The 109615-nt window shown below is 54.8% G+C and overlaps 6 protein-coding genes across 14 annotated transcripts; 5 read left to right on the top strand and 1 right to left on the bottom strand.

The window, feature by feature from the left end:
* The first annotated feature begins 4324 nt into the window (after positions 1-4324).
* MYO15B (myosin XVB) lies at positions 4325-36804 on the top strand. The gene is given in 65 exon segments (XM_060135761.1): positions 4325-6375; positions 6755-6818; positions 7053-7162; positions 7317-7395; positions 7693-7815; positions 8078-8181; positions 8306-8369; positions 8534-8647; positions 8768-8929; positions 9658-9771; positions 9885-9943; positions 10019-10098; positions 10101-10150; positions 11278-11373; positions 11625-11756; positions 12494-12619; positions 15495-15572; positions 15762-15877; positions 15967-16012; positions 16151-16275; positions 16714-16831; positions 17072-17229; positions 20841-20934; positions 21566-21625; positions 21916-21973; positions 22185-22315; positions 23562-23657; positions 23761-23996; positions 24080-24258; positions 24472-24544; positions 24983-25144; positions 25383-25483; positions 25581-25651; positions 25771-25855; positions 26053-26151; positions 26300-26421; positions 26520-26732; positions 26939-27017; positions 27188-27292; positions 27370-27625; positions 27720-27810; positions 27925-28144; positions 28608-28720; positions 28945-29004; positions 29572-29647; positions 29781-29899; positions 30093-30211; positions 30282-30423; positions 30629-30740; positions 30830-30984; positions 31372-31517; positions 31686-31749; positions 31840-31912; positions 32312-32388; positions 33719-33792; positions 33894-34009; positions 34102-34196; positions 34298-34375; positions 34511-34607; positions 34788-34933; positions 35098-35213; positions 35473-35606; positions 35785-35918; positions 36024-36164; positions 36332-36804. Coding segments are annotated over 65 exon segments (9147 nt in total). The 3' UTR covers positions 36392-36804.
* Positions 36785-74883, bottom strand: RECQL5 (RecQ like helicase 5). Its single transcript, XM_060135777.1, has 20 exons — positions 74729-74883; positions 74088-74224; positions 73127-73248; positions 70996-71514; positions 70299-70404; positions 69648-69759; positions 68080-68242; positions 59353-59432; positions 41169-41387; positions 40818-40917; positions 40647-40683; positions 40468-40526; positions 40307-40380; positions 39852-39945; positions 39460-39594; positions 38589-39130; positions 38337-38430; positions 37914-38132; positions 37617-37686; positions 36785-37528 (listed from the first exon to the last, which is right to left on the bottom strand). Exons 2-20 carry the CDS (start codon positions 74212-74214, stop codon positions 37428-37430), a joined length of 2973 nt encoding a protein of 990 aa, XP_059991760.1. The 5' UTR covers positions 74215-74224; positions 74729-74883; the 3' UTR covers positions 36785-37427.
* SMIM5 (small integral membrane protein 5) lies at positions 43157-50683 on the top strand. Of its 9 annotated transcripts, none has more exons than XM_060135771.1 (4): positions 43161-43811; positions 47502-48366; positions 49392-49626; positions 50074-50683. In XM_060135771.1, exons 2-4 carry the CDS (start codon positions 48151-48153, stop codon positions 50181-50183), a joined length of 561 nt encoding a protein of 186 aa, XP_059991754.1. In that variant the 5' UTR covers positions 43161-43811; positions 47502-48150; the 3' UTR covers positions 50184-50683. The 9 variants fall into 9 exon arrangements, with proteins under 9 accessions (XP_059991758.1, XP_059991754.1, XP_059991753.1 ...); XM_060135770.1 differs by having other exon boundaries at positions 46819-48366; XM_060135769.1 differs by lacking the exon at positions 43161-43811 and adding an exon at positions 44816-47075.
* Positions 56465-56787, top strand: SMIM6 (small integral membrane protein 6). The gene has a single exon (XM_060135374.1). The coding sequence runs from the start codon at positions 56588-56590 to the stop codon at positions 56765-56767; it is 180 nt and encodes a 59-aa protein (XP_059991357.1). The 5' UTR covers positions 56465-56587; the 3' UTR covers positions 56768-56787.
* A 150-nt stretch (positions 74884-75033) lies between the features above and the next one.
* SAP30BP (SAP30 binding protein) lies at positions 75034-109060 on the top strand. Its single transcript, XM_060133828.1, has 11 exons — positions 75034-75185; positions 76622-76731; positions 79152-79199; positions 95743-95785; positions 101630-101718; positions 103843-103934; positions 104764-104824; positions 105205-105256; positions 106658-106716; positions 107520-107604; positions 107873-109060. The coding sequence occupies exons 1-11, from the start codon at positions 75080-75082 to the stop codon at positions 108052-108054; spliced, it is 927 nt and encodes a 308-aa protein (XP_059989811.1). The 5' UTR covers positions 75034-75079; the 3' UTR covers positions 108055-109060.
* LOC132511296 (deoxycytidylate deaminase-like) lies at positions 81080-81856 on the top strand. Its single transcript, XM_060134388.1, is given in 1 exon segment — positions 81080-81856. A coding segment is annotated over 1 exon segment (537 nt). The 5' UTR covers positions 81080-81172; the 3' UTR covers positions 81710-81856.
* Positions 109061-109615: the final 555 nt, after the last annotated feature.

Genomic DNA, 109615 nt, shown 5'->3' with positions numbered 1-109615 from the left:
GACAGTGTTCACCTACATCTGAAAGTCGGGCGGATCCAACCCTCCATCACTGGCTTTGCCTGTGACCGGCTGTGTGACCTTGGATAGATGACCTCACTCCTGCGCCTTTGTTTACTTATCTCCAAAATGGGCTGTGATAATAGGGCCGACCTCAGAGGACTGAAAGGATTAAATGAGAATCTGTAACAGCCCACAGCAGCTGGCTCCCAGTAAACACCCAACCAAAGGAGGTGAAAGTTACTGTGAGGTGGGTGAGGCCAGGAGAGGAGGAGATGGATCAGGAGGGAGGGAAGGAGCGTGGAGTGGAGTCAGAAGAGGGCTTGCACAGACCGGAGGAGGAGCTCACATTGTCCTCGTGAGCAAAGCAGATGAAGGAATGAGTGGGAAGGAGGAGGCAAAGGGGAGAACTGGGCTTGGGGCTGGGGCCCCTCTGCCCTGCTATCAGGTTTGTCCAGGGGAGTTCCCCGGAGATTGTTGGAAATCACACAGCCAGGAAGTGGGACAGGGGAGGGACCAAGCCTGTCTGGTTCTGAAGCCAATTCTCAGCAGAAGTGTCATGGAGCAGAATAGTGGGACCCGGGCTTCCCTGGTGGCGCAGTGGTTAAGAATCCACCTGCCAATGCAGGAGACATGGGTTTGAGCCCTGGTCCGGGAAGATCCCACATGCCGTGGAGCAACTGAGCCCGTGCACCACAACTAGTGAGCCTGTGCTCTAGAGCCCGCAAGCCAAAACTAGTGAGCCCACATGCCACAACTACTGAAGCCTGCGTGCCTATAGCCCATGCTCTGCACCATGAGAAGCCACGACAATGAGAAGCCCGCACACCGCAACGAAAAGTAGCCCCCGCTCGCCACTAGAGAAAGCCCGCGTGCAGCAACGAAGACCCAATGCAGCCAATAAATAAATAAATTAATTAAAGAAAAAGAATAGCGGGACCCTTGAATTGGGTCCCCAATTTCTCACTTACTGGCTGTGTGTCCTTAAGCCACTTACCCTCTCAGAGCCGTTTCCCCATCTGTGAAATGAGACCATATCTCCTTTCTAGGGTTTTGGGGGGTTTGAATGAGATGAAGCTTGGGAAGAGAACTAACTGAGACTCAGAGGCTCAGAAGTGGCCACGCCCACGGAGCTGAGTGAGATCCGAGCTCTGTCCTGGATCAACCAGAGGGAGAGGAGGGCAGGGGAGAAGGTAGGAGATTAGAGACAGGTGTGGAGCTCTCCCTCTGCCCCCAGAGCTCACAGGACACATTGTAATGGGCTGGACAAATGGAAGTTCTGTGTGTAGCTGACGGTAGCTCCTCACACATGTTCTTTTGCCAGGTCTTGGGAGCCAGACTGCCTGAGTGGGCATCCCACTTCTTTTTTTTTATATATATAATAATATATTTATTTTTGACCGCGCTGTGCAGCTTGTGGGATCTTAGTCCCCAACCAGGGATTGAACCCAGGCCCGCAGCAGTGAAAGCACAGAGTCCTAACCACTGGCCTGCCAGGGAATTCCTGGCATTCCAGTTCTGACACTCAGCTGTGTACCTCAGTCTTACCATCCATAAAATGGGAATCCTTATAGCACCAACCTCTTAGAGTGCTTTCAAGAATTAAGTGAATTCAGGGAATTCCCTGGCGGTCCAGTGGTTAGGACTCCGTGCTTTCACTGCTGAGGGCCTGGGTTCAATCCCTGGCTGGGGAACTAAGATCCCACAGGCCACAGGGCGTGGCCAAAAAGAAAAAAAAAAATTAAGTGTAGTACTTAGAACAGTACCTAGCACATCATCATCATCAACATTATTATTAGTCCAGGGCAAAACAGTGAGCTCTTTCTCTGTGTTATCTTTTAAATTGTAAAACGCATACAGAATAGCACAAGTCGTAGGAGTACAACCCGATACACCTCCACCAACTGAACAAACAGTATCACCCATGGAGGCTCCCTTGTGACCCTTCTAGTCACTACCAACCTCCCACCCCCCACCCCAGGCACCACTCTATAACTAGCTCAGTTTCCTCTTTTCGTACTTTATGTAAATAGACTCATCCAGTGACTCTATAACTCTTTCTGGCTTCTTCACTCACCATTACGTTTGTGAAATAACCCATGTATGTTGCTGACAGCGCTGTGTAATCATCCACTGTGTGAATACATCACCCCACTTCCTGCTTTCTGCAGGTGAAACAAGCCCTGTGAGTCTCATGGCCCTTTGCCTTGGTCAGTATTGGTGGTGGGGAAGCACAGCTTACAGACTTTCACAAAGACACCAGTTTTATGAGCTCCATGGTAACTGATGTTACCCATGAGCTTGTGTTCCTTTGGGACAGCCGCTTCCTTCACTAGAAGGCTGCTTCCTTGGCAAAGGCCAAGTCACTTTCAACTCCTTGCTGAAACCAGGCCTCTGGGCTGTGAGCGGGCCCTCCTGGGTAACGTGAGTGCTTGCAGCAGCTCCACCCAGGTCTGAGGCTGGCTCCAGGAGATGTGCAGAGAGGTGGGTACAAGGCAGGTACAAGCCAACTGGAGAGCATACCAAGGAAAGGGCCACAATCTGGAATGTTACCTCCCCCACTCTGATTCTGGGCAGGGCTGCTGGTGAGGAGAGGCCAGAGTGAGTGGTCAGCAGGGGCACGGAGCCCTGCGGGGCAGGTCACAGGCCCTGGCTGGAGATCTCATCTGACTCCATCTTGGGTGCCCCGGAGCCTACCCTGCAGCAGCTGCCTTGCCCTGGGGCCATCCAAAAAGGGCTCATGAATCCTGCCTGGGTTTAACTACAGTATAACCATCAAGAAACAGATCCACATCAATACAAAGATGGGTAAAGAATGAGAAAAGACAGGTCTCAGGAAAAAAAAAAAAAAAGGTGTAAGATGGAGGAAAGCTGCTTATTTTCACAGAGAAATGAATTTAAAAGACACTGAGATTTGTCACGTTTCAGAGTGGCAAAAATGTTAGGTAACACCATGCCTCAGTGCTGTGTTAAAATGGGTGGTCTCCTATCTTGTTTGTGGGAGTGTAAATTGATACAGCCTCCATGGAGGAAAATTTGGAGCACTCCAAATTACAAATACACATACCCTATGGCCCAGCAATTCTACTTCTAGGAATTGATTCTGCTTGGACACAGGTGGAGTCAATGTTGTTTGTAACTGAAGCAAAAGCTGAGATGAAGGCATCCTCCCTTTCAGACATAAAAGTCTGTTAGCCTAAAGCAATTTTTAAAAGTCAGTTATTTTACCAGGAAAACAGGTTTATTCAAGAACAGCAAAGAATTACAACACAGGATAGCAACTATGGCCAGCAACACGCAACCCTGCTAAAGCAAAGGAGAGGAAACTTTTTTATAGAGGAGAAGGGGAAGTTGGGAAAGGCTGTTATAAACAAAAAGACCATTGGAGGAAATCGGGAATTTGAAGCACAGCGGCTTTTCATTGTCTTAGTTTGACAGTTTCTCATTGGCTGAGCTGTGCCAGGCAAGGAGAAAATCTTTTTTCCTCCAGCTGGCTGTAGTACAAAGTACATTTCTTTCCCTTGGGATCTGCATTGAGGTGGAGGGGTAAGCGTGTAAGAGCTCCCCCTTCTGGCCTCTGGACTCCATTTTAGTAAGGTTTCCCTTGAATAATTTTCACACTATCAATAAAGAATTGGTTAAACGATGGCACGTTCATTTGCTGGATTATTATGCAGTTGTAAAAAGAAAAGAAAAAGAAGATCATTATGTACTATTATGAAATCTCCAAGTTAATCTGTTAGATTGGAAAAAGCAGAGTGGAGAACCATGAGCTAGAAAAGCTTCCACCTGTGCTCAAAGGGAAAAAGAATACTTGCTTTTCTGTGCGTGGATAGCTCTTGAAGGCAATACAAGAAATGGGTAACCTGGACTTCCCTGGTGGCGCAGTGGTTAAGAATCTGCCTGCCAATGCAGGGGAGGAGGGTGGATTCCCCTAGAGACCTCAGGACGAGGAGGACGGTTCTTTTGGCACCCCCCTCACGCCCTGCTGAAGAAGCAGTGAGGCGGGAGCAGAGCATGGGCCCCCTCGATTTGGCGTGGTGCCAGGCTGACCTGGCTGGCAGCAACTCCAGGTGGCACGGTTGCCCTGTCCACGGCCTTTGTCCGCAGTTGCAGCTCCTCTTTCCTGGGCGGCCTCCACTCTATTGTTGGCCGAGGAGGTCAGGACCCGCAGCCACCTGCATTATTGATGCTCACGCATAAAGCGGGAGATGCGGGGGCGGGTAGATTGAGCCTGTAGCCGCAACCTGTGATGTGCTGCCGAGGGCACCTGCGGGCAGCCAGCTCCTAGGGAAGAGGACAGGAGGGAGACTCCGGGAAACAAACCATGGTCAGGAGCAAGGGCAAAACGCCCCAGCGGCCGGAGGGACCCGGGAGGCCGACCTCCCGGGAGCAGGAATCCGGGTCGGCCAGCGCCGACAGCGCACCCAGCCGGGAGCCCCGACAGGGCCGCGGTAAAGCCCACGGGGCGAGACCACTCTTGGAGCCCTGCACCGCGGGGGGCCAGGAGACCCCCGGTGGCCGCAGGAAGCCCACCGTAGAGGAGAACGGCGACTGCAGACGGCCAGAGGCTGGGCCGCCACCGGAGGCTGCGGGGAGACGAGGCAGCGCTTGGCGTCGGGGATGAGGGCCTAAGGAGAACCACAAGCCTGGGGACGGCCGTGGGAGACGCCTGGAGGAGAAGAGTCTCCTCGGAGGAGGAAGGACACGCGGGCGCGACCGCCGCAGAAGAGGAAAAGGGCGGGGACGCTCGGTTCAGCGGGGCCGCCAAGAGACCCGCAGCCTCAATGGGGACACGTCGGATGGAGACGCGGCCAGCTTCTGCCCGGACAGCGAAGCTCGCGAGGCCCTGGAGAGCGGCAGCCAGAGCGGTGGGGCCCCAGAGCGGCGGCCCAACTCGGAGCAAACGGACATGGGCTCGGGAAGCACACAAACCGGTCCGGAGTCAGCGCTGGAGGCGCCGAGAGAACGCCCGGGCAGCGACGGCCTGGGCAGCGACGGCAGAGGCGGTGACAAGCCCCCCGCCGGGCCCCGGAGCCCGGAAGGATCGTCGGGGGCGAGGCCCCAGGGAGAGACCGAGGATTCTGAGACGGACACAGACTTGAGCCTTGAGGGAGCCGGGCCTGGACGGAGCCTACGGGCAGCCCCAGGAACGACAAGCGGGTCCACTGAGGCCGAAGAGGCTGACCCGGCCAGTAAAGCCGCGGCCTCCAGTCCCCTCGAGGGCAGCCGCGCGTGCGTTCCCCGGAGCTCGCGGGCTTCTCGAGACCTCAGGCCGGCCCAGGACGCGAGAAACAGTGGGGTGCAGCCCAAGGCTGAGCCGAGGGGCCCCGAGGCCGTTAGAGCCGAGGCCTCGACCGCCCGGGGTCAGCGTACACAGGTCGGAGAGGGGGTGGGGAAGGTGCAAGAGGAGGAGGGCGTGAGCGAAGCGGGGGCTGGAGAAGGGTCCAGGGACCCAGCGCCGCTGGTCGCCCTGGTGGCGCTCGGCAGGCTTCGCGCGAGGCCCCCGCCAGGGCCCGCTCCCCAGGCCGCGGGTCCCTGCCGCTCGGGCCTCAAGGACCGGCTCCTGCGGGTGGCACGGGGCCTGGGCCTCCTGCGGTGGCTGCGGCTCCGGCCGCGGGCGGGCGAGGCGCGGGCGGCGGGCGAGGCGCGGGGCCGCGGGTCGGGGCTGAGCCGCGGTCTAGTGCTGAGCCTGGCGGGCGTAGAGGGGCTGGGCGGGCGACCGAGGGCTCCCCCTGGTGGCGGCTCGAGTTTCCCGCAGGTTGCGGAAAGGCCAGCCCCCGACGACCCTTCTGAGGACGCGGACCCGACTCCTGATCCCAAGTTTGCGGTCATGTTCCCCAGGATCCACAGGGCAGGGAGGACCTCGAGCAGCCAGAGCTCAGAGGAAGCGTCCGCGGACGCCCCCGCTGGGGAGGGGCACTTTTCGTCTTGTGCGGGGGCTTCAGGGGACAGTGAGGGGCGCAGGGCGAGTGGAGAAGGGGTGGCCGGGCGCCGCCACGGCTCTCTCGGCCCGACTCCCTCCGACGAGCCCCCACTCGAGAGAGGCTCCAGCAGCGAAGCAGAGCCGGAGACCTTGGGAGCCGAGGCTCCGGTGCACTGGGCGCAGGGCGAGGACCCCCGCGAGGACCCTGGGTTTGGCACCGAAGCACTGCTGCCCCGACTCATCTTGGAGACCCGCCTGCGGCGGGAGAGGAGCCCGAGCCCCTGCAGGTTCCTGAGGGATCGATGGGAGCCGGAAGATGAGACCGAGGAGGCGCTGGAGAAGGACCTGGAGCTGAGCCTCGGGCCGGGCCTGGAGGCGCCGCCCTTTCCCGGCGCCGAGGACAGGAGCCTCGGGGAAGGCCTGGAAGACACCGAGGACCTGGCCCGGCTGCGGTGAGCGGGCGCGGTCCCAAACCTGCCGTGCCTGGGTCACACTTGCTCGTATCCCATCCTACCCCCGTTCTTTTATGAATTGTATCCTTACATGGGATTTTGCCATGCAAGGTCGTCTGCTTGGAAGGGGCAGGTGAGGGGTGAGAATCAGGTGCTCCTTCCTTCTCTAATTGGCACAAAGCTTCCCTCTGGGTCAGCAGCCTGGTCCTGCTTGTAGCGCCCACGGCGCTGGTAATTTGCTTAGCAGCCGGACCCCTGTACTATGGACCAGCTCGGAGAGGGTGCATGACTTGGTGGAAGTGTCTCTGCAGCCAGTGGCAGCGCTAACCCAGGATCTTCTGCCCCCAACGCCCTGCTTCTCCACCCTGCTTCCCTACAGGCCGGTGTGCGACAGCTCCGTGCTGCTGTGCCTCAAGAAGAGGTTTTACCTGGGCCGAATCTATGTACGGGGGACCCAAGAGGGGATGGTGGGCTGGGATTCCCTTTCCTCAGGGATCAGAGGGCCCTCCGGGCACCCCTGGAGGGCTTTCCCCTCCATCTTTCTCCTCCCTGGGCTGGGTGCTGAACCCTCTCTGGGGTCCTGCAGAGCGGGGAGGGGCCGGGGGCATCAGAGCTCCACTCTATTTGCATCACCTGCTCCCTCCATGTTCTGATGAGAGCTTCCACTTTCCTCCCAGACCTTTGGGGGGCCCCTCCTGCTCGCTCTGAACCCCCGCCGGCCCCTGCCTCTCTTCTCACCTGAGGTCCTGGCCAGCTACCACCCTAGGAAGACCCCTAACACCACCCCGTACGTGAATTTGCCCCACCAGCCCTCTGCTCACCCCCAGCATGTCCCATTGACTGAGGTCCAGGGCATGGCAGGCACGACCTGCCTACGCCCAGGAGGCCCCAGATGCCCATCTCTGGTACCCTTCTCATGTGCTTCCACCCTCCTCCCCCAGACACATCTTTGCCATCGTGGCAGCAGCCTATAGCCTGTCTCAGAGCACCGGGCAGGGCACCTGCATCCTCCTGGGGTGAGTGGTGGCTGCCCTGCTTGGCTGAACCTTCAGGCCGCGCTGAAGGCCAGGAGGAAGGGGATGTGAGGTCTGCATTTGAAACTGCCTGTCTGGTCCACTGCTGGGCAACAGCTCTGGACTTCCTGAGACTGTGCCCCTTGAACGAGGCATCTTGGGGACTTTTTTCTGTTTGGTCTCTGTGCCCCAGGTCTATGTTTCTGCATTTCTGGGAGTCTCCTTTAGGGCAGGTATCACTTCCAGGTGGGCATATCCCCACTTTCGGGCTCGATGGGATTGTCCTATGTGCCCCTTCCTGGAGACCCTGCCAGCCTCTCCCTCCTGCAGTGGGCACAGCGGCTCTGGGAAGACAGAAGCTTCCAGAAAGATTGTGCAGTTCCTAAGCAGCCTGGAGCAGGGGCAGACAAGGGACAGAGGATGTCGGGTGAGGGGCAGCTCGCCATTTCCCAGGGATCCAAGAGGGACCATGCTACTCCTTTGGGCCAGAAGGGTGGTCTTCAGGCCTCTGGCTTCCCCTCGGGGGCAGCCCGAGGCATTGCCTACTGCGGGGACAGGGAGGGCTGGGGTGACTGACCCCTCCGTGGACCAACAGAGCTGCCAGGTACATAGTGTCCTCGGCCGGGATGCCTGATCAGTGGGCACCACTGCTGCTCCCAGGGGTACTTGAATGCCCCTCCCCCATCCAGCTGGACGACGTGCTGCCCATGCTCAGCAGCTTTGGCCACGCCAAGACAGTCCTCAACTCCAACGCCAGCCGCTTTGGCCAGGTCTTAGGCCTCTGCCTGCAGCAGTGAGTGACGGGGGTCCAGGTGGGCGGGGTCACCCAGGATCAGTTTCCCTTACTGGGAAGCTGAGGCTGCTGCCCTTGGGTCCAGCCCACGGTGGGTCCCTCACTCAGTGTCCTGTGTCCACAGAGGGGTCATCCTGGGAGCCTCTGTGTCACATTATCTGCTTGAGACCTCGAGGGTGGTGTTTCAGGTATGACCTGGCCCGCTGCTCCCAGAGTGGGAAAGAGGGAGGGGCCGCTGCGAGCCGCTGTGGTCCCTCAGCCCCCAAGCCTGCCTTCCCCAGGACTTGTCCTTGCTCCCCTGGGGCACAGGACCAGGCCGTTGCTCCCCCTAAGCCAGTCCTTCTCCCCTGAGGCCCAGGCTGAGCGGAGCTTCCATGTTTTTTATGAGCTGCTGGCGGGGCTGGACCCCATGGAACGGGAACGGCTCTCCCTACAGGGGCCGGAGACCTACCACTACCTCAACCAGGTGGGGGAAGGCCCCCTCGGTGCTGGACAACGGGGACCGCCCAGGGGAGGGTCTGAGGAGAGGGCAGCTGCGGGCGGCCACTCCTCACCCCTCACCCCTCACCCCTGCTGTGCTCCGCAGGGCGGGGCCTGCAGGCTCCGGGGCAAGGAGGACGCCCAGGACTTCACAGGACTGGTGAAGGCCCTGCAGGCGCTGGGCTTGTGCACCGAGGAGCTGACTGCCGTCTGGGCTGTGCTGGCTTCTGTCCTGCAGCTGGGCAACATCTGCTTCTCCTCCTCAGAGGTGAGCTCCCTCTGAGACGCTGGGTTGGTGGCGGCTTGTTTGCGTCATCACGAGGGCAGAAATAACAATGCCAAACACTTGCGTGTAGGAGGCAGTAAGGCCCCGGGCCACCATCAGGGCCTCACCACTGCCCCCGAAAGCAGATGAACTCCCATCGTACAGATGAGAAAACTGAAACCGGGGTCTTCTGCATCTATACCGATCCTGTCCCACTAAAGTGCCACCCTAAGGAGGATGCTTGGCATTAATTGAGCAGCTATTATGTACCTGGCACTGTGTAGATCACTCTACATATATTTTCTTTTCTTTTTTTTGGCCACACCGCGCAGCTTGCGGGATCTTAGTTCCCTGACCAGGGATTGAACCCGGGCCCCCGGCAGTGAACGTGCAGAGTCCTATAACCGCTGGACCGCTGAGGAGTTCCCTGCATATATTTTCTAATTCATTGCTCCTGAGAACACCATAACATAAAAATTGTTGTTTCGCCTTTAACAATAAGACAGTGGAGACTCGGAGAAGGAAAGAGGCTTGTCAGGGCCGCCAGTTAGTGGAGAGGTAAAGTCAGGATTCACACTCAGGCCCTCAGACTCCGGAGCCAGCTCCTACCTGGCCAGATCTACCTTTGGGTAACAGGGCACCTTGCCAGGCAAAGCAAGGCCCTGCCCCTGCCCCATGGGAAGCAGCCAGTCCACAAGCAGAGCTCTCCCTGCCCCCTCCCGCCTGTCCAGAGGGAGTCACAGGAGGTGGCTGCCGTGTCCAGCTGGGCTGAGATCCACACAGCAGCCCGGTTGCTGCGGGTGCCGCCCGAGCGCCTGGAGGGGGCTGTCACCAGGAGGGTCATGGTGAGCTCGGGGGTCCTGGGGAGGCGGGGGCCTGACCAGTCCACCCGAAGGCTTGGGGAGCACTAGTGTGGGCCTTGGGCCTGACGTACCACGTGCACATCCTCTGCCCTCAGGAGACGCCCTATGGCCGGGTCTCGAGATCCCTGCCCGTGGAAAGTGCCATCAGCGCCAGGTGGCCCTGGGGACAGGAGAGAGCTGTGAGCAGGCCCGGCCCCTGCTGCACGAGGCTCACTCCCCATGCCCACAGGGACGCCCTGGCCAAGGCCCTGTACTCGCGGCTCTTCACCTGGCTTCTGAGGAGAACCAGTGCGCGGCTGGCACCCCCGGGGAGGGAGGCAGCGTGGTCACTGTCACTGTCGTCGACGTCTACGGCTTTGAGGTCACCCCTGGGGGCGGGGCCCAGGACGGGGTGCCCACCTCATCCTGGTTATTTCTGGGGACCCCAGCAGCTTCCCTTTGTGGGGGCGCTCGTGCGGTGCTTGCCTTTCTGACCATAAGATGGTCCACGAGACAGCTGCGTGCTCCATAGGTACAGCCATCTGCCCTGTCCAGCCCTGACGTCGGCTCTGGAGAGTTCTGCCTGCTTGGCCTTGCAGCGTCTCCCAGGAGCCCTTAAGACAATGAAAGACCCTCGGATGGGTCAGCCTCGCCTGCTGTGTACCCAGAGGAGAGGGAAGAGAGGGAATCCCCCAAATCACACTGAGTTTTTCATAAGCTCTTCACCCCTTTCCAGAACATCCTGTTTCCTCAAGGCAGGGAGGAGGGGCGAGAGCAAGAGGAGGTGGCCCCCACCTCAGTCCTTGGATGGGCGCTGTGCCCGGTCCCCTGCTCTCTCCTCCTCTCCAGTGTGTCCTTGGTGACTATCCGCTCTCTGAGGAGGGGATGACCGTTGCCCGTGTGTTTGTGTGTGTGTGTGTGCGCGCGCGCATGCGTGCATGTACGCACATGCGTGCTCTTGTGTGTATTTTAGAACATGTCAAAACTCTGTGCAAAGCTACACGAAGCGGGGGCTCTGCTGGGCTTACTAGGAAAGTGCTGAGGGGCACAGAGGAAGGAGCCTGTAATTCCAACAGGAGGGATGCTGGAAGGCTTCTTGGAGGCGGCAGCCTGGAGCTCTGCTTACGAGGATGTGGCATTCTGATAGCCAGCGAGTTAGGCTGTAGCAAGAGGTGTCTTCTAGACCACAGGATGGCTATGATCAGAGGCCCGAAGGCTCACAGTGGTGCTAAGGCAGAAGGCAGGGGTGTGGGTCGTTGGAGGGAGGAAGCATGATCAAGGCTGGGACTGGGCTGAGGTGGCCTGCATGCCGTGCCAGGATCTTTGGTCTTGTCCCTGGAGGAGGAAGCATCAGCCCTAGGGCACCACTCCCGCCTAGTGCTGGGGAGAATGGGGGCAGCTGTGGGAGAGGGATGAAGGGAACCAGGCCTGTGTGCTAGCCCCCCGACCAGCTGCCCTGTGCCCCCACCTCGTGTGGGTGCCCACCTCACTGCCCACGCGCCCCCCCAGGCGCTGCAGGTCAACGGCCTGGAGCAGCTGTGCAACAACCTCGCCAGCGAGCGCCTGCAGCTCTTCTCCAGCCAGATGCTTCTGGCCCAGGAGGAGGTATGGGGAGCTGGGCATGGAGGTGGCAGGGGGACACCCAGCTGTTTCCCAGAACAGAGGCCATCCCTGGTAAAGAGAAGGCACTACACCGAGAGCTCTGCCCCAAAGCCCCCTTGCTAGGGGCCGTCTCAGTCCTTCTGAGGCTCAGTTTACTCATCTGTAAAGTGGGAGGGCCATCCTTGCTCTGGCTCAGATGAGGTCCCCCCACGAACATGGGTGGTCTCTGTAAGCTAAATGCTGGCTGTTCCCAGGAGGAGTGTCGGAGGGAGTTGTTGCCCTGGGTGCCCATCCCCCAGCCTCCGCAGGAGTCCTGCCTGGATCTCCTGGTAGACCAGCCCCACAGCCTCCTGAGTATCCTGGATGCCCAGACATGGCTGTCCCAGGTGAGCCCCCAGTGTCGGGGACAAGGAGTGGGGGCCCTGGTGGCCAGGCCAGAGCCAGCAGGAACTCCCAGGGGAGCAATAAAGGGCCGAGGTCCTGGGACCCTGCCCACAGGCCCTCAGCACAGCTTGGGAAAGCAGCGGCCACACGGGCTCCAAATCCTGTCTCTGGGTGATCCTGAGTGAGATTCCCGACTTCTCCAAGAGTCCTTGCTGCAGAGGGGCAGGGTGGTGGGGACTGTGCAGGCCCCATGAGGGGCTTGTGAGGCTTTCCCCAAGTGTTTGTTGTTATAAGTTCCTTAGCACTATAAAATAATCTCTTACCGGATGGCCTTTTAAAAGTATCTTTGAAAGACTTGTTCAGAAACACATGTAACGGTGAGACCAGACTCCCAGGAGTGATTGCTAAATCTGCCTTAAAGTTCCCCTAGCCCCATTTCTTTTAAATGATTTCATCAAGGGTCCTCTAAGCCGCCAAGTTTTATTGACTGAGGTGTACAAGGCTACTGTGTTTTTTCTCAAATGGGAGCCAATTGTTCAAAATAGTCCCTGGGATAGAAGCCGTGCCCTTTCTAAGGACTCAGATGTGGAGTGACTCTTCCTGGAAAAGAAGTTTGGGGACCAAAACCAAAGCTCACCTTCTGTTCAGTGCGTGTGGTTTTGGGGGGCAGGGGAGGGAAGCACAGTCCCAGCAGGGGAATGGCACCTGCAAAGGCCTGAGAAGCTCTTCCTCTTCTCAGGCCACGGACCACACCTTCCTGCAGAAGTGCCACTACCACCACGGCGACCACCCGCGCTACACCAAGCCCCAGCTGCCCCTTCCCATCTTCACCGTGCGGCATTACGCTGGGACCGTCACCTACCAGGTATCAGGGTGAATCAGTGAGGGCAGTGTGACCCTGGGGAGTCACCTGACGGGTGAGAGGGGTAGGTGTGGGGAGGCCCCTTCCAAGGCTTGGCCATCTGTCCCCACCTGGGCCCTTGGCCTCACCTAGCGCATGACTTACTGAGTTCTGGGTGGGCATTATGGGGTGGGGAGGGTCAAGGCCTTGGGACCTTCCAGTCCAAGAGGGGCAGAGTGTATGCATGGGACCTGGCTCTGATAACCTCAGGCAGTCTACTTCTCCTTCTGAGCCTCCATTTCCTCATCTGTAAAATGGGAATGGGAGTCCAGCCTATAGCATTGTCCTGAGGATTAATGCAATTACATGGAAATGGCGGGTCAGGGGCCTGGCAGATACTAGGTGCTCACTGAAGGGATTCGCCTCTCCCCTTTATGAGTTTCATGACTACTGCACACCTACCCAGGAGGAGAGCTGCTGAGGGGAGGGGGCCTGGTTTAAAGGCTAGGACCAGGTGACTGGTTTGAGGTGGGGCAAGTCAGGTAAGGCTTCCTGGAGGAGGTGACATGCTCTGGTTGTAGAAGAAAACATACAAACTACACAGGAGTTATCCACACGTGAAACACAAGGAGTATATGTCAATTATACCTCAAAAAAAAATCACATCTAAAAGAAAAAAGGAAGAAACAGAAGGAGATTGACTAAAGAAAACTATAAAATTGTATTGAAGGTCACAAAAGAAGACTTAAAAATGGAGGGAAAAGCCACATTTCTGTTGGGGAGCCCTATATTGTTCACTCTTTCCCAGTTAATCTAGAAAAGTCATGTAATTCCAGACAATACTCCAATGGGGCTTTTATGAGAGAAGGAGAGGTGGATTTTAACAAAATTATTCTGAAGTATTATATGGAAAATAAATGCATAAGAATAGCTAATAAGATATAAAAAGCAAATGATTATGGAGGCATTTGCTCTATCAGATATTAAAACATATTTTAAAGCTCTAGCAATTAAAAGATTATGGTATTGATGAGGAGCAGACCCATCAATGAGGCAGAATTGAAAACCCAATAAACAGACCCAAAAGTGTAACAAAGAACTGGGTATGTGACAAAGGCGGCCTTTAAAAAAATGTGGTAAAGTATACACAACATAAAATTTCCCATTCTAACCATTTTTAAGGGTACATTTCAGTGTCTTTAAGTACATTCACAATGTTGTGTAACCATCACTGCTATCCATTTCCAGTACTTTTTCATTATCCCAAACAGAAACAACTTACCCATTAAACATTAAGCTCCAATTCCCCCTTCCTCAGACTCTGGCAATATCTAATCTACTTTCTGTATCTATAAATTTGCCTATTCTTATGTAAGTGGAATCATAACACACACACACACACACACACACACACACACACACAATCCTTATGTGTCTGACTTATTGCATTGAGCATAATGCTTCCAAGGTTCATCCATGTTGTAGCATGTGTCAGAATTTCCTTCCTTTTCATGGCTGAATAATATTCCGTTGTATGTATAGACCACATTTTGTTTATCCATTCATCTGCTGATGGACATGAATTGTTTCCACCTTTTTGGCTATTGTGAATAACGCTGCTGTGAACATGGGTGTACAAGTAACTGTTTGAGTCGCTGCTTTCAATTCTTTTGGGTGTCTGCCTAGGAGAGGTTTGCTGGGCCATATGGTAATGCTATGTTTACCTTTTTGAGGAACCACCAAACTCTTCCTCAGTGATTGCACCATTTTATAGTCCCACCAGCAATGTATTGGGGGTTCCAGTTTTTCTACATCCTTGCAAATACTTGTTATTTTCCGTTTTTGAAAATTATAGGCATCCTAGTGGGTGTGAAGTGGTATCTCATTGGGTTTTTTTTTTTGTTTTCTTTTTCATTGTGGTTTTGATTTGCATTTCTCTAATGACTAACAGTGTCAAGCATCTTTTCATGTGCTTCTTGGCCATTTGTGTCTCTTCTTTGGAGAAATATCTATTCAAGTCCTTTGCCCATTTTTGAATTGAGTTGGTTTGGGGTTTGTTTATTTACTTTTGGCTACCTTGGGTCTTCGTTGCCACACACAGGCTTTCTCTAGTTGCAGCGAGCAGGGGGCTACTCTTCATTGCAGTGCACGGCTTTCTCATTGTGGTGGCTTCTCTTGTTGCGGAGCACGGGCTCTAGGTGTGTGGGCTTCAGTAGTTGTGGCATGTGGGCTCAGTAGTTGTGGTGCATGGGCTTAGTTGCTCCGCAGCATGTGGAATCTTCCTGGACCAGGGATCGAACCAGTGCCCCCTGCATTGGCAGGCGGATCCTTAACCACTGTGCCACCAGGGAAGTCCTGAATTGAGTTGTTTTATCTTTTTGTTGTTGTTAAGTTGTAGGAGTTCTTTACATAATCTGCATATTAAACCGTTATATGTGATATTTTCTCCCATTTTGTAGGCTGTCTTTTCACCCTCTTAGTACTGTATTTTGATACACAAAAGTTTTTCGTTTTAATGAAATCCAGTTTATCTATTTTTCCTTTGTTGCCTGTGCTTTTAGTGTCATATTCAGGAAATCATTGCTAAGTCCAATGTCATGAAGCTTTCTCCCTTTGTTTTCTTCTAAGAGTTTTATAGTTTCAGGTCTTACATCTGGGTCTTTGATCCATTCATTTTGAGTTAATTTTGGTACGTGGTGTGAGATGAGTCCAACTTCAAAGGGGGCCTTTGTAAAACATTTTTTTTAATGAAGTATAGTTGATTTACAGTGTTGTGTCAAAGGTGGCCTTATAACTCAGAGGGGAGAGGCTGGATTATTTTGCAAAGGGACTGGCTTCCACACCCAGCCTTCTCTCCTTGGCTCCCCCCCCACACCCCCGCCCACATTATCTCTTGCAGGTTCACAAGTTTTTAAACAGAAACCAGGATCATCTTGACCCTGCTGTGGTAGAAATGCTTGCCCAGAGCCAGCTCCAGGTGCCCCTGCCAGCCGCCCTGTCCCCCCATTCTGCCCTCTCCACCCTGACAGCCTTGCCCAAGGAGCTGGTCTTCAAGCCCCTGGCAACCTGAACCTTTGGCCGGCCCACCCTGGCTCCCCGGGGGTCGGGGTGAGGGGCAGGCTGGACAGGCCCAGGTGAGCTGGCTTGGCCCCCTCTCACCCCACAGCTGGTGGGTAGCCTGTTCCAGGAAGCAGAGCCCGAGTCTGGGGACGGACCAGGCAAACCCACGCTGACCTCTCGCTTCCGGCATTCCCTGGGGGACCTCCTAGCCCGGCTGGACAGGTGAGAATAGGGCCCCCCGCACTCAACCCCAGGGAGTTTGAATGGAGGGGCCAGTCTGTGCTCAAGTGACCGCCCCTTCCACCCACCAGGAGCCATATCTATTTCATCCAGTGCCTCAACCCCAACCCGGGAAAGGTGAGCTCTCCCAGCACCTGGCGCCAGAGCCCTCCCACCCCTGGCCGCCCCCCTCAGCCCTCCCCGGCCCTGCCCCACCTTCCCCACAGCTCTGAGCCCCTCAATTCAGCTCTCCTTGGCTCTGCCCCGTGGCCACAGCTTCCGGGCCTCTTTGATGTGGGTTACGTGGCAGAGCAACTGCGCCAGGCGGGCATCCTGGAGGCCGTGTGTACCCGCAGCGCCAACTTCCCCGTTCGCGTGCCTTTCCAGACCTTCCTGGCCAGGTAGGGGCCCAGGATGCGGGTAGCCCCAGGGCGCAGGCACCTCAGGGCCAGGGCTCACTAGGAAGGCCCCCTGGAGTGGCTGGCGGACCTGGGGCTTTTTCGGGAGCGGGGGATGGACACACTTTCCCAGGGACCCTGGGCCTGACGTCCAACCCTCCCTCCTTCCTTTCTCCCTGTCTCTCCTCTCTCCCTCCATCTGCGTCTCCTTTCACTGTTCGTCACCCGCACACCTCTCCACGCCTCTGTGCATTCACCCGCCCCTCGTCCTCTCAGCAAAACTCTCCTGAGTGCCTGGCACATAGTAGGTGCTTTCCAAATCATTGTTGAATGACTTATAGACTGAATAGACCCCGAGGGGTTCAGGGGTCAAATGAGTGTGGAGGGAGGTCCCCGCTGTGCTTGTTCTGACCTCTGCAAGGTTCTCTGTCATTGGGGCAGGTTCCGGGCCCTGGGGACAGAGGGACAGGAAGAGCTCTCTGACCGGGAAAGATGTGGCACCATCCTGAACCAGGTGTTTGGGGCTGAGTCGCCCCTCTGTCACCTGGGAGCCACCCAGGTGGGTGGTGTGTATGAGCAGGGAAGCAGCAGGTATGGCTGGAAAGTGGGAGGAACATTTTGGGACCAACTCATGATTTGGTGGTCCTTCTGGGTGGTGGGGAGATGGAGTGGGCCGGGTGTCCCGGGCACCCCAGTAGAATCAATAGTTTGGCAGAAAGGAGGAGGCTGAGGCCTCGGGAGAAGGGCAGGGTGGTCTCCAGCCACCTGGCCTGCCCCCAGCCCAAACCTCTGCCCTCAGGTGCTACTGCAGGAGCTGGGCTGGCAGCAGCTGGAGCGGCACCGGGCCCAGCAGCACGCCCAGGCCCTGCTCACCCTGCACCGAGGCCTCTGCGCCAGCCTCTCCTGTCAACGCCTTCGCCTCCTACCACGGATTCGCGTGCGTGGGCTCCAGGCCAGGTGTGCAGAGTGGGGCGAGACTGTAGGCCTCCTCACGGTGGCGGGGCAGGGTCGGGGGGGCGTAGGGCCTCAAGGCTAGTCTGCCTGCTTCCCATCAGCACCGGACTCTCCTTGCTGGCATCCCCACCATGCCGTCTCTGCTTGAATACCCCCAGCCACGAGAAGCTCATTACCTGCTAGGCCAGTCAAACCTGCGGTCTTGACTCCTTGACTGTTCTTTTCTCTAGTCTGTTCTCCACTCTGCAGCAAGAATACTCTTTTAAAAGCATGAATCAGGTTGTGTGAGGCCCTGCCTACCTCTCCAGCCTCGACGTAGGCTGGACTTTTACACTCCAGGCTCTTTGGGCTTCGTGGTCCTACGATGCTCCCCTCACCCTTCTCGCCTCATTAGCTCCAGCCCCACTCATCCTTCACTGCCCGTCTTCACTCATCCATCCAACAGCTGTTGGTTGACCATCTTCTCCATCTACCCTGGGCCAGGTGCTGGCAACACAGGGAGGAAAGTGCAAGCATCTTCACACAGGCACAGGGATGGTGCCTTCCAGGCTAGCTGGGGAGTCAGATGCAGACAGTAAACCAGCTTCCAGTCGCCCCAAAGGGGATTGTTTAAGGACTGAGAACAAAATGAAGGCAGTGCCATGGACACCAGGGAAGCCTCGGAGAAGGGGGTACCCGTCACCACTATATGTTTCCAAAACGTTTTCATCACCAGCGGGAACTCTATACCCATTCAGCAATGATGCCTCTCTCTCCCTTCCCTCCCGCCCCTGGTAACCTCCAGTATGCTTTCCATTGCTGTGAATTTGCCTATTCTAGATATGCCGTCTAAGTTGACTCATACAAATTCCTTTTACACCTGGCTTACTGCACTAAGCATAGCGTTTTCAGGGTTCGTCCCTGTCGTAACACGTGTCAGAACTTCATGTCTTTTTTATGGCTGAAAATTGTTCCATTGTGTGGACGGACCGCATTTTGTTTATCCACTTATCTGTCAGTGGGTTGTTTCTACCTTTTGGCTTATTGTGAATAAGGCTGCTATGAACACAAGTGTACAAGTAACTGTTCAAGTTTCTGCTTTTGGTTCTTTTGGGTCTCTATCTGGGAGTGGAAATCCTGAGTTATACGGTAATTCTGTCTTTACCTTTTTGAGGAATTGCCAAACTGTTTTCCACAGTGGCTGCACCACTGTGCAGCAACCACTGTGTGAAGGTTCCAATTTCTCTGCATCCTTGCCAATACTTGCTACTTTCTGCTTTTTAAATGATAGCCATCCTAGTGGGTGTGAGGTGGTATCTCATTGTGGTTTTGATTTGCATTTCTTTAATGACTAATGATGTTGAGCATCTTTTCATGTACTTCTTGGCCATTTGTGTATCTCTTTGGAGAAATATCTATTCAAGTCCTCTGCCTGCTTTTTTTTTCCTTTGGGAATTTATTTATTTATTTATTTTTGGCTGTGTCGAGTCTTCGTTGCTGTGCGTGGGCTTTCTCTAGTTGTGGTGAGCAGGGGCTGCTCTTCATTGCGGTGCGCGGGCTTCTCATTGCGGTGGCTTCTCTTATTGCAGAGCACGGGCTCTAGGTGCGCGGGCTTCAGTAGTTGTGGCACACGGGCTCAGTAGTTGTGGCTTGCGGTCTCAGTAGTTGTGGCTTGTGGGCTCTAAAGCGCAGGCTCAGTAGTTGTGGTGCACAGGCTTAGTTGTTCCGCAGCATGTGGGATCTTCCCGGACCAGGGCTCGAACCCGTGTCCCCTGCGTTGGCAGGCGATTTCTTAACCACTGTGCCACCAGGGAAGTCCCCCTCTGCCTGCTTTTTAATTGGGTTGTTTTTTTTTTTTTCATTGAGTTGTAGGAGTTCTTTATATGTTCTGGATATTAAACCTTTATCAAATGTGTGATTTGCAAGTAGTCTCCCATTACGTGGGTTGTCATTTCATTCTCTTTTTTAAATTAAAAATTTTTAATTTATTTATTATTCATTTTTGGCTGCATTGGGTCTTCGTTGCTGCACATGGGCTTTCTCTAGTTGCGGCAAGTGGGGGCTACTCTTTGTTGTGGTGTGCTGGCTTCTCATTGCGGTGGCTCGTCGTGTTGTGGAGCATGGGCTCTAGGCGCGCGGGCTTCAGTGGTTGTGGCACGTGGGCTCAGTAGTTTCGGCTCGCGGGCTCTAGAGCGTAGGCCCAGTGATTGTGGTGCACAGGCTTAGTTGCTCCACAGCATGTGGGATCTTCCCGGACCAGGGCTCGAACCCGTGTCCCTTGCATTGGCAGGTGGATTCCCAACCACTGTGCCACCAGGGAAGCCCTCTTTTCATTCTCTTGGAAGTGTCCTTTTATGTACAAAAGCTGTAGATTTATTTATTTTTTTATTGAAGTATAGTGATTTACGATGTTTCAGGTGTACAGCAAAATGATTCAGTTACAAATATATACATACATACATAATACATATATATACGCTTTTTCAGATTCTTTTCCGTTATAGGTAATTACAAGATATTAAATATAGTTCCCTGTGCTATACAGTAGATCCTTGTTGTTTATCTATGTTATGTCTAGTAGTATATATAGATTTATTTTTAAATATTTATCATGCTCAGGGCTCCTTCATTGAGGAGTCTGGTCTTTCTTATATCTGGAAAATTCTCAAAGATATTGTCTCTTCTGGGATCTCCTGTTAGACATCCAGTGAATGTTATTTTTTCATTTTTTAGAAGTTCTGCTTCTTAAATAATAATATGCCAGACTCTATTCCAAACACACCTTTTAATTCATTTCATCTTATTGTGGGGCAGGCATTACAATACTTCTCAATTTAGAGATGATGAAAATAAAACACATAGGTAAAGTAGGGAATTCCCTGGCGGTCCAGTGGTTAGGACTCAGCGCTTTCTTTCTTTCTTTCTTTCTTTTAATACGTTTATTTATTTATTTTTGGCTGCGTTGGGTCTTCATTGCTGCGCGCAGGCTTTCTCTAGCTGCGGCGAGCGGGGGCTACTCTTCCTTGTGGTGCGCAGGCTTCTCATTGCGGTGGCTTCTCTTGTCACGGAGCACGGGCTCTAGGCACGTGGGCTTCAGTAGCTGTGGCTCGTGGGCTTTAGAGCACAGGCTCAGTAGTTGTGGCACACGGGCTTAGTTGCTCCGCGGCATGTGGGATCATCCCGGACCAGGGCTCGAACCTGTGTCCCCCGCATTGGCAGGCGGATTCTTGACCACTGCACCACTAGGGAAGTCCAGGACTCAGTGCTTTCACTGCCAGGGCCGGGTTTGATCCCTGGTCGGGGAACTCAGATTCCACATGCCATGCAGCGTGGCCAAAAAACAAAAGCAGATAAACCCCAGAGAGGTAAAGTAACTTATCCAAGATGGCAGTGACTAAACGGTAGGGGCACGAGCCCGCGTGGTCGGCGCCAGAGTCCCGGATCTCGATCCTCGGGCACAGCAGCCTCTCAGTTTACCTGCTGGTCTTTCGAAGTGTCGTGTCCTTTCCCTGTTGCTTCCCTTCGGCAGCCGGGGGCTTCACTGGGGTCCGATTTTACATTCATGTCTTGGCTTGGAGGATTCAGGTATCGGGTGTGAGTTTGGACTCCTCACCAACCCCCTTCCTGGCCTCCAGGAAGTGGTACCTCCGGCGACGGGCAGCTCTGGGGCAGCTGAACACCGTCCTGCTGGCGGGCCGGCGCCTGCTCTGGAGACAGCGGAGAGGGCAGGTGAAGCACATGGATGGGTCCTGCGCAGGGCAGCTCAGGGGAGAAGCCAGGCAGCCTTGCCGGCCACGTTGGCCAAATCCCAACAGTGTCCACCCTCCAAGTGCAGCCGCACGAGGACCGAGGCCTCGGAGACCATTGCTGGTGGAGCTCCTTCCGCCCCCTCTGCCTGGCCAGGGTAGCCTGGGGCCTCCAGGAGGCTGTCGCCTTCCTTCATGCCTGCCCACTGCCAGGGCCTGACTCTCCCCTGCTGGCGGGGGTGCCTCCCATCCCCTCCAGGCCTCCCTTGGACTGTTCCCCTCTTGCCCTGTGACTCCAATCTGAGGGCCATAAAACAGCTCAAAGGTCAATGCCCACGTAATGCCCCACTCTCTGGCCCCTCCCTGGCTGGACTTTGTCCCTTGGGACCATTCCTCCCTTCTTCCCTCCTCTTCCCGGTGCCCTGGCAGACGGGCAGAGACAGCCACAGCGCCAAGGCCAGTGAGGGCTCTGGAGGGCTGGGGGCGGACAGCTGGCCCCCTGGGTCTGCACCCCTTCCTCCACTGGTGTGGGGCCCTCCTGCGCGGGGGAGGGGCCTCTAGGGAGCTCCCGCTGGCGCCTCACGGGGGCGTCGCCCCTCCTGCATCTCCCCCAGCAGCTTGGGCATCGGTGCAGCTGGCACGGCGTCGGGGCCTCCAAGAAGGGGCCGAGCATGGTAGGCGGCCTGGGAGCTGGGTTGTGAGCCCGCTGAACCTGGCCTGGCTTGAGGGGGAGCGTGGGCTCCCAGGGGTGCCGAGATGGGTCCTGTTCCTCAGGCCCATCCGTTGTCCCCCAAGAAGAGGCCTGGGGCGCTCTTGGGTTCCCTCTGGGGCTTTATGTGTTTGAGTGTCCAGGACTAGAATCCTTGGGCTTTGGAGGGGAAGCTTACAGCCCTGGGGGTGAGGAGGGCCCCTGAGTTCCCATGCCCCTTCCCTTAGTTCCTGGTCAATTGCTCCTCCCTGCTAGGAGCTGGGGCACTTGGAGATCCCGGCTGAGCTGGCTGTCATGCTGAAGACAGCGGAAGGTGAGTCCTGATGGGCGTTGCTCTTGCCATGACCCCCTCCTGGGCGGAGGCTCTGTCCCTGTGGTCCCTCCCTCTGATGCTCTGGGTCCCCCCAGCTCACTGCCCGGCTCCCTCTGCACTGGAGCTGGGGGCTGATGCTGAGAGGTGGAGGCGGCGCCAGAGCCAGGCGCCTTACCTGGGCGTTTCTGGGCTGCCGCCTACGTCATCCCAGGCCATCGGCACACCCTGGCCGAGAGCATCATCGAGGCCATGCCCCCGGAAGTTCCCGCACGGCCCAGCCTGACCCTCCCACCCGACATCGACCAATTCCCCTTCTCCAGCTTCATCTCCATCGGCTTTCAGGTGGGCCCCCAGGCCTTAGCTCTACACAGCTGACGCCCACATCTCCCCAGACGTTAGCCCCCGTCAGGCAGAAGCTGTGTCTGTCCTGTCTCCAATCCCCTCCTCCCTCTCCTGTTGCGGGGCTGTGGATGCAACTGCGTTGCTCGGAAACGGTTGAACCTAAACGTGTTGCTGGTTACTTATCTGCAGTGCCACACCTTCGTTACACCTGTGGCACTGCCCGGCCATTGAAGCCATGTCATTAAAGCATGTTGAATGACAAGGCAAAGTATCCAGGCTACAGTGTTGGCAGCAAAAGTGGGATTCAAAACTGCACGTAGAGTACGATCCCAATTTTGTTAACAGGGAGGGTGGGGAGATGACGTGTGTACCTACACGTAGAAAGTAAGATTAGAAACAAAGAGGCGAAAATGTTAACTGTGGTTTTGTCTGGCACTGGAATGTTAATGGTGGTTTTTATTCCTCATCCTTTTCCGTGTTTTCTGAGTTTTCCGCATGCACGAGCTTTAGTTTTCTAATCAGAAGGAGTGATTGAGAGGGTTTTTTTTAATATTTATTTATTTATTTGGCTGCGCCGGGTCTTAGCTGCGGCACACGGGATCTTCGTTGCCTGTGCAGGATCTTTAGTTGTGGCATGCGGGACCCTTTCTGGTTGTGGCATGCAGGATCTAGTTCCCTGACCAGGGATCAAACCCCGGCCCCCTGCATTGGGAGCGTGGACTTTTAACCGCTGGACCACCAGGGAAGTCCCAAGATGTATTTTTCTTTTAATAAATTTATTTATTTATTTATTTTTGGCTGCATTGGGTCTTTGTTGCTGCACGCGGCTTTCTCTACTTGCGGTGAGCGGGGGCTACTCTTCGTTGCGGTGCGCGGGCTTCTCATTGCGGTGGCTTCTCTTGTTGCGGAGCACGGGCTCTAGGCGCGCGGGCTTCAGTAGTTGTGGCTCGCGGGCTCTAGAGAGCGCAGGCTCAGCAGTTGTGGTGCACAGACTTAGCTGCTCCGCGGCATGTGGGATCTTCCCTGACTAGGGCTCGAACCCGTGTCTCCTACACTGGCAGGCGGGTTCTTAACCACTGCGCCACCAGGGAAGCCCCCCGAGATGTATTTTTAAGATGGTTTTCCTCACCGGCCCCTCTTCCTCTCGCAGGGCGCGTGCTCCCTTGGGGCTCCCCAGCGGCTGTGTCTGGCAGGTCAGCACACAACAGCCCCTGCTCAGGCACCGTGTCGCCCTCCTTCCTTGCAGGAGCCATCCCTGCCCAGACCTGGGCAGCTGCTGACCAAACCCCTGACCCGGCTGGACAGTGAGAACCCTCAGCATGCTCTGGATATCAACAAGGTGGTGAGTGACACACTGGGGAGGGGCAGGGTGGGCCCGTGCAAGGGGTGCTGGCCGGGCACCGGGAGCCCCGCACGTCCTGCCTCCCCTCGCTCTGTGTCTGCAGATGCTGCGGTTCCTGGGGGATGCGTCCCTGGAGCCCTGGCAGGAGCAGACCATGGGCCAGTACCTGGTGCGGCAGGGGCAGCGCCGGCCGGGGCTGCGCAACGAGCTCTTCAGTCAGCTCGCAGCCCAGCTCTGGCGCCAGCCGGACGAGCAGCAGAGGCAGCGCGGCTGGGCCCTCCTGGCTGTTCTGCTCGGCGCCTTCCCCCCAGTGTCCGCCCTGCAGAAGCCGCTGCTCAAGTAAGGGCCCCGGCCGGTGGGGGCCCCGTGGCTGTGCTCAGCGGGCCGCCCCCGCCCACGGCAGCCCTGTGCTGTGCCCGCAGGTTCGTGTCCGACCAGGCCCCCGGGGGCACGGCAGCCCTATGCCAGCACAGGCTGCTGGGAGCCCTGCGGCAGGCGCAGCGGGCCCCGGGGCGCGGGCGGGCCCACCCACCCACGCGGCTCGAGTGGACGGCCGGATGGAGGCAGGGCCGCATGGTGCTGGACGTCTTCACCTTCACCGGTGACGCCTGCCCCCTCTCGGGCCTCCCCAGGCCCACGCTGCAGCCTGCCCGGCACTCCCGCCCTCCCTCGGCCCCTCCCCTCCTCAGCCCTCCCCACGGGACCCTGACCTCCCTGCGCTCCTGCTTTCGGAACCGCCACGGGACAGTATTCCCTTCCCGTCCGGGCGGACCCTGCTGTCCCTCACTCTTGCCCCTACCCCTCGTCCCTGCAGAGGAGTGCTTCTCGGCCGAGGTGGAGTCCTGGACCACAGGGGAGCAATTCGCCGGGCGGATTCTGCAGAGCAGGTGTGCAGGGCCTGGGATGGGCGAGCGCAGCCCACACTGGCCATTGTCCCGTCCGCCTCCTGGTTTTCCTCATGCTCCCAGCCCGCTCTCCCGCCGAGCACCTCCTGCGGCTGCTCCAAAGCCAAAACCTGCTCCCCGGGGGGCGGGATGGGGGCGAGGGGGCGGGGTAGGTGGGCAGGGTCCAGACAGTAGATTCAAGACGGAGAGCAAGTAGAGAGTATACCTGCTAGATCTGGTCCAGGTTCTCATCAAATTGAATGAATAAATGCATCAGAGCCACTGTAGAAGTAGAGGGCTGTGAGTTGCACTGGGTCCTCAGCCAGGTTCCTGTCCCCTTCCACAACCCCCTCCCCCCAGCCCACCCTCAGGTCCTTGTCCCTTCCGGATGGTCGTCCGCCTGGCTGACCACCCTCTGCTCCATGCCCTTGTCTCACCCAGAGGCCTGGATCCGCCCCCGCGTGGCTGGTCTGTGTCACTGCACTCTAAGGACTCCTGGCAGGACTTGGCTGGCTGCGACTTCGTGTTGGACCTGATCGGCCAGACCGAGGATCTGGGGGACCCGGCCGGTCCCCACAGCTACCCAATCGCCCCCCGTGGCTTGTAGGTGCCACCCACAGCACCCCTGGCCTGCTCCTGTCCCTATCCTGTCGTAGGTGACCCCCTCAGCCACCCTGTCATCCGCGGGGGTTCACAGGTGCTGCCACAGGCCCAGCCCGCCCGCCCCCAAGCCTCCGCCCACCGCAGGGGGATGACCCCTACAGCAGCTTCTACACCTTGCCTCAACCCGGGAAGCCCCCGGCCAGGGCATCTCCTCAGCTGGGCCCACTATCTCCTGCAGAGCCGAGGACATCCCCCCGGCCCCTGGCATCCAGGCCCCCTCACTGCCCCCAGGTCCCCCTCCAGGCCCAGCCCCAGCTCTGCCCAGCAGGGGTCACACAGGTAAGGCTGGGAGTGGGCACACTGAGGTTGGCAGAGCGCTGGGAATGGGGGTGCCAGAAGCCCCACGCCCCAGGCAGGTGACAGTAACCCTCCACAGGTGAGTCCCGGACCTCAGGGAGTCTGGATGGCTTCCTGGACCACCTCTTCTCCCCGCGCCTCAGCGTGAGTGTCCTGCACGCAGACCCCACCCCACTGCTGCCCCTACGCCCCTGGGGCCTCTGCTGCCCCTCCCATCCCTCCTAGGGCTCTAGCTCTGACCTTGGGACCTATGACTTTTGTCCCTTCAGGATCTGGAGCAAGGCAGGGCTCTGAGTGGCCGCATGAAAGGAGGGGGCGCCATGGGGCCCATGCAGCAAGGCAGCTATCCCGTGGGTGAGTGCGGGACTGAGCACCCAGGGCCTCCCTGCCCAGCAACACAGGCAAGCATGGCCTGGGATCCCCACGCAGCTGCAGTCAGAGCTCTGGCCAGCACCCTGGTGGCCCGTACTCTTCTCTTTGCCTGGGGCTGAAGGGAGGCTGTCTGTGGGCCCAGGCGGGGACCGACCTGGGGGGGGGCCCTGTTCCCTCAGTGTACTCAGGGATGATGCAGATGCCCGGATACCAGCCAGCCATGATGCCTGCACCCGTGCCCATGATGCCAGCAATGGGGGCGGTCCCCGCCATGCCAGGTAAGTCTGGACTATAGCCACTGTGTCCCTTCTCAGGTAGGGACTGGAGGAGGGAGGGTGTTGCCTGGGGCCTAGAGGGCACAGTGGGCAGAGGGCTGGGAGCTCAGCCATGGCGCCCATCCACCCTGACTGCCTGCCATACTCGCAGCCGTTGTGGTGCCGCCACAGCCGCAGCCGCAGCCGCAGCCGCAGCCCCTGCTTCCCAGCGTGGACGCGAGGCAGCTGGCAGTCCAGCAGCAGAACTTCATCAACCAGCAGGCGCTGATCCTGGTGAGGATGGGCAGGGCCCATGGATTGCCTAGTGGGTACAGACCTGTGGGGCGAGGCTAGGCCAGCTCTTACCTGGCACACCACCCTTCCCCCGTCAGGCCCAGCAGATGACCACCCAGGCCATGACCTTGTCCCTTGAGCAGCAGGCAAAGCAGCGCCAGAGCCAGCCCCTGGAGCATCATGCCCAGGCCCAGGCCCCTGGGGCTGCCTCCCTGACTCCACCCCCAGCCGTCTCCCCCAAGCCCAAGAAGACACCCACCCCCCAGAAGGAGCCAGAGCGTGACCTGGAACTGGTAGGTGCCTGCCTGAGGGTGAAGAGCCGAGGCCAGGCAGGTGGCAGGGCTGGGGTGGGGCAGCAGGCTCCAAGGCCCCAGGAGTGGGAGACATGGCATGGGGGGTGTGGGGAGATGCAGAAAAGATGCTGCCAGGCTCCAGCCCCACGGATCCGAGCGGGTTTGCTCTGTGAGTGGCAACTTGTCTGGCAGGGCAGCTCCTTCTCTTTCCCCTCCTGCCACAGGAGACCTCACAGGAGGCTGAAAACAGGCCCCGGCGGCCCAAGAGCTTCCAGCAGAAACGGGACTATTTCCAGAAGTTGGGTGAGGGCCCTTGGGGTGGCAATCCCACACAAAAACTCAGCCACCGCCCCAGCCTGGCCCGGGGACGGCGGGGTGCACTCTATTCCTCTAGGTCAGTGTGGCCTGTCCAGGAGCCCAGACGGGCGGGCCAGGTGGAGAGTAATAGCGAGGGCCATTTGGGGCGTTTACAGGGCAGCAGCAGATCAAGGTGGAGGCGATGAGGCCTCCGGCCAAGGTGAAGATCCCCCAGGGGGAGGAGCAGGAGGAGGAGCCGGAAGAAGAGGAACCGAGAGCAGGTGGTGGGGAGCAGGGTGGGGGGGCAGGCTTTGTGGTTCTGCACAGGGTCTCACATCCTTCCTCTCTTTCTGGTCAGTGCCGTCACCTCCTCCCCCCCCAGTAGAGAAAAAGCCACTGGCACGAGATGGGGCCAAAGCTGCACAGGAGGCTGAGGCTGAGCCAGACACACAGGCGGGGCCTGGCGGTGGCCGCCGGCCGGCAGAGGGCAGAGCCGTGGTGCGTAGCTCGGACCCTAAGCCCCGGCGCGCAGAGCCCAGCAGGGAGATCCGCAACATCATCCGCATATACCAGAGCCGCCCAGGCCCCGTGCCCATGCCCGTGCAGCCGCCCAGGTGCACCCCGGCGGTGGTGGGGAGGGGGAGGACGGCCAGGACTGCCCGCTGCCCAGAGTCACCGTGTGGACTCCTGACCTCTTCCTTCTCTCAGGAAGCCCCCCCAGATCTTCCTGAAGAAAAACAACCCTAAGGATGAGGCTCTGGCTAAGCTGGGGATCAGTGGTGCCTCCTCGCTGCCCTCGGTGAGGCCCCGTCCCGACCAGAGCGCGCTGCTCCGCGCCAGAGCCCTCCTGAGGCTCCCCGGGGGAGACCTGGCCGCTAGTCACAGCCTGGGTGTATTCTCCGTGCCTCCCCAGACGCTGTCCCCCAGCCCAGGGAAGGGCCCCCCACCAGCTGTGGCCCCTCGACCCGAGGGCCAGCCACGGCGTGTGCCCTCCAACTCCATCAAGGAGAAGCAGGGGCCCCTTCAAGAGCTGTTTGGCCAGAACCCACCCACTGCCCAGAGTCCCCCGCCTCCGCCAGCACCTCCACTGCCTCCACCCTTGGACCCAGCGACCCCTCCAGCTGAGCCGCACAGTGAGAAACCCCATATCCCCGGGTGGTGGGCTTTGTGGGGGGCAGGGGCAGGATTCCTAAGGGCCTCTCAGCGCTCACGGCCGAGGTCAGCTGCTCGCGCTTCCGGACTTTGGAGCCGTGGGTGAGGAGCCCCAGCTTCCGCGTTCCTGCGGGGGGCAGGGCGCGGGCACCCCTGGGGCCTGTCTGGCACGGAGGGACCGTCACGGGGCGTGGGCCTCGTCAGGAGTTTAGTGACCCCGCTGACGTGGTCGGGGGGGCCCACGCACGTCAGGGACAGTGGGGAACGTGGGAAGCTGGAGATGGAGGCCGGCGATGGGACGGAGCGGGGGGAGGGAGGCAGCGGAGGTGGACTGAGCTGGGCCACGTGGGGCCCTAGTGGGCCAGGGTCTTCTCTCTCCCTGCCTGCATCATTCCGGCTTGGGCAGCTCCTCGCCTGATGCCCTTCGGCCCCTCTATCCGCCAGGCTTTGTGGAGACCATGGGGGACCAGGGGATCTCCACCCAGCTGCTCGTGCCCTCGGGCAGCGTCTGCTTCTCCTACGCCAGCGCCCCCTGGAGGTTGTTCCTGCGCAAGGAGGTGGGCGCGAGGGCGGGCCGCAGCCTGGCCTCCCTGGGTGGGGGACGGGGCGCTGGCTGTAGGGGCGCCAGCCTGGGGCCCCAGCATCTCCTCTCCACACACAGACACTGGGGACTACTTCCCCAGCCCCACCTCCTCCGGCCCGGGAGGCAGAGGTGGGGTGGGAGGAGGGCTGGCGGGGGCACCGTCCGGGCGCACTCTCACTCGCCCCTGCCCTCGCCCAGGTGTTCTACCCCCGGGAGAACTTCAGCCACCCCTACTGCCTCAGGCTCCTCTGTGAGCAGGTGAGAGCCCAGCCCACCTGGGACCTGTACCGGCAGACCGCCCCCACCCCAGGCAGGAGAGCAACCCCGCTTGCGGGACGCTGGTGTGTTTCAAGCCCTGACTTCGTTTATTTAATCCTCCCAACATCCCTCAGAATAAGGGCCATTTTTGACTTATGACGAGGATTAAAAATAAAGCGTATACAGCACCCAACACAGGCCTGGCACACAGCAGGTGCTCGCTCGTGCTTGTCCCTTTGCCACCTCTAGATGCTCCCAATGCTTGTGTCTGTTCTCCCCAGTTCTACAGTAGCTGCCCCCTCCCCCTCCCCCTCCCCCAAGTCCCGTGTTCCTTCAGGGAAGCTTATCTCAGCTGACAGAGGAGCAGCAGCCCAACTAGTGCCAGCAGCTTGGGGGAGGCAGGTGGGAGCTCCGGGTGGATGTGGCCCTGGGCTTGGAAGGCCAGGCATCCCTCCCTGCTCCACCCACGTGCCTATGGGGCTCTCCAGCTTTTCCTCCATGCGTGGCTGCTTCTGGGGTGGGCTGTGGCCTCAGGACCTGGTGGTGACCGCCTGGCTTTGCCCCCAGATCCTGAGGGACACCTTTGCAGAGTCCTGCATCCGGATCTCCCAGGACGAGAGGCACAGGATGAAAGACCTGCTGCGTAGGGTCCAGGGACCCTGGAGTCAGGGAGCCAGAGTGCTGAGGGTTGGGCCTGCCCAGAGGGAGGGAGTAGACTCCGGGGTCCCCGCTGTGAGGGAGCCTGAGGACGGCCTGGGGCCACTTCTGCCCAACAGGAGACCTGGAGGTGGGCCTGGACTCCCTGGACACAGCTGAGGACAGTGTCAAGAAGCGCATCGTGGTGGCCGCCAGGGACAACTGGGCCAATTACTTCTCCCGCATCTTCCCCGTCTCGGTCAGTGAGGCTGGGGATGGTAGCGCCCAGGGCTGGAGGCCAGCTTGGCCTTCCGCAGCAGGATTAGAGCTGGGGGTGGGCTGGGCCCCAGTGGAACCAACGAAGAATAGCACTGGCCTGAGCAGCCCCAGGGTGTCTTGGCCGGTGGCGGGGAGCCCGGAGCCTGTCCGTGAGCCAACCACCTTCCGGGCAGGGCGAGGGTGGCAGCGACGTGCAGCTGCTGGCCGTGTCCCACCGGGGGCTGAGACTGCTCAAGGTGACCCAAGGCCCCAGCTTCCACCCCGACCAGCTGAAGACTCTCCGCTCGTACAGGTGAGCCTGGGCTGGGGTGTGGCGTGGGCCGGCGAGACGGCCCCCAGCTCACGCCCCACCCTCTGCACAGCTTTGCTGAGGTACTGGGCGTGGAGTGCCTGGCTGGCTCCACCCTGGAGCTGTCGCTGAAGAGTGAACGGCTGCTGCTGCACACAGTCCGGGCGGGAGCCGTCAAGGCCATGGTTGAGCTGCTCCTGAGCGAGCTCAGGAAGGCAAGTGCGGGCTGCCAGGGCGCCGGGCGGGGGGCCTCCAGCACCGCTGCGTCGTACCCCGTGCCGTCAGCCAAGCTCCTTCAAGCTGCCTGGGGTGGGGCTGGAACTTGGGGGCGCTTGGTGGAGAGTGACGCCAACGGGGGAGCAGGTGGGACGGGCAGGACGGAGTCATAAGCAGGCTGGCCGCTCTCCCGCCCGCCTGCAGGACTCCGGCTACGTCATTGCCCTGCGAAGCTACCTCACTGACGACCACAGCCTCCTCAGCTTCCAACGGGGGGACCTCATCAAGCTGTTGCCGGTGGCCGCTCTGGAGCCAGGTATCCCCGGGGCAAGCAGGGCGGCTGGCACCCGGCGGGCGGGCAGAGGGCCCAGGAGGTGAGGCACCGTCCTTGGATGCTTCCCGCAGGCTGGCAGTTTGGCTCCACCGGGGGCCGATCCGGACTCTTTCCTGCTGACATAGTGCAGCCGGCTGCTGCTCCGGACTTTTCCTTCTCGAGGGAGCAGAGGAATGGCCGGCACAAGAGTCAGCTGCGGCACGGAGAGTGGGATAAGGCGTCGGAGGTGAGGAAGACGGGAGACGCCGAGGCGAGGCCTAACTAGGAGTCGAGGAAAGAAAGGGCTCGACTGCCCCAGAGCGGCGGAGGGCCACCCCACGCCTGGTGGGCAGCGCTTGGTCTGATGCCGCCTCTCTGCCCGCTCCCGATGTCTTGTCCTGTCTCCCCAGCAGGGCTGGGCGGTCTGCCTCTCGTGTGGCCCTCGTGGTAGCTAGTTCAGCGCCACCTGGAAGGTGCTCAATAAACAGCTCTTGACTGTCCCGGCTTCTGGTGGTGTGCTCACTGCAGCTACTCTGCCTGCTTCTCTTGGGCTGGGCTGGGGCGGGGGCTTGGGCAGGGCCGCTGGACAGGCCAGGGGACACTCAGGTGGCGCTAGGTCTCCTGTGCTCCTAAGTTCCCCACCCACCCCTGGAGCCAGGCACACAGTGACAACTTGGCCACCAGCCCGTCCCCGTCTGTGGCCTGCGTCACCCTGCCCACGGACTCCGACTACACCATGCAGGAATTTGCCCTGCGCTACTTCCGGAAGCCCCAGACTCTGTGAGTGCCCTGGGCCCGCCCCATGCCTGCCCATCCTCAGTGTCCCTGAAGTGGGACACTCCCTGCTCAGAGTCACCGGGCCAGAGCTCTTAGCACCCTCCCTACCCAGCCTGGGATGGGGGTGGGAGGGCTGAGCAAGCGGGGCTGTCCTCCCCTCCGCCCCCTCAGGCTGGGCCAGACAAGTGAAGATGCCAAGAGGAAGGCCATGGCCAGCCTGGTGCAGTACAGCAAGGTAAGGGGGACGGTGGGGAGGAGCCGGGACAGCAGACCTGGCCCCTGGCCCCCATGGCCCCAGACCCACAGGCAGCCTCTTTGGCCGCAGGCTCCCATCCAGGCATCACTCATCAGCATCAGTGACGAGGACGTGAACAGGCGGGCCGTGGGAAGCTTCCAGGGTAAGTAGCCACGGTGTCCTGGGTCGCCATGTCTGCAGTGCCCGGGACCCAGGCACCTGGTCGCCTTCTGTCCTTGAGTTCACCGACTCGGGGAAGCTCACCGGTGTCTCCTATACCACGTGGCCCTCACCCACTTCTACTCATGCCCAGGGGGTGTGGGTTGTGTGGAGTCTGGGCTGGAAGGCAGCGGTAGGTCTGGCTTGCTGTGCGCTTGGTGTAGCCCTGGGTGGCCACAGGGTCTCTCTGAACTCTGTCTCCTCGTCGGTACAGCTGAGACTGCTGCTCCGCCTGGCTCACACGCATTCTGAGAGCAAGGCATGAGATGGCCCTGCACAGCGACAGCACGAGCCAGGGCCAGGCCCCCAGCCCAGCTCACCGTGCTTTTCATCCTGCCCGCAGCTCTGATGCAGTTTATGGGGGACCAGTCCAAGCCCCGGGGCAAGAACGACCTGGATCTCCTCTACGGGCTGCTGAAGGTAGGAAAGTGAGCCGGAAGCTGTGGGGAGTCAATGAGCCCTGAGGGCCCCTTCCTGTCCTCCTGCCTGGGCCTCCATGGGACCCCGTGTCCCCTGGTCACTATACATTCAAAGAATCCAAAATTAGTTATCGAGCACCTACGTGCTGGGGGCAGGGCAGTGCACCAAGCAGGCCAAGTCCCTGCAGAGCTTACAGCCTGGTTAGAGGGGACACTCAGTAAACCCTGAGGCAACGTGTCCAGGGCAAAGAGTGCTGTGCAGAGTGATAAAGCAGGGGAGGGGCTGCTTCAGTGCAGAAGGCTTGGTGACAAGGTGACCCTGGAGCAGACCTGAAGAAGGCCAGCGAGTGAGGCACGTATGCATGGGGGCAGGGCATGGGGGCACGCACACAGGCAGAGGCGGGGGTGAGCCTCGGCCCCAGCAAGTCCAGCGTGGCTGGAGCCCAGTGAGCAAGGGGGAGAGTGGAGGCGAGGACCAGGAGGGACAGAGGGTCCGGGTCACGGGAGGCCTTGTGGTCCACTGTCAGGACTTGGATTTTTCGAGATCTGGGAAAACACTGGAGGGTTTTGAGGAGAGACGTGGCTTACATCTCGTGGGGTCGCTCTGGCGGCTGTCTGCGATTCTGGGAGTTTAAGGGCAAGGAGAGGGTTCCTGCCACAATCCCAGGTGAGACGTGGCTGGCCCAGAGGCAGCAGCAGAGGGGAGAAGAAGGACCCCAAGCAGCAGGGTTTGCTGTGAAGTGCACGTGGGGTGTGAGAGCGAGGGGCCGAGGGGGACACGGGGGCCTAGGCCAGAGCAATGCTGGTCGCCACAGGAAGCCTGAGTGAGGATGGGGCCAGCCTGGTGGAGGAATCTGTTGGGGATGCATGAAGTCTGAAGTCCCAGTCTTCCAAGTGGAAGGTCTGGGCTTCATGGGAGAAGTCTGGGCTGGAGGCAGGCAGACTGCTGCTGGAGTCATCAGCAGACAGAGGCCCAAGGGCACTGCAGCCCTTAGGAGTCAAGGAGATGAGAGGGTCAGCAGAGATGACTAAGACAGAGGGACCAGAGAAAGAGGACAGGGCCGAGCACGGCCTGGAAGCAGGTAAAGACGGCGACTTAGTTGAGTGGCCAGTTGTGCAGCTGCTATTAAGCCGAGTGAAACCGAGGCCGAGAGATGACGGTGGCCTGTCACCTCTGTCACCCTGTCACCTCTGTCACCCTGACTTGGCCCCCAGCCCACGCCACTGGCAGGACTTCTCCGACTTCAGATCCCACGCCATCCCTCACTCCACTGCACTGCACTGCAGCTCTGCCCCCGACCCGCTGCCCCCTGCCCTTCCTCTCCCCGCAGCTGTGCCAGGAGGAGAACCTCAGGGATGAGATTTACTGCCAGGCCATCAAGCAGATCACAGGACACCCCCGGCCGTGAGAGTGGGGGACGGGCGGGGGTCGGTGGCGGGCCTCTCAGGGGCAGCCCAAAGTGCTGCTGCCCGGCCGGGCCAAAGCCCAGGCTCTCTGCCCTGCAGGAGACTCTGCGCTCGAGGGTGGACTTTCCTCAGCCTCCTCACAGGCTACTTTCCCCCATCAACCTCGCTGATGCCCTACGTGACCAAGTTTCTGCAGCATTCAGCCCTGAGCCAAGGTGCCGGGGGGAGGGGCTTCCAGGCTGGGGTCTCGGCTGCTTGGGGAGGGGTTTGGGGATGCTCATGACCCCAGCCTGGCTCCTCTCTGCAGAGCTGGCCCGGCGCTGCCAGGGGCACCTCCAGCACACGGTCAAGTACGGGGGGCGCCGGCAGCTGCCCTCCCCAGGCGAAATGCAGGCTTTCCTGGTACGGGGGGTGCAGGCGGCTGGGTGTTCTGGGGCTCCCTCTGGGTGGGGGGGCCGGGGCCTCTGCCCACTGGGGGGCTGACCCCGTACCTACTTTGGCAGAAAGGACAAGTAGTCCACCTGCTCCTAATTCACCTGCCCGGGGGTGTGGAGTACAAGACCAACACCCACACTTTCACGGTGAGCACAGGGACACAGAGGAGGGGCTGGGGAGACCCAGGGAAGCCATGGGCATCAGTTCTGGGGACATCCCTCCCCTGCTGCAGCCTCCTTCCCTCCCCAGCACCCCCGTCACGGCCCTGTCCGCATGTCCAGGTGGCAGCAGAAGTACTGGAGGAGATGTGTGGGCAGATGGGCATCACGGACCCCCATGAAGTGCAGGAATTTGCCCTCTTCCTCATCAAAGGGGAAGGTAGGCCACCTGGCCTGGGGAGGAAGCGTGGCCCGGCTGGACTCAGGGACGTGGCCTTGCCTGCCAAGTCCGCTCTTCTGGCCACGGGGGAGGCAGCTCCCACACTGGGGCTGGCAGGGTTGTGGGCGGGGCTGGCCCCGGGGCGGCAGGACAGGCTGTGGACCCAGGCTCCCCGCGCAGGCCAGCTGGTGCGGCCCCTGTGGCCCCGGGAGTACCTCAACAGCGAGGTGGTGGGTCTGGACGTGAGCCTGCACAGCCGGCGGCTCGGCTGGGAGACCCCGCTGCACTTCGATAATCCCACCTACGTCAGCACCCACTACGGCCAGGTCAGCCCCACTCGGCCCCGCGCTGCCGCGCCGCTGGTGGTTGGAACCTCGGCTGCAGCTTGAGGGAGAGTCCCTCCCTGGGTGGGGGGAGGGCTTGAGGCCCAGGAGCCACCCACTAGGTGGGGCTTTGGGGCACAGCTGCCCCCTCACTGCTCCCCCCTCAGGTGCTGCGGGACTACCTGCAGGGGAAGCTGCTAGTCAGCGCCCAGGAAGATGCCCGACTTGCCAGGCTGGCTGCCTTGCAGCACCTCAGCAGGAACCACGAGGAGCCCCCCTCAGAGTGAGTGTGAACACAGCCCTCACGCCTCCTGTCACCCCACCACCCCTACCCCCTCCTCCAAGGTCAAGGCCACTTGTACCCTTTGTGGCCCTAACCAAATGGGGGCTGGGTACACCTGCCCACCCCCCCACGCTCCTCAAGGGCAGAACCCACGCCTCACTCATGTGTCTGGATCCCCGGTCTCACCCACGGTAGCCACTGGTTCATCTACTTAGCACCTGCTGTATGCCCAGCTTTGACTGACCAGGCTGTGTCCTAGGCAAGACCTACTGGCTTACTTGCCAAAGCGGCTGCAATGTCAGATGAACGTGGCCGCTGTGAAGAGCCTGATGGGCCAGGAGCTGCGGCAGTTGCAAGGATGCAGCTCTCAGGAAGCGCAGATCAGCTTCATAGGTGGGTCTGGGGCTAGGAGGCAGCTGGGGCAGAGGCGGGAGCCCCAGCAAGGAAGGGGAGAGGGTGGAGGGGCTGAGGAAGCTCTCCACCTGCCCTGCCCTCTCCTCTGTCCTGGGGGCAAAGTCCGGCAGGTCCCAGGGCCCCAGCGGTCAGAACTCCTCTACCCCTCCATCCGCAGAGGCCGTGAGTGAGCTGCCCCTCTTTGGCTACACTGTCTACATGGTGCTGAGAGTGAGCAAGCCGGCCCTGCCCAGCCCTGGCCTGCTGGGGCTGAACCGCCAGCACCTCATCCTCATGGACCCCAGCTCTCAGGTGGGCCAGGCTCCTGGGCCACTTGTCTCCCACCACCTCCACCGACCCCTCCCCCAGAGGAACCAAGCTCCGCTCTCTCTCCCCGTCCCCCCTCCCCGCCCCCAGGACCTGTGCTGCTCCATCGCCCTGAGGGACCTGCAGCGGCTCCGCGTGCTGAGCCCACTGGGGCCTGAGGACTCCCCTGGCCTGGAACTCAACTATGGCTCGGCTGACAACCCCCAGACCATCTGGTTTGAGCTGCCGCAGGTGGGTAGCCTCTGCGCCCTGAGAAGGTGGCAAGCGCCTCACCCAGGCCTGGTGTGCCCGGGAGCCTGGGCCCAGGCCTCTGCCCACTGCTCCGGCGTGGTGGGGCTGGGGGCAGGGGCAGGGGGCTGGCTGGGGAGCCCTGGCCTCACATGCCTGTGCCCGCGCAGGCCCAGGAGCTGAAGCACACCATCACCTTCCTGCTGGACCGCAACTCTCCTTCCACTTAGTGGCCGGGCTTCACCCAAGAGGAGTGGGGGAGGGGCAGAGACGAGGACAGGAAGCCTCTCTGGCCAAGTCTCACCCGGACAGTCTCCTTCGGGTGCTGTCAGGCCAGTCTGGCCTGGACTTCACCGCTTGGTTCTGGAACCTGCTGCAGCACAGCCCAGCTGGCCCACGGGGAGGGGCTGCTATAGTGACTTCAACTGGGAAAGAGTCATGAGACTCCCTCTGGGGTGGGCCTGGGCCTGAGCCTGGGGTGGGCGCTGCAGGAACTTGGCTTGGGCGTCCGATGTTGCCCAGTCTGGGGGAGATGCCCACCTGGGCCCTGGCCCGACACGAGCATGAGCCCAGCCCTGGGAGCAGCAGCTGCTGAGGAAATAAAACTCCTGAGAGAACAGGGCTGTGTGCGTGTGCACGAGAACCAACAGGACTTTATTCCCCTGGTAACTGTCGAAGCCCCGCCTGGCCTTCCCGGCCAGGGGCTGAGAGGGAGCAGGGCCTGGCTGCTGCCCGTCTTCCCATGAGCTCTGCACCTGGGTCGGGCTGGAGGCTGGCATCGCGAGGGAAGACGGTGGTGGGGGCGGACCTGGGGCCAGCCCGGGCTCTTTCTGAGTAGGCCCCAAGGCCTCGGACCGGTGGGCCTCGCCCCCGGCTGAAAACATGCTAAGTACACGAGGTGGAGGGACCTTCCTTCCTTCTGTTCCTCTGGCAGCAGCCACACCACCTGTCACTTTCTGATCTGTGGATCTGGCCCAGAAAACCCAGCCACGAGGGCCGGGGAGGCAGGGAGGCTAGGAGACCTCAGGAGGCTAAGAGGACCTCAGGCTTCGCGAGCAAAGAGAAAAGTGGGCTGACCTCTGACCTTGATTTGGGAGGTGTCCAGGCCCATTTCCAAAGCAAGGCATGGCTGGAAGGGTGAAGAGCCTGAGAGCAGACGATGTCCCAGCAGCAGCAGGCCGCCCACCTTCCCCGTTACTGAGCGAGGCCCGGGCTGGGCCGCGGTGGAGTCCGGGGAGGACACCGGCCCCATCGGGCAGCTCTCGGTCATCTCTGCAGGCCACACAGGCCGTGCCAGTCAGCTTCACTCTCGCACCGGGCTCGGCCGTGGAAAAACTGCTTGATGACGTTCTGGGCCTCTTCCTTCACTGGATTCGGGATGGGGGAGCGTGAGAGCCAGTCTCCCCACTACAGGGCCCCCACAAGCACCGCCCGGCCGGTGACGCAGGCACTCACCGCTCCTTCCCGGAGACGGATTCTGGGTCAGCGAGTGTGAGAGGTGGCGGGCAAAGGCTTTAAACAGCTCCTGGGGACAGAGAGTGGAGAGGAGCAGAGTGCGCAGAACCTCACCCTGCTCTGAGCGACCCACAGCTGCGACCCAAGAGCGAGGCAGACCCAGGGAGCGGGAGCGGGCCTCTGGACTGGCCTGCTTCCGCCCTGCTTTTCACTGGGGCTCACGCTCCCTACCCACCCACGCACTGCACCCAAGTGCCCCAGGCTCAGGGGAGAACAGAGCCCATGCACCTACCCTACCTTGGACGCAAACTTGCCCTCCTTGTAGAAGGGGGTCAGACACTTGACCACGATGTTCGCAGCCTCCTTCAGCGAGATGCCAGGAGCCAAGAGCTGGCAGGAGCCTTGAGGCTTCACGCTGCCCCGATCGCTGGCTGAGACGCTGCCCTTGGTCTCAGCTAAGATGGGGACCTTGGCTGAGGGGCATGGCCTCTTCTGAGCCTGGCTCTCTGGGTTCTCCTGGGCAGGGCCACAGTGGAGGGTCACTCTTGGGCTCCCTGTTACTGGCCCCTCCCCTCCTGGAAGACTGGGCCTCAGTACCTCCTGGCTCCCTCTAGCCCAGCCCATCTGCCCTGGGATGTGGAAAGAAGACATGATTTTCCCAAACCCCTACCCAGAGCAGACACCAGCCTGGTAGACAGGTATCCTCCCCCCTCTCAGTACCTGCTGGGGTCTGGGCCGCTTGCCTCTCTGTGCCTCCTTTGTGGGGGTGGGCTGGCCTTCTGGGGGCCTCTGGTCTCTGAGCAGCAGGCAGGCACTGGCCGGAAGGGAGAGCAGGCGTCAGAGCTCCAGATGCCAGCCGCGCCCTCAGCCCAGGTGGCCCAGTGAAGCCCATCGTGGGAACAGGCCCCGAGCTTCAGAGGCCCAGTTAGCAGAGGGGATTCTAGAGGATTCCAGGACTGCCCGTGACCTCACCTTGGCCCCTCCTCGGAGCACTCCTCGGTCTGGGGGTGGGCAGCCAAATGTCCCATGGCTCCATCCTCCTCCCCTGTGCACTTCTCTGGGGCCGTCAGGGGTCCCCGCGCCCCGTCACGGGAAGGGCTGGCACCTTCTGCCCCTGGGGCTGAAGTGAGCGGAGGAGAGCTCTCGGTCCTTTGGTAGAAGAAGCGGGCAATGTTCTGGGAGTCCTTGAGGGCCGCTGCGGCCAGGAGTTGCTGCTTCTTGCCGACCCGGGCCTTGGCAGTAGGACTGCCCGGAGAAGGGCCTTTTGCCTTCTTCTCGGGGGAGGGCGCCCCACAATGAGCACCGCTCCCGGGGGCCTCTGCTCTGGGCCCAGGGAGGGGCTCAGCGCAGTCCTCATCCTGGCGGCCACGGGGCTGGCCGGGCGGCTCCTGCTCGCCTCCTTGCACCGGCCGGGGGTCTTGCTCTTTGAGCCGCGTCTTCTCCATCAGCTGAGGGGCCGTCTGGAATGTGCAGGAGCCTTTCGGGAAACCAGCTCCCACCCGCTTGGGTTTGAGCTGTGAGGAGGAGAGAGGCTTCTGACCCCAGGTGCCTCCAGGGCACTCTCTAGAGGGCCCAGGGATGGCTGCGTGGGTAGGGCTCCTGGGAGTGGGGGCGGGAAAAGCTGGGCAGGACAAGGCTTGGGGGTCGGGCTGGCGAGACAGGCGCTGTGGGGGGCTGCAGAGGCGTAGCTGGCAGAGTACGGAAGCGCGAAGGCCTGCCCTGGGGCGCCCTAGGGCCAGGGCTGTGATGCCAGGAGAGCAAGGACTATGCCCTCGCTGAGGGCAAGGGGCCGTGGCGCCTTTCCTGGACCCAGGTTTGGGGGGGACACCAGGACGCCGCTCACCGAGTACACCTGGGAGGCCGGCCGGATGTCATACTCGGTGGGCTCTGGGGGCTCGGCCTGGGCGCTGCAGCTCCTGGCACCACCTCCCACATCGTAGAGCTGCCCATCCTTGGAGGCTTTGTGGATCTCAGCCACCTGGGGCAGGGACAGGTGGGAACGCCATGGTCGGCACCCCTAGCTCCCAAGAGCCCCCAGCCCAGGCTTCCCACGAGTGGGTTCCGCGGCACCTGGGCACTAGACAAGTTCTAGTCCACACGGGGTTGGCTAGAAATACTTCCAGCCGGGAAAGGAGGGAAGTCGGGCTCCCCCGGGAATAAGCGCGCCCTGTGTGGCAGGCTGCCTCTCCCACCCAGAGCCCGGAGCACGCCCCACCCACCCCGCCCGGTGCCCACCTTCTTCAGCACGCTGGCCTTGTACAGGTTGGCCACCTTGGCATTTCGGAATGTCTCGTGTTCCAGCTCCACTGCCTTGGCCTGGAGGTCAGATCTGAGGGTAGGAATGAGGTTAAGGTGTCAGGTAGACCTGAGGCCCCCTCCCTGTTAGATCCCCCCTGGGGACCCTGGAGATGGCTTCAGGAACGGCCTGGCAGGAACGGCCTTGGGCACAGGGATTCCGACCTGGACTGTCTGCACCCCCTGTGGTTTACTGTCCCTCAGCAGCTCCTGGCAGCCCCTCGCTTGTGGCCAAGCCTGCCCCCTGGTGAGGCTGTGGAGACTCACACCCCCTGGGAGTAAGATGAGTCCCAATTTGGGGAGGGGTGCCCAAATAAGCCACGGGGGCTGGGGTTCCTGTGGCCTCCAAAGGAACAGGAGCCCGGGGACCGCCTCTCGGCCCTGACGACACTCACCCATCAGTGGAACCTGCGGCCTGGCGGTTGCTGCTCAGAGCCTCCTCCAGGAGCCCCAGGCAGTGCTCACGGGCCTGCACAGGGGAGGGAATTTGGTCAAACAGTCTCAGGTTGTGGGGGGATCCTGGGGGGGCAGGTGTGACGAGCTGCCCACCTCTTACCTTCACAGTGAGTCTGGGGATCTTCCTACTAGAAGCCTCTCTCAGGGGACAGTCTGCATCTGGGGGGAGCAGAGGCAAGTCCTTCCACTCTACCTTCTGCTCTCTGGCATCCCCAACCCCCCAGTGAGGCATCCTCCACCATACCCTGAGACCAGCCCAGGGGGCATCTCTGTACTGACCTGGGGGTACGAATTCTTCTATCTTGGGGTCTTTGCCCTGGAAGATGACAGGAGGGCCCGTAAGGCATCCTGCCCTGCAGCAAGACAGCTCCCAGTCCAGCCCCAGGGAAGGGGCTGAGAGGGTGTGAGCAGGGGGCCACCTGGACCCCACTGAGCCCCCATCCCCTTCACCTTGCGCAGGCGCATCTGCTTCTGGTAGAAGAGATTCCATTCCCGCTTGTGGGCCTCGTCTCTGCCCTCATCCCCACTGCCTTCAGAGCCTTCGTTGTACCTAGAAGACAGGCTGGGCATGAGCAGTCCTGGGTCTGGGCTCTGCCCTCCTGTCACGTGTCTGCTGGGACAGTGATGTCTCTGAGGCCCTGGCAGCTCATGGGCAACACCGAAGTCCTGGCCCCAGTGTGGCCCTCAGGGCTGGGGGGTGGACTACGGCACTGTGTCGCCTCTGGTCTGGCCTTAGCATCAGGGAGAGAATGCCAGACTATTTCCAGTGGGTTGGGGGCCCCTGGCCTCATGGCCTCTCACCTGCTAAAGCCCCCATAACCCCTGCGGCCTCCCTCATACAGCTCAGGGTCAAAGCCGTTCCCCTGGGAGAGCCCAATGGAGGTCTTGCTCCAGCTGCAGCTTTGCTCCAAAGCGTCCAGCTGCTTCCGCACAGCTGCAGGGTTCTGGCAGTGGTCACAGCCTTTGGTGCAGGCGGGGGGCGCATCCCCGAAGTACTTAGCAATGGCAGCGTGGCGGCACCTGGAGCAGGCAGCATAACACAGGCAAGGGGTGAGGGACGCACGCTGGCCAGCGTTCGTTCACCCGATCCCGAAACTCTGGTTGAGCACAGCTACATGTCTGGCACTGTGGTAGGCATCTCATGCGAGCCTCACAAGGCATCGCTGGGGTGCCCATTTTACAGATGAGGACAGTGAGCTGAGAGCTTTCTCAAAGTCATGGAACACACGTATCCAGAGGAGCCAGGGCACGGACCCCATTCTGTCCTGCTTCTCTATGGAGTACTCCTCCGGGCCCCAGCCCCCTCTCCATCCTTCGGCAGTGGGGCACCCTGGAAGGAGCATGGACTCTGGGTGCAGACGCTGACTCTGCTGCTGAGGCTGTGTCCTTGGGGACAGCATCTGACCTCCTGAAGCCTACGTACTCCTGCCTACAAGCCGGTGCAAGAGGAGCATTGGCCCCTTGGGCTGCATAAGGGCCAGGATGACGCTCGGAAGTGAGCTGCACAGTGCCCAGGACACGGCTCTTATTATCACTCTTCACTTTTTTCTGACGGAGAGGGAGGGAGAGAACAGCAGGAAGTGGCCCTACCCCACCTCAGCACTCTGCTCTACTTCTGTCTCCTGGTGACCTCTTCCTTGTTGTCCCCAACAAGCCTGTGTGTACCCAGCCCAGTGTACACAGCCCGGGATCAGGGGGACTGCCTGAGAGCAGGAACTGGGCAGCTCAGGGCCAGCACCGTAGAGCCGGCACTGGTGAGGGCAGTGAGGAGATGCAGCCGTGGCTGGAGTCTTCCTCGTCGTACCTTCCAGGCTGGAAGAATGAACCCCCCCAGGCTGGGGGCACAGTCGGTCACCGGGGCAGATGCAGAGGCCCGGGGGGCCACAGTTCTATCAGGGCTGTTACAAACACCCATTCCTGCAGCAGGAATGTGGCACGGGGTGGGGGAACCTGAGGGGAGATGCCAGAGCAGAGGTAGGGCTGTCTAGTCACCACATCCCAAAGACCAGAAGAGTGGGCGTCACTGCTCTAACCAGAACACCTCTCAACGTGAGCACTGCCTGGGGCTGCAAGAAACACTTTGAGGAGCCAGGACCCCGAGGGCCAGCCTCCAGGAATGACAACAGGTTGCGACACAGCCCCCAGGAAGCCCGGGCTGGCTGCCTTGTTTAGCTGAGGAGAGAACGGCTGGAGCCGGCAAGGAGGGCATGGAGGCCACCAGAGGGCGCTATTCCCGCCACACCCAAAACCGATGTGTAACTCATTCCATGGCTCAAGCCTGTGCGATCGCACAGTGGCTGCCTGTCCGGCCTCTGGGAGGCTCTGGCATCCAAGTGGTGCGGCCACAAGGCTGGCTTCCTTCCCCCCGCGCCTCCCCCAAGCCCCAACTCACTGGCGTTTTGTGCTCACACTCAAAGGGCTCCATTGACAGCTCGCAGATGCGGGCTGGGGTCGGCTCCTGTCCTGCTCCGGGCACAGCCTGGTCTGCTGGGGTGGCACGACCAGCCAAATGTCAAAGCAGCCAGCCCCTGGGCTCTGGAGCCCGGCCCGGACAGCCGGGCCCGGAGTGTGGAGACAGCCCCAGCCGACACTCTTTGGCAAGAACGAGATCAGCAGTGTCCTCTCTCCTCCTCCAGGGGCCGCCCCCAGGAACAGGCTAAGGCCAGGCCACTCCCAAGACTCCCAAGTTCTTCCCCAAGATGCCTCCCCAGAGGGCTGACTGCTTGGGTGGTCCAGCAGCTCCCCCACTATTTACTTTCCTTCCCAGGAGAAAACAGAGAGGAACCTGCCAGGGAGTTGCCTGAGGGACAGGTTGGGGGTTGAGGGACATGGGCCCAAAGGTGCTCCTGAGGGCGGGGCGGGAGGCAAAGAACTGGGAGGGGTGCAGGCCCCCTCCCTCGCTCCCTCCCTCCTGACTCCACCGCTCAGGTGGAACCTCCCAGGGGTCATCTTTGCCAGGGAACGTGAGAGCCGACCTCCTCTTTCACCAGCTCACAGCCCAGGCCCAGCCCACACCCGCCAGGAGGGAGGAGAGAAGAGGAGGAGGAACAGAGGAGGGCCGTGCAGACCTTCGGGGCAGGGAGCAGGCAGGAACCTGCAGCCGCAGGACCAGTTCCCAGCAGGGATTCCCTCGCCTGCGGGGGCAGCGGTGGCACTGGATCCCTACTTCGGCAGCCGCCCCATGTAATGTGACACTTGAATCTCCAGGACGACCAACAACAAAAAAGCTAAGGCCGAGACAGCAGCTGGCTGTCAGCAGCCAGGAGCTCCGCTGCGCTGAGCAGAGGCACCCGGGGAGCAGCCGCGGGTCAGGAAAGAGGCGTCCGCAAAGGAAGGAAGAGGTGTGAGCCCCGCTGGAGGGGAGGCCGGAGGAGAGGCACGCGGAGGCTGCTGGGCTCCCCAGCACCTGCGGTTGCCCCCCAACCCCAGCACCTGAGCTCCCAGGTGAGTGGCTCCGCTCACAGATGAGGCGGGGACGAAGGGAAGGGAGCCGCCAGGGTCCCCTGTCTCAAGGGTGGAGGGCCACAATCTACCACAAGCACGGAGAGGAGGGTCCTGGGGGACACGCTTGGTTGTAGTCTCTGGAGAGCCTCCCTTTCGAACTCAGGCTCCCCCTTCTCTTGCTGGGACCCAGCACGGGGCACAGGCCGAGGCTGCAGCCCTCTGCTGGCTTGCTGAGCAGGCAGAGGGGCCTGGAGTGCCTGCTTACTCGGCAAGTTAGTTTAAGCTTTTCCTATTCGGGGGCTTAAACGAGGGATTTGGCTGGCCTGGCCTAGGGGAGAACCATCGCCTGCCCACTGAGCCTCCCTTTTTCCGGGGATCAAGTCCCTGCTTTCTCCCAGGCAAGGAGGCTCAGGGCAGGGTCTGCCCGGCCACCTCGCACCTCCCAGGATGCGAACCTGTGGCAGCTCTGCCCATCGTGTCCTGGACAAAAGCAGCAGCTGCCGCCTCTCATGGGGGTCTCGGAGTTCTCAGCTCGGAGCTAGGCCCAGGTGCTCCTCCCTGGGCCCACAGAGGTCCCCAGGATCCCCCAGATCTCCCTGAATGCCACGCCAGAAGCATGAGGGCCCTAAACCCAGGGTGGGGGGGGGAAGTGAGGCTTGGGGAGGGACTGCCCCACCCCGTACTTGGCCCTCCGCCGCCATCAGAATGCTGATAGTTCTCGGCGCACTGAGATCAGCTCCCGGGGCAGGGCCCCGAGTGTCTCGAGCCGAGGCTGGCTGCTTACCCCTCCTGCCTCCCTGTCCTCACGCCAGCGTTACAGTCCCCTTCCCCAACCCCCCAGATGTTCTCCCCAAAGCGAACAAGCTAGTGTCTACTTAGAAAAACAACCACCCAGGTTAAAGTGGAAACCAGGGATCAGTCGACGTGTTCTTGGCTCGGCAGAGGCTGTGGGATCTGGTCTGGGTTGGTGGCTGGGGAGACTAAAAGCCCGGCAGCGATGAGCAGTGATGGCACAGAGGGGACAGACGCCGGGTGAGGGAGGGACGCAGTGATGAGCCCATGGCTACCCCTGCCGGCTCTTATCTGTAAGACGGCCCAGGCAGGCAGGCAGGGATCAGAGTCCCTAGATCCAGAGGACACAGGTGGATGGGGACCCCCAAACACAATCCCTGTGCGGGGACAGAAGGGTGATGCCCAGCTTCTGGGGCTGCAGGAGCAATCAGCGGCAACAGGAAGTGCCTCCTCCTGCCCGGGAAAAGCTAAGGGGCTGGGGAAGCGGGGGCTGCCGAGGGTCCAAGTGTCACTGGACCCCACTGGAAGGCGGGGCCAAGGCAGAAAGCGCGGCGCACAGTGGGCATCTCTGCCTTGCTGGTTAGGCCACCGGACCCCGCAAGACTCCCCCAACCTTCAGTTATGCCTCATTCTAGTTCTTTCTCGAACAAGACATTGCCCAGGGGGCAGGGGTGGCTGAAACCCACCTTGACAAAATAACAGGGCAAGGCAAGAAGCCCTTGGGCCCTGAGCCATCAACACACCCTTATCAGACAGCACACATCCGCTGCCTGGGATCTCCCCACACAGCTGCATCTGGAGTTGGAGTGTCAGTTCTGCAAAGAGGAAACAGGGACGCTTCAGTACCAAGTGGCAGTTGTCGGGCCGGCAGGCGGCCTGCCTGCTCTGTTGCAAGGTTCTCTGTGCCAGGAGGTGCCACACAAAGGCATGTTTTCTAGTCCCTCCAGCTCTGCCAGCCTTCCCTTCAGCCCGGCTCACCTTCCCCCTCCACTGGCTGCCACTCCAGCCGGGGAGCACCCTCCGAAGGTGTCGAGAAGGGCCATGCAGGCAGCCAGGCCAGGGGAAGCCACCACTTGCTCTGGCTGCTTCTAACCGAGGTGCTACTGAGCACGGGGTTGGGGGAGATCCTCATTCACAGGCAGAAAGTACAGTTTGGGAAGGAGTGTGGTGGAGCTGAGATAGAAAGACTGGAAAAATATAGAGAATTACCAGTAGCCCCACTGGGCTTCCCTGCCCTCCGCTCTCCAAACCTGGGAAGGTTAAGAAAACAAGAGGCAGCCAGCCCTAGGATGCCCACCCTCCCTGGGCCACAGCTGGGAACACTCAGGGCTCCCTACAACGCAACAGCTGGGGCACAGGCCTCACGGTCACCTGACGATGGCTGGTTATATCGGGCACCAGGCGTCAGGCACCCCTTGGCCTCGCTTTAAATAGCGTGCTGGAAAGCCCGCCTGGGACCTGCTGGAATGTGCCTCCGCCCTCTTAGGAGAACAGGCCCCTCCCAGCCCCCCACAGTCCCCACTAAGGCTCCTCTGCTCAAGGCCAAGCTGGAAATGATAAAACAGCAACTGAAAAGCAAAGGGGGCTTCAGCCTTTGGGGCAAAACAGCCGTGTCCAGCAGCCCCACTCCTGCAGACAGGATGCAGTGAGCAGCCCTGGGGCCAATCCAAGTCCCTAGAGGCCCTGGCTGTCCACGTCCGTGGCCCGCTGGAGTGGACCGACACTCTCCCCAGAGTGGGGCCCGGGTCCCCTGGGCGTGAGTCTGCAGCTTTCAGACTTCCTAACCCCTGGAGGACGGCTGACTTTAAAGGCGAAGCTTCGGATCAACAGGCCCCGCCTTTCCGGCACAGCAGTTCAGCCCGGCCCCACCTTCCCCCTCCCTGCTCTGGAGATCACGCCCCAACTGACCAGGGTCTCCACGCAACCTCTCACTCACAAGCGGAGGCGCGCCCCTCTGCAATCCCTCCTGGGTCTTTGGGCGTGGGGGGCACAGGTGAAAAAGCCCCCCGCCGACCTGCTCGCCTCCGCCTTCTCTGTGAAGGAGTGTCTCTGATGGCTACATTAGGCAGTGCAGGCCCTGGGCCAATCAGGCTGAAAAAGCCAGGCCAAGTAGCCGAAGAGGGGAGGGGAAAGCAGCCCAGCTCCTGAGCCCGGGGCAAGCTCCCCCTCGGCTTCGGCTTCGGTCGGCCCACTGGTCCCTCGGTCCCTCCTCCAGGAATGGGACCAGCGGGCGGGCTCCCGTCCTCCTGGAAACCCGGGGAGCGAGATGCCCGGAGGCCCCAGAACAAGGGAGGGGACCACCTTCCTGTGCACACCTGCTCCACTGGTCAGTGGGAGGAGGTCTGTTCGGTGTGACCTGAGGAGAGGGGTCTTATGCTTGGGAAGGAGTTCACGAGCCTGAGACGGAAAGACTCGCAAGATCTGCCTTTGGTGACAAGTCACAGGAGGTTCTCAAAGAGCAAGTGTGGCCTGGTGAGTGATGAAAGCTGTGTTCCAGACTCCCGTGTGGGGTGGGGCTGATCACGCAGAGCCCTGGTCCCTGTGCTGAGCCCATCGCATGGGCCAGGCCCTCTGTGGGCTGCTCCTGGGCCGACTTATCTTGCCCGTCGAAGAGCAGGCTGCCTGAGACAGGCGCCCACGGAGGGATGGCGGAGGCAGCGCTGCCAGGCCCCACTCCTGCAGTGTGACCGTGAAGTCCCTTCCTCTCTCTGGTCTCAGTGTCCCCATATGCAAAAGAAAGGAGGCAGGAGTGGATGACCCATGGCATTCTAGAATTCTATGCCTCCTAGTACATTGGAAAACTGGGATCCTGATCTCCTTTGTAGCAATGTGCAGACCCTGGGGTGGGGCATGGGAGAAGCTGGGAGGCTCTAATTTCAGGAGCTCGCCCTTTGACAGGAGACCATCTAATCCTCCACGGAGCCATCACCTGCCTGCTACCCCCCATCATCACTTAAAACATAGCCCCCCCATCTCCAGCCGGCCCCCCACCACTCGCCTTCACCTCATACACCACAAACATCCCGGGCATGAAGGACACAGACGGAACTCCCCAAAGGTGTTGGAGGAAGGTCACTGACAGCGAATGTGTGGGGGGGTGACAACCCCCAAAGGCCGCCTGGCCTCTGCTGCGCTGGCCGGACCCCGCCCAGAGGGGAATCACATGGGCTGGGTACTCCCGGAGCCCGGCCCTGTGCTCAACCCTCCCGACAGCCTCGAGAGACGGGCACCTCATCTTCATGGAAAACGAGATAAGGAACAGACTCAGAGAAACGGAGCCACTCCCGTGTCACAAAAGCAGGAAGAAGGCTGGCAGTATTCAAACCCAGGATGATTTGAATGCTATTCTATGGGGGGGGGGGCACCTGACCCGACGAGGGCAGTTATCCTGTGGGGAAGGAGATGCAGGAGGAATCCGCGCTGGCCGTCCAGGCCCTGGAGGACCGTGAGGCGGAAGGGGGCGGAATTGGCCTGAGTGACCACAGGTGGGACTGACGAGGTCACCAGGAGATCCCATCTTCTAACGATCAGAGCTGCCCAAGAAGGAATGGGCCGGGCTGGGCCGCAGGGGGGCTCCCCACTCGAGCAAAGGCCGCATGCCAGAGGGAGGGCAGGGAGCCAAGTGCGGCGCAGAGGACTGGAGCGGATGACCTTCAAGGCGGCTCTAAGGACGCTACGCTGTGATGGCGGCGCCAGGAGTGACCAGCCTCACAGACCGCAGCCACCTGGGGGCGAATGTGCCTGGCTGAGGGACGAGGCAGAGGTAATGAGAGCTTACAGTCTGGCTCAGGCCCCTGGCCGCCTGCAGCCCTGCCCTGGCTAAGAGCTGCCTCGGGGAACAGGCTGATTCTGGGTTGGCACAGGCTGTCCCTGATCCCTCTCTGAAGAGGCGCTGGCTCCCTCGTGCCCACCAGGGAGGCGGAAGGGGAAAGAAGGTCTGTGGCATAATGTGTTCTGACTCACTGACCCGGCCTGGACCTTCACCTTCGGCCCCTTGGGCACGACAGACAGGACGAGGCTCTCGGTCCTGGGGCCTGTAGGCTCAGTTGCCCCTCACCTGGGGCCGGGGGCAGGGGGTGTTGGGGGAGGGGGGAGCGGAGGGGACTCTCTTGGTCAGCCAGAGAGGCAGGTCCAAGCCAGCAAGAGAGGGAGGCTAAACGCCCCCTGGGACGCCTGGTCCCATCCTGAGAGAGGACCCCTTGGGGAAAACTAGAAGGACACGGTGTCACCTCCACCTTCTCACAGGAAGACACGGTATGAGTAAAGAAATGAGGCTGGTGGGAGAGGTGGGGGGCCCCAGGGGGGCTCAGACCACTGCCCCCAGTCAGCTCTCAACTACAGCCGACCCCGGCCAGAAGCCCCCATGAGCCTGCTCTCGGAAGAAGCCGACCCTTCTGTCCCCACATATGATGAAAAGCAAGGGTGCCAGGCTGGCATCCTGGAGCCCCATGTCCCCACCAGGGAGGCACTCAGGGGCCGCCAGGGGAGCCATGCCCATCCGAGGCACCCTGGCAACACCTAGGAGTGGTGTCTAAGACAAAGGAGCATACAGTCTCCTTCACGGTCAGCAACCGTGGCTGACCTCGGCCGGCTGGCAGACCCCTCCTGCGGCAGGGTCTCCGGCTCACTGTCATCCCCAGCTTCCCTCGCCCGAGCAGTGCCAGCCAGGTGGGGGCTGAGGGCCACAGCGGAGCGGTAAGCAAGGGGCCCTGCCGGCTCCCTGCCTCCCTCGTGAGCTGTGAGCCACCAGGGCTGTGAGGGGTGAGACCTGACAAACTCGTTCTGCAGGCTGGGGTAGGTGAGAGGGCAGATTCTCTGGAGGCAGCTCCGTGGGGACTCCAGGTCCTCTCCCTGCTCTGCAGCTCAGGAGGAACCCCGGCAGGGACCCGGCACAACATGGCAGCCTCCAACCTTGCGCTGGAGATGCGCTCCATAGGGGAGAGGCTGCTGCACAAGCTGCAGATGCTGCCCCAGGCCGAGCCCGTGGAGATCGTGGCCTTCTCGGTCCTTGTCATTTTCACAGGTAAGCTGGGGCTCCCAGAGTCTCCTCAGCGCCCATGGCTCTTCCTGGCATCCAGGAGAGACGAGACCATGGTACCAGCCACGGGGCTGGCAGAGGTGGCCGGGTGGTCCCCCAGACAGAGGAGGAGAAGCAGATGTCCCCTGGGGGGAGCCAGGGGATCCCCCCTAATCCTGACATGCTGCTCTAGGAAACAGGTGTGCTGGGCACCAGGGCCCAGAGGTGCCTCCGGCACCCCAACCCACAGATGGAGGGAGCGAAGCTCTGGGGGCCGGCATGGGGACAGTCACACCTCTTCCCAGACTCTCGGGTATTTCTGACCACTAAGCCAGGGCTTTGGTGAAGGTCCTCCAGGCCCCCAGAGGGGCCTCTTTGGAAGTATGGCGGGCGTTCTTTTCCTCCTCGCCTCTGAGTTTCCGGCGCTCTCTGCTCTCTCCCCCAACCCCCCAGCCACCGTGCTGCTGCTGCTGCTGATGGCCGTCGGCTACTGCTGCTGCCGGTGCTGCCGCCCTAAGCGGGGAGGCAGGAGGGCCCTGGTGGGACCCATGACCCCACCGTGAGGGCCAGGGCGGCGGCCGAGGAGGAGCCGGAGAGGAGACCGCCAAAGCCATGACCCAGGGCATCAGCCTGGCCCTGCAGCCCTCAACCCTCAAGACAAAGATCCACGGGCCCAGCCCTGGCCTAGCCCAGGAACCCAGACACTGACTGAGAGCTGGAGGCTCGTCAAGGAAATAAGGGCTGTGCCGACCACAAAACTCTCACCTGACAGTGAACACAGGGTGCCGAGGAGGACTCGACTGTTTCTAAGACAGAAAACCACCGGGGATTCTGTGCCTACCTGCGCTTTCTAACAAAACAAAGAAGTGGGGTCCCCACACCTGGAGAACAGCCGGCACGTGTGGGGAGCTGGCTCAAGGCTCCCACGCCAAAGAGGAGCAGGCCAATCAGAGAGGGGCTTTGCGCGGCAGCTCCTGTGTCCCAAGCTCCCCCCGAGCACGCACACGTCTGTGTTCCATTCCAGTATTTGCCTGTTTCTTTCCCAGTAAAAGCTTTCTGGTTATGTGTGTCTGTGGTGCCAGACTCCCTGGGCTGGGTTACGTGCATCAGGTGGGCAGCGGGCCAGAATTCCAGGGACATGGCCAGTGACCGTCCCTGCCAGGCCTCTGCTCTCCCTGTGCTCTCGGAAGCTGGAAAAACAAGCAGGCAGGAATGCCACGCGAGAGGGAAGGCTGCGGAACCAGGGGAGGGCTGCGGCGCCGTTCCTGCCGAGCACCAGCTGCTAACAAGCTCCGCCCTCCCCAGACGCCTGCTCGGCAGTGGCGGAGGCTGCGTCTGCCCCAGGCAGGTGCCGGGCTCAGGAAAGCCACGCCACGGTCACCACTGCCATTAACCGCAGCCAGCACACCCCGTCCTACCAGGCTCAGGCCACTGGGTCTTCCCAAACTTCTGCAATAAGAGAGGTGAGGCCCCTACTATTGTCCATAACCTGCATCCTGACCGCTCCGTCCTTTCCCCACCGTGTGCCGGACTGTCTGCATTCAAATCCTCACGCTCCCACCCCCGCCAGCTACAAAACCGGAGGTCAGTGACTCAACCTCTTCAAGCCATGTTTCCTCCCCTGTGAAATGGGGCTAATCCTGGTCCCCACCTCCTGGGCTAAGCCTGTGAGGATAAACCGAGATGACCTTGGCACAGTGCTGGGCATATCCTAAGACCTCCACTGATATGAAGCATCATTATCTGCCCCTCTAAATAGGGCGCCAAGCCAGAGCAATGTGGACTCATTTTAAAAACTGGGCCTGCTGACATGCAACACTGCTTGGCCTCTTTCCCTTCAGTTTACTTTCTCTCCCACAGAACTCTCCAGGTAGAGCTACAAAGCCAGGAACGAGGGCAGGGGAGGCAGAGGCTCACGCGGTACCCGCCCCGACACACACATACAACCCTGGTCCGCCGGGGCCATAAAGAAGTCTGCGTTTTTTATACGCCTCTGTCATCTTGGCCTGTGCAGCCCATGCTCTGCCTGCCTTGAGGCAGAGCTCCATCTACTCAGAAAACAGGGAGTGGAGAGGGGATGCCAGCCCTGCCACTCCCCTGCGGCCCCACCATCTCCAGCTGACAGGCAGGCAGGAGAAGCTCTCTCTCTGGTTGGTTTCACTTCCTGGTGCCCAGGGACTTCTCTGACGGGTTTGGTTTGGGTTGAAGACCCAGAGAAGAGTGCTTCCATAGAAAATAAAAGAAATTCAAGAATCTGTCTGTACTCTCTACCACCCCCACCACACCACAAAAGAATGGGACTCGGAAAAATAATGATAACCATAATAATACTTGCAACAATGGTGAGGATAAAGATATAAGTAAAATTCACTGAGGACTCATCCCCGCTCAGGCAGTGTCTTAAGCATTTTGATGCAGATAAATTCATTTAGTCATGATGACAACCTCAATGCCAAATGTATCATTATTATCACCATTTTAAAGATGAGGAAATAGGTAACTTCCCTAAATTTGACCAGCTGAAAAGTGGCAGAGCCAGCCTCTGGGCACCCCCCACCTGGCTCCAGAGCCCCTGCTCACCACACCCGGGGCCCCAGGCCTCCAGCTGTAGTACTGATAAGGCTCTCACTCCATTATCCACCACCTACAATATCAACCCTAGATCCCAAACAGCTGCACCCCAAGCTCTTCTCAAAGTAACCTCCCTATAAGCGGGTGTACCCTCAGAGTTAAGAGCTGGGGTGGGGCCCAGCTATGTCTCCCACCCAGAAGAAAAACAGAGGGAGGGTGGGAGGATGTGAAGCCCCGCCCTTGCCAGTCCCAGCACCAACAGCTGGCGGGTCCCCAGGAAGCCCTCGGTTCAGGAGAAGCTCCAACGGTGCAGCAGCCTGATCCCCGTGTGACTTTTCCTTACGTGAGGTACGTCGGCATCAAGAACATCCTTCCTCAGTGAGGCTGAGGCTGAGCATCTTTTCTAGAAAAGATTCAGGCTCCCTGGTCCAGCTGCCAGGAAGTCGGCAGACCTGGGCACCGACAGGTTGACAGGAGGTTCATTTGCGTTCTCCTCCTCCAGGCCAGGCAGTACTTAACTGCTGACCCCAAATAAGATTCTGTCCCTCCCCTTGGAGGGCTTACGGGGGCACGCTGAGCCCCACCACCAATGGCTCCCCTCCTGAAGCTGTCACGCCAGGTCCCAGGCAGGCTCCAATCCCACTCGGATCAACCAACCAGATCTGCCCCAGCACAAGAGCAGCCTGACATACTCTGGCTGGTCCTCTGGGGAAGATGGGCATGGAGAGGAGGCAGCAATTCCCCCATCACGGCAAAGAATAAACAGGTACAGCAAGGCAGGTGGTGACCATGGAAGGGGCGGCCATCAGGCCGTCTGAGCCCCAGAGAACATCTGGCTGACTCTGGCCGCCACAGCTCTCTGTTCCCACCGCCATGCCACCCTGGAACAAGCTACCAGCAGCGCCTGCCTGCAGTCCACTGCCCCAGCGTCCCAGCCGGTCTCTCGACTGTGGTCTCGCGGTCCCTCACGAGGGTTTCACTCTACACCTCAGATATGTGCAGTTTACTGTACATATGTTACGCCTTATTGGAAACTACAGTAAAGCCACCGGTGCAAGCATCTTATTAGCAAAACTTGGCAGAGCAGACAAAACAGTTTTCTCCTGTTTTCCCAAACATTAACATTTGAAAGCAATCTACAGATAACAATCTTCAATACGACATATTTGCTTGTGGGTAATAACAAATCACAGACCATAAAAAACTGAGGACAGGGTGTTCCCTGGTGGCCTAGTGGTTAGGATTCTGGGCTTCCACTGCCATGCCCTGGGTTCAATACCTGGTCAGAGAACTGAGATCCCTCAAGCCGCACGGCAATAACAAGATAATAATTAAAAAAATTAAAGTTAAAAAAAAAAACTGAAGACAAATTAATTTTGTCCTTAGGAAAAGTCTCCTCGCTCTCCTTGGGAACCGGCTGCATACCCTGGAACACTGTCTCCTCATTCTAACTCCTACGTCGGCTTCCCATCTCAACTTCAACATCGCTCCTCCCAGGGGAGTCTCCTCAGGCCCCAGGCCAGACTATGCCATGGGCACCAACAGCATTCTCTAGCTCTTCCCATCACATCATTCCCTTCGTGGTGATCATTTCAGAAGGATTTTCCGATCAGGGCCAGAAGTTAATTGAAAAAGTCAATTAAAGCAACGTTTGTGTACCCGAGATGTACGTTCTCTACACCTCTCATTTGAAATGGAAACATACAGACAGACGCACATTCCTTGGTCAATCTTTTTGATGCAGGGCCGAGGTCTTTTCTCCAAGTGTGGGTTTGCCGACCAGAGTTCCTGAATTGTTTATTTGCTAATTTTGATCTCTTTAAGGCGGAATAAGAACTTGAAGACATCTGCAAGGAAACCTGAGTGTGAAATACTTCTGCATTTTTAGGAAATGTTTACAGTTGTCCTGTCCACATCTATTTTTGACAGGAACAGCTGGGTCCAAACCCCAAAGCAGTAACTTCTTAGCTGTGTGACCCTGGGTAGTTATTTAACCTCTCTGTGCCTGTTCCCCAGTTGTAAAACTGGGGTTTCAGCTATTATCACCACTTCATTTTTATGTAATGTTAAGTGCAATTACGTAATTACAAGTACAACTGCCACAAAACAGGTTTGGGAACAAGCAGCTGACGCTTAATAAGCATCCAACTAAGCTAATGGAGCGGAAGTCCGAGGGTGTGCTGAGACCAGCCTGCTGGCTCTGAGCATTCAGCAGGCCAAGGGCATTAGTCAGAGTGTTTTACAGAAGGAAATACGAAGCGGCAGGTAAGCCAAGGTCAATTAAGCCAGGATAGTTAAGAAGGACTTCAAGGAACTTGCCCATCATCTCCTCCAGCCCCGGCTGCATGTCAGAATCACACGATGATGGCTTCCCTGGTGCTGCAGTGGTTAAGAATCCACCTGCCAATGCAGGTGGATTCTCAAACACATGTTTGAGCCCTGGTCCAGGAAGATCCCACATGCCACGGAGCAACTAAGCCATGCACCACAACTACTGAGCCTGAGCTCTAGAGCCTGCGAGCCACAGCTACTGAGCCTGCCTATCACAACTGCCGAAGCCTGCGCGCCTAAAGCCCGCACTCCACAACAAGAGAAGCCACCGCAATGAGAAAGCCGCGCACCGCAACGAAGTGTAGCTCCCACTCGCCACTAGAGAAAGCCCGCGTGCAGCAACAAAGACCCAACGCAGCCAAAAATTAAAATAATAAATTAAATAAATTTTAAAAAAACCCCACTAAATTGAAAAAAAAAAAGGAGAATCACCCAACAAGGTTTACCAAGCACAGGGCTCTGACACGCCCAGAGGCTGATCTCTGTGCTACCAGGTGGGGCCTGGGCACCGGCGTTCAGAAAAGCTCCCGGATGATTGGAACAGGCAGGGTTGAGGACCAGTACCCTATAATGTAACCCCTGGGAGGGCAGGGCCTGCCTCTCTCGCTCACGACTGGACACGCAGCACCTGGCGCAGTTCTTGGCCACCGTGGGCACTCAACTCCCGTCTTTCAAGGATGGAATGGCAGCCACCAGGTTCCACGAGAAGGGACACAGGCCCCACTCCTGCTTCCCGGCTGCCCCATCACACCAGGGGGTGGGAAGCCACACGAAGCAGCTGCGGCTGGGCCTAAGCGGCACACAAAGACACCAAGGGGGAAGCTGGGCCTCCACAGGAGCCTGGGGCCTCAATGGTGATAAACACCCACATGCTGGTTCCAGGAGGTGCCAGCTGGAGCTGTGGTTAATCATCAACCCGGCGCCACAGGAAGTGAGCGGCCATGCATGGCAGCCCCAGCCCTGGGGCCTCCCGAGCTCTGGGCAGGTCCTTTCAGTAGACGGGTCATCCGGACTGAGAGGAGGGGCAGGACCCAGCCACAGGTGAGGTGGACGGGAGGCCTGGGGCAAGGGCCCCGGATCCAGTCTCTTCCCCCACCCACCCCAAGTCTGACCTCTCTCAGCCAGGACACCTCAACCCACGCCCCTGAGCAGCCCCCCAAAACAGCATCACAAAAGGGCAGAACGCGGCGGAGGGGGTAAGTGTGAAAGGCTGAAAGAGAACGCGGTTGCTAGGCAATGGGCCCTAGCCCACCTTTGTTTGCTCTGGTGACAGCAAGCAGGTCTGGTCAGGGGCAGTCAGCAATGCGGCCACCTTTTCCTCCCACGAGTTGCTTCTCTGAGTCACAGTGCAGCTCTGGTCACCTGGCGGCTTCTTCAGCTCAGGCCCCCAAGGCGTGGGGCCTGAAGGATTACCCTGACCTGCCTGCCCTCGCTTAGGACACAGGAGTACAAACAGCAGACCCCGGTAATGGCTCCTTCCTTCTCCGCCTTTACTCCCTTCAACTGGCTACAGACTCACAGCCTGCCCATCTCAGCTGTGTTTCAAGATTAGTTAGTCCTTCTGTTTTCACCTGCCTCTAAGGAAGCCTACAGAGGCCTCAGCTTGAGACCATCCACTCCTGGGCTCCTGTGCTGATCTCTCAAAATGCTTCCCAAATGTTTGGCAACCGAGGCAGGAAACCCAGGAAGGGTCTAGAGCGCTGCTTTTTAGATCCTGGCTGAGCAGTTCTCAGGGATGGGAGAGAAAGTCCTGCTCACAGCAGGGCTGTTCAGGAAAGGACTGGAGAAGACAGAGGCAGCCTCCAGGAAGAACTCAAGGGACCCCCCTCTCTTGGTGCCAGTCCCTGCTTTTGCTTCTGTGGAGGAAGAAAGCCCATTTGTTGCTTGCTGGAGGCATTGAGCCCAATGACCCACCATCCCTTCAATGCCTGCTAGCTACAGAGGTGGCCACCGTTCTCTGAGATCGCACCAGAGGGTGAAGTTGGGGGCAGGGAGTAGCACCTGGGACAGGGCCTTGGAGAAGCCCCTGCACTCAGGGCCTCTGTCCCCACTTTTCCAGGTTCACATGGACAGACTACTAACAAAACGCACCTGGAAGGATGAGTTCTGGCAGAACCCCTTCGACCAGGGGGGCCTGGTAGTGATCTGCTTGTTCATCATTACGGTCCTGTTTCTCATCTTGTTTGCTATTGTGTTTGGTTCACTCCCCGCACTCGATAGGGTCAACGAGTGTGAAGAGTCGTGACCTGACTTTCTGTGGGCCAAGAAGGGGGCCACTGTTATACACTCTCAAAACGCCATGTACCTTTTCTCCAAAGCCCTTCTAACAGTCTGGAATTATACATTTTTCACGTGATTATCTGATAAGTGCCTGTCTTCCCCACTGGTCCAAGCAACAAAAAGCAGGGGCTGGGTCTCTTTCTGTTCCCAATTGTACCCCCTTTTCTGATGTGCCCTCGCACAGAGTCAGTATCAATCAATATTTGCTGGTTGAATAAATGAATGAATGAACGAATGAGCAAATGAATGGATAAACAGGGATGCTGGGCCATTGGCTCCCCCAGCCTGGAGACCCCAGGAGTTGACAGAGCCCAGTACAATCTAGGCCTAAACCAAAGCTGTTTTTCCCATCTCAGGGTCCAGAGGCCTCTAGGCTGGAGGAAGGTTGCTTTGAACCTAATTACTGTTCCTTTTACACGCAAAGGTAAATTTGGCCCTGTCATAAATAATCAAATGCATTTCAGGGCCACGCTCAGAGAAAGTAGCTGCACGCAAAGAAGAGAGGAAGCCATCTGGACGCCCCACGCTGGCCTCATTCATGTGACCCAAGTGTCTTTTCTCTTGGTCCCAGAGATGCCCAGGTATCCCTCACAGGGTCCCCCAGCCCCCATGCACCCCAGACCCTACAACACAGCCCTTGTAGAAATGTCCCCGCCTCTGCCGAAGCCATCAAGCAGGCCTGTCCCTCGCTGCCAAGTGCCCTCCCTTTGCAAATAGCTGCTTCAACGTCAACCTCAAACCAGGCTATTCTCAGAAAAAGGGCAAGTATCTGGTGAGGAAGGGGCTTTGCCTTCGTGTTATATACCATTTATGCAATGAAGAAACATTCCTTTCTACTCAAAGAGCAATTTCAAATCCAGCCATACCAGCTGTGTTCACTCCGTCCCAGGGCCTGGAAGTCCTGGAATCTGACGCCCTCATGTGTAGCAAATGAGATAGAAGAGATGAGGCTGCACACGGGGCAACAGGAGGCCCACTGATGCCCAGACCCTTGACACTCTAACAGGTCCCAGGTCTCTGGTATGAGACAGAAAGCAGAGGGCCCTGGGAGGACCTGTCCTCTTGCCTGGTGAGTTGCTGCAGCCCAGAGGGATACGGCAGAGCTAAGCTTCCAGACAGCTCCACAGAGCCTCATACTCACCCCAAACAAGAGTCCAGCCAGGGTGACTCCAAGCAGAGGGGACTCTGACAACTAGCAAGGACACTGAGCCCTTTCATGACAAGCGCTTTACTCAAGGAACCAAAGAAGGCCTAATTTAGCAACTCACTATGTTAGTGCCTGAAAAGGGCTCTGGTTGCAATGGCTGTGGGCAAGGGTGCCAACCACCTCTGCTGGGCGTGGTCTTGCCACAGAGGCCAAATGAGACATGGCAGCTTAGAGAAGCAAGTAGCTTCAGCCTAGGAGCCACAGACTTGGTGAATAGGAGGGGGTGGGAATCAGAACACATGGCCCAAATAAGTGCCTCTCTGGTTTCCAGAAGAAAGCCCCAAACATCTGGTGGGCACCACCAGTACCATGCACCTAATCAACTCCACGCTTCAAGAATCCAGTCTTACAAAAACCAAGATGGCATGTGTGTATGAAAATGTGCATATCACTGCAAACTGGGAAATGGGGGATTAGTGGCATCCATGAAGGATCTTAGTTCCCCGACTAGGGATTGAACCCCGGCCCTCGGCAGTGAAAGCACCGAGTCCTAACCACTGGACCGCCAGGGAACTCCCAACCACGACCTCTCTGGACAGTGGTCTGTTCATCTCTTAAGTCTGAAGCAATCAATTCTGCCTCATCTACCTTACAGGGTTGTCCAACGAGATCTGACCAGTGAGAGCAGAGGAATCAAACAGGTTTTTCGAGCAAAGGGCTACACAAATGCAAGTGCTCCCAGCTTGTCCAGAATGCTCTGGATGTCCCTCATACAGTGCGCCCACAGCTGCTCGTGCCCAGGGCTCTCCCGGCCACACTCTGCCTGTTGCTGAGCAGCTATCAGGCTCTTTCATGGCCCCCACCGCCAGCAGATTCAGATCAAATAGATAAGTGGGTTCCAAGTAGGCAGGCTGGTGTTATGTTAGAAAAGTTGATTTCTCTCCAAGCACATTACCGCCCCTGCCCTCCCAAGACATAAACTGGGCCACACGTCTCTGCTTGGGTCTGGGATGAGAGTGACTACTCCACAAGTGAAGCAGTAGTACAGCGCAGTGGCACATTATCACCACAGTGCCAATGGCTCAGAACTGGTCACATCTCTCGGAACTGAGTCACCCAGGGTGCCAGCCACTCCAGAAGTGGGTGGAGTGGGATGGGTGGATGACCACCCAAAATACTCAACGAATCCTCACAGTGCCAGAGTTTCTGGGGCCTTCCACAGAAAGGTGGGAGGGTACCAACTTCCATGCTCCGACAGGAAATATTCCCACACGATGGCTTTCAGCAGGCAGGGGTCCCTTGGTGGCCCAAGAACTGTCCTATGTTAGCTTGTTAACTAGCAGTGCTGGGAGAGGAAAAGATCTCACTAACACTTGTTTCCACACACAAGATAAGTCACTCACCCCGATTCTTCACAGAAGGCCACCAGGGCATCAAAGGCCAAGACAGCAGCTTTATCGGATGCTTTGTTCCCTCTCTTTTCCTGGAGACAAGAAACGACCATTCAGTAAAAGTCTTACATAGTTGGACTACAAATGTAGTAGCCCAACAAATGGTGAGAGAGAAAAATATCAAATGACACTAATAAAGCCATTCACAAAACAGAGTCCCCACACCTGACCATGCATCGGAATCACCTGGGTAACTTTAAAAGACCTGAGGCCCAATTCAGCAAGACTACTGAATTGAACTTTCTGAACCTGGAGCTCCAGGGAGTTTATATTTTCAAAAAGCTGCTCAGGTGATTCTCATGCAAAGGGCCCGGGGAATGGCATTTGGGAATCACTGTATAATATGACCTAATTTAATAGGGGTTAAATACATACACGAGTGTGTGAAGGAACATACTAACCTCTGTATGTGTGGAAGCACATATACTAAACGTTGACAGTCATTACTTCTGAGTGTTGGGATTATACGTTATTTGCCTTTTGGTACATGGCTATTTGTTAAATTTTCCTTTTAAAAAACTGTGAAGGGACTTCCCTGGCGGTCCAGTGGTTAAGACTTCGCCTTCTAATGCAGGGGTTGTGGGTTCGATCCCTGGTCGGGGAGCTAAGATCCCACATGCCTCGCAACCAAAACAGCAAAACGTAAAACAGAAGCAATATTGTAACAAATTCAATAAAGACTTTAAAAATGGTCCACATCAAAAAAAAATCTTAAAAAAAAATTGTGAAAAAGTTTAAAATACAGAAGAGCCAAGAAAATATAGCAGACACTAATACCCAAGACATTCTCTATTCTTTCTGCTTCCGGAAGTTGAATGGTTCCCATCTCCCAAACACACAAATCCACATACTTCCTCTACTTCCATTTTCCCAATATATTTATATCACGATTTCTTATTACATCACAATTTCCCTTAAGGTGATTCTTCAGAGCTAACTGCTTGATTATATTTTTACTACTTCCCATGATCACATATCCTTCGACAACGTTGTTTCTCCTGAAATTAACAGCTGACCTGTTTTTTCATTTCCTTAGATTTCAGTGCATCACGAATACCCCCCCAAATGTTCTGATGTAATGAAAAATTCACTTCGGGAAGCGGGGGCTAATGATGGCAAGGTCCACTTTTATCTTTGGAAACGTCCTTCCTGGTGCCTTCCATCCCCATGTTCCACCTGGGCCTCTGCTCTCCAGGCCTGGTGCACAGCCGAGAGTACCCTTCACTCTCGTCCTAGGACACTCCCTTTGCCTCGCTCCTGGGTCAGGTCTCCATCTTCCTTTCCTAGTTGACAGCCTCTGCAGTGGAGAACATCCTTTAGTAGCTTCTCCAAAGGAGAAAGCTTCTTAAAACCGTCTGTCTGAAAATGTCTTTATCCTACTTTCACACTAACTGATTGGCTGGGTAGGAAATTCTAGATGGGATGGTTTATTTAGCATTTGGAAGCACTGTTTCTCGTTTCGAATATTACAATGGTGAAAACTGGTGCTCTTTGGACTCCCCGTCCTCCATGTAACACCTCTCTGGAAGCTTTCTGGATCATCTCTTTTTTATTTATTTTTTATTAAAAATTTTTTTTCCACTGCATTGGGTCTTCGTTGCCATGCACAGGCTTTCTCAAGTTGCAGTGAGTGGGGGCTACTCTTCATTGCAGTGCACAGGCTTTTCATTGCGGTGGCTTCTCTTGCAGAGCACAGGCTCCAGGCACATGGGCTTCAGTAGCTGTGGCACGCGGGCTCAGTAGTTGTGGCACACGGGCTTAGTCACTCTGCGGCATGTGGGATCTTCCCGGACCAGAGCTTGAACCCGTGTCCCCTGCATTGGCAGGTGGATTCTTAACCACTGTGCCACCAGGGAAGCCCCTGGATCATCTCTTTATCTCAAATGATCTCAAATGTCTCAATGATGAGCCCAGTGTGAGTTCTTGTAATTCACTGTGTTAGTAAGTTTTAAATAAATACCTTATACCTAGTCACCTTACCGAAATCTTTTCCTTGTCTAATTTGAACTTCAGACAAGTTAATCACACTCCCTTAGGTCATGGCAAACTATCATCCTTGGTCCTCGCAAGACCTCTTCATTCCCAATCGCTACTTGCATCCACCTTCTCTCCCGTCATTCAAATTTATTCATTTATTCAATAAACACTTATTAAGCACTAAACTACATTCCAGCACTGAGCTAGGCATTAATTACAGCTACACAGGAAAGGTTCCTGCTGTCATGGAACTTACATTTCAATATAGCAAACCTATAAAGTGAAACAGTAATAAATATGATTTTTATAAAAAGGAAGATACGAGACTTCCTGGGCCCCCAGCTATGCCTATTACCCTATGGGGAGTATTTACCATCATTTCTTCTTCACTCCCTATTGCTAGATATTTAGTTTGTTTCCGATTTTCTGTCCTCATGATCAATTCTACCATTCAAGCCCTTGAGCACATAAGGGCACACTGCCACTTTTATTTACTTATTTATTCTTGGCTGCATTTTTTGGTCTTCTTTGCTGTATGCAGGCTTTCTCGAGTTGCAGCGAGCGGGGGCTACTCTTCATTGCAGTGCGGGGGCTACTCTTCATTGCAGTGCGTGGGCTTCTCATTGCGGTGGCTTCTCTTGTTGCGGAGCACAGGCTCTAGGGTGCGTGGGCTCAGTAGCTGTGGCACACGGGCTTAGTTACTCCGTGGCATGTGGGATCTACCCGGACCAGGGACTGAACCCACGTCCCCTGCATTGGCAGGCTGATTCTTAACCACTGCACCCCCAGGCAAGTCCCCACTGCCACTCTTATTTCAGGTGATTTGGTTCCAGAAATAGGGTATCTAGGTCAAAGGGTATCTGCATTTTAAAATTTAAATAGATATTGCTAGATTGCTTCCCCACAAAAGACTGTAACACTGCATTTTTCTCTTGGCGAAGTGTAGGCACTCTTTCCTTCACGTGCCCACTAGCAACAGGAGTTTGAGCTCTTTTACACACGTGTCAAATCATTTTACTTTAATTTGCATTTACCTGATTACTACCTAATTTGAACATCTTTAGACGAGCCATTTGGACGAGCTTTTCTGGGAACTTTCCTTTCATATCCTTTGTTTTTCTTGTCAGTTGGTGAAAACTCTCTATTTATTCTCAACTTCAACCTTTTGTTTGCGTTTTATATTAAATATTTTTCCAGATCTACAGTCTATTTGTTTACGGTATCTTTCACCACGTATATTTTTTCCATAGGTTCAGGATTTATAGAAACTTACTATTTTTTATATATTCAAATATTTGGTTTTTTAAAAGACAGCTTTCTGGATTTTTAATTTTCATTACAAAAATATCTTCACCATATCTCCAGCCCTAGGTGGCACACTGGACTAAATTTTGTTTAGTTTTTACATGAGGTCCTTAATCTGTCTTTTATATAAGGTGTCAAATGGGGCACTTTTATTTTATTCCTGCTGTGTCAGCACCAGCTATTAGACAATTCATTCTTTTCCCATTAAACTGAATTTATCAGCTTCATCAATATTAAACGATGTATTCTAGGACCTTTTTTTTTTTTGGTTTGTTTGTTCTTTGAATTTATTTTTTATACAGCAGGTTCTTATCTATTTTATACATATTAGTGTATACATGTCAATCCCAATCTCCCAATTCATCCCACCACCATCCCCCCTGCCACTTTCCCCCCTTGGTGTCCATACGTTTGTTCTCTACATCTGTGTCTCTATTTCTGCCTTGCAAACCAGTTCATCTGTACCATTTTTATAATAAATCGGTGTTGAATTTTGTCAAAAGCTTTTTCTGCATCTATTGAAATGATCATATGGTTATTCTTCAGTTTGTTAATAAGGTGTATCACATTGATTGCTTTGCGTATATTGAAGAATCCTTGCATCCCTGAGATAAATCCCACTTGATCATGGTGTATGATTCTTTTAATGTGTTGCTGGATTCTGTTTGCTAGTATTTTGTTGAGAATTTTTGCATCTATGTTCATCAGTGATGCTGGTCTGTAATTTTCTTTTTTTGTGACATCTTTGTCTGGTTTCGGTATCAGGGTGACGGTCGCCTCGTAGAATGAGTTTGGGAGTGTTCCTCTGCAATTTTTGGGAAGAGTTTGAGAAGGATGGGTGTTAGCTCTTCTCTAAATGTTTGAAAGAATTCACCTGTGAAGCCATCCAGTCCTGGACTTTTGTTTGTGGGGAGATTTTTGTTGCTGTCGTTGGAAGATTTTTAATCACAGTTTCAATTTTATTACTTGTGCTTGGTCTGTTCATATTTTCTATTTCTTCCTGGTTCAGTCTTGGAAGGTTATACCTTTCCAAGAATTTGTCCATTTCTTCCAGGTTGTCCATTTTATTGGCATAGAGTAGTAGTAGTCTCTTATGATGCTTTGTATTTCTGCAGTGTCCATTGTAAATTCTCCTTTCTTATTCTAATTTTATCGATTTGAGTCCTCTCCCTCTTTTTCTTGAAGAGTGTAGCTAAAGGTTTATCAATTTTGTTTATCTTCTCAAAAAACCAGCTTTTATTTTTATTTTTTGATTTATTTATTTATTGGCTGTGTTGGGTCTTTCATTGCTGCAAGCGGGCTTTCTCTAGTTGCGGCGAGCGCGGGCTACCCTTCGCTGCAATGCACGGGCTTCTCATTGTGGTGGCTCCTCTCGTTGTGGAGCATGGCTCTTGCCATGCAGGCTTCAGTAGTTGCAGCACACGGGCTCAGTAGTTGTGGTGCACGGGCTTAGTTGCTCTGCGGCACATGGGATCTTCCTGGACCAGGGCTCGAACCCGTGTCCCCTGCATTGGCAGGCAGATTCCTAACCATTGCGCCACCAGGGAAGCCCCAGCTTTTAGTTTTATTGATCTTTGCTACTGTTTTCTTTGTTTCTATTTCATTTATTTCTGCTCTGATCTTTTGATTTCTTTTCTCCTACTAACTTTGGGTTTTGTTTGTTCCTCTTTCTCTAGTTACTTTAGGTGTAAAGTTAGATTGTTTGAGATTTTTCTTGTTTCTTGAGGGAGGACTGTATTGCTATAAACTTCCCTCTTAGAACTGCTTTTGCTGCATCCCATAGGTTTTTTTTTTTTTTTTTTTTTTGCAGTATGCAGGCGTCTTACTGTTGTGGCCTCTCCCGTTGTGGAACACAGGCTCCAGACGTGCAGGCTCAGCGGCCACGGCTCACAGGCCCAGCCGCTCCGCGGCATGCGGGATCCTCCCGGACCAGGGCACGAACCCGTGTCCCCTGCATCGGCAGGCGGACTCTCAACCACTGCACCACCAGGGAAGCCCCCATAGGTTTTTGATCATCGTGTTTTCGTTGTCATTTGTTTCTAGGTATTTTCTGATTTCCTCTTTGACTTCTTCAGTGATCTCTTGGTTATTTAGTGACATATTATTTAGCCTCCATGTGTTTGTGTTTTTTACGTTTTTTTCCCTGTAACTGATTTCTAATCTCATAGTGTTGTGGTCAGAAAAGATGCTTGATACGATTTCAATTTTCTTAAATTTACCGAGGCTTGATTTGTGACCCAAGATGTGATCTATCTTGGAGAATGTTCTGTGTGCACTTGAGAAGAAAGTGTAATCTGCTGCTTTCAGATGGAATGTCCTATAAATATCAATTAAATCTATCTGGTCTATTGTGTCACTTAAAGGTTGTGTTTCCTCACTAATTTTCTGTCTGGATGATCTGTCCATTGGTGTAAGTGAGGTGTTAAAGTCCCCCACTATTATTGTGTTACTGTCAATTTCCTCTTTTACAGCTGTTAGCATTTGCCTTATGAATTGAGGTGCTCCTATGTTGGGTACATATACTTTGATCATTATGCAGTGTCCTTCCTTGTCTCTTGTAACATTCTTTAAAGTCTATTTTATCTAATATGAGTATTAGTACTCCAGCTTTCTTTTGATTTCCATTTGCATGGAATATCTTTTTCCATCTCCTCACTTTCAGTCTGTATGTGTCCCTAGGTCTGAAGTGGGTCTCTTGTAGACAGCATATATATGGGTTTTGTTTTTGTATCCATTCAGCAAGCCTGTGTCTTTTGTTGGAGCATTTAACCCGTTGACATTTAAGGTAATTATCGATATGTATGTTCCTATTACCATTTTCTTAATTGTTTTGGGTTTGTTTTTGTAGGTCCTTTTCTTCTCTTGTGTTTCCCACTTAGAGAAGTTCCTTTAGCATTTGTTGTAGAGCTGGTTTGGTAGTGCTGAATTCTCTTAGCTTTTGCTTGTCTGTAAAGCTTTTGATTTCTCCATCGAACCTGAATGAGATCCTTGCTGGGTAGAGTAATCTTGGTTGTAGGTTCTTCCCTTTCATTACTTTAAATATATCATGCCACTCCCTTCTGGCTTGTAGAGTTTCTGCTGAGAAATCAGCTGTTAACCTTATGGGAGTTCCCTTGTATGTTATTTGTTGTTTTCTCTAGGACTTATTAATTCTCTCTTATTAATTCTCTCATCTGTTCCAATGGCTGTTACTGTATTACATGGATTTGATCGGGGTAGCAGCACAGCATATTCTGATGCTGGGTTAAGCACACCCCCTTCATCATTCTTCTTTTTCATACTTTTCCTGGCTGTTTTTGAGCACTTATTCTTGCACATAAATTCTAAGATTCTACTTCCCAATAGAAGTTTTTTGGGATTTCAATTGGGACTTCATGAAATACTTATATTAACTTTGAGGAGAAAAGGCAGTTTTAAGTCTTCCCAATCACTTTTGTATCTGTACAGTTTGTTTTCTTTCAATGAGGTTTTAGTTTTCTCATCTAAATCAGTGGCTCTCATCCCTGGCTGCATATTAACATCAACAGGGGAGGTTTTAAAAAAATTCTCTTGATAAGAACCTGTAACATTTACTTCTAGGTATTTTATAAGTTTTATTCTTGCAAATTAAACATGTTTTCATTTCTATTCCTAGGTATTTACAGTAATGTTTCTCTTATGTTCAGCCATCTTGCCAAGTTTTCTTATGATTCCTAGTAGATTTCTAGCAGAGTCTTTGGGGTTTTCTAGGCAGACATTTGTTAAAATTTCTATCTGCTGGTGTCTTCTCTCCTTGTCCCTGTGAGTTTATATACTTTTCATCCTTTTATCGTCCTTTTGGTGGGGATCAGGAATAAGCCCTTGTGTTCAATCTTTCTTATAAGGAAAAGTCGATGTGCATCCTTTTGCAACGTCACACATTGTGTTTTGGGGGGGTTTAATCCATGTTGATTCATGGAGAGTTACTGCTTCATTTTTAACTGCTCTGGACCATTCCACTGTGTGACTAGCCCACTGTTTACTTACCCCACACCCCACAGAGGAAGAGTTTTATTTCCCCACTGTGTTGCTGCAGCCAACATCCCTGTATACCCTCATACAGTCCATCACGTGCACTGACACCCTGTCTACCTAGATGTGGAACTGCTGAGTCGCAGTGCACCAGGCCCCTCCACGTACACGTGTCATCTCGTCTCTCTTCAAAGAAGCCGTTCTACCTTATAATCCTGACCATGTCATGAGCTGCCCTCTCCCCACACCCTTGCCAACAGTGACTATGAAGATGTTTTACACTTTGGCCAGTCTGATGGGTATAAAATGATAGCTTGTCATCTGATTTGCATTTCTCTGATTCCTAAGTGAGGCTGAGCATCTCTTTGTATGTTTTTTTTTTCTCTTTGTATGTTTATTAGATATTCTGGCTTCCCCTTCTGTGAAATCCATCCATTTTGCTATGTAGCTGTTTGCCTTTTACTGTTTTACCTGCAAGAGTTCTATACAGCCAGCCAATGATGTCTATCATGATGAAATTCCCAAATGGCTCATTTTTTCACTTTGTTTATGGTGTCTGTCACTATAAAGAAATTTTTAGCTCGAATTTAGTCAAACAGATCAAGTCTTCTTTGATGATTTCTGCTTTTAAAAATCTTGACATAGGGACTTCCCTGGTGGTCCAGTGGGTAAGACTCTGTGCTTCCAATGCAGGAGGCCCAGGTTCGATTCCTGGTCAGGGAACTAGATCCTGCACACATGCCACAACTAAGAGCTCACATGCCGCAATGAAGATTCCACATGCTGCAACCAAGACCGGTGCAGCCAAAATAAATAAATTAATTTAAAAAAAAATATCTTGACATACTCTTCCCTTCCTCAAGGCCATGAAATATTTTCTCCCGAGTTTGACAGTTTTTTGAGGTCTTTAATCCACCTGTAATTCATATGTATATGGCATGGGAGGTAGCGTTCTATTTTATCTTTTTCTAGAATAAATTATTCAACAGTTCATCATTTTCCTGTTGATTTCTAATGCCACCTATCATACACCAAGTTCTGTTATATTCCTGAGTCTGTGTCTAGGTTCTCTACAAAGAATATGCAACCAGTTTTTAAAAAAGGCTAAAATCAAAGAACTTACAACAATATGGGAAAATGCTTATGTAACAATGCTAATTTAAAACAAAGCAGGATTGATCTTGACTATGTAAAATAACACACACACAATAGACTGTACGAAGATCAATTAAGTATAAAGAAAAAAGTCTAACCTAGTTATAAGCTATCCACCAACACCCCATTCCCCACCTTGCTGTACCTTCTAGCCTCAGGAGCACCCCTCCAGATTACAGAAGCTCCATCTGGGTTCGGAAATTGCAGAGCGGTGGGTTCAGACAAGAAGGGCTCCTACTGCCCAGGACTTACCTGGAGTTTTGCTACTTCCTTCCTGATCAGGAAGCTGACTTGGTCCCGGTCATTCCTAGAGTAATACAGACGGCACCAGGAAGGCTTTCCGTCTCTGCCCGCCCGGCCAGACTCCTGGTAGTACCCAGCCATAGACTTGGCAATATTCCAGTGGGCGACAAATCTGTAAGATCCAAGGGTCAAGCAGCATGAGATGTGGCAGAAAAGCTGAGGGGAGAAGTGACTCCCAGTCAGCGGAGCAGGGGTCTCCACAGGGACCAGGAGTAGGAGGCTGGCAGGCAGAGAGGCAGAGATAGGCCCCAGAGTAAGCATGGCTAGGACCCTGCAGTCCTTCAGCAGGCCTTCTCACCATGGAGCAGCTCATGGAAAAACTAGCGGACTTAACGAAACAAGATTAGGACACTTATGAGCTGGGTAAGTCCTTTATAACATCTTTGAAGAGAAAAAGGATAATACTTATGAAGTACCTACTATGAGCCAGTGTATATATTTGTCTTGTTAAATCATTACAGTGGGGCTTCCCTGGTGGCGCAGTGGTTGAGAGTCCGCCTGCCAATGCAGGGGACACGGGTTTGTGCCCCGGTCTGGGAAGATCCCACATGCCGCTAGGCCCGTCAGCCATGGCCGCTGAGCCTGCGCGTCCGGAGCCTGTGCTCCGCAACGGGAGAGGCCACAACAGTGAGAGGCCCGCGTACCGCAAAAAAAAAAAAAAAAAAAAAAAATCATTACAGTCACCATCATGTGAGGAGGTAGTCTCATTTTATAGACAATGAATGTGGGATTCAGAGAGGTAAATTTGTACAAGGGGACAGCAGAGCTAGGATTTGAGCCTAGGAGTGTCTGACTCCAAAGTTGATCCATTATAAGACACAGCTGACCCAGGATTCAAATCCTGATTCCAAAGTCCACGTTATCTCAAGTATAGTTCACAGTCTAATTCCTACCCTGACCAACTCAGGGTCACTATGAGGCTTAACAAGACCAGGTATGCAAAAGTGCTCTGTAAATCACACAAGGCATTACTGTTGGTGTTAATCAGAGCAAAGGGCTTCAGGCTGCAGCCCAAAATGTCTCCGGAAGGTCAAGCATGCCTGGAGGTAAAAGACTTCCCAACAGTGGCCAGTGTGGGGCTAGGAGGCTGGGATGTACCCATCTCTTCTGGACTGTCCAGTAAACAGTAACAAGGAGTGACGGGAATGAGATCTTTGCCTTCAGTTTTGCACAGGGAGCAGTTTTAAGATAGTTCATTCCACCCCCTCACAGGCTCCAGATGCTAAGGTGGGAGTGAGCGGGGCTGTGTTAAAGGGTGAGCCTGATGGTCTGCATGCTGCCCCCTCTTCTGGGGGATGGAAGAACCGTGCTGTGCCATCACCAGGGAGCAGAGGAACTGTGCACAGAACCTGTCAGCGTTTGGACTATGTACCAGGGACCCTATCCTGGGGCCTCCTTCCCCTCTGGCCCTAGAAGGACACACAGCCCTGGCTCCCCAGACAGAGCACCAGGAGGCCCACCCCCCTCCCCCGGAGCCAGGCCCCAACTGGCAAAGTCAGACAAGAACAAGGGCTCACCTGACATTGGCTTTGTCCACTCCCATTCCAAAACTAATAGTTGCAACAATTACAGGGACCTTCTCCTCCATCCACTCGTTCTGCACCAGCGTTCTTTCAGGAGCCTTCAGTCCTAGAAAAGAGGGGAAGGTGAAGAAGGGAACTTGCATTTCCCTTGGGTTTCCCCTGAGGTCTACCTGGGGTCTGACACTGTGCTGGGCACAGTACACACACTGAATCCATCACTTACCAGCTGTATGACCTCAGGCCAGGCACTTAACCCACCAAGCCTGAGACAGTAAACATAGAGACCCAGGCCTGTGTGTGGCACAGAGCACTCCACAAATGTGACAGCCAGGATTCAAACCCAAGTCCATTGGCCTCCAGAGCCTGTGCTCTTTCCATGATACGAATACCTGGGCTAAAAAAACTCATCATCTGCTGCTGGGTGGGCACAGGGTGACAATAAGAATTCAGGAGTCACAATTCTCCTTTTAGATCTCATTTGGGTCTAGATTCCTTTTTGTGAATATAAGTGAATCACTTTAGCTCTGCCTGGGTATCTGGAAAAAGATGATGGACCACCTGATTATCCAGGATTCTTAAGGAACAAAAGACCAGCTAAGAGGCTTCTGAGAGTAAGGAGGGCCACGTGGCCCAGGTGCCCCTTACCTGCGTGGTACGCCTTGGCATTCACGCCCCTGTAACTGAGCTCTATAGCCAGCTGTTCACAGGCCTCCCTGGTCCTGCAGTAGACAATGCCGCAGCCAGACAACAACTGAAAGGGGAGACACGGGAAGAAAATAAGCATGGGGAAGAACAAAACAACCCATCGCACTGCAGCCTGCTCTTTTTATTTATTTATTTATTGGCCGCATCACGCGGCTTGTATGACCTTAGTTCTCTGACCAGGGACTGAACTCACGCCCCAGCAGTGAAAGAGCCAGGTCCCAACCACTGGTCCGCCGGGGAAGTCCCTGCTTTAAAAGCAGCTCTAACTCTCTCTCGTCAGGCTCACGGTCTCCTCTGAGGCAGACCACCTAGCACAGCCCTGCTACTTTCTAACAAGGCAGGACCAAAGCAGCTCAAAACCCAACTTTTCTAACCCTTGCCTCCTCCCCACGAGCCTTGGATAGGTCTGCAAAGGCCCCCCCACAGGAGGACTCCGGGACACGGGAACCCCAGTAAGGGGGACAAGGCCAGGAAACCAAAGGGACAACTCTGTGCACGAGTTTTAAGAAGCTATGGCTAGTCCTGGCTGAGGAAGCTAGAAAAGCAAAGAGCCTGGAAATGAGAATCCTTCTCTAGGCCGCACACAGCAGCCCGCCGCCCCTGATGTACCTCGGCCCCCCAACCTCAATGCCCTCACCCCTTTATCAGCCTTCTGTCCAAGAGCCTTAAGGCAGAAGTCCCTCAGGTTCCCATAGGGATCAGGAAGCAGTTCCTTGAACTGCACATCATAGAAGAGGTTGGCCCGGAAGCAGGGAGTCTTGAAGGTGGCAACTGGCTGCTTCAGCTGCAGGGCGGCAAACACATCCTCTCGGACCTGCGGGGTGGCTGTGGCAGTGAGAGCCACACAGGGGGCGTGGGCCAGGCGGGGGCGCAGGGCTCCCAGACGCAAGTAGTCAGGACGGAAGTCGTGCCCCCACTGGGAAACACAATGAGCTTCATCCACCACGAGGTAGGAGAGCAGGTGGCGAGACGCCAAGGAGTTTAGGGCGGGCTGGAAGGAGGCAGAAGCCGCCATCTCTGGCGTGATGTACAGAAGCTTGGTCCAGGGCTTTTCCTGCTCCAGGTCACAGAGCAGCTCCTTCTTCTGCTGTGCCGAGAGCTTTGAGTTCAGGGTACTCACTTGGACCTTCAGGGCCAGCAAGTGGTCCACTTGGTCCTGAGGGCAGAAGCGGGAGAGGGGACTATAAGTGGCCCTCAGGCCTCAGTGGTAAACGTCACTGTGACTCCCTGGGGTATTTCACAGCCATAAAACATCCTTATCCTACCCTCTAACGTGTCTTCTCTTTGCATAAAAAGAAGTACAGAAAGTGAAGTGGTTGATGTGTGGAGCCAGATAGATGTGGACTTAATCCCGGCTCAATTACCACATGCTCTTCAGCTGGTTCTTAACCTTAACCTTTCAATTTTCTCACTCTCATTCTTTCACTTTGCTATAAAAAGAGTAAAACTACGTAATAGGATTGTTTTAAGAATTAAATGAAAATTTATACTTGGAAGGTACGTTAATGCCCCTAAACACTTAGCACAGAGCCTGAGACTAGTACACACTCACTAAGCATTGTTACTGTTGTTCTCTATCCTCTCTCTCTCTCTCCTTTTCTTCATGGTGGATGGCTCTTAACCAACGGCCACACTTCCTCATTTCTGATTCTATCAGTCCATCTGCAGGCCTTAAATATAGTCAGAAGCACAGAACAGATGTTAACAACATCCCAATAAGTTTCTCATCTTTTTTTCTGTCTCATGGCTGTGCTCTCGCCAGAATAAAGCAGAATATACCAGGGATTCGCCCATATTGACTTATACCTCTCTATCCACCTGCATCTTCTATAACATCAAGAGTGCACATGTGGGCTTCCCTGGTGGCGCAGTGGTTGAGAGTCCGCCTGCCGATGCAGGGGACACAGGTTCATGCCCCAGTCGGGGAAGATCCCACATGCCGTGGAGCGGCTGGGCCTGTGAGCCGTGGCCGCTGAGCCTGTGCGTCCGGAGCCTGTGCTCCGCAACGGGAGAGGCCACAACAGTGAGAGGCCCGCGTACCGCAAAAAGGGAGAAAAAAAAAAGTTTATGAAGATTTAAAAAAAAAAAAAGAGTGCACATGTGTACATACGAGAGTGTGTATGTGCATACACATACAGTTCCATATTCCTCCAGGCAAAAAGTTACAAAGGAGGGTGAGAGACCTCAGGCCATCAAAACACAGAAGACTCATTCATAACCCACCAGAGTGATATGCACTAGTGGAGAACCCCACATTTGGGTGATTCAGAAACCCAATACAGAGAGGGATATAGGCAAATCAAAGAAAAATAAGAGGCAAAAGACCAAAGAAGGGTGGACTTCCCTGGTGGTGCAGTGGTTAAAAATCCACCTGCCAATGCAGGGGACACAGGTTCGATCCCTGGTCGGGGAAGATCCCACATGCTGCAGAGCAACTAAGCCCGTGCACCACAACTAGTGAGCCCATGCGCTAGAGGCCGCAAGCCACAACTACTGAGCCCACGTGCCACAACTACTGAAGCCCGCACGCCTAGAGTCCAAGCACCACAACAAAGAGTAGCCCCCACTTGCTGCAACTAGAGAAAGCCCACGTGCAGCAACAAAGATGCAACACAGCGCAAAATAAAATAAATTAATTAATAAATTAATTTTTTAAAAAAGACCAAAGAAAGGAGAAGTAAAATTTCCAGCTATTAACCACCCCCCCCAAAAAAAAACACCTTCCTCTAAACTTTCTGGGCTGCCACCTTCATTCCCCTGAGCCTCACCTGAATCAAAGCAATGAGAGGAGAGATCACGATGGTGATGCCTTTGGCCAACAGAGCAGGGAGCTGATAGCAGAGGGATTTTCCTGCCCCTGTGGGCATGCACACAAAGACATCCTTGTCGCCTGCAAAAATACAAGAAGGCAACATCTCAATGCTTCCTGCCTTTTAATCTCTCCCCTTCATCAAGGCTGTTGAAAATTAAACAAGAATGTAGGAAAAATTCCTCGCAGAGTGTCTGGCACGTACAAGGGTCTCAATATAACCTCAATTCTCTTCCCATCCTTTCTACGAAAAGGGAAGCGGTCCAGGGAGATCTGGCAATGCACACAAACAATTTCCAGTAGTGGCAATAACAACTACAAGGGTAAGAAGTCTGAGTCTGCTGGGCTACGGATGATTGAACTGAACATCCATGAAAGCTGAATACTCCTGGATGAGTGGGCATATCTGTATAGACATGGAAACAACATCACTTAGAGGGCTTTTGTTTATGTGTTATAATGTAATTAACATGACACTGCTGCTCCCCTCTTGACAACCACCATTTGTCAACATATCTCAGTTTTATAATATTATTACTCCTTCCTTCCCTATTTGGGACCCAGACCACTCAATCTTCAACACAGGAATTACCTAGAAGGTGACTGGCTTCGGCTATTCCTGCCATGCCCCCACCCCACCTCCACCTCACTGCCTACACAAAAAGGAGAATGGAAATTTATGAGCTGTTTTCAAAGACAACCTTAGCTTTGTCTACGAAATATCAGAACCAGAACAGCTGGGTGGTTCTGCCAATAAAACTGCAAGTTTTGGGTGACAGATCTACAAGAGCTCCAAAACCAAATATAGCCCAAGGGTGGGGAGGAAGGAAGGGTCAGAAGGAAGGTGTTCTTCCTTCTGTAGTGGCAGCGCTATGGTATAGCCAGCACAAACATAAATGCAGGTAGTTTGGCAACATTACCTTTCACTACAGCCATGGTTGCCCTCTCCTGCAAAGGCGTCTTAAAAGAGTCAAACCCAAAGACCTTCTTCAACGTGCTCCGGACTCGACGCTCAGGGTCAAAAGGAGAGGAAGAGTTGGTACTCATCTTGACGACAGTGGCCAAAGGTTAAGGCAAAGGTGATGATCATATATGGTTGCAAGGAGAACCCTCTGTTCTGCTTTTCAAAGCCTACTTATTTTTTCTATAAGTTTGCTTTATTACACTCAAAACTATATTATTTTCTAATAATATAGCTCCAGGTGAACAGCCTCAAGCAATACATTCCTGGGTAATTATCTCCAATTTTATGCTCGGTGAAAATAAAAACACCCAACTATCCCAGGCCACGGTATAGCGCAGAGCTAGAAATCAGATCACGAGAAAAAACACAAATGTCTTCAGAACAGTTTGGAGAAGATGGAATTTTCTTCTAAGATCCACCCTCTGCTCTATAAGCACAGCCATGACGACCATTCTTGCCCCCAGGACCCCGACCCCTTCTCCCCCCCAACGACCCCCGCGCCCAGAGGAGAGCTCTTCCCTTTTCCTCCTCTGAACCCTAGATCTGTTCTTTCCTCCCTTCCCCAGCCGAAGCCTCCCTCTCTTCACCCCAAGATATCAGAGCCGGCCGTGGGCCCCAAGGAGCGAGGGGCTCTTGTCGGGCAGTTGCTGCCCGCTGGCTCGGGAACTACTCGAAGACCCCCATAAGCCACAGGTAACTCTCAAAAGCCAAACTGCTGGGAATGCAACGTCAGGTAAACCCACACAAGCTTGTATCCGTCGCGCAGTGATGACGTTACGCAAGCGTTGGCGCGAGGGGCGGAGCCAGACGCGGAAACGGCCGTTTTGATTGGTTCTAGGTCTGAAACGGGCGCGGGGTCTCCTGGGATCCGGAAGTAGTTGACTTTCCGCCCGGAAGTCGGCTCTTCGGAGTCATAGGAGTGAGCCACGCCGGGGCTGTGGGAATAAGATGGCGGGGAAGAAGAGTGTTCTGTCGTCTCTGGCAGTTTACGCGGAAGATTCAGAGCCCGAGTCTGACGGCGAGGCAGGAGTTGAAACGGCGGGCGGCACAGCTGGTGAGGCCCGAGTAGGGAGCTGGAAGGGGAGAATCGGATGTCTGCTCGGAATGCTGCTCCCCTAGCAGGCGGGAGGGAAAGAGATGGTCATTGGGCCCCAGGTATCGGGCTCTGGAGCCCCGAAGGGCGTTCAGGGTCCTGGGATAGTCGGAGCGTTAGATGCTCTGTAGCAAGAATGGACCGTCTTCTTCTTTTGATTGGATTATTCTTCCGAAACTTACTGAAAGTCTTCTCCCTGCTGGGTATCGTGCTGGGCAGAAGGATGGACGAAGGATGGAGAGGGTCCAAGGCTACTGAACCACCACCTATTTTCTCCGGCCTTGTTGTTTGGTGGGGGAGAGCGAAACTTTTAATTAACAATATGCTTTAGCCATATCTTGGAGCTTTTAAAAATACATCCATCCTGTCTCCACTGCGAGGGAGTCTAATTCAGTAGATCTGGAGAAGAACCTGGGCATTTGTGAGCTTTCCAAGGCTTCTTGGTGATTCCATTACTTTGTGAGTTGTTAAAGCCCATCGGTGATGTTGTTGCTCCACCCTGGTTAAGAATCACAGTGTTAAGAAATGGGAACAGATCTATATGGGGACGTAGAGAGGCAGCAAGTTACCCAACGTGCCTGGGCCTTGGTTTCCTCATTTGGAAAGTGATGGGGGTCGGGGGGCCTTGGACTGGGTTAGCTCCTCTCAGTTTTGTGTGGTCTCTGCCTGTCAGGAAGTTCTCTGGTGGTTTCCCAGTAATTTGTTTTGTTTTGGGGCTTTGTTGTTGTTTCTGTTTTAAACGTAGGAAAAGATTTTGTTTCTCAAGTAGGTATGATTGGGAACCTCTCCAGGTGCCCCCATTTAAGGTCCTGTTCCTAGGGGAGGACACACAAAAACGAGAATGACAGAGTCCTTGTCTTGATGAGAAGACAAGTTCATTGGTGCCTATGATACAAGGTAGACATATGCAGATAAAAATAGATGGGGTTTTTTTCTGGAATTTTATTTTATTTTTTATACAGCAGATTCTTATTAGTTATCTGTTTTATACATATTAGTGTATATATGTCAATCCCAATCTCCCAAGTCATCCCACCCCCTCCACCCACCCCCGCCACTTTCCCCCCTTGGTGTCCATACGTTTGTTCAAAAGAGATGTTTAAACAACATGCTATAATAGTTCAGAGAAGGGAAGGCTTCAGCTGGCATAATAGGTGGATTGGAAGCATTAGAAACGGAATTTAATATTACTTGGTTTTCTTCCCTGTTCTTTTAATGAATTCATGCACTAAATTCTGTGATCTTCCGTAAAGCAGAATCTGGGCCTAAGGTCACTTACATGAGATTTAGGTTTCCTTTTCTCTTCAGAGATAGTCCTGGCAACTCAGATCACTCAGGTGGTTTTTTTTTGCATTCTTTTCCCCATTCATTCATTTTATTTTTCTCTTCTGTTTAAGAGGAGAAGGGCGGATTGGTATCTGAAGCCTATGGAGAGGATGATTTTTCTCGCCTTGGGGGTGATGAAGATGGCTATGAAGAAGAGGAGGATGAGAATAGCAAACAGTCGGTAAGTAAGTCTGTTCCCAAATCCAGAGCTGCTCAGAGGACCATTTATCAGAAACTTTCTGACCTGTACCAACAGTGTTCCATTTCATGCCTAATTTCATCCCCTCCCCCACTTTTATTTTCTTAAGTATCAGTTGAGGAAACTGGGTTGGATATCAGTAGTTCTATTTGAAAATCAAGTTCGTTTTCACCCGAACCATTTTGTATTAACCTTTGAATTGAAACTTGGGGGAAAAGATAGTGGACAATTTTATTTAACACAGATATCAATGGGTGTTTTGTGTTGGTTTTCCCTGTTTAGATAATTTATTCCATTTGTAACAGTGCATTCATCCTAATTGGTGTATCATTTATATCTGCACTCAATTTTGTGTTATTTGTAATCTTGGTTGGGGTTCATTCAAATTTTTCGGTTTATTAGAAAGACGAGGAAGGACAGTTATTTGTGCTTTGATCCTTATTAACTCCTTTCTTGACTATTTACTTGGCACTTTTTATCAAAGTGTTCTCGATCACAAATCTTGCCTGATGTTTAGTGTGTGCTGACTATCAAAGGAAAGAGAACTTGCATCTTAATTAATCAGAAAGACTTTAGGTACACTGTCACCTGAGCATCATGGGCCAGAATTTTAAAGTTTGGAGAAAAACAAGGATTCAGGCTGGTGCTTAACACAGAGACATACAAAGTTGAATCTCAATATAAAATCTGGTTATTTAGCAACAGCTCTAATTAAAACGCTCAGTGTTCTATATTATTTGTTTGAAAATTTTGTTACTCGTTGATACTTAAATGTTAACATTAAAATGCTTCACAGGGAATTGCCTGGCGGTCCAGTGGTTAGGACTCTGTGCTTTCACTGCGAGGGCCCAGGTTCAATCCCTGGTTGGGGAACTAAGATCCCACAAGCCGTGAGGTGCGGCCAAAAAAAGCGGGGGGTGGGGGGAGGGCGGGGATAAAATGCTTTACAAATTAAACAAAAACGCGTTTTGTATTTTCTGTTGTTTTGGAAGACCTTTTTATCCCCTTAGGCCTCCCCTCCCCCATGATTGCTGATAATTCAGAATTGACTAAAATTGTTTAGAAAAGCTTTGTAAGTTATTTCATTTTTCTGCTTTTCTTAAGTGCATACATAGTGGCTTAATATCCATAACTACTTTCTTCAGCAAATTTGCACGATGTGTGTTTTTGAAGTGTTATTCTGTATTTGCTTTGCATAGAATTTTTACCAGATTTAAGCTTTATTTCAAATTTTAGTAAAATCCTCGCATCCAATCCCAATATAGACATTCTAAAATGTGATTGTACTTGGCTGAGCTACGTCTCTGATTATTTGGCCTGATGGGTTTCATTTGGAGGAGATTTTGGAGATTGCATTTAAAACCTGTGGCTCACTGATGCCTTGCAGGACAATTAAATCTCAAAGCCATCAGTGTAGTTCAAGTCTCTCAGGTGGTGTTTATATTAACATCTGGCAGGCTTTTTAATTTGGGGGTTAAAGTGATTGAAAAAAGCAGTTTCAAATGAAACAGTTTTCTGTTGGATGTTAAATCATGGCTCCCGCGTATTGGGGTGTGCTGGGTAGTGGAACGGATATGGATTATAGCTACCTAACAGGGTAGCTGATCTTTGACCTTCATTAGCATTTAGTGGAATGGTGGGCTAGCTTGGGTGAGGTCAGGGCACACTTTGGAAAATGCCTTGCCCGCGTGGTGCTTTGTGTCAGGCAGGCCCTTTGGATAGGGAGCAAGGCTGGATGGAACAGGTCACCGGCAGTTCTGTGAGCACTTGCATGGAGGCAGGGCCCACTCAGCTGGGACCCAGGACAGGCTGGGCGTTGCCCTTCAGTCCTGCCTTTCCCCGCTCACTCGCCCTGGTCGTTTGATGCCTACCTTCCTACTGTTCATATTGGTGCAGGTGTTGCTGGTTGAAGCGCTGGGGTATAGCGTGTGGGGGTCTTGGCACTCCGGGGGCGAACAATGTTATTGGAGCTCTGAGTCTGATGTATTTGTGTACATGAAAGACAAAGAAGGAAAAAAAGACTCATACCGGGTTTGAAATCACCGATACTTCACTGGAAACGCCATTTCTGTTTTATCCTGTGGCGCCTGATCTTATTCTTTTCTCAAGCATATTGCCACCTTTCTCCATTTTTGTGTTTGTGGTTTTTAATCTCAGGCATTTTCATTAATATAGGCTATGGCACTGCTGGCATAACAACTTTGAGCTGCCGTTGTCGTCCCCCCCCCCCCCGCAACATCTCTTTTTCTCCTTCTCTTTCTCTAGAGCCTGGGTCATATGGTAGGGGAGGGGTTCTTGGTGGGACAACCCAGGCTGGGTAGATTTGCTCCAAACCCTGTTATGCATGTGAGAACCTCAGGCCCAATCTTTAAGCTTAATGCTCTAAATTCTTTGTCTTGTAGGAAGATGACGATTCAGAGACTGAAAAACCTGAGGCTGATGACCCAAAGGTATTTGGTGTTGGCTGTGGTGGGGTGGCTGGATACGAACAAGGCATTTTTAACAATATGGCTCAGTTCGTGTGTCTAGTCAAGATCTGTCTCACTAACATACTGTGTAACCATGTGTAAGTCGGGGGAGAGAAGCCTGGAGGCTACCCTGGACTGTCCTGAGGCAGCTCACTTCCCAGCCTCGCCGCCAAGGTGAAAGGCTGGGCTGAGTGCAGCAGCCCACCTCTGCTCCGAATCCAGGTGGGCCCTGGGGGGTCACTGCCCCTGCAGGTGGGTCAGGTGTGGGAATGTTTTTAGAATCAGGAAGCCGTAAGGGCTGCCTCATGTACCATGGGCTCTCTTTAGTCGTCTAGATGTGAAGAAGGGCATAGAGAGCCAGACGAAATGAGCCCCCCAGCTACGGGGGATGCTGAGCCTCAGCCTTGTTTTTCCAGGCTTGTGCCCTTCCACTCTCGGGTAAACCACACACAATGGCTTGTTTTGAAACAACATAGTCATTTCTTCTTCTGTTTCCATCCCAGTAGCAGCTGAGAGTAATTTACATATCCTTGACCCCATCGTGATGAAGGTTAAGGCACACACGTATACATACATACACACACACACACACACACACACCACCACCACCACCACCACCACCACCACCACCACCACCACCACCACCACCACCCTGTCCCCCCAGTGTTGGGTACTGTGTGCTGGGCATTAATACAAATGTGCCTGTTGAGGAAGCATTCTTTGGGGGACAAACTTTTTTTTTTTTCCAAAGAAAAAGAGTAATTCCATTACTCTGGGCCTGGGGAATAGGGACCAAGTTTTGTGTCTAAAAACTGCTTTAAAACCAGCTGAGGCCTTTAAGGTGTCCTAGTGGAATTTAGGAGAACTATCCCCAATTATAAGGTAAAGCAGGGGTATATCCAAAAATATAGCATGAGCTGTTCCAAATTTGAGCTGATTTTGTGATTGGCTAGAACTGTGCCAACCATTGAAATAAACCCACGAAGAGCTGCGGATGATGCAGATAAGAAATTTTACCAAGAAAGAACGTTTAGGCACCAGCATGCAGGAGAAAAAAGAAATGTTGTCCTACAAACCACAAATGCTAGCTCCTTTCTGTGCCTAGTGAGGAATGCAGGCTTCAGAACCTGGCCAAGCATTACTAGCAGGAGGGTAGACCCGTGGCCTGCATCAAGACCGTCCAGCTCTGCTTGGGCTCACAGTAGTGTTAGTGTCCATCTTCTGTCTTAGTGTTTGGGGTATTTGGGCCTTGGAGCCTGTGCATAAAATAAGCCTTGGGGGTCGCCAAGTGTCAGGGCTTCAGTTGTAGACAGAAAGGAGGATTTGTGGGACCTGGAGCCTTTATGTGTACAGCTGCCAGCCTTCGCCTGAAGCTGAAGCCTCCTGGGGAAGTTGGCTGGAGAGCAGGGTGCATGCCCTTAACTGTCACCCCTTCTGGAATACAGCAGATCCCCTGGGAATGACATTCCTGTATGAGGGAGGAAGAATGGCCAAGAAAGAGAGGGGGTAGGATGGGGAAGTTGGTTAGTGTCGTTTTGTGTTCAGCCTCCCCCTTCTTGGTCCCACGTGGAGGTTGACTGATGTGCGTTACTGTATTTCATTCAGTCGTTTGAATTTCCAATCTGTGAAATGAAAAGTCCTCAAGGAACAATTTCTGTTCCTGTTAGGGAGCCCTCAGAAATGAGAACACAAAGTCCAGCCCTCTTTCCTTCCTGGGCGGGACGGCAGGACGGCGGCGGCAGCGGGGACGGGCGCCGGCCTGCAGGTCGCGGGCCGGGAGTGGAGGGGCAGCCGGGGCAGCGGGCGGCCGCGGGGAGGCCCCCTCCCGGTCCAACGTGCTGCTGGGGAAGCGGCGCGGGGCCGGCGGCGCTTGGTCAACCTCGCGGGGCGCGCGGTGGCCTCCGGGGCGTCCGAGAGGAGCTGCCACGTGGGCGGCAGGGCCGCGTGGACCCAGCATGAGCGAATTTCCCTGTAAAAAAGGTGATGACTATTTGGAATGGCCTGAGTATTTCATGGCAGTGGCCTTCTTATCAGCACAGAGGAGCAAAGATCCAAATTCCCAGGTGGGAGCTTGCATCGTGAATGCAGAAAACAAGATTGTGGGCATTGGGTCCAATGGAATGCCAAATGGATGCAGTGATGACCTCTTGCCTTGGAGGACGACAGCGGAGAGTATACTGGATACCAAATACCCTTAGGTGTGCCACGCCGAGCTGAATGCCATTATGAACAAAAACTCAGCCAACGTGAAAGGCTGTACCATGTATGTCACCTTGTTCCCGTGTAATGAATGTGCTAAGCTCATCATCCAGGCAGGGATAAAAGAAGTTATTTTTATGTCTGATAAATACCACGACAGCAGTGAGACAATAGCCGCGAGGCTCATGTTTGAAATGGCCAGGGTTTCCTTCAGGAAATTCACACCAAAGTGCAGCCAGATTGTCATTGACTTTGATTCAATTAACAGCAGACCAAGTCAGAAGCTCCAGTGACTTACATCTCATTAAGTCTCCAGAAGATTGGATTATCCTCTTCTAAGAAGCTGCTGATGCCTTTCATCTTAAAGTTACACATAACTTTTTTTTTTTTTTTTTGCGGTACGTGGGCCTCTCACTGTTGTGGCCTCTCCCATTGTGGAGCACAGGCTCCAGATGCACAGGCTCAGCGGCCATGGCTCACGGGCCCAGCCGCTCCGCGGCATGCGGGATCCTCCCGGACCGGGGCACGAACCCGCGTCCCCTGCATCGGCAGGCGGACTCTCAACCACTGCGCCACTAGGGAAGCCCAAGAGGAGAGTATTTTGATAGCCCTTCAAGTACTTGTGGATGTTTGATGCTTCATCATAACTCAACAGGTGGTAGTTTCCTAAAGGTTAGTTGCAACGAAAATGTGAATCAATGAACTTTTTGGACTCTGCTTCACTTAAATCCACGGGTCTCTCGCACTTTAAATGGCTCTTTTGCCCATACATGATATTACATCATCAGACACTAGTGATTTGGACAATGTTGGTTCACCGAGTTATGCAGGTCTCCTAAATGTTGACACATTTTGTTCTGTAGTATCCAAAAAAAAATCTTAGTGACATTTCTGATCTCATCAAACAAGCCATGAAGTATCAGAAAGTTGTCATGCTCACAGTGGGAAGTATGTATTTTCCCAGAGTCTAATTTTTGCTTGAGGACTTGAATTTTATCGTTGCCTGTAAATAATACCATGAGAGTTTTCCCTGAAGTTGCGGGCTTTGTTGTTAAGAAAATGCCTGCCAGCTACGTAAGTCTGAATAACCATAGTTTGTCAGTTATTCTTTCAAGTAAAAGTGATATTCCATGAAGAAAGCAGCTAGTTCAGCTTGCAGCTCAGTCACACAAAATGTTAAAATGTACTCAGTGATCAAGGTGAATCATTTTTACTGCTTCAAGGATATTCTTAAGTGAAATTTGCTTTTTTTAAACCGAGAGTATGACTACTGCTAAATTTGGTGCCGCTGCTTTGATTTATTCTAAAGGGCCAAGAAGTTTACCCATTGTTGCCCCTGTAAATGTAACACAGCGAAAGGGCAAATAATGTCTTAGTATTACACAAATAGTTTTGACCTTGCAGACCCCCCAGGGGTCCACAGATCAACTTCAAGAACTACTGTTCTTCAAAAACAAAACTCTTGGGTTGGTAATATTAATTAACTATTTGATAGCTGCTTTCATTGCCCTGTACCTGTCCATTGAGCTGTTAGCCTTATGGGGTCTTGAGCCGTATTGGAGGCAGTAGAGCGTCTGGAGGACACCGAGACTGCATAATCAAATCTGCCTCGTTTGTTTTGTGACGATTCACTGAGTAAATGTAACGAATGCTTAGCTTACTGGTGTCTGGCCCGTCTGCATTCAGTAGCGTTAGTTGCGACGACCAGTGCCCCCTCAGCACGCTTCCCAGGCTGGTCGTACATGTCACTGGGTCTGTTGTGGGGTATTGGATTCTGCATTTTAAACCGGACTTTGCTCCAAGGAGAGCAGAGGTGAGGAGACTTAAAGCCACGTCACGTGGGGGAAAGTTAAGGAGCTGGGAGTGGGAAGTTCTGTCTGCTGTTTGAAGGTCTGGTGAGGGAAGGGCGGTGGCAGCCCCACACAGAACTCAAAGCAACGAGGAGATGTTTGCCTTCGCATAACGAAGAGCTGCCCTTCGTCTCTGGCCAGGAGTGAGTCGAGGTGTCACAGGAGGTAGTGAACGCTCTGTTTCTGGCCTTTTCAGGAACGAATGTCCTAAAAGAAATGTGAGGGTGGGGTTGGACTAAGACCCCCAGGGTGTTTCTGGGAAAGGACTTGGCATTGTGGATAAGCAAAGTTGAGTATTCTCCAACTGTATCATCTGTTGACTTTAGGAAGTACAAATGTAGAGTACAAAGACTGGGAATTGCCCTTATTTTTAATCACTCTGATGTTTGGGGTTACCTATGAGTGCCAAGTCCCATATTTGGGAATTGGAGGAAGAGATGAGAACTCCAGACCCCCCTCTGTAGGGAGCCTTTGGTCCTGATCCATCAGCCCGGGGTGGCAGGGATGGGGCCCTCGGGTTGCTGAGTTTGCCCTAAACTAGGGAAAAGGAGCTGGAGGACGTGGCAGAGTGTCCCACAGGAAACAGTGCTTCAGCATTTCTGTTCCACCATATCTTGTTCTCTGACTTCAACTTTCTGGTCTCATCTCTTCAGTAAGCAGCCCGACTCAGATGTTTCAGTTACTCAGCAGAAGGTGGCACTAATGTCCTAGAAAAAGTCGGACTAGGAGTGGCAGTCGTCTGTCCAGCTCCTTAGCACAGGGCCAGGGGCCCAAAGGCTCAAGTGTTTCCTCCATGTATTTGCCCTTGGCCTGTGAGCTTCCCTTTTCACCACTCTCCTTTGTCCTTGTTTTACCTCAGTTGCCCTGGAACGTTTCCCCTTGTTTATTTTTTCCCCACTCCCACAGTTCCCGTGGATAAAGGTATTTCCACTCACTCACTGTCCCTGACACACTCTTCCTTTGCAAATAAACACGGGCACTGATGAGCTGGCATGGGCAAGCTGGAGCAGCCCATTGCCAAGCTGACCGGGAGGCCCGGCTTCCCGGTGCGGGGTGGGATGGCCGGCCCCCTGAGGCGCTGTGGTCCAGGCTTTGACCCAGGGAAAGAATCCTCTCAGCCCAAGGAGCAAACATCTGTCAAAATAAAAGTGTCTCTGGGTCAAAGAGGTGACATCGGGTGGGGAAAAAATTGTGCCGGCATTTTTTAAAAGGCATGTACAACCCCAGCTCCAAGAAAACATTTAAAAAAATCCTCGAGCCCAAAAGTAGTGCAGAAATGTGGCGTTCACAACTCAGAGCCGGTCTAGTGGGTTTGGAGTCAGAAGACCTGGGTTGAGCGCTGGCTCAGCTGCCCTCCAGCTGTGGCCAACAGGCACATAACTTAAACCGTGCTCAGCTCGGCTGAAGTTCGGGCCATGATACCCACTGTTCCAGGTGATTGTGGCAGTGATAGGAGAGAACGTGTAGGAACAAGTTTTTCTCAGCCTAAGATGCAGCTGTGAGCAGTACTCAGCCTTCTCACCCAAACACAGTCTGATTCTGCGCCCTCATCCTGGAGGTCAGAAGTTGCCACAGTTTGTCAGTTCACGGCACCCTTGGTATCACAGGAAGTTTTCACAGAACTCCCAGGCCCAAAGAAATGACCTAACAATTCTGTTTATTAAGTAATTTGCTGCCTGCAGTCAGCATCCGTGTCCTCACAATTTAGTAGCCACTTGAAAACAAAATACATAAATTAGTGTGGTATCTGACAGATGTCAAGTAATGCTGTTTCCCTTGAAATTTTTAAATATCACCGGCACTTTTATCAGGGGGGGCCTGGGGGGCCTTGATAGACAGCTTGGGAACTGCGCTGGTAGATAGTCTTAGAGTCCCAGAGCGGTGGGGCTTGGTGAGGTCCTCGCTCAGCGCGGTGAATGGGCCTCTGCCTTCGGTGGCTGCACGTACACACCTGAATTCCCTCAAGAAGGTCGAGCGTCTTCATCGGCATGTGTTGTTACTTGACTCAGAGTTTAGATGAAGGATTTGCCTCGGGAAGAACTGACTCGGTAATTCCCAAACTTCCTCTCCTCTCCAGCCCTTCCCCACCCCCCTGCCCCGACCCAGCACTATTATTGATCTTTTAAAATGTCAGAATCAAAGATCTGGAGACCGAAAACAGCCCGAGGAGCTTGTTTCAACAACAGGAGTCTGTTGTTGACAACTGATTCTAGGAAGAACTTTCGGGAGCCTGCCAGCCATTCTCTTATTCACCGCGAAAGGGGAGAGGCTGCCAGTTTCCGCAGGATCCATGCAGAGCAAAATGTTTTCCTCTTTGGGCTTTGGGTGTGTTTGCTATACCTCCAGGACTCTGGAATCGGAAAAGGAGATGCTAAGCTTTCCACAGACAAGCAGCGTGGGTTCTAGTAGCCTGAAGGCTGCTTCAGAGGGCAGGTTGGGGGGTGCAGCAGAGGAACCAAGGCCCTTTCCAGCGCGTGGTGATGGGCGTTGTGTGCCTTTGCTTGGTGAGCTTCTGGGGAACCCTCACTTGAGGAATGTTCTATGGAGAATTATTTTTCAGGATGGGACAGCAAAGGTTGTCTTGTTAGAGCTTAAACTTGGACTTTTTCTTAGAGGTCTTTGACATGGAAAGGGTCATATAGCACTTTTTCTAGTGGATATCTTGTCAGGGTTTTGTTGTTTTTATATTGTGCCTATTTTATTGTCAGCCTATTAGAGAAGCAAGATTGAATATTTAAGAAAAGAAAAAATCACCTAATTCCATGATCCTAACAGTGCAGCCATTTTCATTCTTCCGTCTTTTTAGGTTTACCTGTATAATGGCATATATATTTTGTATCCAGTTTTGTTCTCATTTGTATTATAAACATCTTCACTGTTGCTGTAGTTTGGGTAATTATATAATAGCATGACACAAATGAAAAAATAACACTTGAAAATTAAGTGGTGGGTTATATCTCAATAAAACTGCTGTAGGGAAATTTTTTGTGTGATTTTCTAAATACCTCCAAATGGGGAATGATGAAGAAAAGATTGAGATTCACCAGCTTTTGTTCTAGCAGTAATACCAGTCAGTAGCAACACACTTCTTCACATCACTTCCCTTAGTTCTTCTCATATATTCAGCTAGCTAAAATAAAATCCAAAAATGGCACATTATAGTAGCAAAATGTGAGTATGTTTTTGTAACTGTTATCGAATAAAGTGTTATGTAGGCAGTTTCTTTCCAGTGAGATTCCCTGATGGACAGGAAGTGTGCCGTGCTCTTTACACAAGTCAAAAGAAAGAACTCATTCTTTAAAATTTGAGTTCTCATTGGGAGTCTGCAGGATCGTTCACCCAGTAAGGGAGGCTGGCTTCGTAGGATTCGGTTTTGGTAGCATATTTTCTGTAAGCCCCCAGGAAATCTCTAGGCTAAGGACAGGGGTGGCAGCACCCACTGTGTATATGATTAAGTCCTCAGGACCTTGTCTTCCGTTCAAGTCAACTCAGACATTAACTCGCTGAGGCACCATGGATTCTTGAGCTCTTTCCCCTGATCGTTACAGTTAAAAGGTAATAGATCTGCCCGTCTTTCCCTTAAGTCAAGGGTTTAACACCTGCTTTGCCTGTGATCTGCTATGGAGTCATTCCTGGAGAGGAATTTTTACCTCCTTGGTCTTCGATGTTGGCTTCCCCAGTGGTTGAACCAAGGGCTTCGAAGAAACTGTGACTATTCACAGCCTCCTGGTCTCAAGGGAGGAGGTGAGAAGTTGGGAAGTGGTATCTCTAGGCTTTGGAGTCAGGCTGGAGCTTGAATTCCAACGTTGCTATTTATTGGGCAAGAAACGGCTTCATTGTATTTTGCTTCAGTTTGCTCGTCTGTAAAAGGGAAATAATAAAATCTGCTTCATGGGGTTATTATGAGACTTGAATAACGTATGTTAGCTTTTACTGAGTTCTGTTTAGAGTGTGAATATATGCTTGGTCCCTCCATCTTGGTTGTATTTTCCTATCTGCCCCCCATGTTCCGCACCCCCCATACCCCATGATCCTTTGAGTACTTATTAGGAAAAAAAAAATGACAGCATGACTCACCTAGGACCAGAGAAGGAAATGGCCCTTGACCATTGCTGGCTTGTGAGCCATCCACTCATTTTTTTTTTTTTCGAATTTTGAAAGTACTATATATTTATTGTGATTGAGTTATATGTACATTTACAAAGAGATAGCCAACCAGATTACAGGCTACAGAATCCTGGCAACAGCCCAGAAAGCCCCTGGGAACAACTGAACATTCAGTGGAACATCTTCTCGCCTGTGACTGCTAGACAGCCACTCAATTTAGTGCATATGCGTGTGCGAAATTTATGGAAAAAGCTGCACTCAGCCAATATGCAACAGATGAGCCACATCCACTCGTAACTTCTGGCTATTGTAATTCGGCCTTTGAACTGTTGAAAATGCCCAGGCTTATTTAACATTGGCATTTCCTTGCTCTCACCGCAGTGAATAGCCACGTGGCCTTCTTTAGGCCTGGTCTTTAGCAAGGCGGGGGTTGCCCTTGCAGAGTGAGTGACAGAGAATTTCCATGCTGGGGAGAACCCACCCACCCCAGGCTGGGGTCTACAAGTCTGTCTGGGTGGTGATCTGAACTGAGCAGCAGACAGAAAGACAGAGACAGGGCGGGCTGTGGAAGTAGCTGTCTTGTCCAGATTGAAAGAAACCCAAGGTAGGTCCTTTGTCTTGACACCTCCCGAAGAAGGTGTCTATATCTGTAGCTGAACACCGCTGGGAGAAATGTTGTGATTGCTGGAAGTTGTGGTCTCCTGCAAAGAGCGAGAAGGACCATTGTTCTCCCTCTAACCCCTCCTCTTGGCTGCACCGCAGCTGCCATCAGGGCCTTCTTGACTGCACTCGCTCCCAGTCAACTGAAGCCCCAGAAGCCCCACCCCGCCTCTTTGCGGTTCTCCTTCCGAGAAGGAGCCGCTACGTGCCCGGTCCGCCTGCCCATCAGCCGTGCAAGCCCTGACAGACTTCCTTCCCTACGGGACTACATGCCACGGATTACTAACCAAGGCGTGGCTGGGGCCTTCCCCAGTGATGATTTATCTTTTTGAAATTTATGATGCAGAAAGCAAGCTGCCTGTCTTTAGGGATCCAGCACTTCTCACCTTCGTTCTGTGTTTCAATCCATGTCCCTTGAGATGTTACTGTGTGATTTCTGGATTTGACAGGATTTTACTCGTTTGTATTCTTAACATTGGGATACAGTTGAAAATTAAATCTTCCCTAAGCAGTGCCTTAAAGATTCTGGCGTTCCCTCTGGCCCTGTAGATAGTTAATCCTCTTCCTACCAGTATTTACGTGAGGACCAGTGTGCATGTCCACACTCCTGGCTTTCTGGCATCTCACTGCTTTTTGCCCCGATGTTAATCTAACATTGCAGCTTGGCAGTTGACCCCCCAGACAAGATAATGCTTTCGTAATTGGGTGGCGCTGTCGAGGTGTGTCTCAAAAACTTGGCTTTGCTGTCCTCAGCCTCACAAAGCTGTCTTCTTTGTCCTTGTCTGGCTCCAAGCTCTCCAACTCAAAGCATAGAGACACTGTTTTTGTGGAAAACCCTTAAGAAGAAAGTGCAACCTGGCCTCACCACTGAGGACTTGACTCAAATCCTTGACGTGAGGTAACCTCTCTGCCCAGGCACGGCCCACCTGACACCCTGGGCGGGAGAGAGAGAAATGGAATGGCCCTCTCTGAGCATCTTCTACAGCTTTCAAGAAACTCAGGGTCTTCAGGGGTCTTGAATCAAATCTGTGGTTACGCTTGCTGTAGTCAGATAATAAAGTCTCCCCTTCAGAAGTGGCTCCAGCCAGAGCTTTGCCTTCACGTGAATTCTGGTTGGTTCCACGTGACAGAGCATCAGCGCCATGCTGAGCCCTGTGGGCATCGCTGGAGGCAGGATTTTCAGAGAGAGACTGTTCCACTCCCCTTGCCCTCCTTTGCTTCAGTCTGAGCTGGCTTAGCTTGTCTTGGCAGCTGCCTGTTTAACGCTTTTCCTGTAGAAACCTTTCTGCTTGGGGAGCTGAGCCTTCCCGGCAGTGAGCTGGGAGTGAAGGCGAGTCCACTGCATCCAAAGTGGCCCCACCGACTTCCGCCCATTTTTGTGATAAGTCGAGTGTTTCCATCCCCAGGCAGGCAGCCTGCCGTGGCAGTGGCCCAATCCTGACCAACAGGATACAGCCGAAGGAAATGTGCGGGTGATGGGCTTTCTCCAGGGCTCTCCTGGGTGTGTGGGTAGAACAACCCACACCAGGCATTTGTGCCACGGGTGGGCTGTCCCCCACGCGGCACTGGGTTCAGTGACTTCCAGTAAGTCTTGGGTTACTGCCACTCTCGATCCACGCCCCCAACCGTGTCTGTCAAACGACAGTAATTTTATTCTGGAGCTTGGAGGTATCTCAACAAAAGTTCCAGAGTTGCTGCTTTCTTGGCAACCTGAAGTGACTCACATGTGCCTCAGAAAACCTCGTTTGACCATCAGCTCGAAGCTTTCAGGAGGGCTTCCTAGGCGCACCAGTGGCTTCTGGAGCAGCAGGATTGTCTGCCCACGATTTCATGAGCCTGTTGTGAGAATTAGATGAGACCTTTCACTGAAGTGCTTACTTAGCGTGATACCTAAAATTATCCCCCTAGACTGAATTTTGTTCATTCCACATGCCCAGTATTTGGCCCATTGCCTGGTACATAATAAATGCTTGATAAGTTATTTAAGAACTATACGGTAATTCTTTTTTTGTCTTAAGATTAGGAGCAACAAGGTAGATTTAAGGGTTTTTTTTTAATTCAGCATTGGTGCCTCTACATGCACACCTTCCTGCTTGTCCCATATCAACCTTTATTGCAGCTCTAGCCCCTTTATTTAGCTCCTCCGCTGGCCTCCCTTTCTTTTCTTTTCTTTTCTTTTCTTTTTTTTTTTTGCGGTATGCGGGCCTCTCACTGTTGTGGCCTCTCCCGCTGTGGAGCACAGGCTCCAGACGCACAGGCTCAGCGGCCATGGCTCACGAGCCCAGCCGCTCCGCGGCATGTGGGATCTTCCCGGACCGGGGCACGAACCCGTGTCCCCTGCATCAGCAGGCGGACTCCCAACCACTGCGCCACCAGGGAAGCCCCTTTTCTTTTTTTTTTTGCGGTACGTGGGCCTCTCACTGTTGTGGTCTCTCCTGTTGCGGAGCACAGGCTCCGGACGCGCAGGCTCAGTGGCCATGGCTCACGGGCCCAGCCGCTCCACGGCATGTGGGATCTTCCCGGACCGGGTCACGAACCCGTGTCCCCTGCATCGGCAGGCGGACTCTCAACCACTGCGCCACCAGGGAAGCCCGACAATGGCCTCCCTTTCTTATATCGAGTCCACACATTGAAATTAACTGTGGGCTTAAACAGGTTTGGAGTCTGGGGGTTAATGCACTACAGATGATGGTGGCTTTGAAACCCTAAACTGGACTGGAGAAAAACTGACCACTGGGCAGTTAACCGATTAGAAAGGAGAGAGAGCGGGAGAAAGTTTGTGTGTCTGTCTGTCTGTCATCAGTGTTTGAGCACCTGTTGTGGGCAGGGCACTGACTATTGCAGGTGCTGGGAACACAGTGGTAAACAAGACAGTGAGAGCACAGAATAGGGCAGATGTCTCGTTGGCCAGATGCGGGTGTGGTGGAGGAAAGCTTCCTTGAACCAAGGTCTGAAGTCTGAATGGGGCTTACTAGGCAGGAGTGGGGAGGGGGTGATCCAGGGAGCAGCTTTGCCAGGATCCGGGTGGGGGGAGAGTGCTGAAATGGCCGGCAGGGAGCCCCCGGCGCCTCAGGCCACAGTGAGGGTTCATTTTTAAGTGGGTACCCTGCTCATGAAGTGAGATGTCATTAGGGTGTTATAACTCCTGGGGCAGCCCCAGGTCTGAGAGGACAGAAGATTTGGGAGGCTTTGTTTTGCTGATCTGCCTCCCCAGCTGTCCCCTAGTTTTAAGATGCAGGATTACATCATCCAACAGAAAACATAAGTCTGTAGCATTCTTTCCCCTGGAGCGGGGAGAGGCTACCCTTTGCCCTCTGTTCAGAGTGCTTTCTCTGTGCCTAATGCTCCCAGAACTGGGGAGAAAAGACGACATTGAGGTTTGGCAGAATCCAGCTGCCGGAAGCTATGTTGCTTTGTCTCAAGTTGGACTCCAGACCTTTGAGTGCACTCGGTGGGGCTGGTTCCAGGAAGGGTTGATGAAGCATTGTTGGCTGTAAATAAACCTCCATTCTCCCCACTAGAAGCTGCTACTCCTCTGCTGAGTAAATCCTCCCAGCTCACATGGCAGCTTGTCCTGCTTCGTGGAGCCATGTTGTTTTTCCTTCCTTCCTCTGCTCCAGTCATAGTTTTGCCGGTGGCCGGACTTTTATATTCTCTGCAGGGGGAACCACATTGCAGATTCTGTAATTCCTGAGGACAAGGCCCCTGCCATGGCCGTTATTCTTCCACATCTCGGGCACAGTTGATTAAGAAGTCAGCGGTGTTGGGTTCAGACCACAGTCCTCCAGGGACGACCCCCAGCCCGCAGCAGCCACTCGTGCCCCGGCCAGTGGGACTGAAGTGAAGCCCAGGGAGGTTGGAGGGGTGCAGACAGTTTGAAGAAGCCTCAGAGCTCTCTTTCCTCCCCTCCCTTTCCCGTCTTCTCACTAGGCTTTTTAGGAAGATGTGAATTTTGTTTTGCTTTGTTTTTCCTTGTGTCTTAATTGGACTTGAACTAGAGAGCAGAAACGATTTACCTGGTATTTTCTCCTAGGAACTGCTACGTGAGATGCTCTCCTAGGCAAGAAAAGCGCTCAGCCTGCTGTGTCTGAGGGGCGTGTGCTGTCACGTCCAGGTCTGGCCAGGTCTCTGGGCTGTGGGCTTCATGCCTCCCGGCTGACGCAGACATCCAGCCATCTGGTAAATAGATCTCCAGGCCGAGTTCATTTCTTTGAAGAACTGAATATCCACCTGGAGGCCAGGGAGGGTGGATTCACGCAAGTCAGGACAGGTGTCCTGTGTGCCTTCGGAAACACCGCTTTGGGGGAAGAAAAGGAAGAGTGGGTTCTTGTTGCTTTTTACTTGTATCCGCTTTGCTGCTCCCTTTCTGCCTCTTTAAGGACATACTGAGACTCTCTCTATAGCAGGTTTTGTAAAACCAGTTTCTTGAACTACTGGCAGTTTAATGGTGTGAACCTTCCATCTCCTTAGCTCTGTCCTTTTAAATACTTCATCCGTTGTTTTTTCTGACACCATGGCTGGCTTCCGAGATAACTATCATGGGGTGCATTGTTCATTTTTGTGCTGAATTCCTGGTATCCGAGGCATGACTGTCTCTCTGGGTCTTTGTCTTGAATGTAGACCCCCCTCTCCTCCCCCAAGGCTGCTTTCATTGGATGAAACTTGCTTCAATGGACAGTTGAGCATAAATGGTTCTAAAAAGCATCTTTGGGGTATTGGACCCCTGTCTTCAGTGGTCTCACTGGACACCCCGACGCTCCTTCCTTGCTGGGCTTTCATCAGCATCACTTCAAGTCCTGCACCCAACTCCATTCCAAGAGCATGTGATGCTGTGGCTCAGGCCCTTTGTTGTGGGGCAGAGCCAAGCCCTTCTTCTCGGGGTCAGGGCAGGGGGTGGGGGGTTAGGCTGCTTTAGGATCCGGAAGTACCGTACCACACCACATGCCCAGGAGCTCAGCAGGCCCACGGCCAGCTTGTTCACGTCAGAGGGCGGAGGAATTCCATTCTAAAGTGTAACGAGGTGTGGCCACCAGGAGTCACAGAGTCCCATTGTTTGTTTCTCCAGGGCCTTAGGAGTCACACGGGTACACGTGACACGAATGGGGGATCTGGACAGCGACAGATTCCAAAGTCTTTCCAGGAGACCTTTGTGCAGAATTGTATGGCGTCCAGTCTGTGGAGGCTAATTTATACGTTTAGCTTTCAGGAGTCTCTCAAGGCAGGAGAATCTCCTCGCTGTTGGGTCCATGGTCCATTGGTCGATACTTTGCTTGGGGATAGTGTGGAGCTGGATTCCGCTGCTGGGAAGGTGGGGTGGGACTTCTTTCTGTGGGTGCTGGGTTTGGGATTGAATAAGAGGCCATAGCCCCAGGGGACTTGGGGTGCACTCTGGGCACTACCCGCTGCCTTCTGTCCGTGTGTCTGTGTGTGTGTGTGCACCCTGTGAGGGCAGAAAACCAGAGACTAGACTAGTTGGCAGATTGAAACCAACTACCCAGTTAATTTTTTTTTTGTTTTGTGGCGTGTGTAGAAAGATAAACCTGGGGGGAAATGAGGAGCTGAGCCAGAAAAGAAAAGACTGAAAGCAGTGGAGAGAACTTCCTGTTTGTGACTCTGCCCCATCATTTCTTTTTCTCCCAGAGACGTGACTAAACAGACCTCAGCTAAGCCAGGCCAGGGCCTTGAGAGACGCAGGAATCCCCACCTCTCCCTACCCCTCCCCCTCCCTTCGCTGGGGCACAGGAGAGCCCCAGGGAGCCTCACACCCTTTAATCTCACTGAGGAGCCCCTGGTGTGAACAAGTACTTTCCCCTTTGAAGAGAAGCTGCCTGTTTGGCGACTAACTTCCTGTGCCTCTGGAGCAGATGTGCTGAATTCCCACGTGGATATCTTGCCTCTTTCCTCGCTGCTTTGCATTTTGGCCACGAAAGGGGCTGGGGCAATGCTTTGGGAAAGAGCTCTAGGGGGCCTTTGAAGAATTAATGGGTCAGTCCTGTACGACCAGCCAAATGGCCCAGGAGGGGAGGAAGGATGTACCCAACTGATGCTTTCCCACAATTAGCACCCAGAAAGCTGTCCCCTAGAGGGAAAATTTAAGGAACTTTTACCGTCCAACGTTTTGTTACTGCCATGCTCGTTAACATTGGTTCCTCCAGAGTCACAGCTACGAAGGGACTGTCGTGGGACCCGTGGAGAGCGGCTCTCTCTGGAGAGCAGCTGATGGATAACCAGCCTGAATTCGGCACGGCAGCCCTCGGGTGCACCTCCGCTTTGCCCACCTGATCGGCGGGGGCGGGTGGCTGGAGGAGACGTTTGCTAAGCAACCTGGCCTGGGCATTATGCCCATCCAGGTCGAATGAATAACTGCAGTGTGCCGAAGAATGAGGGGGTTTTGGCCTGTCCCAGAACCAGAAGGGACTTTTTGGAGAAGGGGGCTAAGAACTGCTGCTCTGGTCTTGGCGTGGAGCCCGGGGTGGGAGGGTGGTCTTCCTGCCCCTTCCCTTCTGAGACGTCACCTCAGTGTAACATTGCTTCGTGTCAGCGGAGTGCACAGAGCTCCACGGCCGTTTCCACGTGCCCATCGGGTCCAGAGTTTTTACTGTCTTATCTCCTCCCTCACCAGCCAGAGGCGGGGGTGGGGGGGGGGCGTGAGATCCAACAATCTCATGAGCACAGCTTCTGCCACTGTGATCATTACCGTGTTATGGCAGTTGAGACCCGTGACCTAACTGTGTTTGAGGGGCTCGGTTTCCCCAGAAATGGGGAAAACAGGTACGTTCCTGCCATTGCATTTGGGGCAGCAGAAGCAAGGAAAGGCCTTCCTGCCCACGGTGCCCGGGTGTGTGACCACGGCTGGGACGGTGCCTTTTCCGGGCTGATTTGGTTTAGATGAAGCATTTGCTCTGAGCGGTGAAATCCAGAGCAAGTCCAGAGCAGTCCGATGAGAAACGTCTGCTCCTAGGGCTCTGCACGCCGCCAGAACTGAAGGACGTGTGGGAGTGGGTGCTGGGGACCGGGGTTTGCAGGAAGGGTCAGAGAAAGCTTTTCTTTGGCGAGACCGTGAGCCAGCGTAAGGAGAGCTGACAGGTGGGCCAGCGAGAGCCAGAGCGAGGCTGCCTCCAAGCCGGGCCTTCCTGGGGCCAGTGCCGTGACTTGTTGAAGTCCCGCTGCCTGTCTGCCCCCGGGTTCCACGAGCTACCCCCTTGCGATAAAGCCTCTCTTTTTTTGCTGAAACTGAGAGTAAGAAAAATCTCTTGGGAGCAGACAGTCTTTTGCGTTTTGGTCTTGCGATTCTCGTGTTGTAAAGTAGCCACCTCTTGCTTCCTGGGCACCAGCTGGAGGCGCTGGTGTTCTGGGGCGGCTGGCCGGGCCCGGGGAGAGCAGCGAGCAGGGTCCATCCAGATGGGCAGCTGTCGCATGGCTGGTGTTTGCTCTCCTCAGCCTTAGGGGTACTGGTCACTGCTGGAGGCCATGGAGGAGAGACTGAAGCAGGTGTGTGGAGCATCCCAGCTGCTCTGATGAAGGAAGAAGGGGTATTCGGAGGTTCAGGGGTCCCAGGATCCCCCAAAGTGTCCGCTCACTCTCGGGGCTCTTCACGGTGCTTTCACCTTTTCTCCTTCCTTAAAAGTCCTGAGTGGTGTCAGTGAGGAGAGTGACTGTGGGTCAGGAGGCCCGGGCTTACTCCTTGTGTTTCTGTTTTTCTTTTGCAGGATAACCCAGAAGTAGAAAAGCGAGATCCCCAGGAATTAGTTGGTGAGTATCCTGGTGTGGGGGGCGGGGAGCCTCACGCAGAGCCAACCGGCTTCCAGCCACGCAGGTGGCTTCTCTCTGCTTCGGCCAAGGCAGCTGCTCTGCTGCTCTCACAGGGCCTTTGGCATTTTCTAAGACGTCTGGATGCGACACCCAGGGAACAATTCTTCTTTGACAGTCAGAGTCACGGTGCGTTTCACTGGGCTTTGGTCAGTTGCCAGCGTTGTCGAGGGATTCAGGGCCCCCTTCAGCTGGGAGCTCGTTCCCCTGTGCCCTGCGTCCGTCCTCCGGCCTTGCCCCCCCACAGCCCCCTCTGCTGGCGTATTCACGGGCTCAGGGAGCAAACACGTGGCCTCTGCTGGCACCCTGCTCTGTCCCCAGGAGGGAACATGCCTCACAGCCCTGGGGTCTGGGGCCCTTTATGGGACTGGCCAGGGCAGTTACATTTCTGGAAAATGACACACGTGTCATCCCAGGTTCCGTGTTCACCTCAGCCTCTTAATCCTTTTAGGAAGCCTCTCAGCCCCTTCAGTTTGGCGGCGGACTTTGTGAGGGGCTCTCCCAGGGCCTGGCCCGGCCTCACGGCGAGGGGATTGGCCCTCCCTCTCTGTGGCGACTGTGCCCGCCTCTATCCACCTGCTCCACTTGTCTTCACAAAGCAGGTTCCTGCTTCTCAGGCGGCCTGCAGAGCCCGCTCCTCTGCTTCCAGACGGAGCCTTTGAGATGTGCTTACTCTGCCCTGGGAAGCCCTGGACTCCGCCTGGAAATGCTGCTTCCTGCAGCCCCTCCAACCTGACCTTTTTTCCTGATAGGATCCCTTCACCGGTGATGGGAGATAGGGACCCATTCTGGTTTTCCGGACTGAAAGAACTGAAAATTGTTCATTATATTTGTCTTCTGAGGAAGGATTGGGTAGCAGCGTGACCACACTGAGCAGCCCAAGTGCTCAGTGGGATCCTGCCTTTATCTCCGAGTTTTCTGATGAGTGGGGTATGAGTCTTTCCTACCCTGTAAAAACCCAAATTTTCCTAAAACCTTAGAGTTTGCTCTTGGAAAATGGCGCTGTAGGGGTGGCCCAGTTGGCTTCACGGGCAGAGAGAACAGAGCACAGCCTCACCAGGCAGCCCGTGGCCTTCTCCAAGTGGGTGATGGACTGGAGCCTCGGCCTCCTCTCGCCTCCAGTCCCTGCTGTTCACCACCAGGACGCTGGGGGTGGAGCGTGGGGTCAGGGGCGCCGGCCCAGGAGCCCAACAAGGCAGCGCCCTCCACTCTTGCGGGCGGTGCTTGGCGAGCGGTGGAATGTGTGTGGGCACCAGCCATCTCAGCCCCGACTTCTTCCACAACCAGCTTTCACTTTTCCTCTCCTTGTCACTTTTTGAAAATAGCTTTGTTGAGGTGTAACTTGCATAGAGTAAGATTCGTCAGCTTTTAGTGTTAACTCCTACCACAGTCGTGACGTAGAGCATTTCCATGACTCCAAAGTGTTCCCCCGTACCCCTCCCCTTGCAGACATTTCCTCCCTCAGCCTCAGGCAAGCAGTGATCTACTTTCTTCACTGTAGTTTTGTCTTTTTTAGGATTTCTTATAAATCAGGATTTGTTGACCTTGGCACGATTGACATTTCGGGCTGGATAATTCTTTGCAGTGGGGGCCTGGCCTGTGCACTGTACAGTGTTTTAGCAGCATCCCTGGTCTCTGCCCACTAGGTGCCAATCGCAACCCCCTCTTCCTGCCAGATATGACAACGAAAAATGTTTCCAGACACTGCCAGATGTTGCCTTGGGGGGCAGAATTGCCCCTGGTTGAGAACCATTGATACAAATGGAATCACAGTTTGTTGGCGGGGTTTCTGTTGCTTTTTTGTTTGTTTGCTTGTTTTTTCTAGTTTCTTACACTTCCCATAGTGTTTTGTGTTTTTTTAATAAACTTCTTAGACTTTTTTTTTTTTTAAAGAACTTCACATTACCTTTTTATTTATTTATTTTTGGCTGTGTTTTGGGTCTTCATTTCTGTGCGAGGGCTTTCTCCAGTTGCGGCGAGCGGGGGCCACTCTTCATCGCGGTGCGCGGGCCTCTCACAGTCGCGGCCCCCTGTTGCGGAACACAGGCTCCAGACACGCAGGCTCAGTAGTTGTGGCTCACGGGCCCAGTTGCTCCGCGGCATGTGGGATCCTCCCAGACCAAGGCTTGAACCCACGTCCCCTGCATTGGCAGGCAGATTCTCAACCACTGCGCCACCAGGGAAGTCCCTCCCATAGTGTTTTTGAGACCCATCCACGTCCTTGAGAATATCCATAGTTTTTTTTTTTTTTTTTTTGCTGATATTATCTCGTTGTAGAGTTCCACTGCAGTTTCTTGAATCCAGTCACCCACAGAGGACACAGGTGGAGCTCTAAGCCTCAGAGTTTGGATTCCTCTTCCCATTTCTCACTGAGGAGGTAGTAGTTGACCTGTGCAGAGTGGCTTCTGCTCATGGGACCATCGTTGTCAGCCCCTCTGCCTGAACTCAGCTCCTTTTTTTTTTTCTTCCTTTAAATTTTATTTATTTATTTTTGGCTGCGTTGGGTCTTCGTTGCTGCTTGCGGGCTCCTCATCATGGTGGTTTCTCCTGTTGCAGAGCATGGGTTCTAGGTGCGCGGGCTTCAGTAGTTGTGGCACACAGGCTCAGTAGTTGTGGCTCACGGGCTTAGTTGCTCTGTAGCATGTGGGATCTTCCTGGACCAGGGCTCGAACCCGTGTCCCCTGCGTTGGCAGGCAGACTCCCAACCACTGCACCACCAGGGAGGCCCCTCAGCTATTCCTTTTTTTTTTTTTTTTTCCCCAGCTCCTTTTATTCATGCCTCTGGATGTGGGACTTGGGTTGCTCTGCTGGTGTAGGCAGCGTTTTCATATGTATAGACAGCCCCAGGTTTAATGGAGCAAAGGAAAGCAGAGAAGCTGGCCCAGGGCTCCCCAGCGCTGTAGCTGCCTGACAGAGCTGAGCGTGGGCATCCTGCCATCCCCTCCAGTTGCCCCACTGGTGCCCCGTGGGTGGGCCTGGAACAGTGGCCGTGGGTGGTAAGCCAGTTGGGTCTCTAGTGAGCCAGAGACACTCCGCTGCCTCCTGCTTCCAGCCCCACAATACCTCCAGGCGTCCCTTCACTCCTGCCATTACAGAAGCCCAGCTGACTAGCTGCTCCTTCGCAGATTTATACCTGGCAACTCTGGATACCAGCACTGTTCTGGGACTTGGGCACGCACGCACCTGGGGTGAAGCGTGCTGACGGCAGGCTTCTCGGATCCTGAGTGTGGCTGCCTGCCGAGAACACCCCAGGCAGACCTGGAGAGCCGCAGACGCGAGCTGCCCCCATGTGCCTGGATACACATCTTGGTGTGTTTCCAGGGAAGGTGGTTTGAGGCTGGCTGCTCAGTCGCCATATATGTGGGTCTGATGTCTTCTGCTTTCGACTCATTTTGAGACTTAGGAGAGGCAGAATCACAGAAAGATTGCTCCTGAAATCTGTGAGGTAAACTTGTACCGAGTTTCCTGAATGTATCTCTTCATTTGCCGGCTACTCCCGAGGAATTTTCTCATTCCTAGCCCAGTTCCAAGCCCACGAGCTCAGGAGGGGCTCTCCCTCTCCCTGTCACACTGTATACCATTTGAGCCCAAGTGTGGCTGGGTTGCTAATGGCAACAGTGCCACACCCTGTTTTTCCAAAAGGCTTTCCTGGCAAATGCCAGAGGGCACTCTTTGTCTTCTCTGTCACATGCACACACACTCTCCGCCCCAGGGAAGCCTTAACCCTCTTTGCTGTGGCCCAAAGCCTGCCCCAGCCCCCCTTGCTTCTGTTGCTGATGCTTAAGAAATGCGAGAACCAGCACACCCCAGCTGGTTCCGCTCTCTGCCGGCCTCTGCAGCCTGCTTGAGCCTCAGGCTTTGACCTCCTGCCTCTCCCAGAGCTGGGAGGAAGGAGGAAGTGAGGATGAGATTGAACTCCTGCCAGATCTGGGTGTCCCTCGCTTCAGGAGACAGGAGACAGGAGGAGGGTGCTGGGCAAAGAGAAGCGCATGGTTCTGTGGTGAAAACTGCTCCCGGGCTGCACTGGTGTGTCAGTCCGCAGCAGGATATGTCACCCAGTCTCTGTCCTCTTCCCTTCACTCAAAATGGCAGATCTAGTACTCTGTTCCTGGGGCACGTCCAGTGAGAATCCACCAACAGTGAGAATCGGCACGTGTATCCAGGTTAGGAGACTGTCCCTGGGCTTGGGCCCCAGCCTCAGTGTTTACAGTGTGTGCAGGCTCCTTGGGCAGCAGCTGAGGCTAGTGAAGCTCGAAGCAGAAATCAAAGCACCTTATCTGCTAAGAAAATATTAACCCAGCTTTGGGAGAGAATGGGAAGGCTCGCTAGGCCATCCCCAGGCAGTCCAGGCAGCCACTTGGGGCTTAGAAGTCTCGCCTGGGGCCAGGCACACGGCGGGTACCCAGTCAGTACTTGCGGGTGTCACTGGTGCTGGATTCTGCATTCTTTGCTTTCATCCTGCCCCACCCCACTCCGCCTGCTGTTTGCTCACTGTATAGTCCTTTTCATGAGAGAACGTTTTAAAAGCACATACAGAATCTTACAACAAACAGCGCATTGTCTGAGTGATCCAGAGCACAGCTCTGCAACCGCAAGGGTGGCCAGAGGCAGCACAGCGGGGAGTGGAGAGAGAGAGACGCTTGGGTGGGCAGGGGCGGATCTCCAAGGGAATTGCCCCCTGGGAGTTGTGGTTCTTCACTTCAGAATCAGACCTTTTGTTCCCAAGAACGAAGTGGACCAAGAGCGGGTTGATTGGTTTTACCATTAAAGGGCCATGGACTGCCCAGGTGGCGCAGTGGTTAAGAATCCGCCGGCCAGTGCAGCGGACATGGGTTCGAGCCCTGGTCCAGGAAGATCCCACATGCCGCAGAGCAGCTAAGCCCGTGCGCCACAACTACTGAGCCTGCGCTCTAGAGCCCACGTGCCACAACTACTGAGCCCGTGTGCCTAGAGCCCGAGCTTCGCAACAAGAGAAGCCACCACAATGAGAAGCCCGCGCACCGGGACGAAGAGTAGCCCCTGCTCGCCACAACTAGAGAAAGCCTGTGCAGCAACAAAGACCCATTGCAGCCAAAAATTAATTAATTTAAGAAAACATTAAAGGGCCCTAAGCTAATAACCAACAGGTCCTTTTGTAAATGTCATTTATGCACAAGGCAGTATTGAGTGCTTTGAGTCCCGAAGCCTAGGGAACCCTGAACTGCTCCTGTAGCCTCGGTAGGAGAGCCTGAGGTGAGAAGGATGGCGCCAAGCAATTCTGAGTTTCCGGAATTCTGGGAGGGTGTTTCAGGGGCAGAGCCCCTGGGGGGCTGGATCTGGTCACGTTATGAGCCAGCGGTGTGCACATCTCTTCCCAGCCTCAAGTTCAGCGACTTCACATTGGTAGCTTGACATTAGCCGTGGGGAGAATTTACACCACAGAAATGGGCAGATGCTGCAGGTCGTGGCTGTGCCCCTCCCCACCTCCCAGCTGGGTGTTAAACATCCACCAGCGCACCCCAGGACATAGCCTTTGGCCACACGCCATCTTTATGCTCGTGCCCTCTGCCTGACCTTCTCTTCCCCTGGGTTGGCACGTGCCGGCTCCTTCTGGTCAATTGATCTCAACTCACATGCACCCCCTCGGAGTGCTACTCCAAACACCCTGTTCTACTGTTTCATAGTGTGTATCCCTCCTTGAAAATGTTTTATCGGCCTTTTTTTTGCGGTGGGGGGGTATTGTCCATGTCTGTCCCCCACCCTAACCCTCCCACCCACCCACAGAATTCTTCTCTGTTCTTTCCACAGCCTCCTTTTCTGAAAGAGTCCGGAACATGTCACCTGATGAAATCAAGATCCCGCCCGAGCCCCCCGGCAGATGCTCAAATCACTTACAGGTAAGCACAGTGCTCGACTGCTGAGGCCCATGTAGCCCAGGAGGCCTGGGACAGGTGTCTGGCTCGGTCTGACTTTAAGAAGCTTCTGGATGGCCCGAGTGGGAAGGAGCCTGCAGTCCTGGTGACCTCCCTTAGGCTGCTCTCAGGAGTTTGCACTGTACACAACGCCACCCTCTGCTGCTTCAGCCGGGGCCCCTAGCTGCCCTAAGTGATGTCCTTACCAGAGAAAACAACATGCCTCTTCTGGGCAACCCTGAGCCAATGGGACCGTCTCGGAAGGAACTTTGCTAAGAAACTGAGGGATTGTCAGAATGTAAAATAAACAAATAGAAGTGCAAAAGCACAAGCACGGATATGCATAAACTTCAGTCCTCGTTTTCCTAAAATGCCAGTTCACTGGCTTCTTGTTTGACGAAACCTGGTGCAGACCTGACCTGAGGAGATGGAACGTTGAGTGCGGTCACTCCCTTGGGATCAGGACCTCAGGGGACAGCGGGATTACACCTCCTGGTCAGCCTCGGTGGTTGTTTCTCCCTGTCCCTCTGCACGTTCCGCTGTGAAGGAGACTTTGTGACAGTAGGGCAGACATGCACGGCTGCCCCCAGAGTGGTACCCGGTCCACCTGCTCTACCTTTGATCCTGTAGGTTCTACTGGTGCCTCTGGCCACACCCCAAGCCCCCACAGCACGCTGATGGACGGGTGACTAAAGGGACCTGGGGCTGGAGATGCGGCTCACTGTGTCTTCTCCTCCCGGAAGTCTCCTGCCTTTGCTGAGGTCGTCCCCCACCACCACCACCTACCACCCGCCCAGCATCGAGTCACCCCTGCGCCAGGCAACAGTCCACAGCCTGTAAGAACTCTCCAGCAGTCCACCAGGCGGAGACAGGCGGCCCAGCCTTCAAGACCAGAGTATTTCTCCTTTTTCGATCCTCCTAGTGGTAGAAACCATGACACTGAGCAAACGTTTTAGTTCATCTGAAACAGGAGGACCCGTCTGACGGCCCGGGAGACACAGAAAAGTCTTGTGTAAAATACAGATCTTCCTCCATCTGCCAAGCCTTCTGGATAGGCTGCCCTCCGTCACCCTTAAAGACAATGTGGAGGCGTGGCGCACCCGGCTTCTCCCTGCCCTGGTAAATGTGTCACGAACTTCTCTCTGCAATTCAGTGCTTCCTCCAGCCATTCTTGGCTTCCGACAGAGGGAGTGGGTCACCTCTCCTGATGTGCCCAAAGGGCCTCGCTCAGGCCCTCCCAGCCTGCCCGCCTCCTCTTGCAGGTGAAGAGTGCCCCAAATGTTTTCCTTCTGGACAGTCTGTGTTTAGCTGCTGCTAGTGGGGGAGGCGGCCGAGTGACCCTTACCTGGGCCAGCGCCAGCCTTCCTGGGTAAGACTGCTCCTCAGAGGTGGCTCTGCCCTGAGACCCGGGTTCCTGGGGCCTCTTCACGCGCCAGACAGCCCTGATGCCATCTGTTGTGGACTTCATCTCTGTGGGCCTGGGGACACTTGTGGCACTGGCCCAGATCACTGCCAGGTGGTTCTTCTGTTTCCCGTTGAGCCAGGGTAGGGGCCTGGAGGGGAGTTTGGATGAAAAACGACCTCTTGACCCCTGACGGTGCCTCTTGATAGAGTGGTGAGGACCGGCCATCTGTGAGCTGCCCCTCAAAGGACACTGGGGAGGCTTGTGACACCTCTACTCCCGCCTTCCTGGATCTCCTGCTGAGGACTCATCCCCATGGTAAAATTAAATACCAGCCTTCAGCCCTGCCCATCAGCACTGAAGCCTGAAACCTCTCCAGGTGATTCAGGAACTGATTAACCAAGTGGGGATTTGCTCACTGTCTTCGCTGTGGCTTCTCTGCCTTGAGCTTCTTATTCTTCCCTCTATTAACCACCCAAAGGGGGTCAGAAGAGAGCAAAGCAAAAGCAGACTGGTCTCCATCTATCTTATCTGTGCTCGGTGCTGGTCACAGGCTGGGTGGTGAAAGACCGTATGGCCAGAGCAGGGCTTCTCGTGGCTCTGTGGCTCTCCTGGGTCCTCATGTCCACACAGCACGTGTGACCACAGACTGGGATCATTAGGCGGTGGGGTTCTGTCATAGTCATCCTTCTGTTTCTCTTCCACAGGACAAGATCCAGAAGCTTTATGAGCGGAAGATAAAGGAGGGAATGGATATGAACTACATTATCCAAAGGAAGAAGGAATTTCGGAATCCCAGGTGAGTTTCCCACGAGCCTGCAGGGTCAGTTGGGTGGTTGATATTGGACGGGGGACGGGGGTGCCACCATGGAGGTGGCAGGGAGAGGCCCAGCTCAGATCACACCTGAGCCCAAAAGCGCCATCACCCACTCGGCATTCCCCTCGCCGAGGCTTACCGTTTACCGTGGAAGAGCCAGATCGAACGCGTAAAGCAGAGTGGAAGCCGAGAGGCCTGGGCTGGGCGGGGGCGCCTGGCTGGGTTCTCGCTCCCACGCTGCTCCTAGAGCATGTGGCCTCTCGAGGCCTCAGTGTCCGCTGCTGCTCAATGAGGGGATTGGACCAGATGATCACCCCAGGTCCTCCCACCTCTAGAAAGTGGTTGATTCTGTGCGCAGGTGAGAGGTTTGAGAAACAGAACTGTGTCTGGGTCTTACTCCGTCCAGTGCTCAAGCAAGTGACACACCCAGGAAAGAGCCTCGTGTGCGGATAGCCGAGACCTGCCCTGGCCCCTGTGGGCCTAAGTGGGGTGGCCCCGACCAAACCACACACACTGAAGGTCAGATGTCTGCTTAAGAACAGAAACTGCAGCCCTCACCTCGACACCATATTCTTCCTGGCCTCTGGCCCCAGTCCATCTCTCTGGGAGGCTGGAGGGCCAGAAGTGACTTTTAATGTCAAGCCAGTGGACATTTCCCCTTCCATCCAGAAGCTTGCTTAGAACAGTTCGGCCGGATTTAAAGGCTTCACCTGAGCCCAGGCACCAAATGGTTCTGATCTCTTGAAATCTGGTGCCACCCAGGGCCCCGGGTCTCAGGCCTGCTCAGCGCCTTGTGGTTTTCCTCTTTCAGCATCTATGAGAAGCTCATCCAGTTCTGTGCGATTGATGAGCTCGGCACCAACTACCCGAAGGTATGTCCCACCCGCAGAGGCTGAGGGTGAGAGAGGGTACCCAGGGCCCTGTGCTCATCCCGCTGGATCCAGCCTGGCACCACTGAAAGGTCCACACTGCAGCACTGCCAGCTGAGGAGCGCAGTCCCCGTCTCTCTTGTTTGAGTCCCGGGGCCTCTGATTGGCTAGGGCCTGAGCATGGACTCGCTGTGCCCTGTAGAACAGCCTGTGCACAAATGCATCTTTGCCCTCATAATCCTAAGGAGGACTGGCTAGAGACCAGGGATAACAGCTGAGCCCCTGTGCCCTTGAAGGCAGGAGACTCCAGGCCAGGAAGATCCATGGAAAGACCAGGGAAGGCACTTTAACCTTTGCTGCAGCTTTAACCTTTTCTTTTTCAGGATATGTTTGACCCCCATGGCTGGTCCGAAGACTCCTACTATGAGGCATTAGGTGCGTAGCTGTCCGTCTGCCTGCTCACCCATCCGTCTGTATATCCATCCAGTCATCAGGCAGCACAGATTTCAGGGTCTCCTCCATGTCCGGCCATGTCTGAGGAGCTGGGTATACAGCCTTGAAAGGTCCAGACCCCATCCCTGACTTATGAGGCTTACAGTACAGCACAGAAGACAGGATTAAAGGAGTGATCCAGTGATGACAGGTGTGGGGATGGTGGGCGTGCAGGCAGGGCCACCTAATTGGGCCAGGGGTGGGGCGGCCTCACTGAGGAAACCAGGTCTGAGGTGAGGTTTGAAGGTGCACAGAGACTGGCCGAGCAGGTGTAGACGGTGTCCCAGGCAGGGGCCAGTGGGAGTGCAGCAATCTCGGAAGGGGCGCATCTGGGAGAACTGGGAGGAATTTCAAAGGGCCCATTTCCTCGGATGCCTGGTCCCAAACCAGCAGCCTGTGAGCCAGATCTGGCCTGTAGGTGTGTTTTGTTTGGCCCATATGAGTTTTGTCTTGCTTTAATTTGAATTAGTTGACAACGTTTTATCTAAAAATCTAGGGACTTCCCTGGTGGTCCAGTGGTTAAGACTCCGAGCTTCCAATGCAGGGGGCGTGGGTTTAATCCCTGGTCAGGAAACTAAGGTCCCATGGGCTGCGTGGTGCAGCAAATAAATACATACATACGTACATTAAAAAAAACATTAAGGGACTTCCCTGGTGGCGCGGTGGTTAAGCATCCACCTGCCAATGCAGGGGACATGGGTTCGAGCCCTGGTCCGGGAAGATCCCACGTGCCGCGGAGCAACTAAGCCCGTGCGCCACAACTACCGAGCCTGCACTCTAGAGCCCGCGAGCCACAACTACTGAGCCCACGTGCCCCAACTCCTGAAGCCCGCATGCCTAGAGCCCATGCTCCGCAACAAGAGAAGCCACCGCAATGAGAAGCCCGCGCACCACAACAGAGTAGCCCCTGCTCGCCGCAACTAGAGAAAGCCCGTGCGCAGCAACAAAGAACCAACGCAGCCAAAAATACATTAAAAATAAATAAATTTATTTTTAAAAATACATGCATAAAAAAATGCACACATTAAAAAATAAAAATCCAAGGTTCTGGCTGCTCTTGGTCGCTGAGAAGGTAGTCACGCTAGGCCAGCACTCCCAGCCAGCCGAAGCTGGGAACGGCTGACCCCTCCGGACGGCCGTGCACAGCCCCAGCCTCGGGGCCTTTAAGGCTGAGGCCCCTGCTTCCTGCTGGCCGAGCGCTGGCGCTTGACTGTGCCCATCACAAAGGGATGCTTCAGACAAGAGCCCCAGGGAAGCAGCAGGTGCTAGTCCTTCGGCCTGAAGTACCTCCTCGTGTGGGAGTTGTTTCGGCTGCTTGTGTAACTGCCCGTCTTGTCTTCATAGCCAAAGCCCAGAAGATTGAAATGGACAAATTGGAAAAGGCCAAAAAGGAGCGAACCAAAGTAAGTGGTGGCCGGCAGTCCTGATGAAGAGAGCAGCTGTTTGGAGCGCACGGGTCCTGCTGGCTAAGCCCTGGGACATCCAGGCTGCTCTCCCCACAACCACTGGTTCATCGCCTGACGATGCGCTGAGCAGCCTTAGGTGTGCCCTGTGCTGGATTTGAAGGCTCCCTAAGTCAGCTTGAAGACGCTTTCCAGTTGCTTCCGTTTGGTTTCTTGGCATCTTCTGTTAGTTGCATTACACACACACACACACACACACACACGTTACAGCCATAGACCCCTGGGGGCTTTCTCCCTTTGTCGTCATAGGTTAGGTGTTCTTGGCCTGAACGAAGGCAGAGATTTCCTTCCCAGGGCGCTCTGCTGTGCCTTTCTTGGCTTCCAGAGCTGACCTCTGCAGCCTGCCTTAGTGCTTCCCTGTAGGTCCCATGTCTCATGGCCCGGCGACCCCTCCTTTTAGGATCCTGAGTACGCTGCTTCCCAAGCAGCACCGCCTCCCACGGAGTGTGAGGGCGGGGGCCTGGGCCTGAGGTGGGGCGGCGGGCAGGGGTGCCCGAGCGCAGAGACACAGTGGTGCTGGGAGGAGCCCGATGTCTGTTGGGGAAGCTCTCTTCAGGGGATTAAACCCCGTTCGAGTGCCTCCCCCGCACCTCTCCTACCCTTGGACAGTCAGAGCAGAGCTGACTCTCAGTGCCTCCTGTGTGGTGCCAATCTCCTGTCCCCTGGGAGCAGACAGGTGGCAGAATGATGTGGACACACAGCTTTACACGAGTTTTAACGCTTGTCTCTCTCTCGCCCTCCAGATAGAGTTTGTGACGGGCACCAAGAAAGGGACCACAACCAACGCCGCAGCCGCCACCACCGCCACGGCCAGCACAGCTGTTGCAGGTAGACGGCGGCTCCGCTTCGCGGCTGCTCCACAGACGGAGCGAGGGCTTCCCTCCCTTGTTTTGGGGAACAGGGCCTGGCCTCGCTGTGGTTTGTGCTGAGCCGCTTTGGAGCCTGGGGTGGGGTCCCCGTTCACTGGCTGCCCCTTGGCTTTCTGAGGCTAGGGGCCCTGCAGTGTCTGCCTCCTGGGCTCTGACTGCCGGCCTACTGAGAAGGGCCATTGCTTTGTGGTTGGAGTTGATCTGGCTTCTCTCTTGCCTTACCCCAGACGCCCAGAAGAGAAAGAGCAAGTGGGACTCGGCCATCCCGGTGACGACGATAGCCCAGCCCACCATCCTCACCACTACGGCCACCCTGCCCGCTGTCGTCACAGTGACCACCAGTGCCAGTGGCTCCAAGACCACCGTTATCTCTGCCGTGGGCACCATCGTGAAGAAGGCCAAGCAGTGACCTGAGGGACCAGCTCGGGGTGGCTCGGACATTCTCCTTTCCCTCAAGGGGAGGAGCCACTCTGGGGCTTGACGAGACTGTGCAGCCCGGTGACCTATGCCCACTGGGAGGCGCCACTTTGTATATTTCAGGACTGGGACCTGCTCCCTGGGTGCCACCCCGAGAGGAGACTCCATGCAGCCTTCCAGCTGGAAGAGACGTTGCTGCAGCAGACTGGGGCACTGTGGACAGTGTCCTCCATGCTGTGGGGTCTGCCGCCCTGTTAAAAGCACCATATCCTTACATCTCAGCATCTCGGATGCACTGGCCTCTTCTACAGTCTGTTTTCAGGCAAACGTGAAAGCTCAAGCGTCCTCCCCATCTTCTTGGCTGGGATTGTCAGGGTTGACGGGGATGACCAAAGCCTGCGGTGCTGCTCAGAGAAGGTGGCCCAGGAAGTCACTGAGGTTATTCCCAGTGAACGCCTCTTGGCGTGGGCGGGCAGGGTCCCGAGAGCAGGGGAGGCCCCAGTTCCCACTGTCTGCTACCCTGACCCTGCAACTCAGCCAGTCCTCAGGCAGGAGCCCAGGCCTCTACTCCCTTGGGCGCAGTTGAGCCCTCCTCAGATCACTTCTTGGACACACCCCAGCTTTTGAAGTCAAGCCAGTGACCAGGAGGGCTGGGGTTGACCTCCAGCCTGCAGGGAGGGGGCGAGGTATGAGCAGGCCCAGTGTGGGGAGATGAGTCACCTCCTGGCACGGCTGGGCAGCCGCTCATTGTTTACGTGAAACCCGGCTCCTGGGAGGCTCCCGCCACCCCACCCTTCCTGTGCCGGTTATCTCTGCCCCACAGCAGCACCCGGGCAGCGCCAGTGGCCGCCGGGCTCCTTCTGGGGCCAAAACAGATTTCCCAGCCGCTGCCAGGCCTGGAGGCCGAGGCCGAGGACGGAGAGAACGGGTCTGCCTCTCCTGCGCTTTGGCAGCTCCCTCCTCCAGCGGGAGGGCTTCGTGTTCAGAGAAGGAAGCAGGGCTGTGAAGCGCAGGGTTGCTTCCCTGGGGCGGGCGGGGGGTTAGAAAGGTGGTCCCGAAGTGCCCGATACTGTTGCATGACCAGAGGGGTGTGACAACCCTGCCCTGTGGTCCCCAAAATAGAGATCGAGTCACACTCGCCCCCTCCCCACAAACACACGGCACCAGAAGAGGTTGGTTCTCCTCCTCTCCTCCTTTGTGAAGACTTTGCAACCCTGAAGAGAGGGGCTGCTGTCCCCCGGGTCAGAAGGGGCTTCCTGCCCTGCAGCCTCCTCCGACAGGGGCCCCTCATTCCACAAGGGCCCCGTGGAGCTTGTGTGGGTGGCAGCGTGGGACCGTGGAGACAGCAGGAGCGGGGTCAGCACCTCTGCTCTGGGTCCCAGTTTAAAACAAGTTTGAGTCGTGTCTTGGGCCCTTACTTCTGTAAGCCTTCTTTGTCAGATCACGGTAATAAAGCTTCTTAAGGTGGTTGTGGAGAATCAATGACATGATTTATGCAAAAGTTGTATTAACTATAAAGTACTCTACACGTCTGTTGTTGGCAAATCCAGTTC

Source organism: Lagenorhynchus albirostris, chromosome 20 (assembly GCF_949774975.1).
Source record: "Lagenorhynchus albirostris chromosome 20, mLagAlb1.1, whole genome shotgun sequence".
NCBI lineage: Eukaryota > Metazoa > Chordata > Mammalia > Artiodactyla > Delphinidae > Lagenorhynchus > Lagenorhynchus albirostris.
The sequence above is the reverse complement of the archived record's forward strand: the minus strand, read 5'-3'. Positions and strand labels throughout refer to the sequence as shown.

Excerpts from the sequence above, each read along its gene's own strand:
- SMIM5 (XM_060135771.1), top strand. The coding sequence starts at position 48,151 with ATGGGCCGGGCTGGGCCGCAGGGGGGCTCCCCACTCGAGCAAAGGCCG. Across the intron at positions 48,367-49,391 it reads GGCTGAGGGACGAGGCAGAG|GCTGGGGTAGGTGAGAGGGC; the intron begins GTAATGAGAGCT and ends CTCGTTCTGCAG. Across the intron at positions 49,627-50,073 it reads GGTCCTTGTCATTTTCACAG|CCACCGTGCTGCTGCTGCTG; the intron begins GTAAGCTGGGGC and ends CCAACCCCCCAG.
- SMIM6 (XM_060135374.1), top strand. The coding sequence starts at position 56,588 with ATGGACAGACTACTAACAAAACGCACCTGGAAGGATGAGTTCTGGCAG.
- RECQL5 (XM_060135777.1), bottom strand. The coding sequence starts at position 74,214 with ATGAGTACCAACTCTTCCTCTCCTTTTGACCCTGAGCGTCGAGTCCGG. Across the intron at positions 69,760-70,298 it reads TGCCAAGGCGTACCACGCAG|GACTGAAGGCTCCTGAAAGA; the intron begins GTAAGGGGCACC and ends CCTCTTTTCTAG. Across the intron at positions 38,133-38,336 it reads AGCGGCCCAGACCCCAGCAG|GAGAACCCAGAGAGCCAGGC; the intron begins GTACTGAGAGGG and ends GGCCCTGCCCAG.
- SAP30BP (XM_060133828.1), top strand. The coding sequence starts at position 75,080 with ATGGCGGGGAAGAAGAGTGTTCTGTCGTCTCTGGCAGTTTACGCGGAA. Across the intron at positions 76,732-79,151 it reads ATGAGAATAGCAAACAGTCG|GAAGATGACGATTCAGAGAC; the intron begins GTAAGTAAGTCT and ends TTTGTCTTGTAG. Across the intron at positions 105,257-106,657 it reads CTCCTACTATGAGGCATTAG|CCAAAGCCCAGAAGATTGAA; the intron begins GTGCGTAGCTGT and ends TTGTCTTCATAG.